This window comes from Castor canadensis, chromosome 19, assembly GCF_047511655.1.
Source record: "Castor canadensis chromosome 19, mCasCan1.hap1v2, whole genome shotgun sequence".
In the NCBI taxonomy this organism is placed as follows: domain Eukaryota; kingdom Metazoa; phylum Chordata; class Mammalia; order Rodentia; family Castoridae; genus Castor; species Castor canadensis.
This window is the reverse complement of record NC_133404.1, coordinates 8,804,293-8,919,884: the sequence shown is the minus strand read 5'-3', so window position 1 is coordinate 8,919,884 and position 115,592 is coordinate 8,804,293. Positions and strand designations below refer to the sequence as shown.

General features: G+C 42.6%; 1 protein-coding gene, 1 long non-coding RNA gene and 2 pseudogenes across 2 annotated transcripts; 3 read left to right on the top strand and 1 right to left on the bottom strand.

Annotated features, from left to right (window-relative positions):
- Positions 1-8,231: 8,231 nt before the first annotated feature.
- Ankrd34c (ankyrin repeat domain 34C) lies at positions 8,232-22,162 on the bottom strand. Its single transcript, XM_020186427.2, has 2 exons — positions 21,877-22,162; positions 8,232-13,089 (listed from the first exon to the last, which is right to left on the bottom strand). The coding sequence occupies exon 2, from the start codon at positions 13,043-13,045 to the stop codon at positions 11,438-11,440; it is 1,608 nt and encodes a 535-aa protein (XP_020042016.1). The 5' UTR covers positions 13,046-13,089; positions 21,877-22,162; the 3' UTR covers positions 8,232-11,437.
- LOC141419194 (uncharacterized) lies at positions 21,180-100,309 on the top strand. The gene is made up of 3 exons (XR_012443850.1): positions 21,180-21,464; positions 96,956-97,093; positions 98,919-100,309. It is a non-coding gene; the product is annotated as an uncharacterized lncRNA (long non-coding RNA).
- On the top strand, positions 42,674-43,872 carry LOC109701047 (large ribosomal subunit protein uL30-like 1; annotated as a pseudogene).
- LOC141419226 (non-histone chromosomal protein HMG-17 pseudogene) lies at positions 49,718-50,804 on the top strand (annotated as a pseudogene).
- Positions 100,310-115,592: the final 15,283 nt, after the last annotated feature.

Genomic DNA, 115,592 nt, shown 5'->3' with positions numbered 1-115,592 from the left:
CAACCACACTGCCTCTACCCATTCCTCAGGGTTCACATGTTCTGCAGGTTCCATAAGGTAAAACTTGGCTGTGAGCCTGACTCTTACTCTGAAGTATGTTTCAGTTCAATGTAAGAAATGACTTTCTGGAACTACAGCTTTCCAAGAAAAGAATGAACAGAAAGAGTAAAATGTTCATCCCTGCAAATATTCAGAAAAACAAACAACCACTGAAGATACCTTAGCATTAATTCATGAACTAAGTGATAGAGTGCAATGGTGGATCTCTAGTGTTCTTTCCACACTTCATAGTCCATGATACATGACAGAAGATACTAAAATTAAGAAAGCTTGGAAGAAAAACCAAAAACACCAACTGTCCCCCTTAGTCCTGAGGTGACTCCGGTAAAGACTCTTAAAACAATAAACTCCTCCTCTTCCTCCTCCTCTGGTCCTCAAACCTGAGGACCTCAGGCTTGCTAGGCAGGCACTCTACCACTTAAGCCACCCTGTATCCCAGATAACCTCATTAATGTCATAGCATGTCTATTAAAAGCATGGAGAAAGCCTCACGATGAATAATAAATATTAAAGATTTTTTTTGGAATTGGAATGCCTGCTATAACAACTGCTATTCAACATTGTTCTAGAAATTCTAGGCAGACAGAAAGAGCAAGAATAAGAAATAAAAGAATAAGAATTAGAAATATAAAGCCAGAGTAGTGCTTACCTCTAAGTGAAAGGAGGAGGCAGAGATTTAAAAGTGGCTTCTAAGGGGGAATTTGTGAGTATTCACATAACGGTTGTTTGTTGAATGCACATTTATGTTCTATGACTTCTTTCTATGAATATATTATCTCACAATTCTAAAAGGTTTTAAAAGTCAGTAGAGGTATTATGATGATGCCGGCAGTATGAGGTGGACCTATCTATGCCTTAAAACAAGACTTTATTCTTGTCCTATGCAACGGGAGCACTCTCCAGCACGCTACAGGACTTTGAGCCAGAATCAGCAGTTATTCATGCCTTATACATGCAATTGATAGCAAAGAAAGAAAGCAGTGTGGTCACTCCCTGTGGACTGACTAGAGCAAACAGAAAGTTTGCAAACCACTTAACATTGCCATGAAACTACAACTAATCCCAGTCTTTCCCTGAGGAAAACCAACCAGACAAAGGTGTAAATACTGCCCTCCTAAGACTCATCAGTTTCTCCAGAACAGTTGCTTTTGTGACTGTCCAGCATTTAAACATGCTCCCTATTAGGAATCAGTTCCCTGATCCCAAAGCATGTGCCCTGAGCCCCAGCTCCGCCAAGTGAATGCTCTTGCATCTGGATGTTGAGAGGGTGTCTAAAGACAGAAGAGAGTCAGAGATGATTGACAGTATCGAGAGTCCTGTGGTTATGAGTGAGAAGTGCTGCCCTGCATCCTGAAGAGATGGTCCCCACTGCATGATTTTGACAGTGAACTTGGTTACTTACCTTTCTTAATCCCTGCCCTTTCTCTGAGACTATCTCTATTCTTCCCATTGATTCAGTGGAGTTTGCACTTTTTAAGCTAAAATAGAGATTGGCTGTAACTTTTTTCATTCCCCCAAAATAGCTACAGTGCTATAGAATTTACCCCAAATGCCAAGAAGATACGAGAAAAGGAGATCCCATAAAGCACCTTCAAAAGCAGAGATTTAGAACAAAATAAGTCTTTTATGATTATACTGTACAGGGTGCAGACTAGTCAGTAGACTAGTCAATAAACTGGTTATGTGTGTTATGGAGGCACAGGTTTAGAAAGATCCTTTGAAATAGTTTTGCTCAAGCTTTTTGTGTTGGCAACAAGCACATATTTCAATAGAAAAAAACTTCTCAGCTTTTTTAACACTATGAAAAGTTGCCTGCTTTTATAAAATCCATATAAAGGAGTTGAAAGATTAACCAATCCTAAGCAGCCAACAATAGTTCAAGCATAGTGTCGGCTGTGCAGACCCTCACAATCCATCTGGTTCCCTTCTGTGCCCTGTGGAGACTATGCTTCCATAGGGCTCTCTACGGCTTACTTGGGAACCTTCTCACAGTTTCCAGGAAATACAAGGTGGGTCTTGATACTGGTTTGTTCTTACAATTCACTTCTGACATACTCAAAACATGTCATCCTTCTCCCTGCACAAACAACCAGTTCAGCTCAACATCCTGCTGAAAGATACTGTCTTACCCATGTGTCCTCAATTGTCGAGAAAAGTACATGTAGCTAACTGACATTTCACTAGTCATTGTGAAGGGCTCCTACATATGCTGGATGCAGACCTGGGCTTTGAAAATTCATCTAATTTATTCCTTTAACTACAGTATGCTGGAGTATAAATGACAGAATTTGGGACCCCAAAACTTGTGCTGTGGCACTCACTTTTGACATTCTGTTCCTGTCAGGGAATCAGTTTCTGAAACTCTAAAATGAAGGCTGAGGTTGGGGTGAATGAGTTGATTTCCAAGATTTTCCTGTCACCATCATCAATACTTTTAATTATCTCAAGCAAAGAATGTACAATTCTCCAAATTAAAAAAAAAGGGAAAGAAAAAATGATAGGAAGGAAGGGGAGAGGGAAGGAGGAACATGGAAAGAAACTCCACATGGTCTACATATTAGTCAGGACAGAGTAGGCTGTGCTGCTACCTAAATAAACCCCAAAATGACTCAGCAAAACAATTTATTTCTTGGCCATTCTATATGGCTGCCATGGGTTGAAGGGCAGAGATCTCCATATAGTCACTGAGGGACTCTGGCTGACAGAAACGCCAGGCTTTTAAAATCATTCCATCTCCTCAGTCATAGCAATGGGGAAGAGACCATGAGAGAGAACTGTGTATTGATGGATACTAGTTATACCTGCCACATTGTAATAAAATTCATAATAATAATTGTAAATAAAACAAAAACTTGAATTTTCAAGGAAAAGCAAGTTACATTATTTGAATATAAATTCTTCCTGAAAACAACTAAAAGTACAACTTTTAGAATGTTTTCTGGAAAGCACTACAGAACTAATGAGACAGTAAAGAATTATCAAGCCCAAACTGAAAGGATGATGATCTAGAAATGACCTAGAAATTGAGATGTTGTCCCCAGTTACTTTTCCTGCTAGGGTACTTGCCAATCTTGAATATTTCTAATTTTCATTCAAACTGCCTCACAGGGAGAGTGAACAGGAAATGGAGTCAGAAGAAGAGTGTTGGGATCTCACCATTGCCACTTTCCTGCTCAGGAAGGTTCAGCATCTTCCTTACTGACATTACATTCACATTCCTGACTTCACAAAAGCATCACATGCCTTCTCATCCCAACCCATCCCAGCCATCACATTTGTTCTAGTAAGATCCACAGTCCCTATTTGGGTTTCACAGACTGTGATGGCTGTTTCCAACTCAATGACTGGCTTGTGTTGTTTGTATTTCCAGAAGTGTGAGCCAGCTCGCTCTACAAAAACCTCACCTACTCTTCACAGTCTATGTTGCTTCACCTTTATATAATCATTCTTGGATTCTTCTTAGGTATTGGGGAGACTCCTTTACACACTGTGGTAAAAACTGAGGTATGATTGACATATGACAATGTACATATACTTAAAGTCTACAGTTAGGTAAGTTTTCACATGTGTGTTCACCTATGAAAATGTGAAATGGGAACACATCTATCTATCTCCCCCCCACACAAAGTTTTCTCATTCCTTTGTTATCTCTCTCTTTCATCCCTCTTCAATCTCCCCCTCTGTCCTCAAAATCATAGATTTGCTTTCTTGCTGTACATTATTTAGCATTTTTTAGAATTCTATATAAGTAGAATCATACAATAGCACTCCTTTTAGTATTATTTCTCCTTCTTCTTCTCCCTCCTCTTCCTCCTGCTCCTTCTTCAGTATGGTCTTTTTTTTTTTTTTTTTTGGCAATACAGGCAAGTGCTCTACCATTTGAGTCAAGCCCCCAGCCCTAGAATGTCTTCTTAAATGCACTGTTTACTGCTGAGTAAAATTCCATTGCCTATATATGTATGAGTTTACTGATGGTCTCTGATCTGTTTCATTGATCTGCTTGTCTATCTTTATGCCAATACCACATAGTCTTGATAACTATACCTATATAAGAAGTCTTTAAAAAGTAGAGGTATTCCTCCAACTCTATTCTTCTTTTTCAAGGTGGTATTGACTATTGAAGATCTTTGCACTTCCAAGTGAATTTTAGAATCAGTTTGTTAATTTCTAGAAAAATACCTGCAGAAATAAACCTAACCACATATATGGACAACTGATTTTTGTTTTGTTTCTCCCTATGTCATCAAGTTGACCTGAAATGTAGCCCAGGTTGGCCTCAAATTCATGATCCTCTTATCTTTGCCTCCTGAGTTCTGAGAGATGGAGAGAGAGAGAGAGAGAGAGAGAGAGAGAGAGAGAGAGAGAGAACACTTCCAGTGAACTAACTTCCTTCCATGAAGCCCCACTTCCTAAAGGTTCCACCACCTCCCAATAGCACCACGGGCTGGGGGATTAAGCCTTCAACAAATTAGCCTGTGGGGGACACTTCAGATCCAAACTACAGAACAAAGAATATGAAAAAGGAAAACTATGGGCCAATTTCATTTATAAATACAGATACAAAAAATTGAAATTAGTCTTGCTTTTTTTCATTCAGCTTTTTGGTTGTTATGCTATGCAATAAATCCAAATTCATTTGTTTTTCATATAGAAAAGAAATTGCCCCACCACCATTTGTTGATCTGCAATTCTACCTGCATCTCAGATAAATTTTCCACTTATATGATTCTATTCTATTCTGTTTTTGTGAATCAGTTTATCTAGTACTGTATTTTACTACAGTGTTTAATTACCATGACTTTTAAAAACTTGTCATCTGGTACCATAATCTTCCCCATTACTAGTCTTCAAAACTGTCTTAGCTATTTCCAGCTCTTTACTATTCTGTATAAATTATGGAATCATCTTGTCATTTTTAATGAAAAATCCTGTGGACATTTTGTTATAATCACAGTAAATAAAATCTAGCTTTGCAACATATCAGCAATAGCCAATGGTGTGGGAAAGGCTGTAACTCACAATTGCAACAAAAATATAAAATATCCCAGAATGGAATAGAAAAGAAGTGTAAAAGATCTCTATGAAGAAAACTAAACACTTTAATGAGGGATAAAGAAAATGAAAATGTGAAATTTTAGAGTAACAATCCACATTTCTAGGTTGGAGGACTTAATCTTTTGTAAAAAGTTGATTAGTATCAAAATAACTAAATAACATCATAGAATCTCAGTCATAGTCTCAGTGCATTTTAACATTTAATGAAATAATTCTAGGGAAGAATTTGTCCCACAGTGGACTTATTCCATGATTTGTGAAAGTAAGAGAAGACTCTAGAATTAAAATGTTGTGTGTGATACTGGCACAGAAAGACAAATACATCCATGGATTAAAACAGAATGGGAAGAAATGGGATGGAATGAAGGAGTTCAGAAACAGACATTTGAAAATCAATTTAAAAGAAATAATTTTATTTATTTTTTTTTATTTTAAATGTTTTATTATATTTTTTATTATAGCATGTATCAGTTGTCAAAGGGGTTTCATTCTGATAGTTCCATACAGGCATACAATGTACTTTGATCCATTCACCAGTTGATGAACACCTAGGCTCATTCTGTAGTTTGGCTGTCATGAGTGCTGTGCTAAACATGGGTGTGCAGGTATCACTATTGCACGTGACTTATACTCTGGCTATATGCCCAAGAGTAGTACAGCAGGATCGTAGGGTAATCCTATTTTTAGTTTTTTCAGGAGCCTCCATACTGATTTCTGTAGTGGCTGCTCTAATTTACATTCCACTAACAGCGTATGAGGGTCCCCTCCAAAAAGAAATAATTTTAAATTAGTCATTTTAAAAGAAAGAATTTAGAGTATTACAAAGATGGTACTCAAGTCAGTGGTTGATACCAGGATGCTTTTGGCTTCGAGTAATGAAAAATAATTCTGCCTAGATTAAATGATACAAGAATACAGTCTCATATGAATAAATGAATAAAAAAGATATATTCTCTCATATAACAAAGTTTGGAGGTGAATCGGGCTCCAGGTATAGATGATCATGGCTCTGAAGCCATTTCTCCTCTCTTTGCTTGGCTCTGCCCTCCTCTGTATATTGGCTTATCCTTAGACTATTCTTCCATTGTCACAAGAACATTGTCAAAACATTTATAAGTACAGATACAAAAAAACTGAAATTATTCTTGCTTTTTTTATTCAGCTTTTTGAGCCGAATAAGCTTGAGACATGTTTATTTGATCATAGTAAAAGAAAGAGAAAATCTCTTCCTCAGTCACAAGTTTAAGAATTGAATGTTATTTTCTACAGTCCAATTAGTCTGTTTTAGCTCCATACCCATCTCTGGATCTAAGACACTGCCAAGGGTAAAGCCATGTGCTGACTGGCTTAACCAGTGCTGAAGTGCTCATTGTCATGGTGCAGAGCTTCTTAAAGGCACACAACTTAGATGCCTTTTCAATTTCATCATGGCTTTGATAAAATAGCTGAGAAAAACAACTTAAGGAACAAATTATTTAATTTTCTCACAGTTTCAGATGTCTTCACCCATTGTGGTGGGGAGGGCATGGCATAGCAGAGCAGTTCACATCATGGTGACCAAGAATCAAGAGAGAATACCTGTGCTAGTGGGCTTCTTCCTTCTTCCTTCAATCCACTCAGGTCCCAGCCTGTGGGATGGTGCCATGTTCAGGACAGCTCTTGCTCCCTTAGTTAATTGTCTCTGGAAATGTCCCCAGAGACATACCCAGAGGTACGCTTTGCCAATCTCCTAGGCACTTCTCAACCCAACCTAGTTGACAGTCAAGATGAACCACCACAGGTTACCTTCCTGCCAATCTTGACCCAGGACCATGTAGTCATTTCACTGTGAGGTTTTTCTCTGGAAAGGAACAAATTCCATTCAAGGGACTCCAAACTTCTAAACATTTTATCAGTCTTGGAATGAACTGTCTCCTCTGTTGTCAGCCACTTTACCCTTATCCCTCACCATTCTTTCTTCCTCCCGCATCACTTTCTCCTCTTCTGGGACTGTCAACAATATTGCTTCCTTAGATGATTTGGAAAATATTGGCTTCCCTTTCTTGAAGATAGTCATGGAGAAAGGGAAAAAGACATGCTAAAATCAGTCATTTGTCTTTTTTCTGTTAACTAACATTACTTTAGGGGAGAGCATAAGTGTAAAATTTAGACGTGTCCAGAGAATCACAGAACACTAAAGTTTAAGAGTGGTGGCACATACCGAGACAGGATTGCAAGTTTGAGGCCAGCATGAGCTACATATTGAGTTTAAGCCTGGCCTGGGAGTGGAGAGAGAGAGAGAAAGAGAGAGAGACCTTCCAGCTAGTCATTTTATACTTGCCACTCTTCACTCAAATAATAACTAACAGAAGTCAGCTTACATTCACATTGGTCATGATTAGAAACAGAGCCTAAGGAGGGGTGTCCAGTGTGTAAGGAAATATAGGCCCCAATATGACCATGTGGAGAAGAGTGATCTGGCCAAGAGATTCTTTATTGCCGGGTGGGAGAGGGAGAGAGCAGAGAGAGCCAAAAGAGAGAAACAGGAGGGGCAGGGGCTTAAATACCCCTCAGTGGGACTCAGCATGATCTGGTTGGTTAGGATCTTATGGTTCATGCTGATTGGAGGTTGGGGCAGAAGGAGGATTCAAGCTAGACTTGAGGCTGGACTGTGACCCTGGGAGGCAGGACCGTGACCCTGGAAAACAGAAGCTTAAGGGTGCAGTAAGAACTGAAACCTATCGGTGCCATTATTGCCAACACAGTGAATGTAACTCTGTACCACTAACAGGTGGCAGGTGCAGCCTTGGGGGAACCCATGCAGCAGAAGTGAGTGAAAATTTCACCCTTAAGAGTGGCAATACACCTTCTCATCCACTGCACTCCTTTTAACAGGAGAGAAACCATAACGCTTGCATAATCTAAAATTAAAATTGTGTAACTTAAATATTGCTTGCTGAAGTTGATGTTAGTTAGCAATCACATCAACTTCATCTCAAAAGAAAACATATATAAAGATAATATTTATCATTGTATGTCATGATATTTATCATTGTATGTCAAGATAATAAATTTATCATTGTATGTCAAGATATTTATCACTTCACTGAGAAAAAGGAGAAATACTATTGAAGGATTGTAATGTATCTTTTATTGACATATTAGAAACATTTAAATAGTTCCATAACATAGGCTTTTATATATCTTTGAGCACATCCTCAGCTTAAGACTAGGACAGAGCACTACAGAAAACCAGTATGGGCAGCACAGGAGATGTCTGAAGCACCAACACAAACAAAGAAGGAAGGTCAAACAAACCTGCCTGTGTAAGTTACCATTTACTTGACAAAGTCCTAAAAGAATTGGCAATGGTTTATGTCTTTTAAAAAAAAAGGCTTTGGAACTTCTAGAAGTTAAACCAAAGTTCCAGACTAAACTTTAGGCTCACACCCTGAATTATAGTTAACAACAGTCCAGAGAATCTTAAGTGGATACATTACTGAGTCTGTGGTTTGCTGCTAACTTTTGTAGTGATTCTAAAATTCCAAAGGAAAAGCTAATCTCTGACCTACAAAACATGTTTGAATCTAAAATATGCTTTCCCAAAGCATTTTTGTGAGGTTTGCTGACATGGACAAAATTGCTTATTTATGCATAAATAAAGCATTTTGTTAAAGTATTTTGGCCATTATACTAGTTTAGAACAGTCTAACTCAGCTAACACATCATCAGGAAGTGATGAAATCAGGTGCTACCCTTACTACTGTCTAGAGGAAGGCCAATGGAAAAGTCAAGACTGGCTGACACGGACAATGAGCAGCGTGACAGTACCTGATATCGTGCATTTTTGTAATGGACTAGCTAACCTGAATGAGCAACTCATCATGTTTGGTGTTTCACCTAAGCTAATTACTATGAATGTACCACAGTCACAATTTAGGATAAATTAGACTTCCAAATCTTAGCTAAAGGCTTAGAAAATCACACCTATACAATGTCTTGTTATCCCCACAGCTAGATACTAGTAGCAGAAGTTAGTTCAACTGGCACTAACAATAGCTGGAAAAGTACTTAAAAATGTGCAGCACGTAGAGAGAGTGTGTGTGTTTGTGACATTCTGAAAGCAATGGTTTTCTCTATGATTTTCTTTTTTAAAGCATTAGCTGTTCATTTGCCTGGAATCATGTCTACTTGGTAAGAATTGCTAACAATTTAATGACTCTGCAAACATTATGAGTTGTCCACACTAGACTGAGTTAAGGATTTTCACTACCTTATGTGCTTTTCTTCTCATTTTCTTCCCTTCCCTCAAAGTACAAAAAAAATTTAGTATTCTTATCTGTGTGTGTTTACTAAGGATCCTGAAGGCCGTACCTCCAATTGGCTTTGTGGTTCTTGATATGTTTCAACCAAGTGCACAGTAGTTCTCTAGAACACTAGTGATCAACCAAGGTATTGCCCCCAGGAGACATCTGGCCATGTCCAGAGATATTCTGGGTTGTCACAGACAACCCAGAGACATTCTGAGAGACAAGGTGCTACTGCCATCTAGTGAGTGGAGGCCAGAAATGCTACAATTCATCTACAACACACAGAGTGACAGCCCCCCATAACAAAGAATTATCCAGACCCAAATGTAGCAGTACAGAACTTTAGGAAATGTCTGCCCTAGAAGGAATAATTAAAAATAGCATTTTGTTTTATTTATAATTATTATTAATGCTTATGTTTGGGATATTTAGACACAGTTCTAGCAAATGTCTTTATAGCAATGATGTAGTATAGAGAATTTATGTGACTTTAAAAAAAACTTTACAAGTGCGTTTTTAGGAATCAGAATATAATATAATTGCAGGAATCTCTGGAGATGCTTGAACTTTCAGCTAGACTTTGCTCCACTTTGTGTAGGATATCATTTACTAGCTGAGATTTAGAGGTTTCAGGGGTATCAAGAAATAAACTTAGCTACCTATTAACCAATGACCTCTACCTGTGCCAGGCACAAAAGCAGCCAGGTTTACATATTGTGTCATTTAACCTCAGCACAATCTCAAAAGTAAACATTAGTAGCCCCATTTTCAAATGAAGGAACAGAGGCTCAGAGAAGTGTCGTTCTTTTCTCAAGATAATACTACTGGAAAATCATGAAACTGGCATGCAAACTCTATCAGAGTATCAGTCTTTACTCTTTCCTCTGTGTGATACTATTCATGGAAGTTACTGAGCTTTTAACCATAGAACAAATGCATCTCAGCAGCATGAGAGGAAATACAAATGGGAAAAAAAAACAGGAATATTCTCACCTAAAATATGGTTACATTACACCAAATACACTGAGTCTCTTCCCTCTTTGGGTTGGTTCAAAGTGTTGTAAAGGGTCCCTACTGCTTCCAGACAGAAAAGCATACTGTTTAGTCTGTACATGCCTTATCCCATCGCTTATCACTCTGGTTTTGGTAGACCTCATCATGTTCTTAAGACTGAATGGGGATCATTTCTTGTGGGCCTGTTGTCACCGTTGTGTCATGTTCTAGTCCAACTTAGTTAACTTTGATTTTTCTCATAAAATTTCTATACAGAGCCTGTCAGGGCAGGGAGCAAGGGAAAGTTTCATTTCTGGAGCGAGATTCATCTCTGTGGCTACCATGAGACATCAGAATGGGGCCCATGTCGATTGGATATTTGGAGACTCAGAGCACATCCAAGTGAGGATATGAACAAACTGGAGCTCTGAATAATCCAAATCATGCTTGACAGTGCTCACAAGACAGAAGGAGGTGGGGACCACATGCCAGGACCTCTTTGATGGGACAACAGTCTTCTACTCTACCAAATAGAACCCAGGTACCCAGATGAGTAGCTTAAGGATTGGCTTTGAGCTTTGCACATTCCAACTGACGTTAAAGCCTCATTTTCTTTTTAGGCACTTTATAGATTACAAATAACATATTTCAAATACCATCTTTTGATTTAAATTCATGTTTTCTGTTTGACAAAAATGTCTGGTGTTCACAGCTTAGCCCATTGTATTTGCTGTGTTACCTTCAAACTGCAAATATTCTTCCTTTGAAGAATTTTTTTCCTGTAATTTCATCTCCAAAACCCAATTATCTTGAGCTCTTTTTAAGTAGGCTTATTTCAGAATTTCACTTCTGAAATAATCCCAGGGTTTATTTCAGAAGTGAAGCAGCACCCTGACTCTATATCTTCCATATGGCCACACTCTGACATTAAGGAATGATCAACTACAGAAAACCTGCATGGTTGCATTGGTCTAGATTTTGGTCCCTTCCACAAACTATACAGATTTGTTGTGTGTGGGGGGAAGCATTTCTAAAAGTGTCTAGGTCATGATTTCTTCAAAGTCGGACAGCTGCCTCATCTGTTCGGCTTGCATAGAATGCCTTCTGAGCAGCTTCTTTTTGCTTCTCAAGTCAACTCTCTTTGGTGAGCTTGGAGCAGCAGGAACCATAGGTTTCAAGCCACTAGCAAGTGGTGAAGAAGGTTTAGTGCTAGATCTAATATCTGGGATAGGTGGGTTCAGATTCACATTTAAAGGTGGAAGAAAGCCAGGCCTAGTGTGAGAAATGCGGTCCAGTAGCAGAGTTCCAGAACCTCGTCTTTCTAAAAGATGTGGTGGCCTGCGACGCACTGAGCTGGGGGACGTGCTGGGCACAGCATCCAGGGACTCCCGAGAGCCATGGAAAAGAGACAAGTGGGAGCCATTGAGCTTCTTCCTATCTAAGGGTCCCTTGCCTGACTCAAGAGAAATGGAGTTGGGTGGGTCAGTCCCTGGCTGTAAATCTAAATCATAAAGGTCATTTTCCAGCCGTTTGAGGCATGTTGACTCTTTGAGAGTGGAGGTTCCTGATGGACACACGCTGCCCTTCTCTTGGTCAACAGGAAGTGTTCCTCTCCTGGCCAGACGTGGGTGAGAAGCCTGGCCTTTCTCGTAGGCTGCTTTCCAGGAAGCTGGTGCTGAAGAGGCTGGAACCTTCAGAACCTGCTCTGGTACCATGGGAAAAAGTGCAGGATCTTTGCCATCGATGCTGTTGGTTCTGGAGAGGGGCCCCCTCTTAGGAAAGGACATGTCACTGATGTTCCTGATGACCTCGTTATCCACACTGGCACTATGGGTCTCTTCCTGACGAGTGGAAGCCGCCAGCACAGAAGGTGCAATCAGGCCCCAGGGTTCAGACTGGAGCCTCTTCAGTTGGGGCAAACGGGCCCTTTTAAGATTACCAACCTTCCTGGTGGGTGACCCAGGCTCATTGAGGACCTTAGAGGTATTGCAACCACTTGGGTGTCCTGTTTGGAGACTGAAGATTTCATCATCCTCCTCATTGGGTGGAGAACCCAGGCCTGAAGCCTTCAGTTCAATGTCAGAAGGAGATGCACACAGTGGAGGTGACTGTCTGTCTACCACTTTGGGTGAAGGAGGAACATTAAGATACTGTTTGGTGGTTTTGGTGCCTGAAGATGATTTATCTGTTGTAATAATAATCACTTCCTTCCCTTTGGCTTTGCAGGCATCAAGGAGATGTTTCAAGGCATCCTTGTCATCTGCATTTATTGCATAAACCAGGGCTGAAGCCCCAGTGCGATCCTCAAGGCTGGGGTCAGCACCATTCTCCAGCAATAAGGAGACCACCTCTCCCCCAGCTCTTCTGATGCAGGCATGTATGAGAGCAGTCTTTCCAGACTTATCCTGGATATTGGGATCTGCCCTGTTGTCCAACAAGTACTTCACCATCTTGGACTTGCTGATGCTTTGCTGGTCTACATGTTTGGTGATGCACGCCACCATGAGAGCTGTTTCACCTTTGTCATTGCTTTCATTGATGTAAGCTCCCCCTTCTAGGAGGAGTCTGGTCAACCGGAGCCTCCCCAGCCACACAGCCTTTAACAGGGAGTTTCCATCAGTCCTCAACTCTGTGTCATCATCCATCATATTGGCAGCAGCTTAGACCATCTGAGCCCCAGGGGAAATCAGACCTAGCGAGGGAAGAAGAGGGGAAAATGTTACATATTCTGTCTTCAATCTGTGCAGCCTAGTTGTTACAGAGTCTAGGTATAGCTATATCCCAGCCCCATACAAAGCTGTGTTACCTTGGCTAAGTTATTTAACATCTCTGACTGAGCTGCTGCATCCATAATGTCTATGCTGGTGGGGAGGGAGATTGCAGAAATGTACTTCATAGAGTCATTCATCCTGAAGATTGCATAGGATGGAGTGTATAAAACACTTAACCTCATGAAAAGTACTTAACATAATGCCTATCATAGTAACTATTTTTAAAATTCAAGATATTATTGTGATACCTATATAACACTTACTTATCACAAATGTAGAAATCTAAGTTCCTTAAGGAAATATTTGTGCCTGTCTTGTTCACTGCTCTCCTCAGTGTTTAGCAATGGTTCATACATGAAGTTCTTTTCTCTTCTTCTTCTTCTCTCTGTCTCTGTGGCTCTCTCTGTCTCTCTGTCTCTGTCTCTCTCACATATACACACATATGTGCAGGTGGCCACAGTTCATCTCTCTTCTCTATCCACCATTGTAATCATTTTCATTCTTCAGTGTTCTACTAATGGCTGTGTTAAAGTCTTCCACATTACTTCACAGTCTCTAAACTCTAGATATTTGAAGCAGGAATTCAAGGACTAGCTAAGTGAAAGGGAATATCCAGAAAATGTGCTTCCTTCCATCCCATCAAGGGAGTCCTTCATCCCCTGACCCCAACTCACCTAGGCAGCATGATCCCCCTGCAACTTCAGTCCTTGTCATACTCCACCTACCTTAAGCTTCATTCTTTCTCATGCACCACTTCAATTTCTTTTTTCCTCTTGGCATTGTTCATATTTCTAACAGTAAGGCCTTCCTGCTCTTCTTTAATTATTCATCATCCTCAAAACTTCAGCTCAAATGTTACTTCCTTTGTAATCAAGAGGAAAATCACTCAAGATCCAAGAGGGAACATTGAGTAAAATGACAGTGACTCATATCCAGACTATATAAATATAGAATTCCTACAAGTCACTTCCTTCAAAAGAGGATACACAAATGACCAATAAGCACATAAAAAGGCACTCAGCCTTGTTAGCAATCAAGGAAAATCAAATTAAAGCACAATGAGATACCACTACACCCTCACCAGAATGGCTAAAATTAGACAGACTGACAGTATTGAGGATGGATGAGGTGGAAAATAACAGGAACCTGCTGGAAGTAGGAAGTAAAACTGGTGCCACTAAACTTAAGCCTACCCTCTGACCCAGTAATTCCATACCTAGGTTGATACCTGTGCTAGACTGTAAAACATGGCCACAATGTTCTCCCATCCTGGTATGTATGTGAAGAGTTGGTCCTGTGACTTGCTTTGGCCAAAAAAGTGAGGCAACATATGTGGCTTTTGAGGCAAAGCCTCTATAGACTTGAAGCTTCTGAGATTGCTGTCATGGAATCTAGCTGCCATGTAAGGAATCTGAGTTGTTTCACTAGAAAAGGCTGTGGGGCTTTAACTGATAATCCAAGTAGCTGCCAGAATGTGGGTGAGACCAACTTCGACCATCTGACTCCAGCCAGCTCCCAGATGATTGCAACTAGATGGATGAACCCAATGGAGGCCAGCAGAAGAACTATCCAAAGCTTGTGTCAAATTCCAGAAATATGAGTAAATAGATAGTTATTGTGTTAAGTCAATCACTTGGGGATGGTTTATTCACAGTAAGGATTACTAATAAATATGTAAAAGAAAAGACATCGATAACATTATTCATAAAAGTCCAAAACTGGAAACAACTCATCAAGAAGGAAATAAATTATAGATTGCTTGTACACACAACACACCCAAAGTGCAAATCAGACACAATAGATCTTGGGTCCTAATACTTGGCTCAGAACTCTGAGCAACTAGAAGTAGGAGAACTGTCTTTTCTCTGTTGCCAACTGTGTGACGATTGGAAAGTGGATAAAGTAAAAAAAAAAAATGGTGAAAAGGAGGAAGAGAAAAATGTAAGGAAGACAGGAAGGAAGATACCTGGATTAGCATTTATGTTGCATGTGGCGCAAATTATATGCCTCTAGGCTAGCTCAAAGTCAGGAAAAGGAAGGAGGGAACAAAGAAGATAGTGTATCTAGAAGACTGCTTCTCTCCCTTTACTTGGAATCAATGGTCTTGTCCCTTCTCAAATCTCCCCCAGCACCTAAGGAAGGAGCAGGACCAAAGTTAATCATCCAAGTCTTTCTGTTCCTTCTGACCATCCCACCCACAGATACAACATTTCTTGTGCTTTAAGCTGTTCTGCAGGTTGTCTATCACAATCTGCTCTGTAGGACTCTCCACTCAATTTTTTGGGGGGGTGGAACTGGAATTTGAATTTGGGGCTTTATGTTTGCAAAACAGGTGCTCTACTGCTTGAGCCACACCTCTAGTCCATTTTACTCTGCTTATTTTTGGAGATGGGGGTTTCTTGAACTATTTTCCTGGGCTGGCCTCAAACTTCAATCCACCCAATCTCAGCCTCCCAAGTAGTTAGGATTGCAGGCAGGAGCCACCAGCACCTGGCCTCCACTGAAGTTCTTTAAATGACAAAAATACAAGCATTTTGTTTGAGGACAGAATCAGGTCCTTACTTCATTCTTTCAGCTCAGATCAAATGTGCTGGGATAATGTTAAATGTTGGGGTGCTGCATGTAGTTTTAGTTTGAACTTCATTTCAAGAATAGTGGAGTTACAAGACTTCTGTTTGCATGGCCAGCTGACAATAGCCTTACAAATTACACCATCCCAGATTTGCATAGCACGTCTATGTCTCCCCTCTTGGTATTAGTCACTTGTCTTGCCTTCTGGCCTGAGAAGAAGAAGAAAAGTTTAGCAAAAGCCAAACTTTTCAGACAGTCTGAGAGTCAGGTCACTGCTGCCCTGTCGCTGTCACAGCAGTGACTGACCAGGATAAACTGACTGTGATGTGATTTTCTATAGCAGCTGCCTGGGGAGTCCAGGTCACTCAATCCAAAAGGTGTGAGGAGTTGATCCTTTGCAGAATCAATGTTGGCCAATAAGAGGTTGGGATGGAAAAGAGATATTCAGTAAACTCTTCTCCCTTTCTTTGTGCAATAGCCTGTTCCAAATTGAAATAGATTATGCAGCTTTCACAGGACCACACAATCAGTGCACTTGTGAAACCATGGCTAGCTCAACAACATGTCCAATTATATTCACTCATCCTTCCTCCTGGCCTCATTTTTCATTTCCCTTCATTCCTACTTCCTAGGGAGTAATGACCCAACAAGATGTTAATACGTATGTTTTGGTCTCAGACTGATGCCAAATGTCTTTATTGAACCACAAAAACATCCCTTTCAACTTAAAAAACTAAATTCTCCCAAAACTAATGAACCAATGAAGAAATGGGCAAGTGAACTAACCAGAACTTTCTCAAAAGAAGAAATTCAAATGGCCAAAAAACACATGAAAAAACGCTCACCATCCCTAGCAATAAAGGAAATGCAAATTAAAACCACACTAAGATTCCACCTCACCCCTGTTAGAATAGCCATCATCAGCAACACCATCAACAGGTGTTGGCGAGGATGCAGGGAAAAAGGAGCCCTCTTACACTGCTCGTGGGAATGTAAACTAGTACAACCACTCTGGAAAAAAATTTGGAGGCTACTTAAAAAGCTAGACATTGATCTACCATTTGATACAGCAATAACACTCTTGGGGATATACCCAAAAGACTGTGACACAGGTTACTCCAGAGGCACCTGCACACCCATGTTTATTGCGGCACTATTCACAATAGCCAAATTATGGAAACAGCCAAGATGCCCCACCACTGACGAATGGATTAAGAAAATGTGGTATCTATACACAATGGAATTTTATGCAGCCATGAAGAAGAACGAAATGTTATCATTCGCTGGTAAATGGATGGAATTGGAGAACATCATTCTGAGTGAGGTTAGCCTGGCCCAAAAGACCAAAAATCGTATGTTCTCCCTCATATGTGGACATTAGATCAAGGGCAAACACAACAATGGGATTAGACTATGAGCACATGATAAAAGCGAGAGCACACAAGGGAGGGGTGAGGATAGGTAAGACACCTAAAAAACTAGCTAGCATTTGTTGCCCTTAACGCAGAGAAACTAAAGCAGATACCTTAAAAGCAACTGAGGCCAGAGGAAAAGGGGACCAGGAACTAGTTCAACAAAGGTTCCCCCCATCCATGGATGGGGAAGCTGAAGTCAGTAAAGAGTGGCTCACCTATGGTCACGATCAGTGAGTCATTTTGGAGTTCTCTTGCCAGCTCACAGTGACCCCTTCATTCTGCTTTTGGTAGATAAGTTCATATTATTTGACTATGTGATCACCTGACTCAATCGTGAGTAGAATTTGAAATTGAGACTAGAAATACAAGTTACCCTGTGCTATTTGTAGGAATTGAACTATTGGGAACTCTGGAGGTGAGGTTGCATTTGTGGGTTAGTCTCATGCACATAGGGAGAAGTGTGATGTAAACATACCAAGAAGCTGAGATGAGAGTTGGAGAGAGAACTCCTTGCTCCCTTCTGAACTTTACCTACCTCTAGAGTGCATGAACACTCTTGAAATCTTTCAGAAATTGGAATGGTTTTGTTTCTGATATGCTGAATTAATTTCTGGTACTTATCATATAACCTTGACTAAGACACCAATATGACTTACTCATTCATTCATTTCAATCACACATTTGACTATCTACTCCACTCTAGTTGTTCAGGATAAAGAGATGTATGAAATGCAGAAACAACTACTAGGGTACTTAGAACCCAGAGAGAAGACAGATATATATTTTAGCAATAAAAAATGTGGTATACTTTCCATGTACTGAGCAATGTACCAAATACTGTATACTATGTAATTTAATCCTTACAAACCTATGAGATAGATACTATTATCTCTGTTTTATCAGAAATGAAACAGAGCCTCAAGAAGGTAAAGTCACTTACCCAAATCACCCATGCAGTATGCTGTGAAGCTGGAATTCAAATCCAGGCAGTTTTACTCCAAAATCCATGGTCTTGGCCTCTACGTGAAATCATTGTAGTTCAGAGTACTAAGTTCCAGAATAGAAGTCAAACATACAGCAGAGAGAATGAGTGCCATGAGGTACTGGAAGTTCAGATTAGGGAAAGATTCATAAGGAGAAAACAATTGAGCTAGCTCTTGAAGAAAAGGAGTGGAAGCTTGTTGAAGGGGTAAGGCATTATACTTAGGGGTAACTACAAGTTCCAAGGCAAAAAGTTAGCACAGCACAGACATTTTGAAAACTTCATAGTTAGCGGAGAGTCATATAGAAAGGGGGAGATGCATTGATGGAACAAGAAAATATCAGGAGGTCTATAGAGATCAAATACAAGGTTCTTTATAGCCTTGTTCTGCAGGCTAATGCTCAGTATGAGAAATAAGGAACCAGTAAAAAGTTTTAAGGAAGAGAGTGACATGAACATTGGCTGTAGTATGAGAGATGGACTGGGGTTGCAGGGCCACCTAAGAGCCTCCAGGAGACTAAAAAGATCTGAGCCACCGCATAAGGAGGCTGAGGAAGAAGCAAGCTGGAGGGATGTATTCAATGTAGAATTGAATAGAGGTGCTTTAGATGTGAAGCTCAACCAAAATCAAATTTCCTTTCACTTGAGGATTTATCTCCTATTGTATGTCACAGAACATACACATTCAGAACACCTAATGCTGGAAAGACTAGACGCCTTAGGGGGTCTCCAAGCTTATTTGAGGGAAAGGAAGCAATCCTCACTGAAATCAGCTGACATGTCTCCAGAATTTTGAAATCCCATCACTTTTACTGCTCTAGGCACCATGTTTTGATCTTAAAAACTTAGCAACTCCAAAGCAATTCTTTTTCATGTGTTTCAGAAGGGCAAACTGTGAAGTGAGCAAAGTTTGCTTGATTCCTCATCTCCTCTCTAATGATAGCTAATATGCCTTCCAATGGCACTGTGGCTAAGAAGAAATACTGAAGCCTAAATATCATCAACATCCAAAATTAAAATGATGTCTTCTTTAACAAAGACAGTAGATGGATGCTTAGTCTTGAAGTCCTTTGACTATTTTATTGTACACAAAACTATGAAAGTCTTACATTTTTTAAACTGAGAAGAGCTATCTTGCTTGGTTTTCATGCCTTAGGAAGAAAAGAGACAGGAATTGGACCTTCCATTTCTCTGAATCCAGGTTATTTTACACCCAGGCCTTCTAGATCTTTGGCCTGAGTAGTATAAACCAAGGCTGTAAATTAAAGGTCTGAGAACCACTGGCGCCCACAGACATGTACTGTTCTACCGGCACTGTGTTTTAATTTTTTTACTTGAATGTAAGATGGAATAGTTTCTGTTCAGTTTGCAAAGAACCTGCCATCCTCTATAGTCTCAGAATGGCCAGATTCTCACAGTTACTTTCCTGGCTTATGTAGGATTGTGGGTTTGTGTATAAGAGGAAAGTATATGATATAGAAGTCCTGACACTGTGGTTTTGTGCTTTCTGTGACATTCTAGCCGCTCACTTCTTCAGAGTTGTCAGAAGGCTCAAATACATCAATAGATGTGGAAGCCCTATTTGTAAACCTCAAAATACAGGGTGCTCAAGTAAATTATAAATTGTATAACTAACAGCTACTTCAGCAAAGATGCAATGCCTTTCACTTTATTGTCATCCTCTTAAGTGACAGTGACATTGGATTCCCAGTTATTCACCTTTGTTTAGCATGGTAGCAGATCTTTTGCATTATGCAAAAGAGAAATGTCTACAGAGATTTTGTAAATGTTTTCAAAGTTCCTCATGCCCCTAACCCCCCCCCAAAAAAAGCCCAGATGTTTACCTTATTGTACCCAATGAGCCAGAGCAAGAGTCTAGGATTTTACAATATACCTATTTTTATTTGTTTTGCTTCTGGCTATAGCCTTTATCGTCTTTCTCCTCTACTTGCTCACTTACTACTATAAACAGGATGTAAATCTGACATCCTGTGAATATTATAAATTGTTTTGAATTCTTGTGGAATAGAATCACTGAATATTTATAATGTTGATCCAAAAACGGTTTAAAATAATCAATTTTACATACTTGTCATACTTGTCTAGATATACTTTTAGTACTGAAATTTCCCCAGTAGTCCAAGCTCCTAAGAGAGTGCCAATCCACAGTGGGAGGACTGTAGGGTAGAGATGCAGGAGGCCTGCATTCAGATCCCAGCTCTGCTATTAGGGACCTGAGTAATTTAGGACAAGCATCATTTTACCAAATGAGTAGAATAACTCCAGTCCTCTACTTTACAGGATTGTTATAAGGATAGGCAGTATGTGAATTACCTGAAGAAAAAACTGACGGTATTATCACACTGGATTAAGTTTATCCAGAATTCCTACCAAGGAGGCCTGCTCTGAGCCCAACCCCTACTGTGTGCCAACACTCTTCTCTTCCACTTACCTGCTCTCTCCTTTCTAGCCCCCTCCCCACAATCTGCAGCTTGCTGAGAATTTCCACATGCATGATCCTTGTGACTGCCCTCTTTCTGCCCTTCTGCAAGGGAAGTAGTAATTTCCTAGTTAATACATTTAGTAATTTTGTCCAAGGGCACACGTTTTTAAGTACTACACCTTTGATACAACTCTGCTCCTCTAATGTCAAGTTCAGAGCCATTTCACGGAGGCATATCCTCCCACTGCTGGCATGGAGCTCAAGGATGCAGTCAGAACATTTGCTGTTTGCATAAACTTAGGCAAATTTGTCAGCTTGTCTCAACTCAGTTTTCTCATCCGTGAAATGGGGGTAACAATGGTACACAAATAGCACATCCTGGTGTGCTATAAAAATTAAATAACCCATGTAGAGCATTTGGCACAGGGTCTTGGCACACGGTGAAAGCTTTTTAAATGTTACATGACTGAAGAAGTTTGGGTGCACCTGCCAAAATCCAGGAGGCTACGTCGTTCAGCTGCAGCATTTGCAGAAGCTTGGAAGGATATCTTTATACTCCGCCTCTTCCTTCTGCAGTCACGGGAAGCAGTTAGAAACAGATTTAAAAAAAAAAAAAATGAGCTCCACGTTTGCTTTTGCGATTCGAGAGTCCTCTATCGCCGAGCTGGGGGCGTCGTTACGTAGCCGCCCACCGCGCATAGCGGTGGCCTGGGACCAGAAGCAGCAAGGCGCGTGGCTCACTGCTCCTTGGGGGGCCGGACGCTGTCCGAGGTGCTGAAACCCGGGGCTGCGGCCGCGCCTGCAGTGTGTGCGGCGTGCGTTGGGGCCAGCGTCTGTGGGCATCTTCCAGAAGGCCGCGCATGGGGGTCAGGTGAAGCCAGGGCGGTAAGTGCTTCTCCCACCATTTCTCAGGAGTGCTTGAATGCATACTCTTTGCAATTTTCAGGATCATCACCTCTCACCGCCCACTCCTCACAGATTTCTGCAAAAATGTCAGACTTTGCTCCCCCACTCAGTTCGCGTAAATACCCAGACGGCCATCATCACCCAGTCGCGCTCCGCAACCATTCTAAAATCCAGGCCCCTACGCATCTCGTCCCCACGCGTTAAGGCAAAAATAACAAGATAAAAAATTGAATCCGCCTTCGATTCCAGTCTCCCACAATTTCCTGTGATAAAAGCAGCTTCTCTCCCACCAGTCTCCGCCCCCTATCTTGGCAAAACAGTATGGACTTACTTCCTGGGAGCTTGAGGTTCCATTTAGATGACCAGTGGAAACCCCCAAGGATGCACTTACCTGGTGGGGACGCTCACCACGCGAAGCCATCTGGCTCCAGCCCACGGGCAGTGCCATGACTTCCAAAGCACCTCCAGCGACGGCTGCAGGTTGGCTGCGGGAGGGCGCTGCCAGGTTGCACCGGCTTCAAAAGCTGGGGCTAGCTAGGGCCTCTCGGGTCTTTGAGTGACTCGCCCAAAACTTCTTCAGCCATACAGTTAGTCCTTCGAATTGCTCCTCTAAGTTGTTTTATGAATGGGGGAGATTATTTTTTTTAAGAGAAGGAAGCGTGGAAACAAGACGAGCATTGCCCCCTCCCTGCTCTCCCCCCCGCCCACCACCCCACACACTCCGGTCTCGATCTGCTGGTTTGCGGGTCTCCTGCGCAGCCCAGCCCTGCAGCTCGGTCTCCGGCGGGCTCTGCTGGCTGACGAGGCGCTGCTGCCCGCTGGCTCCGGAGAGGGCTGTGTGGGTGTGTGTGCCGCGAGCGCGGAGGAAGGAGGGGCGCGGGGGTGGGGAGGGCCTACCTGCGGCTGCTGGGGGAGGCGCGGCTGCCCGCCCCCGGCCCGGCTCTAGGCGGGATCGCACTCGCCCTACGGCTTCGTAAGTGCCCTAGACCCCCGCGCGGTGGGCGCGCGTCCAGCCGGTTTCCAAAGTCAATCGCGCGGGTGTTAGACCCGGGTAAGGGTGCGAATTCGAGTTTCCGTTTTTCGTTCTGTGGTCTGGCTTGCTCGGATTCCTTCACAAACGCCTTAGGATCTCAGGATGAACGCCCACAGTGTGAGAAGGACAGGGTGGCCCTCTAAACTTAGGGGCAATCTGATTGTTAATGCTCGTTTCCATAGACATGCCTTCGGATTTCATTCCAACTGGACCTTTAGCCCAACTCGTACGTGCGCCCAGAACTTCCTGTGAAGTCATTCGCCAACAATTTTTGTTGCCTTTTGACAAAATTAAACCATGTCTGTTGTATGTCATTCAAAACACTGGAGACTATATTTGGAAGCGCGTGTCCCCTTCAGTCCAGCCCTGCAGCGCCCTGCCCTTCTCCCACTAGTCAGCTTCCTGGAGACATCCTGCCCTTTTCTCTAGAAATGGATACACACATACATGGGTCCTATCAGCCCTACCAAAAAAGACCTACTTCTTCTCTAGTCGGCTTTAGTGATCCATATTTTCCTAAAAAAATTGTCCATCTCCTTTTCATTTTCAAATATACTGTCACAAGTTACAAATAATGTCTGCCACCTTATAATTTTTCATGCCCTCTGAAGCTGCGTGGCACCCCGTCCACATTCCTAACACTTCATCTGTGTTTTCCACCACCGTATCTCCAAGTTTTTAAACCCAGACTCACTGGAGAGCTGTTACTTTCATTGATCTTTACAAGTATAAATGTGTTTTGCAATATGCCTTTATCATTTAGTGTTTCCATAGTAGGACTTTTGGAAATGTTTTCACATAGTAGGCGTTATTTGTTATTACTGATCATTGTTGACGGAGCTCCCCCACAGAGGCACATTTATGTAGTCACTTCTGCAAGTCTTACCTTTCATGTCTTCTAGATTTCCCATCATACTTAAGGATGCTTCCACTCCAGAATCCTAAGACATCTTCTCTAACTATCCTGCTTATTTATAGTTTCATTGTTGCAGTTGAGATTATCAGCTCATCTACAAATGATATTTGCGCATAGGGTAAAGGAAGGATCTGACAAAGTGAAAAGCGAGCTGTCTCAACACCAATTCTGAAAAATCCACTCTTACATTCACTGATTTGAAATGCCACTTTTAATTGGACCATGCTATAGTTCACAAACAAACTCTGTTTACTCGTGTATGTTCTTTAATGTCAATCCACTGATGGGTTGCAATTATTTATTTATGTTAGGGTGGGCTTTTTCTACTTGTGCTAATAAATTGTTTTCTTTTTCTTTTTTTTAGTGATAGTGGGTTTTTATTAGCCTTGGCACAAGGTTATGCTAACCTTATAGAATTATTTCAAAAGCATTTTAGGTTTCCCTCTGGATTGCTTAAATTATTAAAGTAGTTGTCTGTTCATTAAGGGTTGACTAGAACACACTCATAAAACCACCTGTGCTTGATGGATTTTAGAAGGATAAATCTTTGATTTCCTTTTGAAATTAATTAAAGACTGTTGGAATAATCATTTTCTTACTCTTCTTGAATCAGTTTTGGGTAATTTGTATTTGCCTAAAAAAAACCATTTCATTTACATTTTCAAATTTATCATCATACAGTTATAAATTGTTCCCTCATAGTTTTTCATCTACCTTGAATATGATCCTTATCTCCCCCTTCTCTTTCCTGATGTTGTGTTCTCCCCCATTATTTTTGATGTTTATATCTAATGTTATTTTGCCCTCACTGAATTACATGATTTACATAACTTTCATTTTGTAGCCTATTTATATAGCCACTTAAAATACTCAATGACCATTTTCCCTCCTACTCAATGGACAAGAAAAACCACACGTGTTGTGTATTTGTGTTCAAATAACACAAGCACCCCTGAAATGTTACTGGTACATTAGTACCCTTTCTATCTTTGCTTAGTACTACAAGGCAGTATGGAGTATTGGTTAAGAGCACAGACCGTGGAGTCAAACTTTCTGTACTTAAATTACAACTTTCCCCTTAAGCAGTTATTGGCGCCTCTAGTGAGAACTAAACTTCTCTGTGCCTCAGTTCACAGAAATGATAAATCTGCTTCACAGAAGTGGGATGGAGACAGCTGAGTGGTACATGTAACATGTTTAGTGCAGTGCCTGTAGGGAGTAAACACAATATTTGCATTAGCTATGCTTGTCTGATCTATTAGTATTCAAATTAAGCTGTTAAAGCCTCCCAGGATGCTTGATTTTTTTTCTGCAAAACTTTATGAATTTATGCTAGATGACCTCATCTGCCATCTTTGAAGTGCTGGAGATTCATCCGTGTGCAAAGACACATGATCTGTCTTTGCAGAGGAGCCTTCTAAAGATTTGTCAACATCTCCTTGGGGAGGGGTGTGTGTGTGTGTGTGTGTGTATGTGTGTGTGTGTGTGTGTGTTGCATGCCGTGTGTCTCATATGGGAGAGTGTGACTCAAAGACTTTTTGCAAACCATTTCAAGCCTGCTTGGGGGAGGGCATCTCAGACACTTCTTCAGGGATGCCCCTTATGTGCTAGACCCATTCGATTAATAGCAACAACAATAGTGATAAAAATAATTGCTAATAAGAACAATAAAAGTTTTAGTACTCTCTATTATCAGTGATTTCCAGCCAAGACCACCAGAAATACACTTGTAGTTGACCAAATTGGCTGTGTCACTTGTTGCAATGATGGGGACACATACACATTGGGGAACTCTCAGGACAAAAGTGTTTAAAAAACATTTGCTAGAATTTGAGCTTTAATTGGGAGATTTGGAGGAAAGTCCACCCAGTCTTTTTTTGGGGGGGCAGTAACTGGGGCTTGAACTCAGGGCATCACACTTGCTAGGCAGGCACTATACCACTTGAGCCACTCTGCCAGCCCTCCACCCAACTCTTAACCCTGGCAGTTGGATCAGAAGAGAATCACCTCAAATGGTATTCTGATATGAAAACGACAACCATAAAATAATCCCTGCTCTCCTGGCACTCTGTCTTAAGTCAGTGAAAGTAAGTATTTATAGATCTACCCTCATAACAAATTTTTAAGTGTTGGTAACTGTAGGCACATTGTTCTACAGCATCTATCTAGAGAGGGGCCTGTGTTCTTACACAGCAAAAAGTCTGAAGGCAGGCAGGGATCATGATGGTACAGAGGCTCAACGCTTCCAAGGTCGGCAACAAAAGTCATGGCCTTGGCCTTGACTTTACCAGAAGGTTGCTGATTGTTCCAAGTATAATATCTGCTTACAACATGGCAATTTTCATTACTCCTTGCTCATGTTTAAATGTATCCTCAACCACACTGGATCTCATCATTAAAGAAAGTTGCCAGTGTTACAGCTGAAAATGTATCAGCTCGTGATTTTAATTCTCTTATGAACAATCAGGTTGAAATTTTAAGATGTTTATTGGCTACCTTTCTGTAAATTTTCCATTTATATCTTTTACATGTTTTTCTGTTAATGTTTATAAATCATAGTTTTGTGGGCCTTTTTTTTTTTTTTCTGGTACTGGGGCTTGAACTTAGGGCCTACCCCTTAGTCACTCCACCAGCCCTGTTTTGTGACGGGTTTTTCTGAGATAGGGTTTTGCAAACTGTTTGCCTGGGCTGGCTACAAACCGAGATCCTCCTGATCTCTGCCTCCTGAGTAGCTAGGACTACAGGCATGACCCACCAGCACCTGGCTATAATTCATCCTTTACTAGAACATACACTACAGTAAATAATTTTTTCATAATTTCCCTATCCAGAGAGAAAACCACTATTATCCCTATGAGTGTTCTTTCTCTCTCTGTCTCTATCTCTCTCTCTTGCTCCCCCCTTTCTCTCTCATCCATCCTACCCCATCCATCCGTTCATTTATCTATCTCTTTGATGATAATTTCCTTTGGATAAATATCTAAGGGTCAGATTTCTAACTCAATAGGTAATAAACAGTTTAAAATTGGAGTAAAAATTGTCAAGTTGCTCTTTGAAATATGGCACCAGTGTACTAGGATACATCCTCATGGGCCTATGGTAATACTATTTTTAAGAATACTTTCCAATTTGAGAGACACATTTACAGGTTATTTGTATTGCACGTATGCACGTGTCTAAGTGTGAATTGGTTATTCAGATCCTTACCCACTTTTCTATTTGATTTCTCTTATTAATTCTTAAAATTTCCTACATATTTTATATTTTTTCCTTAACCTGTCATGCATATTACAAATATTTGTGTTTAGTTTTATTATTTTACCTTTTGCCCAAAATATGTTGTTAAGTTAACTTGTCTAAATCTGCCTATATTTCCTTTTAAAATTGTTGCCTCAGTGTCATGCTTAGAAATTTTCTGGACTGAGAGTTTATAAAACTTTCCAACCTTCTGGTGATACTCTTATTTTTTTATCATTGTGCCAGGTAGGGGTATATTGGGGCGTTTACAAAGATCTTGCAATATATTAAGTATATCGTACTGGAATTCACCCCTTCCACCATTCTCCTTTGGTGATACTTTTATATTATAATTTGATATTGTACAATTATATTTAAGTTCCATCTAGTATATATTTTGTGAAATTAACTAGATGGGTATTTAAGTCAATTGTGTTGCAAATGAAAAACTAGTTTCCCCAATACAATTTTTAGAACTTATCATTTTTCCATTGTTTCTGAATATTACCTTTATCACATATTAAATTGCTACTAAAACTTGACTTTATTTATGAATTTCACATTCTGTTCCACTGATATATTTTCCCTCTATGTTCTGATTATAACAAGTTTGCAATACCTCTTTATTGTTTTTTCATTTTTCTTTTATTATTCATATGTGCATGCAAGGCTTGGTTCATTTCTCCCCCCGCCCCCACCCCCTCCCCTTACCACCCACTCCACCCCCTCCCTCTACCCCCCCTCAATACCCAGCAGAAACTATTTTGCCCTTATTTCTAATTTTGTTGTAGAGAGAGTATAAGCAATAATAGGAAGGAACAGGGGTTTTTGCTGGTTGAGATAAGGATAGCTATACAGGGAGTTGACTCACATTGATTTCCTGTGCGTGGGTGTTACCTTCTAGGTTAATTCTTTTTGATCTAACCTTTTCTCTAGTTCCTGTTCCCCTTTTCCTATTGGCCTCAGTTACTTTAAGGTATCTGCTTTAGTTTCTCTGCATTAAGGGCAACAAATGCTAGCTAGTTTTTTAGGTGTCTTACCTATCCTCACCCCTTCCTTGTATACTCTCGCTTTTATCATGTGCTCAAAGTCCAATCTCATTGTTGTGTTTGCCCTTGATCTAATGTCCACATATGAAGGAGAACATACGATCTTTGGTCTTTTGGGCCAGGCTAACCTCACTCAGAATGATGTTCTCCAATTCCATCCATTTACCAGCGAATGATAACATTTTGTTCTTCTTCATGGCTGCATAGAATTCCATTGTGTATAGATACCACATTTTCTTAATCCATTCGTCAGTGGTGGGGCATCTTGGCTGTTTCCATAACTTGGCTGTTGTGAATAGTGCTGCAATAAACATGGGTGTGCAGGTGCCTCTGGAGTAACAGTCTTTTGGTGTGATACCTCTTTATATGTGGTGGGACAGGTTTCTCCTTAAAACTCTCTCCAAGATTCCTGAATTTTACCAAGGTTACACTTACAGACTAACTCTACAATCATCATGTGATGGATTTTTTTTAAAGAAAGCAGTGCCATCTGATGGGATTATGTTGAATTTTTTTATTTGTTGCAATACCAATTTGCCCTTAAAAAGACCATCTTCCTAGCAGCATGCTATCCTTTTGAAGTACATATTTCCTGCTAAACTGATTCTTTAATATTTTGTTTTTTCCTACTGTAGATTATGATTTTTCTTCCATTTTTCTAACTTAATACAGTTGAAATGTAAGACAGCTATTCATTTTTATGTATTCATTTTGTAATTTGCCAGTTTACTGGGCACTCTTAATGTTTTGATTGACTTTCTTAGTTTTCTAGGTATATAATCTTATAAAAAGCAAATAATTATCTTTCCTCTGTATGATACATTTTTCATATTTCATTTCTTATCTAATAGCACTTCTAAGCACTTTGGAAACTAAATTAATTAAAAGATATGAGAGTGGAAATTTATTCTCCATTTCTGACTTTACTGATAAAATGGGTTAGATAGATGGTCTGATATTGCCATCCTGGACTGGAAGGCATCCCTAGAATTTACTGATGATAACGATCCTTTGGAAGATTCACGCATGATGTGATGATCTTATGTATGAAGCCAGATGTTCTCGAAACAGGAGTAATAGTTACCTTCTTTCAGTGTCCTAAATAAAAGATTGCATTTTTTATCAAATAGTATTTTCTTGTCTAATCATTGTGAGATGACTTTCTCCCTGTGATGCTCACTATTTATTTGCATAAGAGCCCCGTGAGTATAAGAAATATTTCCTGAGAATAACTCTTATCTCTTTATCATTTATAAAGGCTGCTTAAACTACCCTTTCTGGTTCATTCAGCTAGTGATGAGACTCACTCACCCAAGGGACATTGTATTGTGAAGCAACCAGTATGCGTTCCATCACAGAACAAGGCTTTCTGAGCACAGAAACCTTCCTGAAACCACTCAAAACCTTGGGTACCAGCCTATGTCAAGCAATGACACTGATGTAAGATGATACCCAGTGAAGGCACATAGCTGTATATATCAACTATTACTAAATATTATGAGTATGAATTTGCCTGTAGACAATGGTTTTTCCATGCTTTAGACAGAGCATACCAGAGTGAATGGAACCAGAAATTTCTTTTTACCTGTGCATCTCCCTATTCAGCTTCTTGGGAGCAAAGAACTCCTCAAAAGCTTAACACCATGAAGACCTGCAGTGAGTGTGTGATGAATAAACATGTGTATGCTTCAGTGCCACTGCTCAGATGAGAGATCAAGGCATAACCTATCAGAGACCTTTGGGCCCACTTTGCAGCCCATTTTCCAGAAACTGAAAAAGAAGCTGTAATTTCTTCCCAGAAGGAAAAATCACTTAAAGGTGCATCTCATTCTTCTTGCCTTTGACTCCCACAACTAACTGGGTAGTGTCTCTCATGCCCAGTTTCAGCAGCTGTTTCCTCTGGAAAGACTTTGTACTTGGGGTCGAATGTCCTGAGTCTCATATTCTCTCTCTCTCTATGACCCTGCTCATTACAAAGGCTGTGACCTCAACCCAAGGTGTGGACTTGGGAATACACACACACACAGGCGTTTCTGCCCTTGAAAATGTATTTCTAATTGTGAGTTCAAAGGTATTATTTCTGGGAAGCAAGTTAGGAAGACATCTTGGAAGACTGGAATCTTCACATCTAGTGGTGTGCTGGTGAGTGCAACTGGTTCTCTGCAGATGAAATGGTTGTACATGTGATGCATAGGTGTGTATGTGTATATAGGTGAGTACCACATGTATAAAGGTTTGAACTTTACTGGTGTCAAGGATGTGTGGTGCAGTATTTACAAATAATAATAACAAAATACACAAGTATGTTTGTAAATTTTATCTAATGAATGGATTTTTACAGAGTGGCTCCATTAATTTTTGACAAAGTCTTGTCTTCCTTAAGTCAACCTATGAAGCAATTCAACCATAATTTGACAAATGTAGTCACATCTCAATCCATTAATCATTTTTCTAGAAAATTTACAGTTATCACCTCATATATGTGACCTGGTGTTGACCGTTTCTCACCCTCATACAAATTACATTCATTAAACTAAAACCTGCCTCAAATTCAGCCTGAATTTTAAGTTTAACCTGTATTATTAATATTTTTCTCCCCTGCTTACTTTCTGAGATGTAGACAATGAAGAAGGCAATAAGTCAGGCCCAGATTTATTGCATTTTCTGATTCTGTGTGTGGAATCTTCTGTCATGGACAATTTCAAGCTACTAATGAAATATCACTGAGGGCAGAGTTGGGGAGAGTTGCAAACTGTTATTGCCTACATCCTCAAAAGCATATACAATGATAAAAATGTTCTAAATACTTAAGAAGGGGTAGATTTCAAGTATGTATTGCCTTTGTTTTTAGTAGATATTACTTAATTACAAGTTGTTATAACAATTTTAAATAATGACTATGCTTTAATATCAGGCTGGTAAAACTCCAGAAAATCTGACAATCAGTTGTCACAAACTGTTACAAGCAAGATCCAACACGGTCCTATCCAATATCCCCCAAATCATAGACAGGCTGAGGTTGAAGAATCCTCAGCAGTGACAATAGTCCAATTCACATTTTGTGTAGATGGGAAAACCATGGTCCTAGGATTGCTAAAGATTGCAGTTACAGCTGTCAGTGAAAGAAATCTCAGGTCCCCAGAAACTGATCCAGAACTGTCTACTCTACTGCTTGTCCCTCAGTGTGGGTCACCAGCCTCACCTGTGAGCCTGTGAGTAACAAAGACTCCCAGGCCAACCCAAGACGCTGCTGGATCGGGATGACAAAATCCAGGTGATTCTGTGCACAATTAAAGTTAGAATTTCATAGCAGCAGTTGTGATGCAGGTTGTCCATTAGAATCACATGGGGTCTTAAAAAGAAAAATCCTCCTTCTTAGCCTCACACACTGAGTAAATGGGGTAGGCACTGAGCATGAATGGTTTTGAAAAGAGTCCCTGGTGATTTCACTGTGAAGCCTGGAAGGAAGCTCTTGGTGGTACCACATTTCTTCCTTGATGCCCCAAGCTGCTGAGGCCAACCATTGCCAAGAAGCAGGAGTGAAAGAGACCACACCTGGAGATGACATGTGCTAATGATTCAGGTGATGGAAACCATCTTGGACAAAGTTTCCCAACTGCATCCACAACTCCCAGAAGCCCCATTTCCTCCCAAGCAGAAGGGGGCCTGACCCCTTGGAACTTTTTATCATCATCCTGTCCATATGGGAAAAATCAAAGTTGTGAGAAAGCCAGCAGAGGCTGACAGTGGTCTTTTTATGCCACATTTATGTCTCCATCTCTCCTCCTGATCTTTTCTCTTTGCTCTAAAGAGACGGCATTGAACGTGTCATCATCACCCAAAAGCAACAATGCTATGAATGCTGTCTCCATTCCCACCCTCTTCTAAAGGCTCCTACAGAAACTGTTTAGTCTTTTCAGATGTAAAGTACTTTATAAAAATATTCAGCAAAAATAAATGTCCCTAAATAGCCACTGCATCCAGTAGAAGGCATGGTCACCAGGGCTCCTCTGAAACTCCTAAAATAGAGTACGTGCTTGCAGTTGCCTCCAAGGAGTGTCCTTGTTTAGCTAACCTAGTTAGAAGCTGTGAGCTTGTGCTTTTGGTCCTGTGAGAGCCTTGTGTTTTTTAAATAATCTTGTCTAAAAACCTTCTCTTCTCCCAAAGGAGGCTCAGAATATGCAAATTTGCAGAAACTGGGATTCAAGAGCTGGCCTTTGAGAAGATGCAGCCCTTGCTTGCAGACCCCTAGGGGAGCACTGTGTAGACTTGGGCTGGGGGTGGTGCTTGAGCAAAGACCCTTGACACCCTCTCCATGATGCTTCCTTGGAGCTGCATTTCTCTGCTGGTGGTGTCTGCAAGATGGAGCTGTGTTCTCTACGGACTGCTTGTCTCTGTCCTGATATATATATTTTTTGGTCACTCCCTTTAAAACAACAAATGTGGAAAATTAAGTCCTGCCTTTTTTTTTAAATTGTTTTATTATTCATATGTGCATACAAGGTTTGGTTCATTTCTCCCCCCTGCCCCCACACCCTCCCTTACCACCCACTCCGCCCCCTCCCTCTCCCCCCCAATACCCAGCAGAAACTATTTTGCCCTTATTTCTAATTTTGTTGTAGAGAGAGTATAAGCAATAATAGGAAGGAACAAGGGTTTTTTGGTTGAGATAAGGATAGCTATACAGGGCATTGACTCACATTGATTTCCTGTGCGTGGGTGTTACCTTCTAGGTTAATTCTTTTTGATCTAACCTTTTCTCTAGTTCCTGTTCCCCTTTTCCTATTGGCCTCAGTTGCTTTAAGGTATCTGCTTTAGTTTCTCTGCGTTAAGGGCAACAAATGCTAGCTAGTTTTTTAGGTGTCTTACCTATCCTCACCCCTCCCTTGTGTGCTCTCACTTTTATCATGTGCTCAAAGTCCAATCCCCTTGTTGTGTTTGCCCTTGATCTAATGTCCACATACCTCACTCAGAATGATGTTCTCCAATTCCATCCATTTACCAGCGAATGATAACATTTTGTTCTTCTTCATGGCTGCATAGAATTCCATTGTGTATAGATACCACATTTTCTTAATCCATTCGTCAGTGGTGGGGCATCTTGGCTGTTTCCATAACTTGGCTATTGTGAATAGTGCCGCAATAAACATGGGTGTGCAGGTGCCTCTGGAGTAACCTGTGTCACAGTCTTTTGGGTATATCCCCAAGAGTGGTATTGCTGGATCAAATGGTAGATCAATGTCTAGCTTTTTAAGTAGCCTCCAAATTTTTTTCCAGAGTGGTTGTACTAGTTTACATTCCCACGAGCAGTGTAAGAGGGTTCCTTTTTCCCCACATCCTCGCCAACACCTGTTGTTGGTGGTGTTGCTGATGATGGCTATTCTAACAGGGGTGAGGTAGAATCTTAGTGTGGTTTTAATTTGCATTTCCTTTATTGCAAATAAAGGGATGGTGAGCATTTTTTCATGTGTTTTTTGGCCATTTGAATTTCTTCTTTTGAGAAAGTTCTGTTTAGTTCACTTGCCCATTTCTTTATTGGTTCATTAGTTTTAGGAGAATTTAGTTTTTTAAGTTCCCTATATATTCTGGTTATCAGTCCTTTGTCTGATGTGTAGTTGGCAAATATTTTCTCCCACTCTGTGGGTGTTCTCTTCAGTTTAGAGACCATTTCTTTTGATGAACAGAAGCTTTTTAGCTTTATGAGGTCCCATTTATCTATGCTATCTCTTAGTTGCTGTGCTGCTGGGGTTTCATTGAGAAAGTTCTTATCTATAGCTACTAACTCCAAAGTAGTTCCTACTCTTTCCTGTATCAACTTTAGAGTTTGTGGTCTGATATTAAGATCCTTGATCCATTTGGAGTTAATGTTGGTATAGGGTGATATACATGGATCTAGTTTCAGTTTTTTGCAGGCTGCTAACCAGTTTTCCCAGCAGTTTTTGTTGAAGAGGCTGCTATTTCTCCATTGTATATTTTTAGCTCCTTTGTCAAAGATAAGTTGCTCATAGTTGTGTGGCTTCATATCTGGGTCCTCTATTCTGTTCCACTGGTCTTCATGTCTGTTTTTGTGCCAGTACCATGCTGTTTTTATTGTTATTGCTTTGTAATATAGTTTGAAGTCAGGTATTGTGATACCTCCTGCATTGTTCTTTTGACTGAGTATTGCCTTGGCTATTCGTGGCCTCTTGTGTTTCCATATAAATTTAACAGTAGATTTTTCAATGTGGAAAATTAAGTCCTGCCTTTTAGTGTGATTCCTGCCACAATCTAGGAAGGAAATGGTCTCTGTTTCACCTGTTGCAGAGGGCAGACCTGTGACAGAGTAGCCAGCTATACTTCTCATGGCTCACCTCTCAGGTGACTAAGACAGTGAGTAGAGTTAAAGCTCATTCTGCTTTGCCGGGGACTTTCACAATTAAGCACTGAAGAGCCCAGTATCCTGAGAACCTTCTCAGTCCTGGGAAAGCCAGAAAACTGGTCCCCCTTGGTGGCACCCCAAAGCTACTTCTCTTAAGACCTGGAAAAGTAGGCTTGGCTGAGCTATTATGATAGAATTTTGTAAAACTTACAAACAAAACAGGTTTGACGTGCATGAAATCTGCAAGAGACCATACCCAAGGCAGCCAGTACTGAGAGTCCCAGGAGCCTGAGGCAAGAACAGAACAGAGCCTGCAGAGGTGAAAGGCACAGGAAAGTTCAAAGGAAAGAGACTGACACCATGGTCCTAAACTAACCATGACTGCCACATCGCAGGTTCAGTTTCCCGGATGAGTCAGGGACTGCTACTGACTGCTACAAAGAGACTCTTTAAAAGAACTAAGTGAAAAGGAAACTGTTAAAGCTTATTCTTTGTCATAGAACTGATGTCCTTATACTGAAGAAAGCTATGGAAAAGTTTAAGATCACACAAAACCAACACTCTAAACAAACCACTTTTAAATATTGCTATATAAATATCCTGAAAAAAGTTAGGAATCCATGTGATCCAGTCCCAGAACTGTTATGTTTAGAAAAAAAACTACTCTCCAAAAGTTATCAAAAGTAACTGAGAGCCAGGTGTGGTGTGGTACATGCCTGTAATCCCAGCACTAGGAAGTCTGAGGCAGAGAATCCAGAGTTCCAGAGTTTTGGGCTACCTAGTGAGAGCCTGTCTCAGTGAAAGTTCTCAAGAAAAATCAAAGGGAATTCAACTTATAATTCATAGAAACAGTTTAAAATGTCTTTCCCATTCCCATTCTCTTGGCACCTCCTAGACCCTGCAAGATTCCCTAACGTGCTCCTAACCCCTCCCTCTCATCTTCCACCAAAAATTCCACCATGAACTTCAACATCGAGGTGTTTCTCTTCCTTCTGCCGTCTTCCCTCTTTTTAAAGCCTCTCTTTTCTTCTAAGAGGCTCTGCTCCCACTCCCAATATTAAACTAATTCAACTTGTTCCACTCCTGGCAATTCATCATTCCTTTCTACCCATTCCCCAGTTCTTCCTGGAAGGTTCTGAGCCAGCAGACACATTCCTTCCTTGGAAGCTGGGGAAAGAGAAGAGGCCAAGCTACTAATGGCAGAATATTATTTCATGGGGAGGGGAAAAAAATATTCCAAATGCCTACAATGTACTATCTTTCAGAAAAAAAATTGTATGTGCATCTTTTACAAAATTGCATTTTGTAGTCTATAAAATTTACATTATATTCATTCATTCATTTTTTTCAGCAAATATTGTTGTGGGTTTATTATGTGTCTGACATTGTCACTGGGGAAATAGCAATGGACAAAATAGGCCAAAATTAATGCCCTCCTGAAGCTTAGTAAAATGCAGAGACAGACCACATAAAAGGAAGAAATTATATATTAAGTTAAGAGGTGATGAATACCCTGTATTATTTTTAAGCAAAGTGAAAGTGAGTCAAGAGTGCCAGACAGAAGTGAAATATGGACAAAGGCATGAAGAAGAAAGGGAGAAGTGGGCAGACTAGGGGAAAAACATTCTTGGCTGACAATGCAGGCATGAGAAAAGCTCAGTCTAGAATGTGCTTGCCACTTTCCAGAAAGCAAGCAAGTCAGTGTGGCCGGAGCTGGGTGAGGGGATGAGAAAAAGAGAGAAGTCAAAGATAATACCAAGCATTTTGTCCTAGACAGTAATGGAGTTGCCATGACCTGTTGAGAGAAAATGGAGATGCTGGAGAAGAATCCAGAGTTCAGCTTTGGACATGATGTTTTAGACACTTCTTCGCCTCCCAATTGGAGAAGTAAGAGATGTAGCTAAGAAATGTATTTTCCTGTCATTAAATATTACATGAAAAATCTGTTTGAAAGAGGTATTGTTTTTATCATGCATTCAAAAAGCTCAGATGGGTGGTAACAGCAGTCAAGTTTATCTCACTTCCCTCTGTCCACCTGCCTTCTCTCCTGCCCAGTTACATCTTTTTTACAAGTTTCTCTTCTAATCTTCCAGAAACTGTCTTCACATTTTATTAGGTACACATTTTGTTTTTCTCCTCCATAAAATTTTAGCAAAATATACACACAATATAACTTTTCACTTAGCCTGACAATTTGAGAGAGTTCCATATAAATAAGAATAGAGCATTGTCATTTTTATGTAGTTTTATGTACTTGCATAATTTTCAGTTTTCCATTTCATGTATATACATGCAATATGCATAATGTTTTAATAAGCCCCCAGTAACAGATTTCTAAGTTGTTATTTCTAATCTCTTGCTATTATAAGCAGTATTGAAATATATAATGACCTTCTGTACACTTCATTAAAACATGCAGTTATAAATATTTTAAAGTGGACTTTGGCTGAGTCAAAGGATATGTGAATTTTTATTTAGCTTGATATTGCCAAGTTTTGATATGGCCAGATGTAGGAGGACATGTTTTCCTACACTTTCCCACAGAGTGTTAGCAAATTTTTTATAACTTTCTATCTGATATAGTAAGATTCAAAAAACTAAAAATATGTATTATCCTAATCATATTGTTTATGATTTATGATTTTGTTACGTCTATGGCTTCTGCATCATAATTTAAAATGCCTGTCTCTGTCTGAGTTTATTTTTTACTCCCTCTAATTTCAAGTTCCTTTATAGGGCTTTTTCATTTAAATCTTTGATATGGAATTCATCTGGGAAAAAATATAAAATAGGGATGAAATTTTCCTTTCCAAATGGCTGAGGTACACCAACACTGTCTATTAAGCAATAAATACATTTTCTCCTGATTAAATGGGCCATCTACACAACATAATAAATTCTCTTAAGCTTTGGGATTCATGGCCAAGCCTTCTGTCTTTTTCCATTGTTCCACTTGTCTAGTGACACACATATTCCACATTAATTACTCTAGCTTTACATTCTGCTTTAATATTTAATATAATTAATCACCCTTCTTTGCTTATTTTTTCAGGTGTTTTCTGGCTATTCATGCTTGAAAATACAATTGTAATGTTACACTTCATTCCAACATTTGTAATCATATTCTGTCATTCCATCACAAGTCATGATCGTTGACATACGATTAGGTTGTTTGCTTATTTACATTTCTTTTTTCTCTTTCTTTTTTATTATTGTTGCCCTGGGAATACATTGTGACATTTACAAAAGTTCTTACAATTTATCATAACTGGTTCATCTCCTCCATTATTCTCCTTTATCCCCCCGCCCTCTATGGCTGGAGTATTTTCAACAGGTCTCATTTTTGCATTTACATACATGTGCACACAGCATTGGCACCATATTCACCCTCCTACACCCTCTCCCCACACCCTCCCCACTCCCACTGGTACCAACCCCCCAGGCAGGACCTGTTCTGCTCTCCTGTTCTTTGTTTTTGTAAAAAACAAAATGACATATTTGTTTGTTTAAGAGAGCTATACAGGGAGTTTCCTTGTGATAGTTCCATGTATTATAACCCAAATTTGTTCATCCACTCTATTTTTCTTCTTTCTACCCTTAGTCCCCTTCTTATGGTGATTTCAACAGGTTTAAAAATTATATTTTCATTCTGGTATAGGAAATGCATCAACCTTATTCACCTCCTTAACTTCCTTCTTTTACCCTTCCTCTCTCATATGTGGCCTCCCCTTAGTGTGATCTGTTTTTCATAATATTGTTTGTGTTTGTACTGGGACTGTATTTCACATATGAGAGAAAACCATGTGCCCTTTGACTTTCTGATCCTGGTTAACTTCACTTACTATGATGTTCTCTACTTCCATCCATTTATTTTTGGTTGTATACATTTTTACTCTACTAAATAATACTGAATTTTTTCCATAGTTCAAATTATTATTTATTGACAGGTTTTAAGAAATGGGGATTACTGGTTGGCTGGTATTAACAAACCTCTCAATAAACAATAATTCTGAAAATTATTAACTGAACAGAAAGGGGGTGCCAACTTATTTTACTGTAATAAGGGGCCAATCCTCCCAAACTTCCACAAGCGCTAAATATTTTAGGGCTTAAAATTGCATTTCATATGTTGTAGAGCTCTATTCCTTCTGTAAATCAAGTTATGCTTTTTGCTCCCTTTTATATTATATACTCATCTTTTTTCTTAAATTGGTAAATGATTATATAGTAAGCTCACAAAAGTAGATTTAGAAAGGAAAGTATTTATCTATTCCTACTGCTTTCACTTTAAAGCAGGGCTGGTAAACTATCCCAAGGCCAAATCCCACCAGCAGCATGTTTTTGAAAACAAAGCTTTATTGGAACACAGTCCATTTATTTATTCATGTGTTGTTTGTGTTAGACTTTTCATTGCTGTGACAAATACCTAAAAAAAGCAGTTTAAAGGAGGAAAGATTTATTTTGACTCATGTTTTTAGAGGTTACAGTCCATGGTTGGTTTGTTGGTTGCATTGTTTCTGGGCTGTGGTGAGGCAGAACATCATGGCAGAAGGGCGTCATAGAGCAAAACTATTCACCTCATAGCCAGGAGGAGTGACAGGGAGGGGTCAGGGCCAAGATACACCACTCAAGGCACTCCCTCAGCAATCTACTTCCTCTACCTAGGCCCCACCTTCCACAGTCCCAGGACCTCCCAATAGCCTATTCAAATTTTAAACCCATCAGTGGGTTAAACCAGAGTCCTCACAGCTCTGGAAACACCCTCACAGACACACCCAGAGGTATACTTTATAATCTCTTAAGTGTCTCTCAATTCAGTCAAGTTGACAATTAAGATTAACCATCACATCATCTATGGTGGATTTCACACTATACATTAGAGTTGAGTGGTTCTGACAGAGACCATTTGGCCTGCAAAGCCCAAAATATGTACCATGTGGCCTTTTACAGGAACAGTTTGTGAAGCTTTATTTTATGTGTTATCTAAAGTTGTATCCAAATACATATGTATTGTAGCATCCTAACAATTGTTTAAGAATCCATTCAAAACTTTCTCTTTTCATTTGACCATGTAGATTTTTCAATTTTACTACATAGTCTTTGTTCAGATTGGCTGATCAATTATCTATCAAGAAGTTGTATCATCAATGACCTGACCGTTAATTGCTTATTTGCCCATATGCTGCCTTATTCCTACTCTCAGTGATTACTCTCCTACTGTGTAATTAAGTTTATAAATAACACTGAAGTGAACATTTTCACAAATAAAGCTGTCTTTCATGTCTTTGAGTTACATCCCTTGGGAAAAAAAAATCCAGAAATGGTATTTAAAAAGCAATGACTTTAACAATAAATATGAAAGATCATAAAAATAGTCATATCCTTTGGCCTGTTTCTGGAAATGTTTTCCAATTCAACAAAACATGAAAATTTGTACAATTTTTGTTAAAATGTCTGATTCTAGGTGCTAGATGTATATGAATTAGTGCGTCACAGCTGGAGAAGATGACAGGTGATAGAAAGGATCAGATACTTTATGTCAGGCAGTGAAACATTTGTACTTATTATGCAATTCGCTCTTTACAAAATCTTTCTTCAAAAGGATCAGAGAGCTTGGGAAACTTGCCCATAATTACACAGCTTGCAAACAACAGACCTGGAATCCAAACCTGGTCTGTCTGTCTCTAAAAGTTCACTGATTTTCCACCACAGTCTTTTAAGATGGATGTGCAAGTGTCTAAATCAGTGTCAAGGGGGTCCTTAGAAAATATTTTTTCTGCCTGAATCTGAGCCTTTGCTGAGGACACCCAGATGTGTGCTCTGTTCAGTGTCTCAACACAGATCTGCCCTTCTTGTTCCCTTTCACCTCTCCTGAACTGTCTGGGCACGGCTCTTCCTGCCTTCATCTCTCTCAGGTTCCTGGCATGATTGGGCCCCCTGGCCCTTTTCATTGTCCCCTCGTGTTGCTTGTTACCACCCAGAAGAGGCTCTTTCCACCCTTCCTGATTAGCTGGGATCCCAAGGGCAAGCAGCCTTGAACTTGGCCTCCAGAGTGTCTGCTGCTCAAGACCAACACTCAGGTCTCTAAAGACCAGTCATCTGGGTGAGATAAAAGGAAAACATATGCCGGGCACACATGCAAGGAAGGATTCACAAACCCTTACCTTACATATTCTCAGTTCTGACTCCACTCACCTGTACCCAGTTACTCCCTTCTTGTATTCATTCTTCCTTGTTCACAACTTCCCCACTCTGTCCTTTTTATTTGTTCTTCCCCCTTCTTATTTGGTTTGCTTAAAATTCACACAGAGATTTCCTGGCTTCAAGTTTGGCTTCACTGAGCTGTGATGGTGACTTGGACTAACCTGAGTGTTGCCCTCCAAGCAGGATCCACCACAGAACCCAACTGCTCCTGAACAGTGGTCTACAGTGTAGACCACTATGGCCTGAGCCAGGAGAATCCAAGCATAAGATTGAAATTGCCTTGGAATGCCATAATTGGGATCTGCTTAGATCTAAAAACTTCGATGGAATGAATTAAAGCAAGAGAAAGAAAGAGTAAGAGAGAGAGAAAGAAAGCGAGAGAGAGAGAGAGAAAGCAAGAAAAAAATCTTAGAATGTTAGCAATGGCATTAATATTTGCAGATGACATTATACCCACCTTCAAAGTCCAACATCATTGTTGAAAAAAATACTAAAACTGAGAACAGAGATTGTCTTAGTCTGTTTATGATGATATAACAAAATACGTGACACTAGGTAATTTATAAAGAAGTTTCAAAAATCTATTTCCTCAGAGTCTCAGAAGCCAGAAAGTCCAAGATCAAGGTGCCAACAGGTGTGGTTGTTTGGTGAGGGATGCTCTCTGATGCCAGAGTAATTTCTTGTTGCTGCATCCTCAAAGGGATGAAATGCTGTGTAAGGGGGAGTCGAATGCTGTGTGAGCTCTCTCTCTCTCTCTCTCTGTGTCTGTCTCTTAATGGTACTGGGTTTGATCTCAAGGCCTTGTGCCTTTTATTCCTTTGAAGTCTCTATTCTAAGGGTTTTAATCTCATCAACATGGGAGGCATTTTCATGGCCTAGTCACTTCTCAAAGGCCCCACCCGTAAAGCTACCACATTGGCCAACATCTGAATTTTGCCCATATCTAAGCCATAACAGAGACCAGTAATTTTATATAATTAGTGTACAAAAATGAGTATTTATCCTATGTGCCACTAATAAAATTAGACATTACAATGGGGGAAAGAGCCTATTCACAATAGCAACAGCAAATGCCCTAGGAGTCCTCCAGCTCAATCAATTCTGACACACACCACCTGGTGTGAGTATCAGCCTCCAGAGGCTCAAGGGCTCAGTCCCATAAAATTGCCCTTACTTCAGAGGTCCCCAGAGCACCCACAGATCTGCTCCATCTGAGTACTAAGTCAGAGGTTCCCACTCACCCCACTTCAGCTTCAATAATTTGCTCACAAAACTCAGGGAAATATTTAATTTACATTTACTGGTCTATTATAAATGACCTGATTTGAGAACTGCCAAGTAGAAAGTATGCATAGAGCAGGGCATGGGTAGAGAGCTGGCAAGGAGCTTCCATTCCATTCCCTCTCTCGTGTGCCATCCTCCCAGCACCTCAGTGTGTCTGTCAACCCAAAAGCTCTCTGAACCCCATTGCCTAAGGCTTTCAGTGGAGGGTTCATTACATAGGCATGGTTGGTTAAATACTGACCATCTCCCTAAAGGTCGAAGGATGGACTACTGCTGAAAGTTCTCAGCTTCTAATCAAGGCTTAGTCTTTATGGAGAGCAGACTCCACCCTAAAGCTATCTAGGGGCCCACTGAGAGTCACTTCATTAGAACAAAAGATGATCCTACCACTCTATCACTCAGCAAATTCTAAAGCTTCTTGGAGCTCTATGTCAGGAACCAGCAACAGAGACCAAAGACCTATTATTTCACAACAAGCCCTATGTGGAAACAATCAAAAATCACAGCTGAAGCACACACAAGAAGATTTGAATAAATGAAAGCACATATTGCATACCAATTAGACATCTTCATACCATCGAGATTTCAACACTCATAATTAACTCAGAAACTTAACACAGCCACAAAGCGTTAAAGACAAAATTTTCAACCTCAACTAAATGATGTCAAGCTTTGTTTTGAAAAAATATGTAAACTGTTGAAAAGTAAGTTAATGTGAAAGAAAAGAGAGGGTTCCAGCATTTTTTTTCTACTAGAAATTTGCCTAAAAGTAATGCTTTATTGACAAAGAGATGATTAGGAATAATCAAATCAAGTATATGCAGAAAGTCAATGCATGATGCATATGTAATCTAAGCCACTGGAGATAGAATGGATATTTAAGAAGTGGACTAGTCACTTAAGGGAATGCATTAATCCCTCATTTTTTGCACCAAGTCTAGATATGTTAAGATTTACATTCTAAAATAAAATTATAAATATGTCACAAGAAAAAGAGAAAAATTTTATAATCCCACTGGAAAGAAGAAATTTTTAAGCATAAAATAACTGAAGAGTTGCAAAAGAACTGATGGATAGATCTTAAAGATACTGTAAATAAAATGAAGATTGATGACGTACTGGGACAAATATTCCCAACTTAACATGACAAATGGTTGAATAAAATCAAGAGGGGCACATGCACAGTAGCCAGAGCACTGGCAAGATGGCGGAGGGAGAGGAAAGAAAAAAGGTCCCATTGGTTCCTGAAAATCTCCTGAAAAAGAGGAAGGCTTATCAAGCCCTCAGAGCCATCCAAGCAAAGCAAGCACTTTTGGAAAAGAAGGAGAGGAAAGGAAAAGAGTTCAGGTTCAAATGGCTGGACTCATTCCTACATGATTCCTGGCGACAGCAACGCGATGTGGCAGGTGCCAGGCATCTGGAGGGAAACCTCGTGCTTCAGTGCCTGGTGAGCATCCCTTGGCCTTTGTTGTGCATCCAAAGTGTTAGGAAAATGCCACACACTGCACACAAAGGAGGCTCACGAGATGTACCTCTATCCAAAAGTTTGATAAGCAAGCTGGCTGGCAGCCCTCTTCTCTTGGCGGGTCTGGCCTTAAGTAGCATTTGGGAGAAAGCAAGGGCTAGGGACGGGCAAAGGGAGGTGGTGGGAGATAAGGGACAGTGGGCTTTGTTCTGCAAGGGATGAAACCAGCTGCGGCTCAGGCTGCAGAATGGTGGCAAGGGGCAGTTCTTATCACAAAGGATTGAGGGAGTCAGTTTACTGGTGAAGAGGCCCAGTGCAAGACTTCCTCTGAAGAAATTATTTAGTGGTGTTTTTGTCAAAGTCGCTCCCCAAAATGTAAAAGTGCTTCGTGTATTGGAACCTTATGTGACCTGGGGATTTCCAAATCTGATCTGTCCGAGAACATCTTGAAACATGGATGCGCAAAGATTAAGAGTAAGACCGGCCCTCTGACAGACAGCACTGTGATTGAAGAGCACCTGGGGACGTTTGGTGTCATTTGCCTGGAAGACCTCATTCATGAAATAGCCTTCCCGGGGAAGCATTTCCAGGAGATCTCCGGATCCTTGCATCCTTTCCATCTCTCTGTGGCCTGTCACGCTACCAAGAATAGAGTGGGCTTCCTTAAGGAGATGGGCTCACCTGGCTATCGGGGTGAACGCACCAATCAGCTCACCCGCTAGCTGAACTAGACCTAGAATATCTGAAAGCACAGTGCAAAAGCGTATGCTTTTATCTTTTGGAACTGTTACCAGTATCTTCAGAGAAGATTATTTTCTACCTTCAGAAACTGGAAGGAAGGGATAGGGGGAAAGACAGTAAGTTGTGATCATGGCAAGCACCTGGTCACAGCCTAGTTCAAAGGAAAATTCCAATCAACACATGTCGTTGAGTAAGTTGTCCTACTTTGTCATCTTCAATTTTGGGGGATAAATAAGCACATATACAGTGTCCCCAAGACTTGCACAATAGACCAAGCCCAGGGGCATGCCTGAATCTCGGAGTTCAAGGGCCTTGTTTTGAAGACTTGCAATACAGTTTTGACATGCACACACACACAAAAAAAAAAGCAAGAGAAAATCAGCACTCTAACAGAAAATCGACAAAAGACAAGTCACAAAAGAAGAAATACAAATGGACAATCAACATATGACTCAATTTAGCTCTATTACTAGTCAAAAAATGAATATTAAAAAAATGAGGCACCATTTCCACCCCAGAAATTAGCAAAAGATAAAATTCAAGAATAATGAGGGTGTCCAAAGGTGTGATAAATGAGTGCTCTTGTAGACTGTGTGAGGACTCAGAAAGTAGGACAAAGTTTCTTAGCCTCAGTTCAAATAAAGTCATGTGGGTGTGTGATTGTGCATGCATGTGTGTGTATAAAATTTGAACATTATAATGTTTATATCCAAGTGATGGTATCATGGATGATTTTCATCCCTCTCAGTTTTCTTTTTTTTTCATTAGGATATATTCACTGTACAGGGAGGATTCACTGTGACAATTCCAAATAGGCCTATATTGCATATTGGTTAGGTCATCCCCTCCATTTCTCCTCTTCGATCCCCTCTCTGCCCCACTTAAAGTAATTGCTAGAGGTTTCATTGTTCTATTTCTTATAAGTATATGGAGTCCATCAGCCATATTCTCTCATCTTAATCTCCTTCCTTCACCCTCCCCCCTCCCACAAGTACTCCCTACACACACTGTACTTATTTTACAGTCCTCTCTTTTGTTATTAATTTCTAAGTCAATGTTCAAAGGGGTTTTTCTTTTTTTTTTTTTTTTTTGTTTTTTTTTGGTTTTTTTTTTTCTGTTTTTTTTTTTTCATTTTTCTTTTATTATTCATATGTGCATACAAGGCTTGGTTTGTTTCTCCCCCCTGCCCCCACCCCCTCCCTTACCACCCACTCCACCCCCTCCTGCTCCCCCCCTCAATACCCAGCAGAAACTATTTTGCCCTTATCTCTAATTTTGTTGTAGAGAGAGTATAAGCAATAATAGGAAGGAACAAGGGGTTTTGCTGGTTGAGATAAGGATAGCTATACAGGGCATTGACTCACATTGATTTCCTGTGCGTGGGTGTTACCTTCTCAAAGGGGTTTTTCAATGTATCCCCACAGTGAGTATACTTTACTTTGGTCCATTCAAACCCTTCCATTACTCTCCCTTATCCCTTCCCTCCACCCCATACTTTTCAACAGCTTTCAGTACATATCCTTATATCCTCTGCCTTCACAGATGTAATGTATTTTGATATTGTTGATGTGCTATCTTTCTCTTTTCCTTTCCCTCCTTCCCCAAGTTCCATAGAGTAGTTCTACTGTTACAAACATGTTCTATATATGAGCTTCTATATGATCATGTTTGTTTTTGTGTATATGTTTATCTTTTGGATCTGTCTGCCACGTATGAGAGAAAACATGTGGCCTTTGTGTTTCTGAGCCTGGCTTACTTCACTTAACATGATATCTTCCAATTGCATCCATTTACCTTCAAACAGATGTCATTGTTCCTTACGGCTGAATAAAACTAACTCTCTCTCTCCCCCATGTATGTATATATATACACACATGTATATGTACATACATTTATGTGTGTGCACACATACACACACACACACACACACACACACACACACACACACACACACACACACACATATATATATCACATTTTCTTGATCCATTCATCAGTTGTAGAGCATCTGGCTCGTTTCCATAGCTTGGTTATTGTGAATAGTGCTGCAATAAACATTCGTATACAAGTCTCTGTTGTATCCTGATTTATGTTCCTTTGGGTAGATGCCCAGGAGAGGTATCACTAGATCATATGGCAGTTCTATCTTTAGCTTTTTGAGGAATCTCCATACTGCTTTCTATAGTGTTTGTACTAATTTGCATTCCTACCAACAGGGTATAAGAGTTCTTATTTTACTACATCTTTGCCAACGTTTTTTTGTTATTGTCCTTGAATATGGCCTTTCTAACTGGGTGAGATGAAATCTTACTATAGTTTTGATTTGCATTTCTTTTGTAACTAGGAAAGTTGAAAACTTCTTCTTGTATTTATTGGCTATTCTTCCTTTGAGAATTCCCTATTTAATACATGTGTCCATATCTTCATTGGATTGTTAATTCTTTAGGGGTTGAGCTTTTTTAGTTCCCTGTAGATTCTGGATATTGGTCCCTTATTGGATGAGTAGCTGCCAAAGATTTTCTCCCATCTTGAGTCTAGTGACTGTTTCAATTTCTGTGCAGAAGCTCTTTAGTTTGATGCAGTCCCATTTGTTCATTCTTTCTTTTCAATGCTGAGCCCTTGGAGTTCTATTAAGAAGTCATTCCCTAAGCCTATATGTTCCAGTGTATTTCCTAATACTTCCTATAGTTGTTTCAAAGTTTCAGGCCTTATATTAAGATCTTTGATCCACTTTGAGTTGATTTTGGTATAGGGTGAAAGACAAGGATCTTCAACCTTCTACATGTGGATATCCAGTTTTCCCAGCAACATTTGTTGAAGGGGCTGACTTTTCTCCATCATGTTTCGGGCTCCTTTGTTGAAAATCAATTGGTCTTCATGTCTATTTTGTGTCAATACCATGCTGTTTTTATTGTTATTACTCTGTAGTATAGTTTGAAGTCGGGAATTGTGATACCTCCAGCGTTGGACTTTTTGCTCAGTATTGCTTTGGCAATTCGAGGTCTTTTGTGTTTCCATGTGAATTTTAAGATTGATTTTTCTATCTCTGTGAAGGATGTCATTGGAATTTTGATAGGAATTACATTGAACATGTAGATTGCTTTTGGTAGTATAGTCGTTTTCACAATGTTGATTCTACCAATCCATGAGCATGGGAGAGCTTCCCATCTTCTGATATCTTTGATTTCTCTCTTCAGTGATTTATAGTTTTCATTGATATTCATTTTTTTTTTGGCAGTAATGGGGTTTGAACTCAAGGCCTCACACTTGCTAGACAGATGCTCTACCACTTGAGCCTCTCCACCAGCTCTAGTTTTCATTGAAAAGGTCTTTGGTTTCCTTTATTAAATTTATTCTTAAGAATTTTATTTTCTGAGGCTATTGTTGAGTGTGATTGTTTCCCTGATTTCTTTCTTAGTCTGTTCATGTTGATATATAGAAAGGCTAGTATTTCTTTGTATTAATTTTGTATCCTGTTACTTTGCCAAAAACATTATGATTTTGAGTGGGAGTTTTTAGTGTCTTTTACCTTTAGGAGCATATCATCTGCAAATAGGGATAAATTTCATTTCTTCCTTCCCTATTCGAGTCCCTTTTATTTCTTGCTCTTGTCTTATTGTTTTAGCTAGGAATTCAAAAACTATATTGAATAAGAGTGGATAAAATGGGCATCCCTGTCTCGTTGCTAACTTTAGTGGGAATTATCCCTCTATAGTTTCTATAGGACTTCTTTCCTTACAATGAACAGGCATTCTGTAATTAAACACCAATTAAAATTACTTTTAAAATACACTTTAACTGGAGCCTTGTTGACATCTTATATTAGAAGAGATAAGAACGGGTACTATGCTCTGATTTTCTCCCATGTGACAAGAGAAAAAGGTATCCATGTGTACATTTGGCACTGAGAGACCTGGAAGTCTCTTTCCTACAACAATGTTTTGTTGGAAAGATAACTTGGATGACAGTTGACAATCTGTATTTTCCCATATTCTCTTGGAAAGTGAACTGTATTTGGCCCAAACCACCGAATTTAGGGTCTAAGGATCTACCATTCTGGCCTTGTTGAGAATCTCTACCCTCCCAAGTTGGCAGAACCTGTCACCCCAAATATCTACCCAGTCACCCTTAAATCCACTCCCAAGCCATTCTTGGTTTCAGTTTATAGAAATGAAGGATGATCTGCTCTTCCTCTGATGTCAACTGAGAGGAAACCGAGGCCTGAGGAAAAAAGGGAGTTCCTGTGCTGCAACTCCACAGCAAGCTTCATTTCCTGTCAGAATGCCACATGACACCCTAGGCATGGGGCCCTGGCTACACCCTTTGTGTGCCACGTGACCTCAGGCAGGGCATTTACTGCTGACTATGTGGTGTAAAAGCCAGTCACCAGCATCACTCAGAAAGCTGCCAGATGCAGATGTGGGAGGTCATTTATAAACTCCCCACAGACTTAAGGGATGAGGAAAGTGATGAAGAGAAAGGTGGAGGCTGTGGGGCACTGTCTGCAACAAAATCAGAGCTGGGGACCCAGTGAGGGTTGAGTGGGAACAACAGCAATGTTCTTTACTAGCTGGGGCACTCCGCTCTGCACTGACATGCAGTATTCATTCTACCCGCATAGCAACTCAGCAAAATTGGAACTGTCGTTATCCCCACATCAAGGATGGGGAAACTAAAGGATGGTATTTCTTTCTTTTTGTGCTATAACAAATTACCACAAATTTGCAGACTTAAAACAGCACACACTGTTAATCAGCTTTGGATATCAGAAATGGGTCTCAATGAACTAAAATCAAGGTGACAGTAGTGGTTGTAGAGAAGAAACCATTCCCTTGCCTTGTCCATCTTCTACAGGCCACCTGAATTCTTTGGTTCCTGGCTCCATCACTCTAATCTCTGCTTCTCTAAGTCTGACTCTCTTGTCTCCCTCTTATAAAGACCCTGGATTACATCAGGCCTTTCTGGATTATCCAAGATAATCTCTCCTTAAGATCCTTAATTTAATCATATCTGCAAAATCCCTTTTGCCATGTCAGGTACATAGTCACAGAGTCACAGTTTTCTAGAATTAGGATGTGAACATTGTCTTTTCTTGTTGCTGCAACAAAACACCCAAGGCTAGGTAGTTTATAAAGAATAGAAAATTTTGGCCCACAGTCCTGGATGCAGGGAAGAGTAAGAGCATTGTACCAGCATCTGACTGACATCTGGTGAAGGCCTGTTGTTACACAATCCCACAGTGGAGACCATCACATGTTGAGACAGCAAGTGTGCTAGTTTATTCTCTTTTTGTAAAGCCACTAATCACATTGTGAGGCACCCTCACATCCTCATCTAATCCTACCTACATCCCAGGGGTCCCCTATGCTATTAGCATATGAATCTGGGAATCAAGTTTTTTTCAATACACAAACCTTTGGGAGACACATTCAAGCCATAGTAATCATCTTTAGGAGGAGGGCATTTTTCTGCCTGCCACAGATATGGAGAGGAAAAGTGAAATGCCCAGAGTCACAAGCCACCAGGCCCCAGAAATTGTAAAATGGAACACAAAAGAGAACCTGCTCCAAAGAGGACCCCACTACCTACAGTTCCACTAGAGGGCAGTGTCTGTGTCCCGGGACAGCCAGAAGAACTCTCACTGCAAGACTGTCAGCCACTGTTACTTATCTTTCCAGGCCCCTAACCCTTCAAAAGCCAGAGGAAAGCTCTGGAATGTCTTTACCTATTCTTCCATTGTGCTGTTCAGATGAGATGAATGGCAGGTCCTTGGTCTCACTAAAGAAAGAATTGAGGGGCAGAAACACAGAGATTGGTTATTTTTTAATGTGTATATTCATGAAAGCTTTATTATAATGACCAAAAAAATGAAAACTTGAATGTTCATCAATAAATGATGAATAGGGGACTGGGAATAAACTATGGAACGACTGAGCAACAGAGTTCTAGGTCATTGTAAAAACGAGCATCTTGACATGCCTATACAAAGAACATATGTGAATGTTCATAGCCGTATTACTCAGAATAACCTGAAACTGGAAATAATCCAGATGTCCATCAGCTGATTAACAGATAAACAAAATATGTCCACATTGGAGAATAATTAGCAGATTAAAATTAGTGAAGTGTAGATTCATGCTACAATATGAGCAAAGCTCAAAAAAAAAAAATACCCATGGTATGTGAAAAAAAAAGGCACAAAATTTTAAATGGCTGCATGAAATGTTTAGAAAAAGCAAATTTATAGAGACGGAATGCAGACCATTGATCACCCAGGGTTGGAAATGAGGACTGGCAGCAAAGGGACACAGGGAACTTTTTTGAGTGATGGAAATGTTCTAAAACTGAATTGTGGATAAATCCCTATAGCCCAAACAGTGTGAAGAGGAGGCAAGAATGACCCCAAGAAAAGCCACACACTTCTGCATCCCTGCGTTTAACATGCATGCCCCCTGCCCCCATTCCCAACCCATGCCCAAGAGAAAGGCTGAGGTGATAGTAAAGCAGATGAAGCCAAGGTGAAGGGCGAGCCACAGAGAAGATGTGCAAGGTTGTCTGCTAAACCTGCTCCTCTGAAGCCGGAGCCCAAGCCCAAAAAACCCCCTGCAAAGAAGAGAGAGAAGGCACCCAAAGGAAAAAGGGAAAAATCTGATGGTGGAAAGGATTAGCAAATAACCATGCAGAAAATGGAGATACCAAAACAGACCAGGCCCAAAAAGCTGAAGGTGCTGGAGAAGCCAAGTGAAGTGTGTGCATTTGTTTGTTTGTTTGCAGTACTGGGGTTTGAACTCAGGTCCTACACCTTGAGCCCTTAAGCCTACTCCACCAGCCCTTTTTTGTGATATGGTTTTTCAAGATAGGGTCTCATGAACTATTTGCCCAGGCTGACTTTGAACTGTGATCCCCCTGATCTCTGCCACCTGAGTAGCTAGGATTACAGGCATGAACCACTGGGCCTGGCGCGAATTTTTGATAACTGTACTTCTTGTGACTGTGCAGTTTGAAATACTGTTTTTATCAAGTTTTATGAAAATGGAGAATTTTGTTTTACTTTTTTAAAGCTATGTTGTTAGCACACAGAAGACTTTATTGTTTGAGGGGAAAGGAGCATGTATCACTAATCACATGTCTCCAGAGTTAGAGAAAACATCTTTCCCTGCTAGTTTTGAGACTTCCTCTTGGCTCCCAGGAGGAGAGATTCCCTGGTATTAACACATTTACAGCCAGTCACCTTGGCACAAATGCCTTGTGATATGGGAAAACTCAAATTCATTTTTATGTCCTCCTACCTCTCCATCACCAGCATAGACTTAACTCCCATAAAAGCAGAGGCCTATTGGGACCTGACACGCAGACTTGGTTTTGCCAGTATGTCAGGCAATCTGGACTTTGCAGCGACATAACTGAGGTGGTGTTACCCAAAGAACAGTGGTCCCTTTTCTAGACTGTGGATCTTCATATTGATAATTTTGCCATTTTCATTTCATTTCCTGAAAGTCAGGGTTGACTCATGAAAAGCTGTTAATCAACACATTTATTGTGAAATATCAACCCTCACTTTCAACTTCTCCTGTTCAGAGCTTCATGAAGACGTCACTGGGTTTTTTAGTGGCTTTCTGATTTTGATAGTCCATCCAAGAAGGTAGCTTGAAAGTTGTTGTATATTGTTAAAATATTGTCTGCCATGTCCTGCTTGAAATACCATGATTGTTTATGAAAAGTATCTTTAATAAAAAAGCTGGATACAGTTTGGCTTGGGGAAAAAAAACCTAAATAGTGGTGATGATTGAATGATAATGAAATTTATTAAAATCATTAAATCCTATGTTTACAATAGGTAATTTGTGATATATAAATTATACCTCAATAAAGCTACAAAACAACACGAATGAGAAAGATTTCAGTGTTCTTCCATAGCGAGATACTATGGCTTACATAGGATTTGAGTGTGTCCCCTAAGATCTCAATCATTGATGTTTAATTCCCATTGTAAGGTATTGACAGGGCGGAGACTTAATGCAGCTATGGTGTTTAAAGGTGAGGCCTTTGGGTGGACTAGGATTACATGAACCCAGTAGGGTAGAGCCTCATGACTGAATACTGGTGACCTCATAAGAGGAAGAGAGACCAGAGGGGACACACACATGTAGACAGGACCCTGTCTCTCACCATGTCATGTCCTGCACCACTTCAGGGCTCTGCCAGCACCAGATGCAGCTTCTTGACCTTGGACAGACCATGAGCCAAAATAAACTTTTCTTTATAACTCACTCATGATGTTATTAGCCATAGAAAATGGATTAATACAAGTGATCACCAGAGTATAAAGTCAGGGCATGGAACAGTGTAGTGAGTGACCTACCCTTTCTTTAAGGGAGAAGATATTCAAAAAAGAAACAATTTGAAGTATAAAGCATAAATTAATAAAATGGGCCAACTCCTCGTGGACTGGAACTGCTAAAACTGTGAGCCAAAATAATCCATTTCTCTTTACAAATTAATTATCTCAGATATTTTGCTATTGTGACAGAAATCTAGCTAACAGTCCTGATTTTAGGATAACAAAATAGTTGATCAAGGACAGTTTTTCTTTAGAGTGTGTTCCAGGTAGTGAGGACTGAAGAAAATGATTAGAATAAGAAAAGCAACCCAGTCAGACATGCCTATAATCTCAGCTCCTGAGGATGTGGAGGCAGAAGGATCTAGAACTGAGGCCAGCCTGGGCATCATAGTCAGACCCTCTCTCCAAAATAAAATACAAACACAGGGGCAGGGGACGTGGCTCAAGTGGTAGAGTGTTTACATTGCATGCAAGAGACCCTGTGTTCCAAGGGAGGGGTGAGGATAGGTAAGACACCTAAAAAACTAGCTAGCATTTGTTGCCCTTAACGCAGAGAAACTAAAGCAGATACCTTAAAGCAACTGAGGCCAATAGGAGAAGGGGACCAGGAACTAGAGAAAAGGTGAGATCAAAAAGAATTAACCTAGAAGGTAACACCCACGTACAGGAAATCAATGTGAGTCAATGCCCTGTATAGCTATCCTTATCTCAACCAGCAAAACCCCTTGTTCCTTCCTATTATTGCTTATACTCTCTCTACAACAAAATTAGAGATAAGGGCAAAATAGTTTCTGCTGGGTATTGAGGGTGGGGAGCGGGAGGGGGTGGAGTGGGTGGTAAGGGAGGGGGTGGGGGCAGGGGGGAGAAATGAACCAAGCCTTGTATGCACATATGAATAATAAAAGAAAAATGAAAAAAAAAAATAAAGAGACCCTGTGTTCAATCTTTGGTACTACAAAAAAAAAAAAGTCACCACTTTGCAATCCCAAATAAAATAATGAATCTAGGTTGCATTCATCAATGTAGAACTTTTAGAAGAATTGTTGGGATACTTTAAAGTTGATGGATCTATTTGACAACACTTGAACTCAAGGGTCAATCTTAGCATTATTAAAAGTGGGCAATCAGACATTATGGAAGTATAATAAGAAATAATCTGCCTCCCCTATGATTAGTTTGTGGTTTCTTTTTCTTTCTTTCTTTTTTCTGGCAACACTGGGGATTGAACTCAGGACCATCACACTTACTAGGCAGGTGCTCTACCACTTGAGCCACTCCACCAGCCCCATTTTTGCTCTTTCTGTTATTGCTTGTAGTGCTGGGGGGAGAACCCAAGCCTGGTTCATGGTAGGTAAGTGCTCTACCATTGAGCTATAGCACCAACCAAATGACCAATTCTTCACAAAATAAAAGCTGAACCCAGATCTAATCAAGTCTCTAGCTCCCCCAGAGCAGTGGTTCTCAACCAATTAACTGTAATCCCTCCCCACCAAGAGCATTTGTCAATGTCTAGAGTAATTTTTGGTTATCACAGCTTGCGGAGGAAAATGTGCTACTGGCGTCCAGTGTTAGAGGTCATGGATTCTGCACACCTACTGTGCACAAGACAGTCCCTACATCCAACAGTTATCAACAGGCCCAAAGTATCAACAGTGCAGGGTTGAGAAACCCTGCCCTAGATCCAACTGTCTGATTACAAGAAGTGTGAGAGACCAAAACAGCATGTTCAATGTCACCAGAAAGCTGTCATCACGCCAACCCAGAAGACTTGAAATTTTATAGCACAAATAAGCCACTTCCTTCAATAATCAAATGGAATGAAAATCGAAAGTGTAGGAGAGAATGAAATCAATTTTTAAACACATAGAAAACACATGCAATGTCTGGATATAAAATGGATCCTGGTTCAAACAAAGTGACTGAAAAACATTTTGAGACATCAGGGGAAATTTGGACACAGGGTGAGTAGAAATGAATGATATTAATAGCATTGTATGGGCTGGCAGAGTGGGTCAAGTGGTAGAGCCCTGATTTCAAACCTCAGTGCCATCAAAGGAAAAAAAAACTATAGTATTGATTGTTTTAGGTGTGATGCTAGTGTTGTCACGTGTGCAAGATGTCATGGGGGGAGTTCACGGATGCTCTAGAGGGTTCTTGTTCTCAGAACACTCTTAAGAATAAGAGGCTGAGCACCGGAGTTGCAGGCAAGAGGAAGAAAGCTTTATTGATAGCAAAAGGCTGAGCAGAGAGACGCACAGAGGGGTGGGGAAGCCGAGTGTCCCCTGAGTATGGGAGGGCTGAGGTATTTATATATGTAAGGCTTAACACAAGGAAAGGATGTGGAGTGGTCCTATAGGTCCACTCTTGGCACGTGTGGGGCTTTCGGTACTTTCTGCTTTTTCTCACCTGGGCCAGTTCCTCTGATTTTCTCAAGCTGTGGGGACTTCTGCATTTTCAAGATGTCATGGAGCTGATTTATGTTATGGGACTGCTACAGTGCTGAAGTTGTTTTTAAGTCTTTGTAAGGGATACATAGTGGGGATTTGCTTTAAAACAGCAGTTTTCAAAGTGTAGACCACAGACCCTGGGATGGAGGCGGGTGGGGGAGAGGGTTCCCTGAGGTTTTTTCAGGGATATGCAGAGTTCAACTATTTTTATGACAATATTGAGATGACCTTTGCCTTATTGACATTTGCACTGATGGGGCAAAGCAGTGATGAGCACAAATGTCTCAGTGGTGCTCAAGGCAGTGGTGCAGAATGGATTGTTCGTAACTATCTCTTCAGAGGAGAAAGGGGAAGTTTACAAAGGCCAGTTCCGGTTAAGAATGTACAGCCTGAAGAAATAAATATCTGTCCCATCTTTACAATAGCTCATGTGACAAGTGCAAGCACTCCTGTTGTCATCTCATGTAGAGTCTGATCAGAAGACACCTAGATTCTTTTGTCCTGCATGGATGAATCCAGGCAGAACATTCGGAAGTAGTAAGGGAGGTAATAGAGTTTATTAGAGGTGAGGGAAGGGATCGCAAGGGCAGGTGGTCTCTGCCAGGTAGAGAAGCAGGGAGCAGGGGAAAGAGAGTGAGCTCTCTGTTTCATGGCATTTTAAACTGCCAGGAACCTGTGTGAGGGGCAGGGCAGGGCAGTCCCAGCACTGGGGTGGTGGATCACTCTGTGCCTACATTTAAGCTCACTCTCAGGTACCCTAACTTCACTATGGAAGTTTCTGTAGATTTGTTTGTCTGTTTTGCAGCAGAGGATTTACAATTGAAAAAGAGGCTCAGAGGGAGTGAGAGAGAGAGAGACAGAGAGAGAGTATCCAATCTGAAAAACCCTAGGTAAAGTTACATTGGTTTAAGAGAGTCCCAATCGTTCCCAATTTCTAACCCTCCTCAATTCTGCGTACCAGAGGATGATCAGTCATTTAGGTAAAGTGTTTGTATTCTTTGAGTCTCTAGTTAAACCAGCTGCTTCTGCCCTGGAATGTGATGTTTATTTGAAAAAAAACTAGCAAAGAGATTATGGTCAGTTCAGACTCAGGTATGTGGTAGACACTTTTTCAAAAGTCAACAGAGATGAACACCACTAAGTGGAACAATGGGCAGAATTTGTTGCCATTCCTAAAATTTGAACTTTCAAATGAAAATTAGAATTTGGGAAAATGTGTATTGCTTGCTAGAATGTGAAGCTGTTCTGATGAGATTGGTATTAACAACTGTAAATTCTGTTTTTTTCTGACAAAATATATCAACCTTGGGGAGCGCTGTCTAGCTTAGTGTTTCTCAAATCAGCGGTAGGGATGACACATAATCACGCATGGGTAAAAGAGCCACTGGAAGTGTGAGAGAAAACACTGGAGATTCATGTAACAAAGTGTAAAATTACATTAATATAATTTTAGGTTCAGCACTGCAAGTGTTACCAGATGAAGCCAGTTTGGTCTGTTGCACAGCGCACCACTCACTGAACCACGAGCTGTGCCAAAGAGGAAGAGTTTATTTATGAGGCATCAATTGTGAGGAGACAGGGACCCCAAGTCTCAAATCTGCCTCCCTGGTAGTAAGATTTATGAGATAAAGAAACTTGCCAGACATGGAGGAGAATGCCTGTAATCCCAGCACTCCAGCATTCAGGAGGCTGTGGCAGGAGGATTGGGAGTTTGAGGTCAGCCTGGGCTATATAGTAAGAACATGTCTCAGCAAAAAACAAAATGGGGGGAAAGAAGGAGGGAGGGAGGAGAGGAGAGAAGGAGGACAGAAGGAGTGAAAGAGGGAGAGAGGGAAAGAGAGAGGAGAGAGAAGGGAAGGGAAGGCAAAGAAAAGAAAAGAAACAGGGTGGTCCGAGGTGTGCAGACAGGCGATGGGACATAGGAAAGTGAAGGGACTGGTAGTCTGACTCATGTACTCAAACTTGGCTCCTCAGAGGAAGCAGGTTCAACACTGGTGGTGTTAGCATGATCTCTGGGTAGATATCACCAGGTGTCCCAGCAGACACTGGCATAGCCCATGTGAAATGTTGGTGGTTGCAACAACCATTTTGAAAGCTTGTGCTAAACAAGGCTGAGTCCAAATTCCAGAAAAAAAAAAAAAAAGACAAGCAGTGGTTACCATAGTGACCGTGCAATAGAGGTTATCTGTAAGAAAGCTGGTCAGGGTCTATTACTTTATTGTTTAGCCAAACTACTTCTAAGATCAGTGATGAAAGAACTAGAAGCAAGTGAAACCAGAGGTTTGTTCAGGTTTCCCCCCAGTTTCATAACTAATATTTAAGACGTTAGTGTATATCAAACGTCAGTATAGTATCAAAGAATACCACAAATATTTGAAAAGACAGTTGAGTATGGCTTCATTTCCAACTACATAGCTATGTAAGTTCAGCTTTTCTTTACATATTCCAAATGGCAAATTATAACTAATTGGATGCAGAAACAGATATTAGGAATCCAGATGGCTTATTAAACTGGTCATTAAAGAAATGCTGCTTTAAAACAATCTGCAAACAAAATTGAACAAAATAAGCAAACAAATGGGGTGACGGAGTAAATAGATATGACCGGATTGAGTTGAAGTTGAATAATGGGTCTCTCTCTTCTTAGTGGGTTTTGAACTTCTATAATAAGCAGTTTTTTTAAAGATTGCATTTACTGCTGGTTGAGTAGCTCAAGTCTGCCTAGGAAGTGTGAGGCTGAGTTCAAACCCCAGTTCGGCCTCTAGGTGGTTTCTGTGATATTCTGTCCACAGGATGAGGGTGCTTCTTTGTGTGTGTGTGTGTGTGTGTGTGTGTGTGTGTGTGTGTGTGTGTGTGTGTGTGTTACTAGGGTTTGAACACAGGACCTACAACTTGAACCACTCCACCAGCCCTCTTTTGTGAAGGGTTTTGCTTTGTTTTTTGTTTTTTTTTTTGAGATAGGGTCATGTGAACTATTTGCCCTGGCTGGCTTCCAACTGTGATCTTCCTGATCTCCTCCTCCTGAGCAGATAGGATTACAGGTGTAAGCCTCTGGCACCCAGTGAGGGTGCTTCTTTAGGCTCAGGCTCTTCTCCAAACTTCACAACCCTAGACATACATGCTTCTTCCTGTCCCCAATGCCAGGGGCTCCCAGGCCTCAGGGATGCTGGGCAGGGAAAGCTCCTGCCCTCAAGGTTGTAAGCACTCTCCAATGCCGGACTGTTGTCATTCCTTCTTCTGATAATGTCCCCTCCCCGACACCTGATCCTCCTTCCAGAGGGCCAGACAGAGAGGAAAGAACCAGCCATGGAAGCCAAACATTTCAGAGCCTGCATCTTGTCTCAGCCACTTACCTTGAGGTGGTCTTGGGCCCCTCCCTCATCACCTCTGTGCCTTAGCACCCTCCTCCATGAGGCGGGGATGATGTGAGGATTAACTAAGAAATCTTATGCATCGCCTTCTTCTGCATCCAACCTCCATGCCCTGACTCAAGTTCATCCTCACTCCTGGAGTCCCAGTGCACCTTCATAGAGCCTTGCAGGCTTTCACTCTCCATTGGCCTGGAGTCATTCATTCCCCATTCAACAAATGTTAACCAAGCATCCTCAGCTGTGGTGCTGGGTGCTGAGAGACAAATGTGAGAAGACACACAGTCCCTGTCTTCCATGATGCCAAGGCAAGGCAGAGGTGTATAGAGATATAACTACAATACCACAGAGAACTTGTGCACACATCACTACCACCTCTTGCGGAGAGGGATTGCACGGTCTGGAAAAGTGGGCAGATGTATACTGTCAGCAGGCTATTAGCAATCTGTTTATTAAAAAAGTAAATGAGATTGTTTGTTTCCAGACTTTATGGCAGTGTCAAGCCAGAGATGAAGAAGGGCAGAGTGTATGTGTTTGGAGCTCCCATGTGATTTAATATGGTGACAACAGAAAGTAACATTGGGACATGCGTTTACATTCCTTAATAATCTAATTGGACCCCACAAAAGACTGGAAAAGGGAGTCTTATTAAAACTTGAAATCATTACTTTGCAGACAAGAGCAATCCCAGCTCTATGTGTGTCAGTAGAAGGTGGAGACTTAGTGGAGATTATCCTAGCCCTGGTGCAGGGGATTAAACAAGAAGAGAGGCCAGCCAGCATCTTAAATACTGTCAGAAAGGCCACATCTCTCCCTAGGGTTCTCACGCTGCCATGGCGACAGTCAGTTAAAAATAGCGTAGTCACAAGTTGAAGAGTCAACACACAGTGACACTGGGGAAGCGCTGGGTGTCTGGATGGACCAGCAGCAGGGCTCATTCCATCTTGGGGTGTTCTTTAGGAAGGGTTATACCACATCCTTGGGTCACTGTGCAGATTTTCTTATGGAAGGTAGAAGTAGATGGGCACAACCTGCAAGAGAGTTGTAACTACATAAAGAGCTTATTGCAGCAGTCTCCTCACCAGCCTCCCTGCCTCCCTCTCTCTCCACAAACCCTTCACACTTGTAACTATTGCTCTAGTCGAGCCTCTCCCACTCTTAAGAGGGCCCCCAGAGTCTGTGTTTGTGTCCCATTGCTCTTCCCATAACTAGCACAGAACCTACATATTTACTGAATGAATAAATAAGGTGGTAAAAATTACCATTTTAACTCCATGCTTTGAAATATATTTTAGTATTTCTGACTCACGGACTAGCAAGCTATGATCCGTTTTTGTTGACTAGAGTCACCTACTCAGTATGTCTGGGCTGGGTCTTGATGGCTCAGCTAGCTCCACAGCCTCATTGTGCACAAAGTCAGAGAGGGACACTTGTCCTAAGGCACACAGTGTCTGTTGTCTCCTGAGTCCCTGGTGCTGTGCTTTTATGGCCACCTTTCCTTATCTAGATATAGAAATTGACCTGAACTGAGCATTGTTGTGCCCAGAAGATTTCAAGATGCTTCTGACCATTAAGATCACCGTTTTTAAAGAGGTAGTCATGTAAAAGCTTTCAGATATCTGTAGGAAGGCAAGAGCTACTGTTGCCAGCTGCAAACAATTCCAGAATTCTGGGAGAGGAGAGGAACATGTGAACGGCCCCCCTGACCTGTCTGTGTCTGTGTGCACAACAGGTTATTTGCATAATGAGCCTACTGCATACATTAGCACCTGACTCTTCCCACTCCTGAGACTCAGTGGGTACTATTAGTGTCATTTTAATCTAGAACTGGGTCTGGCAAGAAAGGACAGGCTTCCCAGATGACTCCCAAGGATCAAATCTGCACACACATGGCGGCCAGTAACAATACCGCTGAACTGGTTGACAGTTCAACCATCAACTCTTCCTGCAGGAGAAGAATCCACCCTGGGCCAGAGCTTCTGACATTTGTATTCACATCCTTCACTACTAACGTGCCCATTTCAATGGCCTGGCCTTGGACTTGGGAGGTGAATGACACTCAAAACTTATCTCCAGCCTATGTTTCTCTCCTAAGTTTCAGTCACTTATGTCCCCCTGCCTAGGGGATGTCTCTACCTGGTAGTCCCCAAACATTCAAAATTAAATTTAGCTTCTCCCTGAAACTGTTCTCCTCCTCAAATCCCCATCTTGTTGATTGACGCTAGGGCATACCCAGAGCCCAAATGAGTCACCGCTCCCGGCCACACAGCTGCCCTCAATCAATCAGCCAATCACTGAGTCCTGTCCACTTCTTCTACTAAATGGTGCCCTTCTCCTCACCTCAAAAGAAACTCACGTGTAGCCACCCAAATGGCCTTCCCCTCTGATCTTGGCCTCTACATTCTACTCTTGTTCTCCAAGACTTCATCTCGGTGAACATTCTGGTCCAGCTGTGGCATCTTCTGCACAACACCTTCTTGACTCCCTGAGGCTGTGAAATAAAATCCTTGGCCTGGCCTGTGGGACCCTTTGACCATCACCCCTCCTGTATTGCTTCCACAACGCTTTCTCCATAGAGGCATGGCCTCTGTCCCTTCAAGGTTTTTTTCTTTTCAAGCCCTCAATACACAGTGCTGTCTCTCACCTTTGTGTTTTCTACAGCCTCCACCCATAGACTGATCCTCTCAAAGGTTGAAGAATCCGGTATATTTAAAATCACCAAATAGAGCTTCAAAAAAGGTCATCATATTTTATTTTGTAATAACCCAATAATGCCTTTATCACAAAAACAGTACCATGCAATGTAATTGTGCTGATCAGAAGACAATAAAAGGGTTTTTAATTTATATAATAATTCATACTTTCAGTCTTAGGTCTAAGTACAGCAACCATCCATCCTGATTTTCCAGGGATGGTGGGGTTTGGTGCCAAATCAGCAAATTCCTCAGCAAACCAGGAAAAGGTGGTCACCCTAACTATAGAGCAGTAGTTAACAGTTGTACAATGACCTTCTTCTTCAAAACTGTGTGTGTATTTCTGTGGCTCTCTGTTTAACATTTGTAGACAAAAGGCCACATTTGAGGTGCTGATTGGGAGGCTCTCCAGTCCTGCTCCCCACAGCGCCTCCCATCCTGTGCTGCATCAATGACTACTTCTGTTCCTCCTTCTAGGCTCAGCTCACCCCAGTGCTGATCTGCCAGTCGCCCCTTCTTCCTGTGTGCAAATTCTCTGTATACCTCCTTTTGAGCAGGGGTCACCCACTATCGTGATTTTTCTGCTTGCATATTGACATGTTTTTTCCTCTAGGTGGAAAGCACCTTGAAGGCCAGGCTGACCTATTGACACTCAAGGGTCATGACTGGATGTGGCCACAGCCCACCCTTCAGTTCCATCCAAACTATTGGAGGATGGGCGATGTGCTGAACCCAGATAATCAAATAGATTTCTTTGGCACCTCCTCTGAGCCAGGCCTGGAGAGTAGAAAGCTGGCTGGATCACAGCTCCAGTCTCAAGGAGCTCAGAACCACCTGAAAGGATTAGACAGATGTCCAGAGAAGGAGCAAAGGGACTTGGCAGTATTGTTTCAGGCCACTGAATGGAAGAACATCATCTAATTCCTGTGGTATGGGAGAGGAGAAGGCCCAAGTGCCCAGGGAGGGCTGCCTGGAACGTGTGTGGGTGGCACATAAGGTACCTGTACCATAAATATCAAGGAGGCAGATTTCTTGCCTGAAGAAATGTATAAGAATCAGAAATGCTAGGCTTTGAAATGACTGCTCCTAGGAGCAAGACATGAAAGTCAAGACATCTTCAATGTCTGTTCCATCATCATAATAATGATAGGATCACAAGAAGCCACAGGACTGTGTACGGACAAAACACAGCAGGTGCTTAATAAATAGCAGGATCCTCCCTTTGTCACACGCTGCCACTCCAGATAAACACCATCACCCCTAACTGTGAACTAGACTTGGTCTAAGTTCTCTGGCCAAATCTCTAAACTGAATCTCAGGTGGATGCTGGTGTCCTGGCTGGCTGCCAGGTCTTGGGATGCAATGATGTTTTGGACATAGTTCCTATGTCCCATAATTCCACTGAACTGCATCTGTGGAGATGGGGTGAACTCCACAGATGGGACTCTCAGATCCTCTGTCTGAGAGGACCAGGGAAGACCAAAGCAGATGAGATCAGGCCTCGCTTTGGCGTCATACCTTAATCTTATGATAACCACTCACGTGCTGTAGTGATGAACAATTTGTGCACATCCCAGGATTCTGACTCCAGCTCTGCCACTAACTCCTGGGCACGACCTAAGCAAGTCCTTTCACCTCTTGGGACATATTTTCCTTTTCTACAAAATGGGATGACACAACCTTCCTTAAAGGTGAGTTATATGCACCATGGGAGGTGAGCAGTTTTTTACAAGCGGTGAAGATCCATCTATGCAATCGGAAGGGGTGGTGATAGTGGAAACTGTCATCGAAGAAACATTTGTGGCTGTGGGAAACTGTGGGTGCTGGACCACTTTCTCATCTCTCCCCAGGTTGCTCTAGTCACAACTTATAATTAATGCACAGCAGTATGGATTGACCCAGTTTCCCAAATTGGAATGTTTCATCTACAACTGATGAGAAATGTGAAATTCTTGGCTTTCACACAGAACTAGCTAGCTAAACCTCCTTTCTCTGAGCTTCAAGCTTTCTTCAGACTTAAGTTAAATATAAAATTAAGCAAATATGTGTATTTGCTTATTCAACAAATATTGATTGAGCACTACTCTGCATCACTGATTATATTTAACATTTTACTTGACTTGTCTCATTTAATCCCCACAGGCATTTCATGAAGCAGACATGGTTATCCTGATGTACACATGAGGAAACTTAGCCTCTGAGGGGCTGGGTTATTGGTTCAAGGCCATAGACCTAGAAGGTGGCAGAAGCACAATTAAGCACTTTTCCTTGATCAAATGCACCTGGTCTTTAAGGACATCACACACCTTCTCTCCAGGCCCCTCATGAAGAAAAGGAGCCAAAGTTATGTCTGAGCAGATGGGATTGAATCATTAGTGAGCAAGTCAGGATGAATGGCAAAGTGTGATTCTTATGCGACCAGCATCTCCAGTGGCTCATTCTCCCGCCTGCTGTAAGCAGGACCCTGGGCACCAAGTGGACCCTGTGAAGTACTTACTGCACGACTTTTTAGTTCTGTAGCTCTGGGCTGCTGCCTCATCCTCAGCCTTCGTTCTAACTTGTTCCCTCCCACCATCTTAGGCCCATTTCTTCTTCTTCTCCTTCTCCTTCTTCCCTTCTTCTTTGTCCCCATCCTCCTCCTCCTCCTCCTCTTCTTCTTCCTCTTCTTCTTTCTCTTTCTCCTTCTCCTTCTCCCCTTCTCTTTTCCCCTCCCTTCTCTACATAGAGAGATCTCACTATGTAGCCTAAGTCTGGTCTGGAAATAGTAACCCTCCTGCCTCTGCCTCTCAAGTTCTGGGATTATAGTGAGTACCACCAAGCCCAGTTTCATCTTCTGAACTAGGCAGTCATGTCTCCATGGCACCCAGCCCAGCACAAGAAACCTTAGATTGAGGCTATTCTGATTGCTCCCTATTTGACTTCAGGAAAGTACTGGATTTCTCTAAGCATTTGTGAAATGCTTAGACCAAGTGAAATAAGGTACTCACTGTATCCAGTAGTCACTCCACAAGTGCCATCTCATTCACCTCCCCCATATTTCCAAAAGGTAGTATACACTACCTTTTCCCTATGTTTTGCTGTCTTGAAATATTTAACTTTAATTGGGGGGCTAGGAAAATGTGTGAGTCTTAATTCCTCCTTCAAATTCAATCCTCAGAATTCCAGCATGATTTATTAAATTTTCCTCCCATGTTGTCTAGTGACATTTGACTAGCCATACGTCATGCAAGTTTTTCATGCAAGTTGATCCAATTCTGGGTCCCCTCAGTATGGTTTGTATACTTTTCTCTTTTCATCAGCAGTCCAGCTGTTTTTATAACTATTGCATTCGAGTGTGTTCTTATACCATGTAGGGAAATCCTTCCTGCTTCTGCTTTCCCCACCCCTAATGGAATTGCTTCTTATCCTTGGCCATTTATTCTTCCAGCCATAATTTAGTCAAGAGAGGCATCGGAGCTTTAGATAGGATTACCTGGGCTACACAGAAGATGTGAGGGCTGGCCCATCCCTGAAGTTTGTGTCTAAATCTCATGAGCCTTGGAATGAGAGAGAGAGAGAGAGAGAGAGAGAGAGAAGGAGAAAGAGAGGAGAGGAGAGGAGAGGAGAAGAGAAGAGAAGAGAAAAGAGGAGGAAGAGGAGAAAGAGGGAGGGAGAGGAGGGGGAGGAGGGAGAGGAAGAGAAAGAGAAGGAGGAGGAAGAGGAGGAGAAAGAGAAGGAGAAGGGGGAAGAGGAGGAGAAAGGAGAAAAAGAAAAAGAGTTAGACTCCTACTGCCTTCTTATCCGTCTAACACTTCCCTACTAATGAAGCAGTGTAGGAAGAAGACAATGAAGACTGACAACACCTACCAGACTCACACCCATTGAAAGCCTTGGGGATAAAGCTGGAAATTGATCCAGTGGTGGCCTATCTATGACATTTGTGTAATCCAGTGGTTCTCAGCCTGGAGTGCCCCAACCAACAGCTTCAGCAACACTTTGGCACTTTCTGGAAATGCAAATTAGGGAATCCTATTCAAGGCTACCAAATCAGAAATTCTGATTTGGGGGTTCATTGACCTGTGTTTTAACAAGCTTCAAATTTGAGAACCACTGGACTAAAGGAACACAGATTTACTCAAAATTTACCTCCACTTATAAGTGCCTGCTAACTGGTCAGCGGTATAGCAGCCATGTGGAAGGGAGCAGTGGCAAAACCAGGCACACTGTGATTGAATCACAAGCAGCCTAGAAAATGCAATTCTGTGTATTCTGGTCTCCTTTGGGTATCAAAAGGACTATGGCTTTCTCTACATGGATCACAAACATCCCACACTAGGTTCATTCAAAGTAGCTAATATGTTTGGCTATGGCGAATGGGATCTCAAATGGGATCTCAACAGTTGTAAATTTCCTAACTAATTATTCCTGGTGTCCATTCAGTATCCTGAGCATTTGTTGGTATTGGGTCATTTTCTAATATCTGTAGTTCTTGTCATTTTTTAACTGCTGATTTGTATTTCTTTTTAAGTGTCTTTTAAGTACTAATACTGCTTTTTGGCCTAGTATTTTTATGTGTATTTCTGCTTCAGGGGATAGCTGGAAGAGTGAGCCTTGATAATTGATGGTGGAGGAAGGGCCATTTAGAGGCCAGCCTCCTGTCCTGGAACACACCTCCCACTGTCCACCTGTCTGAACTCCAATTGACCTTCACCTGAAAAAGAGGCCTTGTTTTGGTTCCCAGTCTCTTTAAATAACTAACCACTTTTCCCAGCACCATTTTTAAAATAACTCATCCTTGTTGAAAAATTTAATCATGCCAGCTTAATCAAAATTCAATTCCCATATGTGCTTGAATTCATTTTTGGATTCTCTGTTCTCTTACAATGATCTCTTTGTTAGTCCATTCTTGCCCTATAGTTGATTGTGTTAATACCTATAGCCTTAAACAATGTTTTCTGTGGTTTTGTTTTTGTATTTTGTTGTGGGTTTTAAATAATGTTTAAATATCTGATAGTAATCTATTCGTATTCACTGAATCTTCTTCTTTGGATGTTTTTCTGCTTCTAATCTTGTGTTTATTCTACCAAATAAAATTCAGTTTTAATTTGTCAAATTCCAAAGAAAATCCTACTGGTATTCGGATTAGGAACACTCTGAATTTAGGGATTATATTCAGGAATTGAAGCTATCTTATTGAACAAAAGAGGTTCTTCACTTACTAACGTAATTGTCAATGCTGCTTTTCCATAGGAATATAAAGTTTTTAACATAGGGCCCTAACATTTGTTATTAGATTTATCCCAGTAAGACTTTTTTGTTTGTTTGCTTATTTTTTTCTACTACAAAGGGCAGCTTTTCTTCCATTACATTTTCTAACTAGTTATTATTTATAATAGTCAAGGTTTGATTTTTGGCATAAACATTAAAAATAGACACTTCTTTCCCAAATTTGGTCCCTCTCAAGTTTTTCTCATATAGGGGTCCTTATTTCTTATTTCTGACTAGCTTTTAGATGGAGATAATTTGTTTATGTTAGGGAGGTTTCCACTAGTATCTACTTTGCTTTTTTTTTTTTGAGAAATTGCAATGAAGTTTGAGCAGTTGAAAATGAATTCTTTAGCATAAGATGTTCTAATATCGAACCATCTTACATTCTTGAGATTTACTTCTCTTCTTGTGTCTTTCTTCTTTTAATGCCTTCTGAATTCTATCTGCTGATATTTTACTCAGGATTTTTACATTGCTGTCGTAATTGAGACTGACCTGTAGACTTTCTTTTTCCTTACTTCTATTTGTATCAGGCTCCTGTAAAGTGTCCATAAAGTTTTCCTTCTCAGGAAGCAGTTTAAATAGCACAGTAATTGCCTGTGTTACAGAATAAAAGACGTTACCTGTCAACCCTAGATAGGTAGTTTTGCAGAGAGTGTCTCTATTTTAATTTTGTTAATTGATTTCTTACCTTAGACTCTTTAAAAGGACATCTTAACTCCAGGATCTGACTGTTTTTTAAGAAAGTTTGAAAATTTATATTTTTAGTGCATTGTACAGTGCATTTTATCCAGATTTTCTAATATTTAACCACAGAGCTATGCAGCGTATTCAACAGTCATTCTTAAATTCTTCCACTTTTCTCAATTAGGATTTTGAGTCTGCTTCCCTAGACCAGGCAGTAACATCCTGTTTTAATTGTTCTTTCAGGAAACATTGACTTTATGTCCTTGAATCTCTATATCAAATTTTCATTTCTGTTATCCACTTCATTGCTTTCTGCTTTTCTCTTCACTGGTGTCTTCCCTCCACTTTCCTTATGTTTACTTGATTATATTTCTTCTACATTCTTAAATTAACTCATTACTATTGCTTCTCATCCTCTGTTAGTCACATAAATATTTAAGCTAATTATTTTTCTTCTGAGATTGCTTTGACCACATTCTATAGAGTTTGATATGGGCTTTGTTGTAGTTTTATATCTCATTGTTACAGGTATTATAGAGCAGGGATATCCAGAAGAAATATGATATAACTACATCTATGTTTTATTTTGTTTTGCTTTGATTTGATTTGAGACAGTGTCTCTAGGTGATATATGCTGACCTAGAACTCACTGTGTAGCCCAGGCTGGCTCTGAACTCTTGATCCTCCTGACTCATTTTCCCCAGAGCTGGAATATAAGTGTGTGCCACCACACCCAGCTTACATCTATCTTTTTTTTTTAGTACTGGGGTTTGAAGTACACCTCGAGTCACTCCACCAGCCCTTTTTGTGTTAGGTATTTTCAAGATAGAGTCTCACAGAACTATTTGCCTTGTCTGGCTTTGAACCATGATCCTCCTGATCTCTGCCTCCTGAGTCGCTAGGGTTTATAGACATGAGCCACCAGCACCCCACTACACCTACCATTTTTAAGTGTATGATATTCACACTTTAGAAAAAACTGAAGGGAAGAAACAGGAGAAATTAATTTTAATAGTATACTTTATTTAGCCCAATATAGCCAAAATATGATCAGTCTAAGATGTAACTAGTAAAAATATATTAATAAAATATTTTATACTCTAATTTCAACTAAGTCTTAGGAATCCAGTGTTTACAGTTTTAATTCAAGCAAACCACATTTCAAGTGTGCCATGCAGACTTAATTCATACAGCCACACTGGGCAGCACAGCTTTAGAATTTCAGTCCTGTTTTCTTCTTTAATCTGAAGTTGTTTAAGGATGAAATTAAAATGTCAGGCTTTTTGTTTGTGTTTTTGCCTTTAATTCTTAGTTTCATTATGCTGGAGTCAGGAAAGGTGATGTGAACAGTATCTTTCTCTTTTTCTTTTTAATAGCACCCACAACAGTGAGGTGCTAATGTTTTACCTGGCTATCAAATTTATGATTTTTAAATAAAAGTCCTGGAAGCTCTTGAAAACAAAAAGAATTTTCTGTTTTTAAGGTATGTAGTTCATTTCTTTAGTTACAATGTCATGTCTATTTTGCAGAGGGAGGCTCACTAACTCCACCATAATTACACAAGCTAAGCTAGTATTTCCTCTTATTAGTTTCTGTCTATTCCTTTCTCACTTTGTCTTTTGCATCTTTTGTTTTATCATGTTGATACTATCTTAAAGGTGGAAGATTTAGAAGAACTATATATTCATTGGGAATTATAACTTTTATCTTCATAAGTCTCCCTTATATCTTTCTTTTTGCCTGAATTAAACTTTTACTGATATTAATATTGTAATTTCTGCTTTTGTTTGCAATTTCCTGACATGAAGTCAGCAGCCCTTTTTAGATGAGTTTTGTAAATAGCATATAGCTGTGGTTTGACTGACAAAACAGGCAATTAAACACAGGAAGTATGGTCAGAGAAAAACGAAAGATTCCTCCATTCTTAGTGAATACTGTTTATCTGTGGAAGATAGTGGCTACAGGAGGTCTTACCTTGGTACCACTGACATTTGGGGACGAATGATTCTTTGTTATGGGGTGCTGTCTGTCTTGTGTGTGGTGAGATATTTAGCATGTCCATAACTTCTACCTACCAGATTGTAGGAGCACCTCCTAGGCCTCCAGTTGTGACAACCAAGAACATCTCCAGACATTGCCAAATGTCCCAGAGGAGACAAAATCTCTCTGATTGAGAGCCACCAATCTAGAAGGGACACTCAACAACTTTCTCCTGGGCTCCCCACAGGCCTGCCCTCATCAGTTCCCACCAAACAGAGGTTTCAGTGACAAACAGGCTGTTTCACAACAGCAGAGAAAGCCCTAGTTTTGACTTCTAGAACTTTTCATCTCTGATGACACTTTCCAAATTTATTTGAATGTGTCAGTTTATTCCTTGCTGGTGTGTCTTCTGCTTCTGTTTTTTATGAAGTTCACAGAAGAGGTGGCTTTGTGTTCATCTACGCTTCATCATCGTTCTACGGCTGTCTGCTCTCTGAGTTCCAGCTCTGAGTTCTCTTCACTACATGTCTGACACTGAGATGTCAGGTTACAGTAAGATTATAATTAAGTCTGTAGTCAGATGGCATCAAACAGAGGAATCTGGAACAAGGAACAATGTTCTCTAAAGGGAAAAATATTTTTACATGAATATTTTGGTATTTGTTAATGTGCTGAAGTTCATAGAGAGGTGTAGGAGGTGCTGAATAGAAATCCAATTTGTAGTGATTATTTCTAAATTAAGATTAGCATAGAAACCTTTCGGGAGTGGGAGGTAAAGTCTGCTGTTCCAGAGAAGAGGATTTAAAGGTGTAGGTGGGCAGAGTGAGAAAAACTGAACGTAAATGCTCCTGCGACAGGAGTGGGGAAGTGGAAGGCAGGTCTCCTGACAGCTGGGTCATCAGTTCAGGAGACTGGACCACCAGCAGCAGCCATTCCTTAACCCTGACCTTGCTGGCATCCTGTAACTATGTCTGATATCTCACAAGCTGCACAGAGCTTTCATGGGCTAGCGTTTTAAGCAATGAGTAAATGCACATGAGAGCCTAAGGGAACTTATGGTGTGATTCTTACATAGAAGGGGAGATTTACATATGCTACATGAGTTGCAATGAGTCCTTATTTCATTCTATAAATACATATAGATTTTTACATCAAATATTATGTAAAGATAAATGTTCCACATTCTGTGAACAGGGAAGAGGGACAGAAACTAGTGCAGAAGATGGAAGGAACGCTTCAATTACAGTTGCAAAGCATGCCATCAGTCCCATAGTAGAGAAAAAAAGACTTCCAAAGGCAGGACACCTAATAATGGGAAGGAAGGATGGAGAAAAACCAAAGAAGGCTCCCTGGAGGAATTAAAAGTGAACCAAGTATAGTGGATGAGAAGTTAACCTTGTGCTTTCCTGGCAGAGCCCACATGAGCAAAGGCACTAAGACCAGAATCACTTGGTGGGTGCAGAAGAGACAAAAGCAGTTGGTTATTGTTGAAGCATCAATTGAAGGCAGGCCATGGTCAGGAATTGCCTTGTGTGCTCTTTCCCAAGTCTCTGTATTTCATCGTGTTAGGGATAGGCACTCGCTGACCAAACCATCTTTGCTGAATGATTTTCTTCCATGGCTTCTGGAACTGGGGGCCTTTCCTGGTTTTCCTCTGCAGTGGATCCGTCTCCTCTTCCACTTTCTAAATATTGGCACATACCAGAGTTCATTCAGTCTTTGGCCCTCTCTGCATATACTTTCCCATGGCTTTCAGTATCATCTTTCTGTAGGTGAGCCCCAAATTTACACCAATAGCCTCACATCTCCAGTGCTCAGGTCTAGCTGTATTTATTCAATGGTCTGTTTCTCACCTGTACTTTGGTATCTGTATCCAAATTAATATTTAGACTCCTGCAAAAAGACTTAAAATAGCAGTATCTTTAAAGGGATAAAAGCTCAGATCCGTCTCCGTGGCTGGTATAGAGGCTCCAGAATTATCTGGAACCCAGATTTTTACCTTTCTACTTCAACAAATTTAGAGTAGGGTCCCTCTTCCTGGCCCAAGATAGAGTCCCATGCATCCACCATAACAAAGTACCAGGTAGCTGAATGGAAGGAGGGATGGTGAGTAGAGTTCCGGCTGATCAAGTCCCCCAGAACAGGCTTGGAGTCTGATATTTGCATGCAGGAAGTCTATTAAAATGTGTCCTTGAGGTCAACATCTGCAGGTGAGTGATGGAAGTGGGACTGGGCAGAAAGAGAGGTTGAACCGTGGTGCATCCAAAGAAGAACTCAGGACTGGAGGTGTGGCTCAGGCAGTAGAGTGTCTGCTTTGCAAGCATGAAGCCTTGTGTTCAAACCCCAGTCCCACCAAAAAACAAAAACCAAAGAACTCAGGAAAGCTTACAGGAAATTCTGCAGCTGAGATAGCCCACGAGGGTTTTTCCAGTGGGACCAGATCCTTTACTCTCCACGTTAACCAGTCACCAGATGTAGGCTGCACCAGCAGGGAGCAGAACTTTGAATGTCCACTTCAGGAAAGGACAATACTGAGACAAGAGACTCACCTGAAAACTGCCAGCTGTCAACATTCCCTGTAGCCAGAAGACTAAGTGCTATGTCCCAAGGCTGAGAGAAATCTGGGTGGTGAATGGCAGAGTCCACAACAGTCTTCTGCCTGTAAAACATCTGAGAGCAGCTCCTTCAAGAATTACATGGTCCTCTTTTCCTAGAAGAAACTTTCGAAGTCATAGGGTAAACAACAGCTTTGCCATTATGGCTGGTCTTAAGGTCACAACTTGTCCTTATTGTCTCCTTCTTCTGCCATCCACTCATCCAGTGAAGAAACCCTTCACTCATAGTGAACAGCTCTTCTGATCCAGGTGGTTTGCCCTCTGTGGGTTACGGTATGTTCTGAGCCCCTGGACACTAAACGCTTCTCAAGCTGTGACTGAACACTTGACTATTTACCATCAAAATGGACAGGGGAGTGTAAGAGATGTCCGAGTGCATCACTATGGTACCAAACACATTTTGCTCTACCTCTCTTTGGATGACAGCACCCTTTTTCACCTATTCTGAGTCAGTGACCACAACAAGAATAATGACCCCTTTCTTTCTGTGTCAGCACGAAGATACCCAAAGTGATCAGGCACCAGCCATAATTTGAAATTTAATGTTATTCGTTGGTGGACTCACTCTCCCACACCAGAGAGTCAAAACCCACAAATGCCAAAGTTTTAGGCACATTCCCCCAAGAAGTTTTAGACATTCCCCCAAGAGGTTCCCTGGAAGCAATGTAGGCAGGGCTGCTCCCCCTCCATCCCTTTCTGCCCTGACCCGAAGAATAGGAAAGCACTGAAGTCTTTTAAGTAGAGAAATGGAACTATCTTGAGGATAGGCCAGAAGAAAAAGGATCTGAAGCAGGAAGACAAGTGAAGAGGCTGTTAAAATTGTCCAGGAAGGAAACTATGTGAGTCTAATAGTGGAATATTATTGGAACCTGACATTTCCCTCAGCAGGAAAGCAAGCATCCAATTAGTGTCTCTGGTGCATCGGGAAGCATACTGTAGGTTAGGAAAGACATTTGTTGAGCTTTCCCTGCACTCACAGAAGAAAAGTTATTACAGGACCATTCCAAAACCAACTGAGCCAAACTGGTGAGCTGCAGCTCAGCTATACATTAGTTCAATCAACAAAGATACAGAAATATTGTCACTCCAAGCAGACTGCCAGGTAGGCTCTCTGCATCAACCCTACCCAGTGTTCCCACCCCAGCCCTGATCTCTGCTTATTTCTCTGTCCCATGTTTGCCACCATCCACCAGCATTTCAAGGTATGTGCATGCATAGGTGTCACCTGCTCTGGTTTCTATGCTCTCTTTTGCTATCCTGAGAATTCCTGTCATAGCCCCTGACCCAGACAGCAAGCTCAGTAAACGCTTCGTGAAACTGAAAAGTCTTGCAAGTAAGATCACAAAATCACTACCTATCAGTGATCAACAGTAATAACAATGACAATAATGATAGGTAACATTTATTGGACTCTGACTTTGGGCCAGGCACATTGTCAAGAGATTTACATATTTGATTTTACTTAGTTCTTCCAAAATGCTAAGAGGAAGGTATTATTCTTGTTCCCTTTTAACACAGAAAGAAGGTTTGACACAAACAGTTAAGGAACTTTTCCAAGAACATTCTGCCAAAAAAAAGAAAAAAAAAGATGCCACTACAATGACCCTGCAAAGGTGACACCAGTCTTTGCAAGATTCCAGAGCTATCTGTGAGATTAATGCACTTTTGGAAATTAGTAGGGACCAACACGTGTTCGTGAAGAACAAGTTATGCTAGGTCAACCTCGATTCTTTCCTGATTATTCCTTCCACCCCAGCATCCCTGAAAACACCCTGCATCAATGGCCATATATTCCAAATCCTGCCCCAACGCCTCCAACCCTGCTGCCCAACCTCCAGCCATATGCTCCTCTGGGAGTTTCACATGTCCCTTTTACGTAGGCATTTATTTTCAAGGAACTGAAGGTGTCATTGCAGTTTTTCTATCATCCCTCCTCCACAGCTGCTGCCCTCCTCCCACAAAGCACCCATCACCTCAGCACCAGGTGGAATGCACCTGGAAATATGAGACCCAGCCACCTCCAACCACATGCATAGTGATACTGACTGAAACCCAGGACCAGAACAGTCTGGCCCACCTGCTTATCTTCTGCTTGGTCTCTAGGGTTCTCTTCTTGTCTGCTGAAAGGACAGGTTTGTGCATACTGGCCTGGACAAGCTGGAGCAGGAGCCCTGCTTCTGACTATGTGATTTTGCCACCACCTCCCTCTTTCAATTCCATCCAGGATGGAAGGACATTGCAGGGAGGCAGCAGTAACTTATTGGCAAAAGCACATAATTTGATTTTCAAATGAATAAACATTTTTCCAAAGAAGACAAATAAATGGCCATAGGTATATGAAAAGATACTGATCATTACTAATCACCATGAATATGCAAAGCAAATCCACAATGAGCTATCACCTCATACCTGTTAGGATGGCTATTACATTATATTATATTATATTACATTACATTTAATTACATTACATTACATTATATTATATTACATTACATTATATTATATTACATTACATTATATTATATTATATATTAAACAAGTTTTGGTGAGAATGTGGAGAAACTGTGTTGGTAGGAATGTAAAATGGTACAGCCACTATGGAAAACAGGGTCAACGTCTCTCAAAAAATTAAAAATAGAACTCCATATGAGTCAATAATCCTATCTCTGACTAGTTATACAAAAAAAATTGAAGGCAGGAGCTCAAAGAGATAGCTGCACTGTCATGTTCATGCAGCATTCTTCGCAATAGCCAAGAGGTCAACAACCTAAAATATCCATCGATGGATGGATAAGCAAATGTGTGGTGGGTACATGCAAATGGTGCTCTAGTCATTTGGTCTTAAAAGAAGGAAATTATGCCGTGTGCAACTACACAGATGAACCCGGAGAGCATTGTGCTATCTGGAATTAGCTGTAAGCATCACTTGTTCATAACCACACCACTTTTGAAAGGACAGAAAAGGGAGGAGCAAATAGTCCAGAACCAGTTTCACTCTGTCCCTCAAAATTCGTCTTCACCTGGGTGGCAGTTACTTGGACACATAGATCTGTAAGAATGTAGGTTTTTACAGATGTATGAATTCCTTAAGTGATATACTTAAGATCAGTACATGATAATGTATTTATAAATGTTGTACTTCAATAAAAATGTAAATTAAAAGGGAAAAACAGCTCCATGCTTGGAGAGCCTTGACTGACATGCTGGGCGTGCTGTCTATCTCCTGTGATCAGTGGGGGTCAGGGAATATTCTGAGCAGATGACGGTCCCAATGGGAGCTGTGTTTTCTCTAGAATCTTCTGGAAGTGTCTGACCTTATGTGAAGGGTGAGTGCATGCCTTGGCTTTCCCACCACCCTAAGCACCTTGAGGCAGGATTCCTGCCTGCTTCTTCTTGGCTCCCACTTAGTGCCTGCCATAGCCATTGGCACTGTGTTGACCAACTAATAGTGATGATGTACCCCAACCACTTAAGGGAAACTGAAGGAGAAGGCAGGCTAGTGTTCAAGGCCACCCCACTCAAGTCAACAAGCATCAACAGAACACCTGCTGTATGTAAGAATGGGAGCCAAGAGAAGCTGTTGGGAGAATAGAAATGTTCCTAAATTACCCTCCCCAAAAGGAAAGTCCTTCTGTATAGATGGCTTTCCTCAGAAGCTCTTGCTAATAGTTTTTTAATTTCAGCCAAACAGACTCTTGAGTATTCTAAGACTTGCCTAAAGATGAAGCTGGCAGATTCCAGCTTAAGCAGTTTCCAAAAGGCACTGAGAGAAGACACCACTTTTAGGGTTAAAACAATCTCTTGTTTCCATGGAAACCCTGCAGGTCATTAAAGAGAAGGCACTTAGGGCTGGCAGGTCTTCCAAAGGCCCTAGGACTGGCAGAAATCATGGTCCATGCGGGAGGGGAAGTGGGGCCAGACAAACCAGTCAGGGAGGCAGAAATGCCAAAAAGCCCCAGCCTCCTACCAAGACAAACTGGAAATGACTAACAGAGGCAGTATGTTCACAGCAAATAACTGGACTCTAAGGATCACAATATTTGCAGAAGAGGTTAAGAAGCACCCTCCTTAGGCAGGGATGATTCAGAAGGCTCCTTTAGCAGGCCCCCACCTCTGGACACTACAGAAAGTTTACAACCATAACCCAGAACAGGAACAGAGAACTCTGCAGAGGGTGCACCATCAGAGAGGAGGCTGAGGGAGAATGGGGAAGGGGGTGATACACAGAGGATCTTTCTTACGTAATCAATCAAGACAGCCATCTTCCTGGAGTCCCTGGGGAAATGCAAGGAATTCATAGGCCAGTCTCACTCCCTGATTTTTGAAACCTTGTTAACCTCAAGTCAGTCACCAGCATGAGCAGCGACAAAGCAAGATTTTGAACCCAGCTTGGAGGCAAAATCTTTCCTGAGCTATTTCAGCATTATTCATCACCTCTGTCCAAAGCAGCACCTTTCCTCCATCACCATGACAACCCACATCTTATAATAATCAGCAAGATTCTTTATTGGGAGGAATGAGCAAGGTGAACATAAAAAGATAACTTGCCCCCAGTTAAGAAGGATTTGTCTATTGAGGCCTAAAATATCAGAGACCTGATTACCCTGGATGATCAAAACCAAAAGTGTCTGAGTTTACTCAAGGGTCTCTGCCAGAGCATAGGGGTCCTTGCAGCAGACACGTCAATAGAGGAGCTGAATTCCAACATTCTGTAACCCCAATAGCACAAGTGAGAGGCTGAAGAATCCTCACTGTAACTGTGGATAATCAGAAAAGGAGCCTACAAGAGATTCTGTGATGAGAGGTGCTGTAGGATGCCATTAAGACTGTGAGATATGCTGGGTGCTGGTGGCTCAGGCCTGTAGTCCTAGCTACGCAAAAGGCAGAGATCGGGAGGATCGTGGTTCAAAGCCATCCCAGGCAAATAGTTTGAGAGACCTTATCTCAAAAAAAAAAAAACCACACACACACACAAAAGGACTTGTGGAGTGGCTCAAGATGAAGCCCTGAGTTCAAACCCCACCAACCACAAAAAAAAGAAGAAAAAAGTGAGCTATCACAGAATGAGAAAAGAACAGTGCTGTGATGCAGAGGCAGAGGCACGAGGACCAGGCTGTTGGACAGGTTTGAAATAGCCACTGTGTTCTTTGACTCTGAGCACCCAGGACAGCTGTGAGTGTCCCTGTGCTGACCAAAGCTTCCTCAGCAAAGCAGACCTGTACAGGCTGGAAGTTAGGACCGTGGACAGCAGCCTGGGGATTGAATGACCAGTTTCTCCAGAGGTTGCCTGCTAAAGACTTCCCAGATTCCGAGCCAGACACAGGGCATACAAAGAGTTTCTCTAAGCTTGGTCCCAGAGGGCATCTCAGTAGCTCTGGCAGAACTTCGGGGCGGAGGGTGAGAGTATTGACATGGAGGGCGTTCAGCATGCTCACCACGGTTGCTTCTGTAGGTAAAAGGAAGGTCAAAGCCGCCCTGTGGGGAGAGGCTGGGACAAGATCCAGGCCAAGTGAAGAGGGCTATAGTTGAGGAAGGGAAACAGATGCTCAGCGTTTGGGGCCTCTGACTCTGGTTGTAGGTTTCTGGAAATCACTTAATTCAACAGGTCCTTTAGATGGGGACAGACCCTGAGATCACTGATAGCCCCTGCCAGCACCAGATGAGGCTGCAATCCTAAGATATGGATGGACAGGAGCCCTCTGAACATCCATGTGGTCCTCATGAAGTTTGGTTCTGGGATGCCTTGCCATCCCATAGACAGCAGCAGAGTGAACTATCCCACTTTTACACCAGTCTCTTCGGGGCCCAGGACATGTTCAACCAGCACTAGCCCTGCAGGGACAGGAGGCCTGGGCTACAGGGCTGTATTTTGACAATGCAGATTTTAAACATGGATACCTCCTGACCACCCTCCTTCTCTGCCCTCCCCACGTCCTTTCACCTAAATGACTCTTGGGCAGATATCTGAAGACTGGGTTTCAAAGGGGCCTGGATTACTTGTGTGTTGGTAAGACCCATATGCCCAGTCCAGCCCAAACTGCACACCTTGTTCCAGTGGTACCTTGGTGAGTGAGATACTGACCCTCAAAGGCAAAAAAGTGTGGAGAAAAAGCCTGGACTTAAGCGGCCAGAAGTGGCATCATTGCTCCTTCACTTTGGCCTTGGGGACCCAACACTCTGAAATGATAACTAAGGTCCACCACTGAGAACAAATGGTGGTCACTACACTTGAAATCCAGCTGATCACCAGCACTTGGGTCAGTCACCTAGCACCAGGATCAACTTAGAGATGCCAGTCTGCAAACCCAGTCCTACAATCTTCCCAATCCCTGGATAGAGAGGAGGACAGGAAGAAGGGACAGATGCTGTCTAGGGAATGCTACATTTGCAAGGAGAGAGAATTTTGTCTTGCTTTTTCCCGTGAGCATGGGAAGTGAGGTGTTTCTCCTCCCCAAAGAAAAGGAAGGGAACCCCAAGAGGACATGTAAATTGAGGGGTACTTTCAAAATGAAAAGGCTGGGCTTTGTGCCCTGGTGAGACATTGTTTGGACTCCAGACTTCTATCTATGCCTGTATGAGCTGAGCTTGGCCACAGCAAAGAATACAGAAGGTCAAGGTCATTCCTTCTGACCACCATTTGGCACAAAGGTGGAAAATGGATCACACCTGATTTTAACTGTTGGCTTTGCAGTGCTGGCCAGGCAAAAAGTCACAAGGACGTGAAGAAAATCTCTGTCTTCTCCTTCCTCCTGCAGCTACTGCAGAGGAGGTGTGTCAGGATGAGGGCCCCTGGGAGTAGACCAGGCCCTTCACCCCAACCCAGCTTCCAGACTGGGTCCTGAAAACCATTAGCACTCCCTGTCACACCTGCTCTGGGGCAAAGAGAAGAGCTTTAAATAAATGTGAGATGAACATTTTTAAATGATCAGGGCTAAGTTCTTTACAATAGCAAGTGACTGAACTTTCTGGAAGTAGACACCATCATTAAGAGCGCTGATACTCAGCATAACAACAGTTGGGAAAGTTGTTGGGAAAAAGAAAAACAAAGCCTGATTCGAAGTCATACTCAATTGCAACTGTTTAATAAAGCACTTCTGCTAATATAAACCGGCTGGCTCAGAAGCTTTCTAAACCTAGAGGCAGGCAGGGGAGACTTGAAGATGGTAGATGTAGCCAGAGGTGAGGTTTTATAGCAAGCAGCAGAGGCCCTTTAGCTAAGGCCAGCTGGGGTCACATTGGGGAAGGACAGGAATGTCAGACTGAGGGTCTAGATTTTAGTCTAGACAATACAAGAGGAACTGGGTGCCTTTCGAGTGCTGGGGTATCATCATGTGGAAATTCATTTGCCAGAGGTCAACTGACCTCCTGCTATGTGCCCCACTGTGCAGGATAGACCCCACTGTGTAGAACCTGTGGGGAAGGCCCAAAGGCAGTGGGTCACCCACACATCATGGTACCCTTAGTCCAGCCACACAGCCTCAGAGCTTCTCTTGTTCTCTTGTTCACAGTGGATGCCATACTCTGTGGTCCCTGGCTGCGTGAGAGACATCTCTCCTCTTGAGCTATAAGAGCCTCAGTAGCAAGGAGGCTTCCTACTCATTTCTCTCTCCTCAGCATCCAGAAAGGACCAGATCATAGTAGCTGCTGAATAAATGTTTCTTGGCTAGATGAATAATGGGATGGATAGATGGATGGATGAGTGGGTAGATGACTGAGTGGATGAATGAATGGGTAAATGCATGAATGAACCTGTTAGAAAATAAGCATTATTTTCCCCTATTGTACACTGTACTCTAGACTGAGATCTCAGAGGACAGGGGACTTCTTTGCTATGAAATATCTGTGATCTGCAGTATGGCAGAGCTAGTAACAGCCTGACTAAAGTAAACTCTTCCGTCTAGAGTCATTACCCAAACAACTTCAAGCTTCCACCCTCTAGTGTCCAATTGCTGGACTGCACCTCTGCTCTTTATCTTTTGCAAAGAACTGTTTTCCAGAAAAATCGGACAGGGCTTTCTGAATTAGGGACATAGGGAAATGTGACTTGGAGTGATTCTACTTTTCCACCCCTGGAGGGAAAGGCACTGACTGCATATCCTATGTCCCCTGCAGGGAGCCTTTTCTGTGACATCGCAGGTATTTGCAAGGTATTCTAACTCAACCATACACATTGGCAAAATTTTCAAAAACACAATATTAAAAATTTAACTAGGTTCAAAATTCATTTTCATTATCCAAGGAAATTTCAACATCTCCAGAGCCAAAGAGGGAAAATGAAGGAATATAGATTTTTTTAAGCATAATCTCAAATGATGAAAGTTGTTCCTAATTTTTTATCTTTACTCGGGTGGGAAATTTTCTAATCAACATAAATTAATTGAGCTTAAAAACCTTGATCAAGAATCGCATGCAGCCACTTCAGGTACGAAACCTAAAGTTTCTTAAAAGTTAGATGCAAACTTTCTTGCAAAAGATGCAAAATTTCTTGTGAAGAAATTCGAAAATGTTTTATTTATAAGCTTTATGAAAATCCAACACTTAGCACTTTCACTAATACTTTATATTATTTTATTCATCACTATTTCATACTAGAAATACATAATTTTTTCAACCTGTCCATAAATTTCCCAAAATCCCCTCTGGCTTACCTCCACGCACAAGGCAAATGTTGTTTTCTATGTGTGCTGTGCTGTGAAAGAATGTTGAAAAAGCCTTAGATTGAGGACTGCTTATTTCAACTCAGGACTGCTAAGATTCTTAAAATTCTTGCTAAAAGTATGAAATTCTGGCATAGACCAGATTTTAATAACTCAATACTCTTTAACCTATTAAAGTATATACTAGAGTTGAGATTCAAGAAAAGTTGCAAAACCTGGCTGGCATGATCAATGTGCAGCAGATTATGTTTTCCTCAGGCTGGTGGAGGGACTCAAGTGGTAAGAGTTCCCACGTAGCAAGCATAAGGCCCTGAGTTCAATTCCCAGTGCCACCAAAACAAACAAACCAACCAGATTATGTCTTCCAAGGGGATCTGCAGCAATACCTTGCCTACCATGTGACCTTCCTACTCTGTGATTTTGGCCTTCCTCCTATAATGACACAGGGTCTGAGTTGCCTTCCTTTAAATCTGGATTTGTCTCTGCCATGGAAGATGTGTTGTGTGACTTCTGGAGCTAGGCTAGAGAAAAAATATATTTCCTTCCTGGGACTCCTGCTGTGCTCGTTCTTGGAATTTGGCCACCATGTTGTGAGGAAGCCCAAGCAGCCCCATGGTAATGTCGTGTTCTAGCCACGGCCCAGGTCAGCTCCCAGCTGGTGGCTGGAGCTTGCCAACCTTGAGAATGAGATCTCGTGAAAATTTGTCTTTTAGACACACTGCATGCAGTACAGTCAAAGTAGTCCCCTTTCGGGCCAGGCGTGGGGTGCATGCCTGCAATCCCAGCTACATAGGAAGTGGAGACCATAGGATTGATGCTCAAGACCAGCCTGGGCCAAAAAAAAGTTAGCGAGATCCCATCTCTTTTTCTTTTTCTTTTTTTTTTTTTTTTTTTGGTGGTAGTGGAGTTTGAACTCAGGGGAAAAATTCCATTTCAACAAACAAGCAGGACATAGTGGCATACGTCTGCAATCCCAGCTATGCAGGAAAGATAGGTAAGAGGGTCACCTCCAATACTGGCCCAAGCAAAAAGCACAAGACCGTATTTCAAAAATAACCAATGCAAAAAGGTCTGGCTGTGTGCGGCTCAAGTGGTAGAGGGCTTGCCTAGCAAGTGCAAGGCCATGAGTTCAAACTCCAGTAATGCCTAAAAATAAACCAAAAAAAACTAGTTCCTTCAAGTCCTGCCTAAATTGCAGGCCATTAAGCTTCACAATGGCTACACAGAAATAGAACAACAAAGTGAGCTAAAATAGTTTGATAGCTAAATAACTTGAAGAGGGCAAGTTAGTAGCACTTTATTAAAGTTTTCAAAACACACATTCCCTACACTCAGCCATTCCTCTTCAGGTGATTTAGTCTTAAGGAACAAATTAAGGATGAGCTTTTGCTACAAAAGGATTCTCCAAAACAGCCAAAAGCTGAAAACAACGTAAATTTTCAGTAGAGGTTTGGGTGATTTGGTTATGGTACATCTGTTCTGTTGGTCTTAAAGCTGATCAGAATCAGAGATCTTTCTAACACACACACACACAAAATTAGTCCCTCCTCCAGGCCCCTTACTGATGACTATTAAAGCTGTTGATAATCTGGGGCCCTTACAAACAATTTCTATCCTTGGGTACCATTGATTTTATTCTCATAAGATATACTCCTAGCATTGGCTTGGCTATATCAAAAGTAGGCACCATTTCAATCGCAATAGGTAATTTTCCATAAAATCTACAGTACTTTGTACTCCTATCAGTAAATAGGACTTCCCATTTCTCTACACTTTTAACACCCCTAGGTGTAATTAATGGATTCTATCCTAGTCTGTGTTTCCCTGATTACTAGTGTCCTTAGGCAAATGTTTATTTTTCATTTACATTTCTTCTAGGAATTAACTCTGCATGTCCTTATCCATTTATTTTTCCTTCTGGGCTGTTGATCTTTGCCTTACCTGTTTGTAGGAGTGTGTTTATTATGACTGGTGCACTTTTTTAGCAATACTGGGACTTGAACTCAAGGCCTCATACTTGCTAGGCTGGCGCTCTACCACTTGAGCCATTCCTCCAGCCCTGTTTTGTATTGGGTTTTTTCAAGATAGGGCCCCAAACTATTTGCCTCAAGCTGGCTCTAAACCTGTTCCTCCTGATCTCCTCCTCCTGAGTACCTAGGATCATAGGTGTGAGCCATTGGCGCCTGGCTGGGTGTTGCCTTTTTACCAGTATTTTCTCTCGGACTGAGCTGACCAATAAGGCTGTGACTATAAACATCTAAACCAACTTAAAGTAAATAAAACTTGAAATTCACTTCTTCAGTCATATCAGCTCCACTTCCAGTGCCCAGTAGGCATAGCAGAATTTACCATTCCCATCGGGATCGAAATTTTTTGCATGGCCCTGTCCTGGGCTACCATTTGTCGTCCATCTTTGATTGTGTTACCATTGGCCATACCTAGTTTGAAATTTTTATATAATTAAATTTAATAAGCTTTTCTTTATGACTACTAAATATTATCTTTCTTCTTTAAGCAAGTCAATCCTACTTCAAGGTTATTTCTTTGAACTTTTTTTTTTTTGTAGAACTAGGATTTGAACTCAGGGCTTGCACTTTCTAGGGAGGTGCCCTGCCACTTTGAGTCACATCCCCAGCCCTTTTTCTTTCAGCTTTTTTTATTATTATGTGCATACATTGTTTGGGTCATTTCTCCACTATGCCCCCTCCCCCACTTTTCCCCCCCTCCCCTCCTCAGTTTCAGGCAGGTCCCGTTCTGTCCTTGTGACTGATTTTGTTGAAGAAAAGACATAAGCATAATAAGAAAGACAAAGCATTTTTGCTAGTTGAGTTAAGGATGGCTATACAGAAAGATTCCTACTATTGCTCTCATGTGCCCAGGTGTTACGTCCCATGTTGATTCATCTCTAACTGATCTTTACATTGGTTCCTGATCCCCTGCTAGTGACAACCTGTCACTTTAAGGTTTCTGTATTAGTTCCTTTGGAGTGGGGACATCAAACGCTTTCATGTTTTGGGTTTTCTACCTATTCCTATATCTCCCATATGTGCTCTCCCCTTTTCTTGTGATCCAAGTCCAATAACATTTCAGCTATTTTTGTAACAGGGTCTTGTGTTTATGCCCAGGAAACTTCCCAAGTAGCTGGGGTGACAGGCAGCTGGGGGTGACAGGCAGCTGGAAAGTGTATGTTAAGATAGGGTCTTTTTATTGGTCTCGCAAACTTCTTTTATTGGCTGGCTTCAAACCTCAATCCTTCGGTTATCTACCTCCTCAATAGCTAGAATTACAGGCATGAGCCACCATACCCAGCCTTAAAAATTTTATTTTTATATCTAATATTTTTTCACTTAGTTCTTTAATCTGTAAAGAATTTATATTTGCACACACCGTGGCTGTACATCTAGCTTTTTTTTCATGGGAAATTGTTTCAATTAAGAACTTAAAATCAAATTTAGATATTTGTTTTTTTAAAGTATTATTTGTTTTAAATGTTAAATATCTGTTTTGCATAAATTAAATGTTAAATAAAAAACATTTGTCTTAAATCTCATTGGGTTCTCAGTTTTAGACTTTTCCATTATGAAAGGTAATTTTAAACTATGTCTCTGGCTTGAAACTTTTCCCAAGAATTAGGAAAAGGATCACACATTAGTTTCTAGAGTGAAAAAAAAAAGTCATTAGAAGATCAAATCATCAAAACTTTTAAAATTTCATAGACTCAAATGATAATCGCCACTGTTAAAAAGGGCGGGGGAAGAAGTCCTGGGCATTAAGGTTCTAGCTGCATTTTATCCAGATGAGTTGCATCTGTAGTTGTTAAGGAACCCATTCCTTCGTGGATGTAACTTGTTCCCGCTGTTCAGAAGTGTGACATCTGTGCAATCACACTGGTGTTGATTAATGAACTGAGCTTTGATCTCAATTAGACAGCTCTACACCACTGCTGGTCAGGGGAGCTCTCAAATGGATTTTCAGTGCCAATCTCTTCCCAATAAAACATGGGTCCTGGGGAGATAAATGGACAAGCCATGGTGGTAAGAGGTGTTCTGGAGGCAGCCACCTTCCAGAAGAAGAAACTCAGGGTCCACACTACCTCATCCATCTCCACCCCAGTGCCTGCTCTCAGCTACACAAACACAAAAGTGACTTGGTGTCAGACCTGAAGTTCTGGTTCCTCATCACCATCCTCCTCAAATGCTGCAAAACCTCCTCCCTGGCTAGTGTCAGGAATACTCTAGGTCACATCTGCCAACACTGTCAATCTGGACGCAAAAAGTGTGCTTCACACGAGGAGTCATACAGTGAATTCAGATACATGATCAGTGATGAGGCCTCCACTGGAGAAGGGGTTGCTACATGATTTGTGGTGCTCAGAATGCAAAACAAAAATGCCAGTTCCTTTGTTTAAAATACTAAGTTTCAGGCTAGGCTCAGTGGCTCATATCTGTAATCCCTGCTCCCTGGAAGGCAGAGATCTGGAGAACTGCAGTTCAAGGTCAGCCCTGGCAAAAAGTTAGACCCATCTCAATCAACAAGCCAGGCGGTCATGGCGTGAGCCATGGCGTGAGTCATGGTCCAAGGCCCAACCAAGGAAAAACTTAAGACCCTGCTTTAAAAATAACCTAAAAGTAAAACAGGGTTGGGGAGTGGCTCAAGTGGTAAAGTGCTGCCTAGCAAGAGCAAGGTCTGAGTTCAAACCTTAATACCACCAAAAAATAAAAGAAGTCTCAAGATGGTAACAGGAAAGTTTAACCAACAATGGGGCCCCCTAAGAATGGGGTTCTGAACCTCTGAGCAGTTCTAGGCCCAAGGAACTGGCATCTCACTCAAGCTGCTCCACATTCACCCTGAGGTGCCCCCGGCCTCCTGGCGCTGGAGCCCCGAGCACAGACCGCAGGGTTTGAGGGTATCCCATCTCCCCAACACCCCCACAGCCAAAGACCACACCCCCAATTTAGAGTTCAGCCTTAATTCGCCTAATTTTGAAACTTCAGCACATCTGAATCACACCAAGGGGTGTGACCTACACTGGTGGATACAGCCTCACCCTATGAGCCCTAACAAAATAGGTGAGAAGCTGGCTCAGGGCCACAGGAAGGAAGGACTCTGTGTCTGGAATCAGACAGACCTGCATTCAAATTCCAATCTACCTCCCACATCTCTGTCACTCTGATTATCACTTAAGGGCGCTGAGATGTACTCCAGGAGCTGCTGTGAGGACCAAATGAAGAGAGGCCCAGGGCCTTACACAAAGAAGAAGCCAATTAACAGTTTTTTGTGTGTGGTACTGGGGTTTGAACTCAAGGCTTCACTCTTGCTAGGCAGGAGCTCTACTTGAGATAGAATCTCTTGAACTATTAGCCTGGGCTGGCTTCTAATCATGATCCTCAGGATCTCTGCCTCCTGAGTAGCTAGGATTACAGGTGTGAACCACTGGTGGCCCAGCTAATAGTCACCTTTAAGAAGAGGCAGTGCAGCCAAGTGGTCAGAACATGGACTTCAAAAATGTTCTCAGTCTGCTACTTGCCGGTTGTGTGCCCAACCACCTGAATGTCTCTGTCTCCGTTTCTACAGACGTAACGGGGAGCTGATGATACTAACATGCAGTCCTTGTGTGTCATTTAAGAATTAAACTTGCTAATGTTTGCAACTCTGAACACCTGGCACAGAGCAAAAGCCACATTGCAGCAGGAAGGCAGGGAGGGGGAAGAAGGACTCATGAGTGCTACAGTGAAACAAAGAAAACCCAGAGTTGGAGACTGTTACCTGGGGACCAGAGGAGGGTCACCTGGTCCCAGAGGTTAAAACAGCCAATGAAGTAACATGTGATTATGTTGGGACAAGCAGTACCCCCCCATTTCTGTAACCTGCTCTAAACGGTATATAAGGAAAGCCCCCTTTGTTCTCGGTGCTCAGCCTTTGGACATGAGTCTGCTGAGTCGCTGCTGGCTTGCTTAATAAACTTGCTTCCCGAAAGCTTTGGTGCTCTCTCTGTCTCTGTTTGAGCCCTCCTGTAACATTTGTAGGGGCTCATCTGGGATTTGGGGAGGGCAGTGTTTTCACCTCCTTGTCACCAGCTCAAAGTCCCCAGCTCACCGGAAAGACTGCCCCTGCCAGGCAGAACTGGGGGAGGGAGCCTCTCTCCTGGTGAGCTGAGGAGGTGAGTTCCGGTTGCACAGAGGAACCTGGAAAGGCTCAGGAACCAACCTGGGAGCCCTGCTCATCAGACTGGTAAGAACCCAGGTTCAAATTCAGGCCTGCCTCAGGATGCAGAAGGAGAGTCTGATCAACTCTCAAAAGGCACCTGAGTTACACCCTTTTTGGGGGTGAAACCATGTCTTTCAGGTTCAAGAAGCAGGGTGGAAGTACTGTGCTGTGTGAGAGTGTGTGAAAGTGCAAGCCTGAGATGTAGCCTGGTTGTAAAGCAAGTGTGGAAGCCTGATCGTGGGTCCACAGTGGACTCATATGGCCTAGGGTGGGCCCTAACAAGGCCTCTGGTTCAGGGCTTATAAGGACTCACTATGGCCAAGAGATGCCTAAATCCCTGAAAGGGGAGCGGCTGAAGATGGACAAAGCAAGTGGTGTCATTTGTTTTCCCCTGAGTGCCAGAGAGGAGGACCCCTTACCTCCTCTCCACAGCCCTCATCGCTCTGTCTTTGTCTCTGTCTTGATGTCTGGCAAACAGGAGGAATGGGAGGAGGTCAGAGTAAGAACACCCCTAGAACTTTTAGAGGAGATTTAATGGAGATTACAGGGTCAAACTGACTCCTGACAAGCTTAGGACCTTCTGTGAAATAGACTGCCCTGCTTTTGATGTAGGATGGCCCTCAGAGGGGTCATTAAATAGGGTCATAGTCAATAGAGTTTTTTTAAGTGGTTATAAGGGAATCTGGAACACCCAGATGGTTCCTTATATTGACTCCTGGCAAGATGCCGCCCTCAGTTGGCCCACATGGCTAAAGCCCCACCTAGAGAAAGCATGTAGGGTTATGGTAGCCAGGGCAGCAGCAGCTTCCAAATACAAGGGAAAATGTAAAAAGCCAGAGAAACCCATATTAGTGGGGGACCCTGAGGAGTCCCCATCCCCTATGTGCCACTGTACAGATTAGAGAATTTCTAGGAGCTGCAGGTTTCTGCTGGATCTGGATCCCCAATTACTCTCTCTTGGCAAAACCCCTTTATGAAGCCACAAAGGGGGGAGGATAAAAACCCATGGTATGGGGAGAAAAGCAAAAAAAAAAAAATTTTTTTAAAAAAGGCCTTTAAAGAATTAAGAGGCCACTCACAAACATCCCTGCTCTGGGCCTGCCAGATACAATAAAGCCCTTTTTCCTATATGTACATGAGAGATTGGGAGCTGTAGGAGTCTTGACCTAGCTGCTAGGTTCCTGGCACTGCCTGGTGGCCTATTTATCAGAGCAACTTGATGCAGTTTCCCCAGGCTGGCCGCCCTGCCTATGCACTGTGGAGGTTACTGCTGTCTTGGCAGCTAAAGCAGACAAACTTACTTTGAGACAAAAACTCACAGTGTGAGTTCCCCACTCTGTTTTAACTCTCATAAAATACAAAAAAAAATATTGGTTAACAAATTCCCAAATGGTCAAATATCAAAACATGTTATGTAAAAACCTGCATGTCCAGCTACAGGTTGTGAAGACTCTAAACTCAGTCACCCTATTACGGGCTAATTCAGGCCCCCCAGTGCATGACTATTTAAGATTATTGATGAGGTGTTCTCCAGCTGGCCATGCTTGACCAGCCAGCCTATTAGTCATCCAGAAGTTGAGTGTTTCACGGATGGCAACAGCTTTGTCCAAAAAGACACACGTTTTGCTGGATAAGCAGTAGTGACTCTGGACGCTGTCATTAAAAACAAGACCACTGCCAGTCGGGGACTTCTAACTCAGGAGAGGAAGTGTTAAATATGGACAAAAAATTCTAAAATTACTAAACATTGTATGGGCCCCTAAGCGAATAGCAGTTATATACTGCTGAGGGCACCAGAAGGGGGAGACAACAGCTGTTTGGGGAAATTGAAAGGCTGATAGGAAAGCCAAGCAAGAACCGCTCACAGGACGACAAACCTCAGCCTCACTGGCAGCTGCCTTATTCTTGTGTCCCTTATCTGAATGGGATCCATGACATACTTCACAAGAACGGGTTTGGTTTGAGACCGAAGGAGAAAATTTTCTACTGGACGGATGGTGAAAGTTTACTGATAGCTGCATTGCCAAACCTGAGTCACTTGCTCCCACATTTGTCAAACAGTTCCATAAAGGAACTCACTCAGGACAAATAGCTCTTGAGACTACCTTGGCCTAGCATTTTTAGGTCTCCAAGCTCTCCAGCATAAATAAGACAGTATGTAAAAGGTACAGTCTGTGTGGTAGAAACAATCCCCAGCTGGTGTTTGCTGTGTTTGTGAACACCTTCTCAGAATGTATAAAAGTCTTCCCCATTTGGACTAAGAAAGCCCAAAAAGTGGCCAGGTGCCTGTTAAAGAAAATCATCCCTCAATATATAATACCTGTGTCTATTAGGTCAGACAATGGGCTGGCTTTTGTGACTGAGGTGGTACAGTTAATGGCTAAAAAATTAAAAATATCTTAAAAGCTACACACGGCCTACTGCCCCCAGAGTTCAGGAAAAAATAAAACATATACACAGGACTCTAAAAAAATTATAATTAAAAAACTATGCCGGGAGACCCACCTACTGTGGGATCAACCACTCCCCACAGCCTTGCTCAGGATTGGATAAAGCCCCCCACCAAACAGCCCCTTTTAAAATGCCTTTTTGGCATCTACCCCCTTTAGTCAAGGACCTGTGAGGGGACTTTAAAAAAATAGGTGACCTCACCCTGAGACAACAGATACAGGACTTTGATTTGACTCTCTCAAAAATCAATGACTGAGTAAGACAGAGACTCCTGTTAGCCTGACAACTCCCATGCACCCTTATAAACCAGGGGATACAGTTTGGGTAAAGAAATAAAATGTTCAACCATAAAGCCCCACTGGAAGGACCCTTTTGTTGATGTTTTGTCCACCCCCACAGCAGTTAAGGTAGCAGAGATCGTTCCCGGGACCTCCCACAGCCGAGTGAAGCCAGCTTCCCTCGAATGGGTGAGCATCCCTGACCTGGTCTCACCATACAAGATCACCTTCAAAACACTAGTGCCCTTCCCCAACCCAACTCTGCTTCCCAGGAGACAACAGGAAACCATGATAACAAGACATCATCCCTGCTCTAGTCACTCCAGAAGCTGACCAGTGTACACACGGTGGAAGCCTAAGGAGTCGCGCATCTCACCTTTGATGATAAGTCTGTTCTGTGTATTCTTCTTACTAATCTTGGTCAGCTCTCTACCTGGGGACCCCCAGGCTTTGGACTGTGACTCATGTGTGTGCACTACCCAAGCAGGGAGTGCTGTTACCAACACTCTGGTTTTCCATACTTAACTATTCTTGTGCAGGCAGCATTGCTGGGTCATGCACCCACAGCCATACCACCTACTCAGTGTGTTTTCACGATGGTCAGTATATCTATTTTAACTCTATCTATCGCCCTCGGGAGCAATGGCTAGAGGCCCAAAGCTTCACCAGCATTGGAAAGCTTGTTAACCACACCCAGGTTAATGACCCCAACAAACCTGTACCTCTCACTAGCTGAGTCCATAGCACAAACTCTAAATGTAATTTCGTGTTATGTTTGTGGAGGAGCAAATATGAGAGACCATTGGCCATGAGAGGCAAAAGAGCTAAACCCACAAGAGCCCTTTAATAAAACCACTCTCCCTAGCTTCAGGGAGAGCATTCGGCTCCTAAAAACCTCTATTACTGGAAATTACTGTATCTCCATCCAAAAGGCCAGTTCTCCACCCTGGTAGGGGATTTGATCCTGCTACTCAGGAGACTCAGTGGTGAGGGGCTCCCAATCACACGAAGCCCCAACCTCACCTGCTGGCTTCAATAGCCTGAAATTATCTCAATCTGAGTAAATACTGTCTACAGATTGATGATTTTAAAAAAAGTTAATTAAACAGATTACTGACAAGACAAAAAAAAAAGCTTGCCCATGTATGTCCCTGTGCAGACTTAAAAGAGATAAAGTTCCAAAGACTTACTGGGGGCTGGTTCCCAACCTAAGTAGGCTCAAGAGCTTGACAGGAACAACGTCCCTTGTCTTAGGAGCATGCCTGATATCACCCTGCCTAATCCCCAGTACTGCGTCTTTGTCAAGATGATGCTCTTTGACCCAGAAGTGGGTCCAATCATCAAAGGGGGCGTGTGGCAGGAAGGCAGGGAGGGGGAAGAAAGACTCATGAGTGCTACAGGAAAAGTGGAGTTGGGGAATGTTTCCTGGAGACCAGAGGAGGGTCATCTGGTCCCAGAGGTTAAAACAGCCAATGAAGTAACATGTGATTATGTGTGGGACAAGCCGTACCCCCCCATTTCTGCAACCTGCTCTAAACAGTATATAAGGAAAGCCCCCTTTGTTCTCGGTGCTCAGCCTTTGGACATGAGTCTGCTGAGTCGCTGCTGGCTTGCTTAATAAACTTGCCTCCTGAAAGCTTTGGTGCTCTCTCTGTCTCTGTCTGAGCCGTCCTGCAACAACATAAGTCTTTGCTTTATGGATTAGGAGTTCTAGAAGGATGTTCTGTGAGTGTCTGAGGCTTGGAATTGGGTTTGAGATTTTTCTCAGCATTTTACCAGAGGTTTGAACAGACCGAACAGCTAGCCAAGCTGCAGTCTTCTGGTCCATTTCATGGAAATAATGGTTGTGCCTTTGTCTGTCGCAAGAATCAAACAAACCCCTGGTGCCAAAGTGCTGATAAGCGAGAAGCAAATGTTGGCTGTTGTCATTGTGATTATCTTTCTGGTCTCATGAGACTGTAGAAATAGTACTTGGTGCATTCCTTCCTTCAGTCAAACTCACTGCCCACCTCCTCTGCAGCCCACCTGGTGCTCAGGGTGAACTCTACAGAAGTCACTGAATCAGCACCCTGCTCTCTAGAAGCTTACACTCTCTTACTGTGGCAGACAAGTAGACCCCTGGGTTACACTGGAGGGCGGAAGTGTCGCATCTGGAAGGCGGAACTTCCAGTCATGAGCGTTATTAACTGGAGGCCTGGCTTTGCATTAACCAACAGTGGGATCCAGACCAGGGACAGAACCTCTGTGAGCTTTGGTTCCCTCATCTATCCAGTGGTTAAAGATGGAATAAAGCAAAATGTGTGCAATCTGCCTATGAGAAAGTAACAGATGTTGTCTCTGTGATGTGTTCTCCTGGCCACCAACCTCAGTGATAACAGAAATGGGAGGGTCCCCAGAAAGTTCACTTAGAGGTTGCCAGAGAATAGAGGGCTCAGATCTGGGCTACTTGGATCTGCGTCCAGGATGAAGGGGATTTCCTGGACCTGGCTTTGCTGTCCCTAGTTCTTTTCATAAGCATTTGCCTCTTCCTCCATCCATAAAGATGAAGACATTCTTTTGCAGGGATTTAATATCAGGGCTGCGTGCTTGGGGCCCTGAGAAAGCCAAGCTTCCTGCTTCTTTTTGCATCTAGCCCAATGTGGCTTTCTGCTCTCCAGACGAGAGCCTGTATTCATTCCCCTAATGCCCTGGAATTGCTTACTCACACTGAAATCCGCTGCCTCAGGGGTTTCCAGCCAGAAGTAAGCCTTCTTTTCATGGGTAATCAGGCAGCAGCCTGGAGCAGGATGAGGCTGCATGCCCGGCTGGCTCTCTGTAGATATTGGATCTCACAGCCTCCCTGACCCTGACAGTGACCCCTAGGGGAGGCACCCAGGCCAGGGAGATGCTGTGCAGAGACGGAAAGTCTTCTGTATCTCACTGCACAGATGGACTATGTCCCACACTGGACCTGGGTTTGACCCAGATGTCCTCCATCACCGCTAGAGCCTGTGACTAAGGCATCTGAGGGTCCCAGAAGCCCTACCACGCAACACTGTGTTGTCATTGACTTACAGCCTGGGTAGAGAAGGCAGACACACTTAGGGAGTAGGTCCAGGTGTGGAAATGCCCACAGAAAGGCCTCTGTTCCTCTTCCGGGGGAGGTAATCCACAAACTTGAATCTCTAAGAGGCCTCATGTGGCTGAGTGGCAGCTGTAATGGTTGGCATTGCCACTGTGAAAGCCTGTTCTTGGGGGCTTTTGTCCTGCAAACATTTAGTTCAAGCCCACCATGTGTCAGGCATCATGGCAGGGCTTGGGACCCAAGGATGCATAATGACAAGAAGCCCAGCCCACCAGGCTCTGCCAACCCCTGCAGTGTACATGGTAGATGGAGCACAGGCCACACACACCCCAGAACATGGGCTCCATCCGAGTTTCCACTCACCTGCAGCTGTGGGTGTACAGGTAGGTGACCTGCTCTGGATGGCAAGTTTCCTCACCTGGAAAATGTGTGTAGCCCTAAAGCTGCCTCCCAGGACCATTCAGGAGATCACCTGATGTTAAGGGAAAAGGTTCACCTCTCTTGCTGGGCACTGTGGCTCACACCTGTAATCCTAGCTACCCAGGAGGCAGAGATTAGGAGGATTGCAGTTCAAAGCCAGCCCGGGCAAATAATTCTGTGTGACCCTATCTTGAAAAAAACCTATCACCAAAAAGGGCTAGTGGAGTGGCTCAAAGTGTAGGGCCTGAGTTCAAGCCCCAGTACAGGGAAAAAAAAAAAAAAGGTGCATGTCTCTGAGCCTAGCACCACTACATCCTATAAAATGAAGTCTGACTCAAAGGGAGGCCTAGGGCAATGGTTACACACTTCTCCTCCAGGTTCCCACAGTCCTGGCTTCAAATCCAGACTCTGTCATCTACCATGTGAATTGGGCCATGTAAGTTACCCTCAGTGGACTCCTGTATTCCCAACTACAAACTAAGGATGATAGTAGCCTTGCTCAGACCAGAAGTGTGAGACATTTCAACCCTAAATAAGTGAGTGCTGTACTTTTAATCATTAATAGTCTTGGAATCTGAAGGATAATACAAGATTTGTTTGTTTCTTTCCACATGGATGTCTTTGGACCAATCCAAAAAAAAAAATTGAAAGCACACTGTATAGAGACAGTTATGAGGAACTACAAAAATAAAACCTCAGGAAAAGGAATCGTGAAGACATGCTCTGTTTTTGTTGTGGTTATGAGCTCAACAGTGTTTCACAGGTGACCACTACGTCCTTCCAGCATCACATAGCACAAGGAGGATGGGGACCTCTCAGTGTCCCATTTACACAACCCCTTCATTGTCCAGCCCACCCCTTTCTGGCCTGTCTTTGATGGAGGTGGCAGTAGAGTCTCTGGGCTGTGACTCTTACTTCTGTGAGCTGCCTCTGCCTGTCCACCCTATGGTCTCCCAAGTTGCCCTCTTCACCCTCAGATCCAGAGCTGAGACAGCAGGTGCTGAGTCTCTGCTAATAACTGCAACCTTGGGAAGGCACTCAGGGGCCTCAGCCACCTCCTAAGTCAGGAAGGGTTCTCAGGGGACATTCCCTCTACCCGTTGTCCCCAAGTTCCAGCTTCCATAAAAGGAAAATTTGGCATACCACAGTTAGACTTATCCAAGCTCATGGCAGGAGCTGAGGACTCAGCCCGGGAGGAGCCTGGCATTCTGATTCCTAGGTCATCAGCTGCCATTACAACTGTAATCCTCACTGGGCACTGGAATCACCTGGGCCATAGCTGGACCAATTAAATCAGAATCTCTGGATAGAAGGACCTAACACTGTAACCAGACAGCCAAGTTTGTACATCAATGCGTTTGAGCAAGGAGATCCTGTGTGAACACAAAATGTCTTAGGTTAGTCTTTTTGCACTGTTCCAAAACCTGCACCTGTCCAAGCTGCCTCCCAGAGCTTCTGATGTAACTGGTTGCACCTTAGGATCAAAGCTGCCCAGTGATACCAACAAACAGCTAAGGTGAAGAATAGCAGAGCTAGGCATAGTTGATCTAGTCTGTAATCCCAGCTATACAGAGGCATAAGTAAAAGAATCGTAGTCCAAGGCAGGTCTCAGGCAAAACGTGTGAGACCCCATCTGAAATATAACTAAAGCAAAAAAAAAGGGGAAACCTGGGAGTATGTCTCAAATGGTAGAATGCCTCCCTAACAAACATGAAGCCCTAAATTCAAATCCTAGTACCTCAAAAAAAAAAAGAAAGAAAGAAAGAAAAAGAACACTTGTTTTCTTGGGCATGGTGGATGGCACCTATAATCCCAGCCCTGGGGAGACTGATCACGAATTCAAGGCCAGCCTGGGTTCATAGCAAGTTCCTGTCTCAACAGAAAAAAAATATATACTGCTTTAATATATTTACTCTTTAAAGAAAATCATAACACTTAATTACAAAAAAAGTTACCTTTTCTGTTGAGAAGCAATCCATTGCATGTGAATCTGTGCTCACATTCCAGGAAACAGAAGCATTCATAGTACAAGACTCTTTCCCTGTGGTTTTATGTCTTTACACACAGGTACAGTTAGACTTGTGCATGTGTCATTTAACCACCTGCCATTTGTCAATTCAACAGAAATTAATTGAATTTGATTTGGTATAAGCAATTGGGGTTATAAAATATCAATCAGAATCAACTACAAAACAAATCACCATTTTAATATCATAGAAAGAAGATCAATTTAGTTAGTGCTGTGAAATGGGTCACTCAGCATATGGTTCCTATGAATTGAAAAAGATAAATCATTTAGCATCTGTCATTTGCTAAAGAGGTCTGGGATGGGACTTTACTCAAATCAGATGGAAATCTCTGTTCTCGCTTTTTTTTTTAAGTAAGAATACCTGAAATTCCAAAGCTGTGTAACCCCTTTATTCACCACCACTGCTCTCTCTGGGGAGACTCTAAATCCAGCTGCAGAGAGCACATTGTGAATACCAAAGTGAAGACCTCCCTAGGTACAGAACACAGAGGCAACCCCAGCATCCTCAGGCGTGGGCCTGTGCCCTCCTCCTGGAGTCCTGGGCTGTATCTTAGACATCGGGATCAGGAGCGCCAGTTTCCCCCCAACACAAAGGTGCAGATGATCCACGGGGGCTTTCGAAGGCTGTGAGTGTCAATCACCTACCCTTATCAGTTCTCCGTCCAACACTTAGAGTCACAAAGCTGGGCTGGAAAAGTGATAAGGGAATGTGACCAACAGGCAAAGAAGTCCTGATGAAGAAGTCCTTTGCAGGATCAGGTAAAAACTGACATTTGATTTCTGGCTAACTCGTCCATGCAGCCCTATCTGCAACAGCTCCCCACTCCCAAGTCCTCTCTGGGCCCTTTTGTTTTGCTACCTGCTCTCCAACCTCTCCTTCTGACATTTGGAGAATCATTTCTGAAATTGAGACAAGCACAGCCTTGGACAGCTATGGAAAGAGGTAGATTCTTTGCATTAAAAAATCAATTCACAGTAAGAATAATTCTAAAATTTAAAATTCATAAGAAAACCAAAGAGAGAGAAGTCTTTACCCAACGGCTCCTGCAGGTCTGAGGCTGGCGGCCCAGTGACCCTGCTCTTCCTCAGGGTCTGCTAGCAAGCCCATGCCCACATTCCATTGATAAAGTCCCTGCAGCAAGTCTCCTCCTCCAACCAGGATTGGTCCTCCAGAGGGGCTGGCCCCAGGCCAGGACCCATCAGAGCAAACCTGCTCCAGCTGCATGTGTCCTCTGAGCTGCATGGCCTGGATGGGATTAGGCTTGGGTGGAGTCTGAGTCCAGTGGTGAGTGAATTCTCATGCATCCAAGTTCACTGGCCTATCATGTAGGATTCTTCCTCTTGACTGATTGACCTTCCTCACTGATTCATATCCAGAGCCTCTGAAAGCCAAAAGCAACTGACGTGGTTTCCATTGTAGAGACCTTAACATGAGTCTGTATATCAGGATGAAATCAAAGAACTATAGCCCAGATTTTAGGAATGGACTCTTACACAGAATTGCATTGTGGGAAAGCCACCAGCTTTGGACCTATCTGCTTGATACTGATTGCGTAACCTTATGAAAATTACTGAATCTCTTTGCGTCTTGGTTTTCTGACCTGTAAGACAGAGATGGAACAGCCCTCCCTTGTACCCAGGAGGAACTGGCTCCAGATCCTTCCTGCAAAACCCAAAATCCATGGATGCTCGAGTCTCTTATCTAAGTGACGTGGGTTTTGCAGGTAACTTACATCTACCCTCCCGTGTTTTTAAATCATCTCTGCTTTACTCCTAAACCTAATGTAATGTAAACGCTATGTGAATCAGTTGATTTGGAAACCAGCTTCTTAGTCAGGACCAAGAGATAATACAGCGCCAGTCCTCTTACTCTTGAAGGTGAAGTGGTCCAGGCTTGAGGCCCAGTGAGAGAAATGGGATGGAGTCTCTGGCCCTTAGAACAGTCAAGTCAATCCCAGGACATGAGGCAGTGAGTGCTCTGATGCACAAGGAGGCCAACTGAGTGAGAGGAAGCAAGAGCCTCACCTATGATCAGTGGTCTGAACCACCCTCAGAGTCCCTAAATCCAGCCTCGGGGGGGAAGCTGGGCCTGGTCAGTTCAGATATCTGTGGTCCGTTGTTTTATAGATGGGAAACTGGAGCCCAGGTTGAAACTGGGCCAAGGTCTGAATGATGCAGTTCTGTTTCTGACCCTCACTCAGAGCATGCTCTTGATGCAGACCAGAAAGTGGGGCATTTCCAGAGAGGAGGAAGGTGACCTCTGAGCAGTGGGAGGAAGGGAAGCGAGTGCCTGACTGGCCACTGGACTGGTAGCACCTCTCAAGGGCCCAAATTGTTCCAGAAGAGAAAACCCAATGGTACATTTCTTTTTTTATGAAAGCAGTTGTCCTATTTCAGGCCTCCTGTTATCCTTGTCTTCATAACACTGATGTGATCTCTGTAAATACTAACTGGAGACTGGAAACAGGCAAGTTCACTGGCTGTTCAAACCTAGACAGGGTCTACAAAGATGATTCCACCCACCCTGAGCCCCATATAAAAGGGCTGCTTTGGCAGGTAGAAGGAGCTCCAGCTCAAATGTCCTCTCCTGTCATCTCGCTTCCCTAGTACAGAGGATATTCACATTTAGGTGTCTAAATAAGATAGCCTATGCACTATGTATATCTCTTATAATCACTCCACTGGGTTTCTTCATTCAGTTTGATTCATCCAACAAGCATTGAAGAGGCTGTTTCTTGCCGGGGCTTTAAAGGAATGAACTCATCTTGGACTCAAGGAAACAAGAGCTCATGGATGATACCGACTACTTGCACTGCAGCACACTCCTTCTGGAGAAGGTGCAAGAGAGTACCATGTAACTTCTGCCTAGGAGAAGATGGGAGAGGAAGGGAGGGGAGGGGAGGGGAGAGGAGGGGAGGGGAGGGAAAGGAAGGGGAGGGAAGGGGGACTGGAGATTGGAGGTGGGAGGGGCCTGGCTGACTGAACAGTCCAGTGCGAGGTGAGGGTGTGAGAGGAGGCTGGAGGTACAAGCTCAGGGCCAATCATGACACCTTGAATGTCAGGTTAATCAGTCTGGGCCCTACCTGGCAGGCAACATGAAGCTCTGGGGCTCTAAGAAAAGTCACATCTGAGCAGGGGTGTAAAGGAGAGGAGGTTTGGGAGGAGGTGGGCACTAGAGGGCCCACCTGGACAACTGCTGTCAGTGTTGGGCTAAGTGGTGAGAATTTGAATGAATGCTTTGATTAATTAATTTCAAATTTAACACATTCTTTAAATAAATAATAATATTTCCATAACAAAGTGGTTATATTTGGGCAACATATTCATGTCACATGCTGGGCTCAGCTTACCTCTCCATGTCATTCATTTTCATGCTCTCAACATAATGCAGTGCTCATTTGGGGTGGGCTCACCCCTGCTTTAGGGGCAGCAAGGGTCATGGAAAACAGTGACGGCAACAGGATTTCAGATCACAAAACTCCCCCAAGAGAAGGCGCTCAATCCTTCCTCATCCCAAGATCTCTTCTGGATAGCAAAGCCACCAAGCAGACAAGGGGGGTCAATCAACATGGCGCACTTTGGTTTATTTACACTGGTCACATCTCTACCAGAGGAGAGGGAAATCAGATGTGTCACTTTATGGGCTCCAGGCTCAGTACAGCCCTTTGACTTCCACTCAAACCTTCACCCCATTGAGCTTCCCCAACACTCCCTCCAAAACTCACTCCAATCCACCGTTCATGGCTAAGTCACAAGATGATACACTGCTACCCCTTGGTTAAGGCTTACTTCTTGGCACTTGGCTGTTTTTCCTAAAAATGTCATCAGCACATGGAGGGAGCCCTACAGCCAGGGCATCATGGAGGGGCTTCATCATAGCTGGTCCCTCTGCCCGACAAGGGCAAACACTAGTCACCCTTTCGGCTCACTCTCACTCTGTGGTCAGAGAATTATAATACTCTCAGCCTTCCTTCTCTTCTTGTTGTTACATCTTCATGGCTTTTTACTAAAATATGCTATAAACCCGGTAGAGTACAAAGTATTTTTTGACTTGAATTTTCCCACTTCCACTACAATATGCTTAGTGTGTGTATGTATGTGTGTGTGCCCACACGTGTGTACTGGGTAATGAAGCCAAGGCCTAGAGTTGCTAGGCAAGTGCTCTACACTTGAGCCACACCCCCAACCCTGTTAGCTTTTTTTTAGTTTGTTTTTCAGGTAAGGTCTTGTGCTAATTTTACCCAGGCTGGCCTAGAACCACAATCCTCCTACCTCTGCCTCTGGAGGAGCTGGGATTATAGTCATGCACTGCCACACCTAGCACAATACACTTTTGAAGGACAAGTTCTACCCAAGGTGTCATCATCCTCTTTTTACTGATAGAAAACAGACCTAGAGAGGTTAAACAACTTGCGCAAGGCTCACAGCTTGCCAGAATCCAGACTTGTCTGTCTCCATCTGATTTCCCCATACCACCTTCCCTGTCTCAGTACACAAACGAGTGAACAACATAACATTCCACACCTCTCACAAAGATTCCAAGTCACACATGCCATTAAAACCATTTACTTTTCATTTGCCCCCAAGACAAAGAACAATCATGCCAAGTAGGTATACAGGGAGGGGAGAGGAGCTGAGCCTCGCTCTGCCCATCTTTCACAGGCCTCTTATCTGGGAAGTTACCCCAACGGTCCCCCAGCACTTTCTCCAACTCCTTCAGCCTTGACGACTCGACTCCACTCCACGAGGGTTGTGAAATCCCACCCTGCATGCTCTCAGCTGGACGACTCTTCACATCCGTTTTGCATCTCACATAATCCTTTCCTGCCGACTGACTGGTTCCACTGCAGCCTGTCTGCCTGCCTGCTACTGAGTTCCTTCTGAGCAGTGCCAAGGGTGACCTCAACTATCCAAAACACCCATCCCCCAAAGCTGGCACCACGATTCGGGGACATCAAGTGTGAAAAGGACCAAGTCAAGACAGGTAGAGGGAAGACAATGACCAAGCATCGAGCCCACTTGCCGTCAGTGCTGCTGCCTGGTCATAGCTGTGTTCAGAGGTTACAACCATCCGACTCCTCCCTGGTCTCCATCAGCCTGGCTCACTTCGCCCAGTTTAATGAGCTCAGGAATGTGCTCAGCTGAGACGCCCAGTGTTTGATTTGGCATCTTTGAACTGATACTGTGCCCCAGGCTCTGCTCATCCACCTGCAGGACTGCACAGTTCAGCCCTCAGACAGTCCAGTGGCAAGAGACATGCAATGCCCAGAACACGAGACAGAGTCTGCAATTAATACGTTATGAAGTTTAATAAACAGCTACAGGGCCTGACCCACAGAGATGCCACCGACCTGGATGGGCATCCGGGAAAGGAACATTTCTTTAAGTTGGTCCTGGCTTGTTTCTCAATCTGCCTCTCTGTGTCCACCTCAGAGCTGCAGGCAGCAGGCCAAGGACAGCTACTGCCCTCCCTAAATGCTACTGGGTTCCAGGTGTCCTGGACAGATCTGCCTGGCTGTGAAACCCACAAGCCAATCTGATGGTTCACCAGTGTGTTCTGGGCTCTGTTTAGGGGTGAACAGTCACCACTAAATCTGATCGGGGAGGTAACGCATGGAAATGGGGTCAGAATTCCTTAAACAAATTTAGCAACTGGGTATAATTTTGTTCTAATGCAAAACTCAAATATATAAGAAAAGACAAGAAAAAAATTTAATATTGGAATTATTCCAGAAAATCTGGATTTAAGCATGCAGTGGAACAAGAGCCAAAAAAACTGACCTCTGGATGGAGGCAAGCGAATGAAGAATTTGGCCTGGACTTTGGAGGGCAGGTGGGAGTGGTAGAGCAGTGGATAGGCACACATTGGGAAGGGTCTTGGGAAGCCACGAGCCACACAGGATGTGAACTAGCACCTCACACTCTTCTTTGTTATTGCTTATAATCCATCTCCCTCATTAGGACATAAACTCTGTGAGTTTCGTGTGTTTTGTTCATTGCTGCTTCCAAAGTGCCTGAGGAAGAAACTGAAGACAATGGATGCTCAATAAATATTTGGTAAATGAATTAATAAGCTCAGAAATTATTTCCTTGCTGGTCAGTGGTAGGCTGTAGGAATTTAAGTTTTTATTACTACTGGTCCCAATGCCAATACTCTTAAAATTTAAAAACTCAAGATCAAGTTTCCTGTCCTTTTCTTTTATGGCATGCCAGTAAGTCAGCATTCTAGAGAAATCTGGTTTTGCTCTCTGCCTCTGATAGCTCCCCAACCCTGGAATTTCAACTTTTTGGTGAACCTTATCCAGTCCACTTTGTAAACTCAGATCACTCACAAGGTCCTTAAAGGAAACTAGACAAAACCAATCCAGAAAGATAGCCTCTCCCACCAGGAAAATAGCCCTGGACACAATGGGAGATTAGGTCAGTGTTTGAGTCTCAGATCTATGCCCTGTTCTCCAAAAGAAAGAGAGAGAACCAAAGGCAGAAGCTGATTTTCAGGAACCTCAATCACAAGAAACCACCCGACTACCACCGTACCAGGCACCCTCACTAAGATCCCATGCCCCTGTTTCTAAGCTGGGTGCTTCTGACTCATGGGTGACCCTTACAGCCTTGTTCTATAAAAGCATGCCCCTCCATGCCTGCTCTGGAAGCCTCAGGGACTCATGTGGCCCAGAGCTTCCTCCTGTCTCTTCTACCCAACACTAAGGGATCTATACTCCCTGGTTCCCTGTTCCCTTTCCCAAAGTTGTCCATAATGTCTTCACATGAAGCTGAGGTCCCAGCCACATTAGAACGGCCAATTAACCTCCAAAATACCCTCCACTTTCCCTGCCCCATCCCTTTGTCTATTACAGTTCTCTACATTGGGAGTGCCTGCTATGTCCATCCCAAAACAGGACTCAGCATATGATCCAGCAATTCCATTGCTAGGGATATACCCAAAGAAATATATGTCAGGTTACAATAAAGACACCTGCAACCCATGTTTATTGCAGCAGTAGCTAAGCTATGGAAACAGACAAGATGTCCCACAACTGATGAATGGGTTAAGAAAATGTGGCATTTATATACAATGGCATTTTATTCAGCCACAAAGAAGAATAAATTTTTGTCATTTGTAGGTAAATGGATGGAACTGGAGAACATCATCTGAAGTGAAGTTAGCCAGGCTCAGACAGCCAAAGGCCACACACATGTTTTCTCTCATATGTGGAATTCAGGCCCAATACAAACATAAACAACATCATGAAAAACAAATCATGCTAAGAGGAGGTCACCAACAGGAGAGGTAAAAGAAGGAAGTTAAGAAGGTGAATATGATTGATGTACTTCCTATACAAGAATGAATATAGAAATTTAAACCTGTCAAAATTACCATAAGAAGAGGACTAAGGTAAAAAGGAGAAAAATAGAGGGGATGAAACTATTCAGATTATAGCACATATATACATGGAAATATCACAATGAAACACCCAAAATGTCTTTTTTCAAAAATAGAGAACAAGAGAGTAAAACAGATCCTGTCTGGGGATTGGCACCAGTGGGAGGAAGGGAGGAGATAAAGAAAAGGTGTAGGAGGTGAATGTGGTGGAAATAGTATGTACTCATGTATGAAAATGAAAAAATGACACCTGGTGAAACTATTCCAGGAATGGGGAAGGGAAAGTAAAGAATGATGGAGAGGGTAAATTCTATGATATATTGTAAGACTTTTGGTAAATGTCACAACATACCCACCAATACAACAATAATTTTTTTAAAGTGTGTTCTACAATTAAAAAAAATAGGTTCGGGGCCTGGGGAGGCAGCTCAGTGGTACAGCACTCACCTAGCATGCAAGAGGCCCTGCGTTCTATTCCCAGCACTGAAAAGAACCCCAGCTCATTTGCCACATCCCTTCAGATATTTGCCTGGATCCTGACAGTCAGAAGGAAGGCACTCTGCTCTGCCTTACAGAAAGTTCATACCTCTCTCCTAGTCCTATTTCCCTGCTCCCACTGTAGTCATTTTTCACTCTGTCTTTCCTTGAAGGATAAGAGCTATCCCATTCTTCAGGGACCCTGAGTGTTGAGTGTTCTGTTTGCTCACAAATGCTTATCCAAGGAGGAGATGTTAACTGCTCTTCCTTGCACGTTCTACAAATGGTGCAGGCAGAATGAGCGGAAAGAGGTGAAATGATGAATCCTTGGCTAATTCACTCTGAGTTGGAGCACAGCGATGGGAAAAATCATCAGTCTGTCGTCATGAAGCTTTGGAGCATTTCAATAATTTGGGTGTTGAATATCTTCCAAAGGCTTGATCTTCAGGATCCATTGGAGGTAGTGGAGCCTTTAAGAGGAGGGGCATAATAGGGAATCTTAGCTCACTGAGGTCCTTGAAGGGAATTATGGGAACCTGGCCCCCTCCTTGTTTTTCTGCTTCCGGCCATAAGGGAAGTAGTTTGTGCTCTTTCTACCACATACTCTCACCGTGATGTGCTGCCTTGCCCCAGGTCCAAAGAAACAGGACCCACCCATCACAGACTGGAACCTCCAAAACTGTGAACCAAAATATTCTTTTATAAGTTAATTATCTCAGGTATTTTGTTATAGTGATGGAAAGTTGACTAACACAGGCATCTAATTTCCATGCATGCCCTCATTTCCACACCTGAGCCTCTTCCCTATAGGGCATGTCATTGCTCTCTCCACAAACTGCTCTTTGAGTCCTATGATTTCAACTAGTCAAATCTTCATGTCATTCAGCAAGATGGTGGAGATACATTTCCTTCTAATTCAGTATCATCTCTGTCTTCTTGACAAAATGGATCAGAAGACTCCCCAGCATGCTTAGTACATATGGGATCTCTTACAAGATGTATTTCCTATGCATGTGAATACAATAAACAACCAAGAAAGTCAGAACAATGTTCCTTGTACTGTACTGCAGTAGCAGACATTATCAAAGCTTTCACCCACATCCTCTTGGCATCACCATTCCTGTACCTGCCCTCTGCAAACATCACTTCTGGGGGAAAATATGCCCTGAGGTGGATAACCATGAAGTATGTACTACCAAAGTTCTCCAGCAGGACTAAATTCCAGGTGCCCATGGTGAAAATACACTCAGACTCAGAGTGTTACTCAGAATTCTCTAGAGGAACAGAATCAGTAGAATGTTTATCTAATTATAAAAGGGGATTTATTATCTTACCTTGCAGTATCAAAGTCTAGATTTTCTCACAAAGGCCATCTGCAAGCTGGAGAGCCAGAGAACCCAGTAGCTGCTCTTCTGTCCGAGAAACTGGAAGCCTCAGAACATGGAGGACCAATGATGTAATCCTAGTCTGAGGTCGAAGGCTTGGAAGCTCCTTGGAGCGTCGCTTGTGTGAGTCCATATTGAAAGGCTGAAGAAGCTGAAGTATGATGTCTGGGGACAATAACAGCAGCAAAAATGCACCTGCTCAAGAAGGCTGGAGCGGTGTGCACAGGTGGGTTTCCTCTTGCTTTTGGCTCCATCTGGGCACCCAGCTAATTGGATGGTGCTGCTGACATTCAGTGCAGGTCTTCCCTCCTCAGTGGGAACACGCTCCTGTCTCACTTCCCCATCTCAAAATCCCAAATAATCCACTTGTACTCAAGTCCTTGTTCAAGGATCTGCTTCTGAAAGATCCTAGTTTAAGACAACTTCCTGACATTTTGAACTCCTGTGTGGCCTGAATGTATGTGACACGCCCCAAAATCACACACTGAAGTCCTAATCTTCAAGGTGATAGCATTAGAAGATGGGGCGTTGGGAAGGTGATTAGATCAGGATTGAGATTGTTGCCCTTATACAAGAGACTCTACAGAGCTTTTTGTCTCCTCCATCATGTGAGCACACAGCAGAAGCAGACCAGCTCCTTAAGCTTGAACTTCTGGTCTCTAATACTGTGGAAATAATAAATTTCTGTCATTTATAAGCTACCCAGCTTATGGTATGTTGTCATGGCAGCCTGGATGGGCTAAGACAACCACTTTTGTCGAGTCTGTTGCATATTTCTCTCCCATGCCCAGGTCCTTGTTTCTATCTGGAAAAAACAGGAGAGAGATCGAAGCAATTCTTAGGCAATGGAATCTTGGAGTAGAGACCCTCGGGGATGTCTGTCATATGTTGTCAGATTGCAGAGCTATGATGTCTGTAAGGAACAGGCCAAATTCAGCTCCATAGTGCTCGTGAGGCATCCAAAGATCTTAAAGGAGAAGTAGCTTGCCCAAAGTCACCAAATGAACGACGGAGCAGGAACAAAGACTCTAGTCTTGTGACTCAGTTCCAGGGCCAGCTCCTCCATGCCATGTTGCTGTGGAAGGAATTAACAAAGTGGTGAGTTCCAGCGGGGTCACTTGCTAAACTCACAAAGAAAAAACAAATCCCAGCATTTCAACAGTCTCCCAGGAACTCTGGAAAACTTTTAAATAGAAAGTACCTAGGCTTTTCCAAGCTCATGTGTCATGTGACTTCGAAAGCTCATTATACATCAAGAGACGTCAATTCTAGAAGCAATTCTCCAGATAATTTGGTCCCAGGGGAGGTTCACTGTAATAATAATCATCCAGATAACAGCTACATCTCCAAATCTTCCCTGAGTCTTGATCAAGGACATCCAGGGCTTTTTAGCAGAGAACAAAAATACTTTTTTTAGTTTGATGGTACTGGGATTTGAACTCAGGGTCTACACCTTGGGCCACTCCACCAGCCCTTTTTGTGATAGTTTTTTTCAAGATGGGGTTTCATGAACTACTTGCCCAGGGCTGGCTTCGAACCACAATCCTCCTGATCTCTGCCTCCTGAATAGCTAGGATTACAGGTGTGAACCACCAGCACCCAGCTTAAGATTCTTAACTTCCAGTTGAGCTGCCCTGTCTTCATGTGAGGAAAGAAGAAGCTCTCAAGAAGACCTTATTCAAATGACCACATTATTTCCCATAATGCTTTATACAAAATACTGTGACTGCAGAGGACAACCAAAAGACCAAGTAAAAAAGTCTGGGAGAGAACACAGGCTGAGAAATGTTAGAGTGAGTGTGGGCCTGTTCCACCTCTTGCAGAGCCAGGTCCCTCTCTGCCTTGTCCTGTCTCCAATCAGCGAGGACACATCAGTTTCCCAGAAGAGTTACCTCGCCTGCAGAGCCCAGGAGCTGTTTTCAGAACTGCAAACCTATCTGTGTGCAAGCAAAGGCATTTTAATTATTCCTTGTGAAGGTAAAATAGAAAAAATCAAAAAATAACTTTCAGTCCACTACCCAAAACATCCACACGGCCCATGTACACACACAACCAAGGGGCAGGAAGTGGGAGTCAGCCTGGGAGTCTTCTCAACGTGTCTTCAAAGAGGAGAGGATTAAAAGGTACCTGCTCTTTGATCCTGTGATCTCCCTTCTTGGCACAAGAAAGTAGGAAGGAAAAATAAGATAAAAAGGTGTCCCCTTCAGCATTATGTCTAATGACTGAAATTACCAAAATGTACCCTAGGAGAACTGGGTAACTAGACTACGTACAGGAGAATTACTGGCCTGCTAGCTAAGGGTTTGAAAACGTGTCCACAAATTCTTTGAAACTCATCCCCCAAAAAGTGGAATCCATGCTCCACCCTCCCCCCCACAAAACTGGGGGGCCTTTGTGTCTACCTTGATAGACAAAATGATGTGAAAGTGACACTGTGTGACTTCCTGGGTAGATCAGAAAAGACACACAGCTTCTACTGGTCTCTCCTGTGACCTTTGCTCTATGACCCTTAAGTCACCGTGTAAAGAGCCAACTGCCCTGAAGCTGCCATATGGAGATAACATGTTCAGACAGCAATGACCAAGGAGTCCCAGCTATAAGAGTGTCCCCAGCCCAGGCACTGGACATGCCAGGGAAGGGCCTTCCCCAGGACCCCCACCTTAGCTACCACCTAAAGGGAACTTCACAACAGAACTCCACACAGAACCACCCAGCAGAGCCCAGGCAACTCCTAACAATGAACTATTGTTTATTTTAAAACACTCTTTGGGAATGACTTGTTACACAGCCATAAATAAATAACTGAAACAGAGAGACAGAGATTCAGAAGGGCTTAGATTTCTACTCAACACTGTTTAACTAATGAATAGAGACATCTGAGCTAAAATCTGAGCCCAGGTCTTCAGCAAAGCGACAGTGAGTCTGTTCTGCCAAGCAGCCCACACTGAGTAGTAAATAAAGGGAGGATCTGACCTATCACCGAGCGCTCACTAGTCTTACAATGGTGCCCAGCATACCGGCAATGCCGCAGCCATGGAGGGGAGCAGAGCAGGGGGCAGAACCCACAGTGTCCCTCTTTCTTCCTTGGCTGTTTGTCACATGTGCTCTTTGGAAAGGCTCACAGTCCAGTGCTCCCTGGCAGCTCTGGATTGTGCCGTTGTCTCCTGGCCCTAGAACCCTCCAACCTCACCCCAGCATTAGATCAGAAGTGCCAGTACCATTCACAGGAGAGGCACCCTCCAGTGTCCCTTCCCCAGTCCCCACCTGATCCAGCACCTGCCCGAGACGTGCACATGTCAAATCACAACCCATGTCTTCGGATGCCACAAAGCTCAGTGTGGAAAATGTGCTTATCTCTGTTTGACCCGAGTGTCCTTAACTGGACACTCTCACTCCTTGTCTTTAATGCCAGCTACAACATTGTCGCTCCTGGAGGGACATGATTTAGGAAAAGCTGGACTGTGTGACCGCTGCCCTCTGTCCCAGTGCCACCCATCAGCAGCCGGTTATTTCCAGACCTTAGCCTTGGATAGTTTACTTCCTCCCAGAGATGCCTAAAGACACTGGCTGAACCTCTCTCCCAGCTCCGAAGGAACCGTGTCTGCAGTGTGGGGTTGACGGCCTCGTTAGCACCCCCACTTTTCCTCCATTCTGTGCCCTTGGCTTGTGGCCTGCACACACCCTCCTCACGATCACAGCGCCACTGTCGGGTCCACTGAGTTCAGCGTGCGATGCGAGTCATTGCGAATTGCCATTTAAAATGATGTATTTAAGAAGGATGGTGCTAGACTAGTGTGTTGGACGGAATTCATTGTCACTGGAGATCAAAGAGCAAGGCCACACGCCTGGGGCTGTGGAATCCATCGCCCACTACGGCCTCCCACACGTGCCCATCATGGAGTCAATAATCTCTGTAATGCGCACAAATTAAAAAAATAGCACAAAAAATATCCAAGCCCTAACCCATGGTGCCTGTGAGCGAGTGTGACTTTATTTGGAAATAAGGACTTTGTATATAATTAAATTCAGGATCTTTTTCCTTTTCTTTTTTTTTTTTTTGGCAGTACTGGGGCTTGAACTCAGGGCCTTGCACTTGCTAGGCAAGCACTCCACCACTTGAGTCACATCTCCAGCCCCCTTTTTTTAATTCTTTCTTTATGGTCTTGCTTTTCTTTGGCTGGGGGGAGGGGTAGAGTTCCTGGGCTTCCCTCACAGCTGGGAAAACAAGAATGCACCACAACACCTAACTCATTGGTTGAGATGGATCTCACAGACTTTTTGCCCATGTTGAGCCTCGATTAATCCAATCTCTGCCTCCTGAGTAACTGGGATGACAGATGTGAGCCACCACAAGTTAAAGATCTTGAAATGAGATCATCCTAAATTTAGGACAGGGCCTAAATCCAATAGGTGGAGTACTTGAAAGACTTAGGAGAGGGAGCACAGAAACACTGGGGCAGGAGATGGGGGGAACATTTGGAGACTGAGTGATGGGTCTCCAGACCTGGGGAAGTCAAGAATCACCAGCAGCCACCAGAAGCTGGAAGAGAAGCAGGGAGCCATTTCTCCTCAAACCTCCAGAACCCTTTGATTTTGAAATTCTTGCCTCCAGAACTATGAAAAAGAATAACCTATTGCTTTAAACCACCCAGTTCTAGTCATTTGTTAACTCATAGGCCTCCAAGATGAGCCTGGGAGGAGGTAAAATTGCTTCATCCCAGCGGCCATGTGGGGAAGAGGGGAAAAGGTGAGGGCTGCCCATCGGGTGCTGCAGATGTGTCAGGCTGGATGATCCCAAGAAAGACTCTGAGAAGAAAGGGTCTGAGGAACAAGGGAGAAATAGAGTCCCTGACCCTGGGACCAGGCTGGCGGGAGCAGGGGAGTCACTAGAATGACTGGGCCCTGCAAAGTGGGGACACACCTTGTCATGAGCTTCAGTCATGGCAGCAAACAGCAGAGGGCAAAGGGCCAGGTTGCAAAGCCCTGGCAGAGGCTGCCTTTGAACACGCAAAACTGTGCCCCAGAGACCTCTGATTTGGGACTGGGTGCCTCCTTCAGGGAGATTTACCTCATTTTAATTTGAGTGGTTAAGAGGAATGCAACCTTATTCTGCAATCACAGGCTGGCGAAGCCTGAGACAGTCAAGCTAGATGACTGTGCCTGCCAGCTTTCCCCAAATAGCTAGGAAATAACACCCCCAAAATAGCTGTGTGAGGCCACATAGGGGCACAGCCTGGTTCTGGGGCAACCACTGCCTCCTTCCCCCCTCCTCTGTTTCTCCCCCATCTGCAACTTTCTTCCCCTTCCTCTCCTCCCTCCATTCTTCTCTCTTGTCCTTGCTGCTCTCCTCTGTCCTTTCCTCCTACCCTCTAGACCCTCTCTCTCTGTTCTTCTTTCCTCTTGCTTTGGCAGGTCCTGAGCCCACTGTGTGCATTTCCCACGGGAGTCCCTGTGGGAGCCCTTTCTCCTCTGCTCTTGGGGAGCGTGGTTGCCAGTGCTAGCTGGCCGAGGAGCAAGTGACCTCATGCTGCCCCCCAGAGACCTTCCAGGGGCAGGTGCTGTGAGGAGGGAGGTTCCAGGAAGGAGAGCTCTTCTTATTTAAAAAAAAAATTAAAAAAAAAAATTGAGGTCATAACATTCTTTCATTCAACCAAGAACCTTGGCTAATATGTCGAGCACCTACTGGGTGCCAACTTACTGGTGTCATAAGTACACAGTGAAAATGTGTGCAGGAAGGTTGGGGAGAGCAGAGACAGTTTATCTAAGGGGGGGGGTCCTATCACACATCGTCAAAACATTTGAGAGCCGCGACTTCACCAGGGTAGGGGGAGCAAACAGATCTGTCCCCCAGGCAAACCAGGGCACGGGTCCAACCCATCTCTGAAGATTACTCAGGGGAACTGTGTGGAAGGTAAGGGTACTGCAAGTCAGACAAAGCCACATGACCAGCCTGAGGAGCTAAAAAGCACATTTTTGGTGAGACACCTGTCATCAGGTGCAGCGAAGTGAATTTGGAGAGAGGACTGGAAAGTCAGTTCAGATAAAATCTTTTTTCCCGGGATGAGGTTGAATTCAGGGCCTCGAGCATGGCTAGCAGTCTATGTTTAAATGACTGAGATGCCAACGGGATTTTGTTTTTATTCCTTGGGGATTAAATATAATGATGGCACCCACTCTAATCCTAGCACTCAGGAGGCAGAGGCAGGAGGACTTTGAATTTGAGGCAAGACCTTATCTCAAAAAACAAGGGCTGGACATATAGCTCAGTGCTGGGAGAAAGGAAGGGAGGGAGGAAAGAAGGGAGGGAGGGAGGAGAAAGGGAGGGAAGAAGGAAATGTTGCTATTATCACATCATCAGGATATAAAAGAAGCACGAAATCATATGCCAAAAAAGGTATTTTATCAAGTTCAGTATCTACTACTAATGAAAAATATACTCTGCAAACTAAAATTAGAAGAATACATCTTTGGCAATACTGAATTTTGAATTCGGGGCCTTGCATTTGCTAGGCAGGCACTCTACCACTTGAGCCACACCTTCAGCCTTTCTTTTTTTATTTTAGTTATTTTTCAGACGGGGTCTCTTGGAACACCATCCTCCCACCTGCTGCCTCCCACACAGCTAGGATGACAGGTACATACCCACCACACCCAGTGTATTGGTCGAGATGGGGTCTGGCTAACTTTTTGCCTAAGCTGGCCTCAAACATTGATCCTTCCAATCTCTGCTTCCAGAGTAAGTGGGATTTCAGGTGTGAGTAACCATACCCAGCTAGAAGAGTACTTTCTTAATGTAATAAAATACCTATCCTCAAATACCACTCAATATTACACTTAATAACAAACACTGAATCTGTTTCCATTAAAATAAACACTAAGATAAGAACATCTCTCCCCTTACTGTTATTAAGCATTGTTTTGAGTGGTTAGTTCACACAGTAAGGTAAGGAAACAAAGACATAAAATTATGAGAAATACCATTACAAAATTGCACTCATTTTCAGGCAATATAATTTTCCAGGTGAAAAAAATCCATTAGAGTTTAGTACAGTGAGTTGTTATAAAATGAATATAGAAAAGATTACTAATGTTCTTACATGTCATCTATAAGCAGTTAGAAAACGTGATGCCAAAAAATCCTATATACAACTTCATATGAATGTATCTGCAACTATATTCCCACACATACATTCATACTTACATGGGTATTTGAAAATAAACATAATGACAATCTATAAGATCTATAAGAAAAAATGCTAACATTCATTGAGAAACATAAAAGAAGACTACAATACTTATAAATACAGAGCATTTTGAGGCAGAGAATATTGTAATAATATTGTAAAGATGTCTAATCTCAGTAGAAAACATAACCAAATTTTTTTTTTGGTGCAGCTGGGGTTTTGAACTCAGGGCTTCCCACTTGGAAAGCAGGTACTCTACCACTTGAGCCACATCTCCTGTCCATTTTTTGCTCTGGTTATTTTGGAGGTGAGGGGGTCTCATGAACTACTTGCCAGGGCTGGTCTTGAACCGTGATTCTCCCGAACTCAGCCGCATAAATAGCTCGGATTACAGGCATGAGCCAGCAGCCCCCGGCTCCCAAATTTCTTAACATTCTTCTTTTATTATTAAAAAGCTTTCTGGAAAATAAATACATGCAAATAAATTAAGATACTTCTGCAACAGAAAGTCAGTGCAAGGAAACTGGATCTACAACTAGTCAGTATGTCCCAAAAAGCTGCAATACTTAAAAAAGCACACTACAAATTGGAGAAATGTCAAACCAGTGGGAGGCCTGACATGGCTGACTATAAATATCTATGTTTTCTGATAACTTTTAATGGGATTTGGGGAAGCTAGGAGAAAAGAAAAAAAAACCAAAATGGCAGGCAAGCAATGGAGATTTAACTTGACCAATATGTTATAGTTGACTGTTATTTTCCCTTCTGGTTAAAATTCCTAAATTGATCTTCCCTTGAGCAAAGAAAAAAACCAAGCCAGTGTTGGGGGACAAGATGTGAAAACTGTCAGTGTGGCAAAGACAGTGGCATTCTTCAAGCAGGAGATACGACCAGCACCGGCCAATGGAGTGTGGGAAAAAGTGACACAGACTACTTCCAACCCCAAACAGGAGGAGCCTAGCGTGGCCTTCCAGCCATGGTAGCCAAGGAAACCACGTGTTTAAGACAGTGCTGTCACACAATAAGGAGACCTCCATTAGCTTGCTCCCTACCAACCCTTAATGGACAGACAGGCAGTATGATAGCAAAATGAATCTTTGTTATGAGAAACCACTGGAACTCTAGGACTCCTGACTAACCCCATCAGACACCCAGATGTTGGCATTTCACAGCAGTGGTTCCAAATCACAGCACACATTAAAATCACCTGGGAGCTTTTTAAAAAACGTCAACTCCCAGGCCACCCCTCTGAGAGCTTCTGACTTTATTGCTCTGAGTGTGGCACAGGCATCAGTCATCTTAAGTGTTCCCCAGGTGACTGTACTATGTGGCCCCAAATGCAAATTCCACTGCTTCAGGGTAAAAAGCTATGAGTTCCATGCTATGAGTGGTTCACATTTGAGTCTACCTCTGTCTGTGAACTTGGTTTTCTCTTCGCATTGGATTTAGAATCTCCTGACTGACATATAGCTGCTAATTCATGTGGCTGAGAGGCAGGGGACAGCACAACCCTTGCCCAGTGTTAGAGGCACCTAACACTGAGCTGGGAAGCTTAGCCTGGAATGTTCGATGTTCTACACACAAACCAAGCCCTCTTGGCTGTTGGAGGCATGCTGGACTTGTACTCTTGTATACTGATGTCATCTCCTCCTGAGGAGGGGACAGAACTGTGATTGTGGGTGGGGTTTCAGCTGAAGGGAGTGATCACTTCTGTGTCATCAGCCTGTGACTAGGTGTCAGACATGGAGCCCAGATTTGAGGGGGTGCAGATGTGTTCATGATGCTTTTGTGGTAGCAGTGATGGGCCCCACCAAATGGGGCAGGCTGAGAGCAGGTGGGGAGACCATTGTGTAAAATCACAATGTAACTTTATCCCAAATCATCAAAATTTACAAAAGAGCTTCTGGGCCACTTTCAGAAATTGAGAGCCCTGGTTCTGCTTGTGATGGAGTCATAAAATATGTCCCTTCTTCTGCCTCCCATCCCCAGGTTTGTGTGGTGGCAGCAGCTATGACTCAATGGAAATCAGTGGACCCAGAGACCCATGGAGAGGGCCAGAGGCCATACAGAGACCTAAGATGAAACTGTGCCTGTGGACATCCAGAGAGGAACAAAATAGAAAAGCAAACATCTAAACAAAGCAAATCCTGCAGACTAGACAGAGCTCAAAGCCATGGTTACTTGGGGGCACTGCTAGAAATGTGACTTCTTGTCTTCTTGAGTGGTGTGACAAAGGCCCAAGGTTAGGACTCAGGAGCTGTGGGGTAGGCCCCAGGACAGAGACTAGATCATCAAGGTCATGGTCAAAGCAGCATGTGGCTCTGTTCCAGGGGCCACCATGGAGTTTCCTAGCGGCTTGCTTTAATGGAGGAAGGATTGAGTACTGGCAGGGCTGAAAGGGGATAATGAGGGGTGTGGTGGTTCTGGGAGCCATGAGGAATGAAGTGGAACCCTGAATAGAAGCTTGGGGACTAGACTGAAGGCAGTAACAGATGAGCAAGGATCCAGGGTCCAGCCAAGCTTGGGGCAGATTTTGTTTCCGGAAACAAATGCAAGTCCATTCTGGCAGCCATGGACAAAATTGCAGAACTAGAGATTAAAAAGGCTGTGGCTCTGTATGGTAAAGTGGTCTAGGCCGCCCCTCACCTCAGCAGAACAGAGGCCAGACGCTGAGCAGGGAAACTTATCTCGGACAAGATCTGGCCTAGGGGTACAAAGGCCACCCCATGTGCTCCTCTCCACTGCCAGAATTCTCTCGGGATCTGGACAGTGTCAAGTCAGTAGCATGAGCCTGAGACTCAGAAATAGAAGGCTGGACATAGCTCCTCGTAGAGCATGTGCTGTGTGGGAGGCATTCAATATACATTAGTCAAGTCTGGAAGATCCACCAAGTAAATGTGTCCAAACGAGACGTGCCCTCTCCCCCTAGAGCACCATGCTGCCCCTCTCTCTCTGAAAAGTCCCTTTCTGATACCCCACGTGACCAGCAGGTCTGCACTACCCAGCACACAGCTGCTACTCGCTCCTCCTGGGCCACTGGAGATGTCACCAGACAATCCCCACAGCCTTTTCCACCAGACCTGGCAAAGCCTTGGGTTCCTGCTCCTGACAGCAGCCCAGCGGGGGCCACCACCTGCCAGTGTTTGGTTGCCTTTAATTTCAAGTACCAAAAGGATGCAGCAGGGCCAGTGGACTCCAGCCCTCCCAGTCAAGTCCAAGTGGGCAACACCCATTCACATGGGTGTGATCGTGCAGCTCTCATACTTCGAAGGCAAAGCCAAGTCATGTGGCAACCTGACATGTCTGGTCTGTGGCCCTTCGTGGGAAAGATTTTCCGACTCCAGTTGGAGGTAAAGCATGTTTAAATTTGTTTTTTTCTTCCAGAATAATAAAACCATCATTAGATTTACGTAGTCCCAGTGGTCCCTGACTTACGGTGGTTCAACTGACAGATATTTTATTTTATAATGCTACATGAGTAAGTTTGCAACCATTCTGATTCTCACAGTATTTGGGAAATTACATGAATTCTTCAAAACTTAGTTATAAAATTGGAATCATGTTAGATGATTTTTCCCAGTGTCAGCCAATGTCAGTGTTCTGAACACGGTAGCTCCAGCCTGGGCTGCACCCACATAGGTTTGGTGTATCAAATGCATTTTAATACATCATTTTAAATGGGGTTATTGGAACATAACCCACATTACAAATCAAGGAACATGTACATATGAACCTATTTATGAAAAAACAAATACAGAGAACCCAAGAATTGCTATCTGAACTAAAAAGTAAGAGAGTAGAAAAACCTAGTTATCATGGGAGCAAAGGTTGATGTCACGGTTTACTCTACTTTAACTCTCTCTCTAGACTCAGAAGTCCACCTGTGCTATGTTCTCTGGTGTTCAGCCTATTGCACAAGGTCCCCAGGGCAGGGAGTCCCCAAGAACTTTCCACTTGTGCCACTCCCTCCATGCTTCCTCCCTAGGGTCAGGGTAGGAAGGATGGAGAAAGATCCCGAAGTTTCACCTTCTTTTCCATCTACTCATATCCAGCTTCCAGTTAGGATACGGGGTAACTTAATTACCTGTCCCCTAGATCCTGGCTCTACTAGGTTGGCCCACTGTTCTGATGCAGAGCTAATTAACATCAAGAAGCGCTGATTTAGCACACTGCTGCCTTTTGTAATCGCCACCGATCCTCAGCAACAGCTTCAAAGCTGCCTCTCCCTACAGAACACGTTATTCAGCCAAGGTGTGTGATTAAACCCTCCCCAGGTTACAAACAGCAACTTCCTCACACTTCTGAAATGAAAAGCACCTGCCTTGTAAGTCACCCACCCAGGAGCCCCTCTGTTGCCTCCAGAAGGAGGCTCCAGGGAGTCCTCACCTGTGTAGTCAAGGAGTGGGTTACCAATTGGGTTCCATCTTCCCTCCAGGTTCACAAAGGTGTGTGCTGCTCAGAGTTATTAGGCTATCATGGCTGGTTCTGGATATCTCAACAGAACAGTAGCACAAAACCTCACGGTAAGGGAAGAAAGGAAGGCAGGGTGAGGCTGTGGGAACAAGATCCATGCTGACTGTTGCAATCCCTCATCCCACAGGATGATTGATCATCTCCCTTATCATCCATATGGGGACATTTGAGGTCATATCCTAAACAACTTGAATGCCAGACCAAGATATCCAGGCTTTGTACCAGCAGGGTCCTGGGATAGAGTGGTAATTAACCATACATTTCTGAAAAGTAATCTTTAACATCTACAAAATGGCCACTAGGTGTTCCCATGTAACCCCCTGACTCACCCCACAACATCTACAAACTTCAGATGGCCTCAAGCCCTCAGGCCACATACTAAACAATCACAGTGAATGTGAGTCCCAGAAGCACCACGTTCAAAGACAGACAG

Bases quoted from the DNA above. Each gene is read 5' to 3' on its own strand.
- Ankrd34c (XM_020186427.2), bottom strand. From the start codon at position 13,045: ATGATGGATGATGACACAGAGTTGAGGACTGATGGAAACTCCCTGTTA.